Below are 141542 nucleotides of genomic sequence, written 5' to 3'. Positions count from 1 at the left end.
GTGTGTGTCTCCACATGAGCATTGAGCTGCTCAGAGCTAGGGAAACCCTTCCCGCAGGGGATGCACACATAGAGGTTGTCTCCAAATGCTGGCTCAAAACCTTCCTGGCGGTACACATAGTTTGCGCTGTGGTGTCCCCCTCCTGTTCCTCCTCCACCTCCTCCGCTCTCTCCATCGCTTTGCCCACTCTCTTCACTGTGGTCCTGGCCATTCTCTCCTCCCTCCTCCTCTTCTTTACACTGGAAGGACTGGTCAGAAGCAAAGCTGCTGCCACTGCCCCCTCCAACCCCACCACTAGAGGAGCGACCCTCTTTAGGACCCACGATCACCCCGTTAACAAGGGGCCTGTCGTGGTCTTCAGACTTCAGCCCTGATGCCTCTCTCTTAGGCCATTCCTTCTTCCGAGCAACCTGTCGGGATTTCTTGTGGGGTGGGGGTCCATCAGGCTGGTTCTGAGTTTCCTCGGGGGCTTTGGGGTTGAGCTCCATGGACTCTGAGCCACAGGCGTCTATGCCTGGTAGGGTGGCAGAGGAGTCGTCCAGTGAGGCACTGTTGGTTGTGGATACTGAGGCAGATTGAGGGGACTCTTGGGAGTTGCTGTGTGGGCTGAGGGCGTCAGTGGCTGTGCCCGCAGAGGGAGGGCTCTTCTTGGACAGGTCTAGTCCAAGGTCTGGCTCCCCAGCACTTCCTCCACTGCTGAGGTTACCGTTACTGCTGCCATTCCCCCCATTCCCATTCTTCCCAGAGCTGCCGACAAACATCTCATCATCTGAGAGTTTGTCCCGAAGGCCTTCATCTGGCTGTGGCTGGTCGGCATCGGAAGGGGTGGGAGGGTAGTGGTTGTTAGGGCCAGCAGGGGTAGAGGAGGAAAGGCGCTGGTTGTTGAGGCGTAAGCGGCTAAGGGGACCTGGAGTGGAGGGTTTACCTGGCAGGGGTTTCCCACCACTGCGCTTGAGCTTCTTTCTGCACAGAGCAGCGAGGTCATGGAGCTGGAGGTAGCTGGCTGCGGTTAGGAGGGCACTGAAGTTCTGCTCACTGCTCTGGTCCGACGAGGACAGGAGCTTCCCAGTGTAGATGAAGTCCAGGACCTGTCTGAACACAGAGGGGTTAACCATCTCTGTGTCCAGGTTAATGAGGTTATCGTGGAGGACCAGAGATTTGAAGTAGATGCTGCTAGCCGCCAGGATGTTCTTGTGGGCACGGAAGAGCGCATTCTCCACCACGATGATAACGTCACACAGGAAGCCCTTGGCTCTCTGCTGGTTGAGTTGCAGCAGCAGTTGTTTGGCATGATTTGGCAGTTCCATTTCCACCTTCCTTCTTTCCTTCTCTCTCTCTTCCTACACGAACACCACCTGAAGCTGAGAAAAAAAGAGAAGAGGCAGTGATTAGTTTTACAGTGGAACATGGAGGAATATTATGCTGAAACTCAGATATTGTAGAGAAAGTTGTCTTCTTTAAACCATACTTGCTTGAAAAGTTTAACTACTAGACCACAAATAAACAGCAGGAGAAAAAAATATTCAAAATCTGCCTTCAAGAGATGGCAGAGAATCCACATTAGGTAAGATTTGAGTTCATTAGAGGCTTAAAACATATCTATAGTCTGAGAGTGCCAGCATGCGTCTGGCAGATCTAACAACATCACTCAAGATGCATGTGTTATGAATCCTGGTGAGAGTAAATCCATCTAAGCTTTTAGCCCTCATGGGGAAATTAGCAAACTGTCAGCACAGCACGCGACATAATCACATGGTAGATGAGAAACAGTAACCCTTGCCTCCCTCTCTTCTTCCTTTTCAAACAAATTGCTACACTACATGTATCAAGTTCTGAATTGTACACATTGCCACTGTTCTGGCACAAAAGCCAAAGGGGCGGATAAGAAGAAGGGTAAAATATCTACTTTTCTAAGCTGCTCCCTCTCAGCTTCTCCTCCCTATCTAAACAGCGTAACTCTAGTTTCGGTGGGGTGCCCTCTTTGGAAGCTCAGCTCACACTAGTCTCCATTAGGTCATGGTAATGTCAGCCCTGCCCCATTGTCTGGGGGTGGGGGTCGGTGGCATTGCAGGGCCGGGGGGAGGGATTAGGTGACACCTGAGCAGGTAAAACTACACAGGAGCTGGGGCAGAAGAAGGGGGAGAGGGTGTGGCTCAGAGACAGGGACAGCACCACCTGATCCTCCAGAGAGGCCCTCATTTATGGAATTAGGACAGATGAATCTCATTCACTGTTTTACTACATACTGAGCACCTATTACACACTATTGTGCTCTAGTTCTACTCTGTGACTGAATCCACAAACGTAAAGAATTACAATGCCAAAAGAATATATCCACAGCTCAAGTCTAATGGTAACACTAATAGTGTGTTTTGGCTAAAGCAGCAGGGTCTGTCCCTGACTCATGTTTAACATGTTCTTAAAGCCTTGGACATGCTGGGAAAATGGACACACACCCTTAATGCCCCTGATCAGAGCAGGGTATACCGTATTACAGGAGATTATACTATAATGCAGGAAGATGCTTCACTCGAGCCATAAATAAATGTAAAAATGTATAATTTCAACCCAGTGCCAACCTAGAGATTTACTGAGAGTTATCTTTCATAATACAAAGCTGGAAATATTGGAGTGGTTCCCTAACCATACCAGAGTGCCAAAAGCACCAGACCTGAATGCAAACACATACAGCAGAACTTAGTTTATCTAAACCCCCTCTGGAATAAGGGTTCTTCACAGGGCTGAAATGTTTTGATCATTGAGATAGTGTACCAAGACAAAGCTCATTCTTAAAACCGCAGACCCCAAAGCGGCCTGCGCAGCCTATTTTCTGGTTAGAATAATTTAGATTGCATATCAGCCAGGATCAACTGCACAAAAAGACACAATATGTTTTTGTTCAATTACCCGGTGCATCGGTTTGCTTCATCAAGGAATCTGATTTCCCCCCCCCCCAAAAAAAAAAAAAAAGACGACAGACTGCACCGACATCACAGCCTGTCAACTATTTCTTGTGAGAACATTCTATTATAGAGAGCAGCAACGCAACAGCCTACCAATCTTACTTGAAGGCTATAAAATGCTGTGGCCAAGGCCCTACATTTATGATTTTACTGAGAAAACAAGAGTTGCCATTGAAAAAAGTGAAATATAGGAAAGAATTTGTTTGGTCTGGCTGATGAGGACATGAACAAAAAGATAAGAGCTGTAAATTAAGGATTGCTGGCTGATGTATCAAAACAGGCTTGGCTCAAATATTCGGGCTGGCTGATACAATCAGCTGGAGTGATCATTACTCTCAGGTCCAGGCCTGGGCTTGCCTCCTCCGCTTTGACACTTCTACCCATGGTCTTCCCCTCCCCCTCTCTTTCCTCTGCTTCTCTTGTCCTTTCTCTCTCCCTCTATCCTCCCACCCTCACCACCCTGTTATGGGGCATGCAGGCAGATCCCAGGAATACTTCCCCACATCCCTGTGCCCAACATGACTCACAATGAGCTATACTATAATACATAACCCTGATCAGCAGTTAAATAGAGGATGTGCTACAAGGGTGAACAGCACTCAACCCTGCAGGCAGTGAGGGAGAAGAGGACTGGTAGAGAGAGGGCCTCCACTATGATGCCAGCCAGGAAGCCATATATCAGTCAAGTCGCTCTCCAGCACACACACACATACACCTCTGCAGGCTTTATGGGGGGATTCAAGAGGCTTTTCCAGCAGACTGACGTAAAAGGGGGCTGGGCTGAGAGTAGAGAAGCCAGCTCAGGAGAAAAAAAAAAGAGCCCTCCCCCACCCCCCTCCTCTTCTCATCCCTCGTTCTCTCTCCTCCCCCCCCCCCCCCCATCACCCACACGGCTGCCCTCTCCCCCTGGCCCCTCCTGTGCTGTGCTGTGCTGTGCCGGCTGGATTCCAGGGAGCTGCTAATGGATTATGCCTGATCTATATGCAGCTAGGGTGGGACACGTGTAGGCCCAGCTCCCCCTACCACTGGTGCTGCCCAGGAAAACAGGCTTAATACCACAGGGGACAGATAGGCCTGCACCATCATGGCAGCTCCATCTGTGAGCGCCTAGCACTCTTTGTACGTTGTATTAACATTTTCAATACCTTGTGTAGGCTATCAAGCGACACCTCAAATATTGAAGTATCACAGCCTGAAGCATTAGGAAAGGATGATGCTACTAGAACTACACTGACTGGAAATGTGCTTCCAATGTGTAGAATGCCTAGTTCATATACTTAATGTTAAGTAGTAGGCTAACTGAATGCAGTATTTCCACAGGGCTGGATCCTGGATTTTAAGTCCTCTGCAAGAGCTGGTGTGGTCTGGCAAGACGGTTGAGAGATGGCGAGGTGGCGGCCAGGAGGGCCATAATAAATTATTGACACCGGAGAAACAAGACATTCTCAGACCAAATATGGCACCACATACCAACCAGAGCCAGCTCTGGGACTGGACCAGGGACCAGGGTAAATGTTGCCCTTAAGCACAGGCACAGGATCAGCTTACCTTGCCCGCAGTGTTAACCTTTTCAAAAACTGACCGTGGCTTAATGATAGAGGGGGCAGCCTTATTTTAAAAACAGCGCCCTCCTGCTTAGTCTCAAACCTTGACTTCTTTCATGAACCTACTTCTGAGCAGACAGTGACAGTGTGATGTTTACACAGACTAAACAGACATGCCTACATGATCAGGATAAGATGTCCGTGTGTCGACTTGGAACTGAGAACTGGTGAGCTTCACTTGGCCCCCAGCACTGAATTAATGGCAGTCTCCTCTAAATTAAACAGGTTACACTACAGATCCGGATGATCTGGTTTGACTTCATTAACTGCTTCCTGTCTTTGTATCCCTTTTCCAAGCAGTCCGGGGATCAAACAATATGCTGGTAAACCTATCTCTTGGAGTCCGTGTTCATGCAGTGAAGGTGACTGTGAGAGCGGTGGGTTGTGGTACTAATCTCCTGAATAGAGGGGCAGACAGCCAGGAGAGAGGGCAGAGGTGAGGCAAAGTCCAGTGGCGCAACAACTAGTAAAGAACACACACCCTACTACTGAGTAAGATTTACTGGTGGCGACTAAGGGAAAACACCACTGAGTAGGATTCTGAAAACATATTCAAACCTAGTCTTTATTGCAGGCTGATCTTTCACACCGATTCCTTTGAACAACATACAGTAATGCCTTTGTCAGCCTGTGCAGACGGCCACATTGTGCGGGAGAAGAAGAGGGGGAGAAGAGAAGGATATGCAGGTGAGGCATGCTTCAAGCAGACAGAGAAAGAGCCCATCATGTCCACAAGGCCCTGCTGCACGCACGCACGCACACACACAGTACACTCAACACACACACACACACACACACACACACACACACACACACACACACAGTACACTCAATACACACCCAGAGTGTATGCTGGTGGGCAGAGGGAGTGGGGGAGGGGTTAGGGGGATGGTACAAAGCCAGTTTGAAATACAAACACCTAGCAACCAGCTCAGAGCCATTTCAACATGGCTGATGGGTTGCTGTATGGGTAAGGCTGATCTGTGTTGTACTCACGGGTATTGCAATTATCTGCGTTTCTGTTCTCTTGAGTGAAAGGGTGGCCGACAACACAGAGTGGAGATGAAATAGAATAGCAGCGCTTTTCACCTAGCCATTCTGTGGGTTGCTCTATACCTGTGTAACGCCTACCTGAATAAACAAAGTAGCACCATTTTACTGTACAGCGTGAATGTATTCGTAATTCCACTGTGAAAACAGGAATAAAATGAACTATTCATGTTACATTAATTTGTTCCTGGTCTAAATAATCGACATGAGAAAACTTACAGAGTAGTAGCTATATAGCAAAAGCAACATACACTTCTCATTATGAAAATGTCAGCACTAAAGAGATTCTGTGATATTGAATTGTTGTTATTTTTCTTCATAACACACAAATGTTTATACATTAGTCTTTTAGTTAACCTAAAATGGCTTGGTGGCTTTGCTCGCATATGAGGAAAAAAAAATTGTAGAAACTTTGTAGAAACCACAGTGTGACAAATGTCTGTTAGAGAAATAATCAATCAAATTCAAACTGTAAAAGTTATCAATTTAAAGCCCTAATAAAACCTCAATTCTTTTTTTTTCTTTACACAAGAATTATAAAATATGCCGCACAGTCTTGTATTCACCTCTACTCATTAACACCATTTCCTTATATAGGTCCAGTGATGTATCTAGAGCATCTACTGGAATTCCTGGACACTGATCTAATTCTGGACATAATCTCTTCACAAAAGCTGCTGGAGAGAAGTCTTGCTGTATAATGCCTCAAAAACAGTGAGAAGGACAATAGGTAAAGGCTGATCTGTCCGGTCTTAGAAATGAGAAAGTCTACAAAATTGTTGGATATAAATGCTAGTGAGCAGGTGCAGTGACCCTAGTGTTGCATGGCTGAGGTGGGAGGGGGGGGTACATCATTTACTGTACCCCTGCCGCAGTCCGGGTGGAACCCTTCCAATTAAGACTCATTTTCCATCGGGCAGGTCAGCCATGTTGAACACAAACACAGTCCTGCCCAGGGTGCAGTGGAATGAAAAGAGCCCCGTCCATTTCATCACAGGAGGGGGCCTTTAGTCGCTGCGTACCCCAGATGTGCCAGTGCTGTGCAGAGAGAGAAGAAAAGGCAAGACTCTCTCTCTCTCTCTCACACACACAAAGCCAAAGGCAAGACTTCCACACACATACAGTACATGCACCTCAACCTGTAATCAAACCCATGGATCATCACCATCTTTTTTCTATTGTATTGTCTATATAAACCACATATGTTTAAATAACAATTACTACTTTTTAGGATCTTCTTATGGAAGGGCATTAACACCAATGAGAACTACATCAAGTTGGTACATGGTGACTATAATGACTACTGTAAGATATACAATGTATGGCAAAGTATTCTTGGAGAAACTTGAATCTCTTTCCCTGGTCTGATGAAGTGGGACTATGCATGTTACATTTTTTGTATTTCCTACAGCTCAACCAACCAACAGCTTGTGAATGACTAAAGTGCTAATGGTGTGTATGTCATCCACTGGTAATACTAGACCCTCGGGGCACAGCCAAGTCTAGAGGGGGTAACTGGTATACTTTCTCATGCACACAGTAATATTAAACACAATCTTTTCCCAAAATTTCACTCCTATACATTTATCTTCATGAGGACGATCGATGCAGCGGCCCGACCTGGGGACAGTCCCCTCCCCTTTTAACCTTTTATAGGCACAATCACCACAGTATGATTAGGGAAAATCTAATTCAATACAAATTTACGCATTTATTTATCCACATGGGGCAGTTTAAAGCGCGCAAATAAAAGGCACAAGCAAACATTAAAAACCAGACATAGAATAAAGATATCACATTACAAAAACAGCCAAAACAGGACAGATTACTAGATTAACAGTTGGCCATTTGCATATTTGTGCTATTAAAGTGCAGCGTGCAGGCAGAGGTAAGCAGTTATACACATAAAGCTGAAATTATAACCATCCAATGTAAGAAACCTCATGATTCTTATGTGAAAATGTTATTGCTTCTGGTATAAAAGGTATATTCTTCTTTAGATTAGTCTGACACTGGGGTGCTAGAAAGCAGCTACATGATTGGAGGAGGTTGAATTCACTGTGCAGTATGTGTGACTTGTCATCTAGTATTGCTTGGGCCTTTCTCCGAACCTGCTGAAAGACTTCCAGCTTCTAGACTACCAGCAATACAGATTACCAGTAGTCGTCAACATGTATTGAACTGTGGATTGTTTCACTAAATAAAGAAAAAGTTGATCAACCACTTCACTAACATGTTAACATATGATAGCTATGGCAGAGTGAAGTCTGCTTTGAAAGAATGAATTCTGTAGACGAGATAAAAAACATAAAGCAGCACACTGACCCACATGACCAAGTGCCTAATGCGCTTGTTAAGGACAGAGGGCATGTTGGGTAAAGAAAGATCCTATATGGTCCAACGTTTTACAGAGCTGCCACCTCCCCTTACTCACCCCTCCACCCCTCCCTTTCCACACACACACACACACACACACACACACACACACACCTCCTCCGCCTTTAAACACTGCACAACCTTCTGGCTATCAGCACTACATTCCAAGGACTGTTTCTTCTCCTTAGAGAACAACAACAACCCTGCCCCGAGGTGCTTTAGCCACTGAACAAACCAAACTGCCTGGAACAAGCAGGACAGAACAGACGGACCTATATGGATACGACAGGCTAGCACAATCCATAAGTCCTAGTCCAACATGTCAGCAGAACATATAGCCTAAGTACCCTTCTTAGTGCAAGTGCTGCCCACACACGCCACTGTAAGCCATGATCACAATGTACACAGGATACTGTGTGTGTGTGTGTGTGTGTATAGAAGGGGAGGGGAAAAGGAGGGGGGGGGCAAGACCAACCAGCCGATCATGAGGCACACACACACAAACCCACGCACACACACATACATACACACACACACACACACACATAAGGCTAATATTACCCTCAAGGCCTGACTTGCCGGTCCATAGTAATCATTCAAACTAGTCACATTGATCAGTTGATGGTCTTTCTAAAAGGCCTAAATCAACTTGTCCATCACTTATAGAACAACATAGTGATATTCCACAACAGCTACAACATCCAGATGGGCGGGCCTGGCAATGCGACTGTTACTTCATTATACTTTTGGTCATAGGCCAAATAATCTCTTTAATTGCTCTAAGTGTTTTGGCAAAGAAGCCATCTTGCTATAGAAGAGTTTCAGAAAACATGTTTTTTTAATCAACCAACTGAAAGTGAATGTGTAATGATGAAAACACACAATGTTCTCGCACTTCATGTTTGCATATCTCTCTCCAAGCGATTACATTGGTAAGAAACAATGTCTTAGATAATAAAGGGACCACATGAAAAAAAGGGCTTGGCACCGGCAGATTTCAAAGCTTACTGCGATAACCGAAGCAGCATTGTGACCATAACACACACACACAGTATTTATGCAGGTGCCCTATTCCAGCTTTACAAGCCTCTCCAAATTAGATTTTGAATATAAAGCGAGAAATGTATTCAAATGAGGCCAAGTCTTGAAATAGCTTGTGCTTTTAAGCTGCATTTGCAGTTGTTTTGCCAATATTTAGACTGACAGATCAAAGACACACATCTCAACTACATTTCTGGGTGACTTTTTCCCCAATACATTGCAAATGTCTGTAAATGGACTGAAAAAAAAAAGATATAGGCTATACATCTTCAAAATTCTTAAATCAACTCCCTGACCTTCATGCAACAAAACGCCTATACCTAACATGTGGTTACACCTACAAATGACCCGATTCTTGAATCATAAGGATGTATTCCATATAAAAAACAAAAAATAGAAAACTTGGTGTGAGTAGGATACAAATTGACACTTCAAAACCACATTTCGTCACAGACAATCAGGAAAAAAAACAGGCAAAACATTGACTTCATTGACATTAACTTCAGACTCACTTTTTATACACAGACACAGACCTTTCTACCACTAGATAGACAAGCACCTCTGGCTTCTTCTGACACTTACTTTCGACTGTAGTGCAAAAATGACCCACTTTTAAGTCAATTGTGGCAAAATAACTTTGTGAGAGCTAATTTTTTACACTGTTATTCACATTGTTAACTTGTTTACCAGTATAGAGACCACATTTTGTGAAGTCACAATATTTCGTGTTTGGAAATAAACAATATAAACAATGTACTTAACATACCCATACTGGAAATGCTTATGGAACTAAAATGCCATTTGCTTACACAAGAACAACAGCCCGTCAAGGGAACCCACATTACTGACATTCCTGTGCCTTATTATCTCCATGCCCCTTGGTACTTTAACCACACTAATCACCTGAGAAGGCGAGCTGCCTTCACACCTGAGCACATACACAATAATATTAGCCAGCAAGTGACTAATGGCCAGCCTGGATTTGAGTTTAATAATCATACATCAAACATATTGATCTGGCTTTTTTGTTAATCGAAGTGCCAATTTAAACCCTAAAAACACTGTGTGGTCGAAAATTACGCAGCACTGTTTCTGGTAAAGCAAACCAGTTTTGGGTCACAATAGCTGCGTTTACATGGAGCCTTTTAATCAGAATAGAAGCCCAATCAGAATAACAATGCCTCATATAAACGCCTCAATCAGAATAAACTGGCCGATCCGAATGATATTTCATTCCGTTTGAGAGGGGTGGTTAACCCTTTCATAATCCGGTTGATGGATAAAATTTCGTCATGTAAATACTTATTCCGATCACTTTCTTTATCTCGCCTCTTTCTGCACATACTCGCGCATTTAACGTAAGTAACGTCAATAACGTTACCCTTTTTTCCGGGAGGATTCGAATAGATGTGCTTGTTATTAACCCCGAGGCGCTTGGGCTTGAGGCGGTGCAGCCCGTTTTTATATCAAATCCTGACTCCGCCTCTCCGGGCCAGTTTCGGTTTACAGCGGTAAAAATTACAAATGGAGCTAATCATTGCGGGGGCAAAACAAAACTTATTTTTCTGACACTCAGGGAGTCGTATGTTTTGATAAAACTGTTGCTTCATCAGAAAGAACAGCAGTAAAAAAAATAACCGACGCAGGTCCATCTTTTAAAAACGCAAGCCCATATTGGAGTGCTGGATTCGGTGTTTTGCGCATGTCAGAAACTTTTCTGATTATTATTATTGATTCTGATTACATACTGTGGAGCATGTAAACGCACATCTTAATGCGATTGTTATATGTATCGCTCATGTAAACACTTGCGTGGCAATCTTCCTTAGGAATGATTTCATTCAGAATGAAAAAAATGTCTCATGTAACCGCAGCTAATGTAGCATTACATCCACACTGTAGCCGATCACAAAGATGGTCGATGTGTAGCAGTGGAAGTATGCAGCACCTATACAGTATAGTAACATATATAAACCCATACATTGATAGCCTTCATGTTTACAAGACAACATGGTTAAAACAGAAACTATTTGCGTCTAAACTGTGTGGTCTTCATAGCCAAGCCTGTTAGATAATGTCCTAATTAGTCCAACCTAACGACCAAGGTAGCTTAACCTACATATAAACAATGTAGCCTAGTCTACATAGGTGTCGAGTGAAAGATCTCTATAACTATCAGGCTGATTAGACAAACCATCATGCGTAAAATCCATAGAATGAATTCTTTAACTTGAGCAATTAAATGCAATTTACTATTTGAATAAAATCACAGTAATCTGTTTTGATAATATGACAGCGATCAAATTAAGGAAGACCTTCCGCGCATTAATCTACACTGTGGTAAACAAATCACGAACCACACTTGATTATAGAAGAAAGAGAAAACGAGGTAAAGTGAGGAAAAACATTTCAACATTTCTTGCAAGTGCTGCGACGCAGCGAGGTGGCTCCTTTCTCTCGCCTAATGTGCTCTGCCAGCCTGGTTATTATTTGGTAAAGAGTCGTGCTGTGGGGCATCTCCTCTACGCACAACGCTGATATAAAATCCACAACATTTGTAAACAATTTACTTGCGGTTTCGAGCAGGAGCCTGGTTAAACTCGTGCACATAAAGTGAGATTTTTCGATTTGCCAAGCAGGCTGGTAGAGCCAGAATAGGTACCAGCGGAGCCCTTTTTTGTTGGCACGCCGTGGAAAAAAAATCCACCGTAACACCGAAAACCCTTGCGATCCTTTCAGCCACCGAGAAATACGATCCGACCGAAACGGACGTAAAACCTACCCAAACGCGCGTTCACAATTAATCTAAAAAGAGAATAATTTCGTTTAAATACCTTATTACATCGGTAGGAGCGTTCTCAATTTACCATCCTCTTGCTCATCTCACAGCCTTCGGGACGCCATGTTGCAAGCTTATGACGTTAGGCTTCCTCACCCCTGACCCACATTTGAATAGAAACCAGCCCAGAGTGCAGCGGAGAAAACATCCCACTCCGGGAGGGTTTGGCCAGTTTCTCAGCCCAGGACCATTGGCAACTTCACCTACCGGGTGTCAACCGCAGAGAGAGAGAGGAATATATTCTGTGTTTAGACCCTGCTTTAGGCCTTCTGCCTGCAAGATCCAGCCATGGCCCTATACTGCTGAATGCAGGTCCACGCTGCAAAAAATGTCCATCTTAACGAGTCAGTTAATCTCACATTCATGAAATAAAAAAGTGAGAGATTTTCCTCCCAGTGAGGTGAGGTCATTCCACTGCAGTTTGACCTGAATTTGATAGAAACAAGCGTGAATATCTTGAAACAGGCCGGCATGAGGCTGTCACTCCGCTAATAAAATACCATTAGATGTAAGAAATTATTGAGAGAAGTTAACTTGCATTGGAAGCAAGTGAAATTATATGACCCCACTTCACTTATTTAACCCTAAATACGATTTTAAGACTCAATGCTAAGTTACATTACTTGTTAGGACTGGCATTTTTTTTTTGCAGTGTATGTTTTTCTCTGCACCTCCAAGAGCCTTCGGCAGTAGGCTATGTAATGTCGATAGTGTAATGTGTTTAATTAATGCCTTTATTGCAAATTATCAACTAGACCAGCATCACCATGACAAACAATAGTCCTGCTCATTCAGAAAACGGTGTTTAATTAGGCTAGTTGGAGTTAAGATAATTGTTGTAATCAGTCTCAAAATTTACATTTATACCATTGCAGGCCTGGAATTATGCCTACAGTCTGCATCCATCCATATGATAGGCCAATCTGTTTCGACAGTTTCAATAAAGGCAATGCTTACATATGTGTGTTTTATTATGGTGTTTTGCGTTGACCAGAGGGCATATTATGCTTGTCAAGAGAAGTGTAAAGTCCGTTTGAGGACCAGTAATATCAACAGAGCTATTTCTAAGCTCTTCCGGGCTGAGCAGATGAGTCGAGGCATCAGCAGAACAGCTTGTGGTTCACAAAGTGGGCACCAGATGTGCGGAAGTGTGGAAATCTGGTGGCTCCTCCTCTCAGCACAGAGGCTCAGTGCAAAGATAACCCATCCCAGCTCTCCGCCAATAGACGCAGTCTTGAGGCATAACTATGATATGACCCTATGGATGGTTTCAACAATATGGCATTTGCTGGGTCAATGGCAACGGGGTTGAATGTTTGATGCCATTATGCCTGTTTTGGTAGCCAATTATGAACATAATTGTCTATTGGCTCAAAGATGAGGCTCTAAGGCGCTGCAGAAACGCATTGGTCCAGTCGTATTTATGCGTGTACTGTATAGTATCAGTTTCGTCTTCATGCGTTATGCCTATGGTTCACATTCCACGGATATCTGAAGTTAGCCTGATGGCGCTGTGCCAAAGTACTCTTCTGACACTCAGTGGTTGCTGTGGAAACTGCATCCCCCTCTGTGACGAAACTTTACACCCACCCACCGAGATGCTGGGAGGCGCACTGCATCTCGACTAGCAGGTTTCTGGAATAGCAACTCCTCCCAATTTAAGATCCCTTACGAACAAGAACTAGGCCTACAGTAATCCTATCATACACTTTACAATGATGCGATAAAAATGTCACAGCAAAACGGATTATTACATTATGATATTTATTATAATAGGTGACACCGAATGAGATATAAAATACCATAAAGTAGCCTATGATAAGGTCATTATAAACCCACTATTCCACAGACACACTTTAAGTCCCTTTCCACACTTTAAGGAATATTAAAGTGATTTTTTCGTTAAGGATAATTCACTGCTGCCTATTGAAATAGAAGCAGGGCTATGAGCTATTCTTTGAGTCTAGACACACAAGCTGATCTACCACTAGAGAGAAAGAGACTAATTTCATATTTTGATCCCTTTTTGCACCATCTTCAGAGGGAAGCGGTTTACATTTACTCTCGCCTTCTAAAACTTAATAACGAAATTAAACTAAAAAGAGTAATCAACAGGTCTACCAGGCGAACAAACACCATGATTATTCTCACTTGGGGGAAAGTAGGCTGTATGAAGTTGAGACCAGAGTTAAGTTTCAGTCAAGTCAAACCAATGACAAACATTTTCTTTTTTGTCAATTTATTGAAGTAGGCTTTGCCATCAGAATGGCAAATTCCAAACAAATGTAGGCCTATAGGCTCTACAGTGTCAACAATTTTATTTGTAATTTCGTTTCTATCGGTTCTATATCATATGAATAGCCTAACAATTAAAATGGTAAGAAATCCAACATAAAATCATGGAAAAAAACAACAACAGGAAACAATTTCGTTCAGTGTGATTTCAGTAGGCATTTAGCCTTTAATACGAAATATCAACGAAACAATGAAAAAATGGTTAAATGCGCGTTAAGTGTATGCATAAATATAACATTTCAAACATAAATAGCCTTCAACGAATCCCAAGCCTGCAAGGTATCAATCGACTTTGATATCTGGTGAAATATCACATTTCCTTTTAGCCTTCATTAATTTGGTTACTAGTTACCATAGATTTAAGACAGAACTGACTTTGACATCCCATCCGCCTTCAAGTGATCCATGATAACTGTTTGCTTTAAGTCTTGGAGACCGTGGAGACCGGGTGTGTGATGGGGCCAGGTCCTCTCACTCCGGGATTCATGCTTTGTGTAGAGAGGAAGAAAAGGAAAATAGACATGTGCATAATTGTCATACACAAATACACGATATTTAGGGCCTATAAAACTGTTATTATGGGGCAAAAACATGTGCGACTGGATTGTGTAATTGTCAGAGAAAACAAATCTCGCTTTCTGAAATGGGCTCAGTCGTGTTTCACTGCGTAAAACCTTTGGGAACTGTCTTCTCTAAAACAATTCACCCTTAAAACATGAAAAGTATCTTTGGAAAATACAACATGAAGGCTAGTCGACCGTCGTCACCCTCTTACCTCCTTCTACAGCAGTGTCTCCACACTTTGGTGAACAGCGTCTCCCTGAGCGCAGCGCACCCTCTAATGTACAGAAGTGGGGTCAGGACAGCGTTAACTCGGGGCAAAATGCGAAGTGGGTCAGTGCCTTCATTCTTAAACGAATAACACGTTGAACCAACAAAATTACACACTATAATATGAATGAATATGGGCAGCCACGCTCCTAGGAAAAACACGGCAACCACAACTATGAGATTCACCGAGGAGCGCTTGCTGTCTCTCTCTGCAGAAGGCTGCTCCCTTTGCAGCTGGAACTTGGCTATGAGAAACAGTCTAATATTCAAGCCTATCATTATGATCACTGTGAATATATTTCCCACGAACGTACCGATGCCCGTGACTCTTTTGGCTACCCCCACCGTGACCAGATTGTTGACAGCCACGATGATGAAAGCATAGACCCAGTAGGCAAGGATGACCAGTATGGTCCTGTTTCGAGTCATTCGCTGGGAGTACTTGAAAGGCGCTGCGACCGCGTGGTACCTGTCTGCCTGCGCAGCAAGTATGGCCATGTAGGACAGCCCTAGAAATGTGGGTGCGATGTAGTAAGTTCTCGTGGGGGAGTTGTAGCTATCCCTCACATCGAGAACCCCGACATAACAGTAAGACACGCCGGAGCAAATGTCACTGAAACAGGTGCTCAGCATGTACATGAGGCGGTTCTCGCTGCGCAGCGCCTTGTTCAACAAAATGGAGAGAAACACAGACATGTTGAGGAAAACGATGGCTGCGGCCAGCGCGATGCTGAAAAGAAACATCAACACATTGCCAAAGCTGGTGAGGGGCAACACAGGCGACAGACCCAGGCTGTGGTTACTCATCGGTGCAGAGAAAGGGCGTGCGCGTCAAAGTGTGAGGTGCTCATCGCCCAGGCTGGAGCCACACAGGACTGCAGCTCTCTGACTGCACACCTGCGGGGTTTTATGTCTGCTCCGACGCGGGGTGAGGTTTACAGGGCGACGTCGACTGGGGTGACTTCAATTCCCAATCAACCAGCTCTTAGAGAAAAACATGAAACTCAGAGGTTGATGTCTTGGACTTAAAATAAGCTGAAAGAACATCTTCCCACGTTTCACTAAACTGATAATATTAAAGTTTATTAAGAAACTTCTTATTAAGAAATCTTATTAGCATACTTGCCAGCATGAACTGTAAGCTATTTGAATGAACTCTTCAGAAACGCTTCCTTTTTCTAGTTTGGATAGAGACTTGCTTTATGTATCTTAGGTGAATAGTTCTATTGCTGATTAACAATAATAATAATGATAATAATAATAATGAGAGGCATGATGGAAATTAGGATCTTGTTCAATCCCTACCCTTAAGAACTATACTTTCACATTACTGCAGAGTCATCATCAAATGACAGACTATAATATTTTTATGACACATGAACAGCTGACAGAAAAAAAACCCTCTCACTAGTGAATACCTAACACTGGAATGCAGTTCATCACTTAGTGGTTTCAACTAATAAACACCTGTCAACCTGACTAGACATTTGCTATTTCAGTCAGCTTACAATACTTGAAGTGCCTTAATAATTTTTATACAAATATCTCAGCAAAACTAAGTCCCTGTTGGAATATTACAGGAATAAAGTCTCTTGAATAAACAAAAGAGCACACATGAACAGGTATAAATGATACTGATGGAGCTTATCCTCCTGAAGCCTGGAGGCTGTAAGGCCTACAGGTCTAATACCAAAGAATAAACTTTTTTGTTAAAAAAAAAAAACAGAGTGGGTAGATCACTTTATTTCAGAACACAAGAAAGAAAAAAAGAGTAAAGGGAAGGATAAGTGACATGCTCTTCCATTTAGTGTAGTGGCCCCCAAAGCTGGGGTCCCCAAAATGAGGTTTATTTTAATTTCACTGTTGAGTTAGGACAGTGAGAGAATGATACAGGAACGTCTATTTTGATCAGAGGCTCATATCTCCCCACCTACACCATAACAAGTCACCCAGTTCTACACCATATACAAGTATATATCTACAAGTTAGAAAAACCTTCTCAAATGGGCTTCATTAGGGTAAATTTATCAAATGGGGGTACATGGTCTAACTGTAGGAGGCCTTCACATGAAAACGTTTGGGAACCCCTTATTTAGCACAGCACCACATGCCCAAGAGCACAATCAATTGCCAGTCACGAAGGTGTAGGCTAGATGAGGATTATGCAAAAGCCAATTGCCAATGGATTATGTTCATAAAGCATCATTTTCTCAGTTAGCAGAGCCAGTATACAAACAGTTTGGATGCTTTAAATATTAACTGTCAGACCTTTAACCTGTTCAGAGATCAGTACGCCATTGCTGTGCATGTTTCCCATCAAAACGACAGCATAGTCCTTTCACAAACTCAAATTCATGTTGTTATAGCGTTAAATATTCGAAGCGGGCGATCATTAGAAACGGTTTAGGATTTGTTAAAGACTATATTGTGAACATATACGATTTCTCCTTTATACTGATGTTTCATTTAATTTGTTAACGTCCAACCCCTTTGAATTCGGGTGACCACTGCAGAACTAATGCTGTTCTTATGTCTTAAAACATTTTTTTTTCTTCTAAATTTCAAGAATTCTTGCCTTTTTTCCAAACACAACATCTTTTAATTGATGGCCTAGTCTTCTAGGCTACATCACACCACTAGTTCCTCCAAATGGGCCAATTTAAGAGGATCCCACTTTCATACATTAAGCGTTTATTTTGATGTTCCGATTGTGATCTCATAAAGGGTTCAGTTCTCCAAATTAACACGTGTGACACATTCAAGTTACATGGGCCAGTATCAAAACTTGGTGTTTGGAAACATATCCTTAACACCATGGTGGCATGTGTGGCAAGAAGGATATTTAATACAAATTATTTAAACAGCTGGATCACCAATGGGGAAAGGAACTCATTTCAATACACATGTATAGATTCTGAGAATTTGAAGTTGTGAATTGTGAACCTATTTCAAAATATATAGGGCAATCCATGTATTTGGCCATGCTGTAGTGAAACATATCTGAAATGGCTTAGCTCATTGCACACACGGCTTATTAACTCCCTCTAGTGGTTGAAATCCTCCATTAACATTTTGATAATAGACTGCCTACTTCCTGCTGTTTGTGTCCTACTGGCTGTATGATAGTTAGGCCAACTGTCAAACTGCAGTGCGATCCTCTACAGAAATCAGGTAAAACTGAGAGAGCGATCATGCAAGAAAAATCGCATGAAAACTGTCAAAACTGACATAAGCCGAGTAGGCTATATGGAGCTGTGTAGTGCTAAACAAGGAAGACCGGGGCTGGTTGTCACACAGTTTATCCAATTTGGGATACAAATTGTTTTCTTCAGTATTTAAGTTCACCTTAAAAACACAGGTCTTACTGAGCTTTACTATAATTTGTGCAATTTACTCACCTGTGACCCAAATAAGTTGTTGTTCAGCGCTATTGCAAGTCGTTAAATTTAAATGTTTCAATAACAGTAACGCGAGGAAGGACAGGGGCAGACGGCAGCTGGGGCTACTAGGTCTACATTTGTGCAAGTGGTCAAATAAATAGCTTAGCGTCGAAAACAAACGGGTCCGCAAACGTGATCGAAAGACTGTCATAAAAGAGGCAGTTATGGGCTATCAGATACTGGCTGTAGGCTGTAAAGGAACACACGACGAATAAAAACTGATTTTAATCCATTTCATTTCGACTATTTTTTATTCCAGCTTATTTGTATGCAAAAAAAACCACTAGATTAGGCTATATGCAAAAGGTTAACTAGATAAAATGTCTGCTATGGCATGTAGCCTATTATTTTATTATTAGGCTATCTGTGTTGGCTATTTTTTATTTATTTTAAGTTGGAGCTATGAAAAGCTACCCATGTTAGTGAAACCTGAACTGTGCGTTACTGCAAATAAATAAGGAGTCGTAATAAGCTGCTGTGTCTACATGATCAAATGTTCATGAATTCACAATAAGACTGGCAAAAAATGAAACCAGACAGATAGTGTCTAGTTCTGAAAGAGCAGGTAGGCCTATGGGAGATTCACAGCCTCGTAGAATTATATTTCGTTAGGAATTCGTGTTTTGGGAATAATAACATAAAATAATGACACAAAAGATAGTTATTTTTACGAAAATAGAAAAGAGAAGTAACTTTATTAGCGCCGGGCTGGGTTGTCTTGAGCCACGCCAGCAGAATGAATGACCTTTCACAACGATAGCTGTAAAGCACAAACTCAGTGCCACTGTGGTTTTCTTTTTAATTAAGAGTAGCTAGATATTTAACTATTCTACTTCAAAATGTGTGCTTGCTTCAGTTTGAAAGGTTAAAAATAATTAATTCATGGGCTACAGACTTTGATTACGCGGAGCAATAGGCCTAATTAATTTCTTCTTAAGTATTTAATTTCTGATTTCTTTCTTCTTTCAAAAGTGCTTTATAAATACATTAAAGAATACGTAATACTGTTTTAAAAAGTACATGCATAGGCTATATGAAACTTTGAAGTCAAGCTGTGAAGTAATGAGCCTCAAATTTAAAAGTAAGAATGAAGTCTGACTTAAAACTATACCGTTGTCTCTCTCGACCCAGCCTTATGGTGATGATTACATACAAAATACTGATTTTTTTAAGCAGAGGTTTTAGGCTTTAAGGGATTAATAGGCGATAGAAATGACAAAATATAACTATAACTGATAAAAATGGATCTAAAGTGGGGCATGGTTGTGAAGCCATCAGTGGGGGACACAGAGAGTAATGATTGAGTGAAATAAGCATGCTCTCTTCATTCAGGCCATAAGTGGCTAGAGTCTAGAAGATTTCCTCTTTGTGGAGAGACAAAGACCTTCAACCCTCTTTGTGACTTTTTGTCCATGTAGGACAGAGAGGAAATATTCTTTGCCTGGAGGAAATGTGCAGAGTTTTTAGTTGTTTTTTTTGTTTTGTTTTTTTTTTTTTGTTTGTTTGTTTTCAATTGCCAAGTATTTATCGGCCATATGTGCAAGGCCACTGGGGTATTTGATTGTATGAATCACATGTGATTATCCATGTTATGGTGTAGTTTTTGGCAGTATGCGTGAGATAAAAGCAGCTACATTTCAGTGCAAAATTACCTTAGGCACATTTCCAGTGGGGGAAATGTCAGTCAAAATCAGTCACAGCAGCTGGTGGTGTGCCATCATTCGAAAGAGAGGAAGGGCAGGCCCAAGGAACTGAGAGAGTCAAGGAAAACTAAAATTTTTCACAACATAGTCTTTCTTGGTAGGCTACAGTATACTGGCACACATGTCAGATGGAGTAAAGCATGCAGGGGTTCACACACTTTTTCATGTCAAGGAGCCACAGATAAATAGACCACAGAGCCCTGTTTGATAAAAATTTGTAAGGAAAGCCATCTGAACAGATTTTTGCTATTGGGTGTGATTTGGAATATAACTGCATTCCTATTCTGTAGGTGGGGAGCTAACAGTGGGGACAGTGAACGCTATGAATAAATAGTCACTCTTGTCCATTCTTTCATTGCATCTTCTTCCAGGGTGAAAGTAAAATTAAACTATGGGTCCAACTGAACCACTGGGCTTAAGGATTCAAGGTGAAAAGAGATCAATGGACTCGCAGCCACCAACATCAGGGAATCAAGCAAAGTGTTATGGAGACCAGGATGCACAAGTCTGGCTAGTGATTAGTGATCATCTTGTTTTTCACCATTACAAAACCCCATGGGACTTATGGTGCTTAGGCCTAATTTTTCCTCTCCGCATGTATGACATGCCTCATCTCTAATTGTAAACATGTCACTCTGAAGCCTGTGCTCCCTGGAGATTCATTAAAGGTTTGCTTGAGCTTTGACAAGTAGCCCCATTCATCTATAAATACAATCAATGCGCCTTGACTGGTGGAGCATAATGATGCTCTCCAACGCCACAGTTTCTCTGTCGGTGGACTTCGACAGTCCCGAGGACTTCCTCATCTTCATCTTCCATATTCTGTTCGCCACAAGCGCCGTGCTCGTCGCGGGCTCGGTGGTCGTCGGTATATCCAGTACCCGGTCTCTGCGAGTCCAGAACCGCTTTATATTCATGTTGAATACGAGCATCAGTGACACGCTGACCGGGGTTTCGGTCTACTATCTCGGCCTCTTCGACGTTCAAGAGGGCTATCCTTCGAGGAACGGGACGTACTATATTTTACCCTCTTTTCTAGGGGTCAATGTGTTAACCTTCCTGTTTGCTCAGTTTGACCGCTACTTCGCCGTGTGTCATCCATTCTTCTACAACCGCTTCATCACCAGATCTGTTGTCATTGGTATCTGTGCGTTTTGCTGGATTTACACTTATTCTATTCTAACGGTACAAAACATGGTGCCTATCTCAAAAGCGGCTCAAATAAACGCGTTTGGTGTAATGACTCTGCAGATTATAGTTCTCACCAAAGTTTTGATGACCATTAAATTATACATCATAGCCAGAAATCAGCTGGGGCGGGAGGTGCCCAGTACTGATAGAGACAACAAGAAGGAGTCGCTACGCATTATTGTGTTTGTGGTTATTTTCTTCTTGGCATTATGGTGTCCATCTTTTGTCAACATCATTGTCAGACAGTTGACTAGGAAAGGTCTGAAGTTTAGGAATGAAGCCACGAACTTGTTCGCCACCATGGCACGTTTGAACGCGCTGGTCACCCCGGGGCTCTACATCTGGGGCAGCCCGGCGCTGCGGGGCGCCGTGTGGAGAACAGTGTGGCGGAGAGTCTGTCCCAAACGGAGGGCAAGGTAAGACGCAACACAGGATGCGTGTGATTAAACGTTGTTAAAGTGTCATGCCTCTCAGCTGTTAATAGGCGGCCTCTCGTGGCCTCTCTTATTGCTTTTATATAACAACACATCATTCTAACCAATAAGACAAATGTTCAACCAATATTTGATTTTTTTTTTAAAATCTGTAATTACAGGCCTATATGTTATTTTTTCGCATATTGAACAGTAGGTCAGGGGTGGACCATTACGTGACATGTAGGGCAGAGTATGCAGGTTTTCATTCCATACAAAGATTATGGATTATGGATTTTCCCTAATACCTTCACCCAGAGAGGAGGTGCTATCACCTGGTGTAGCCTTCGGTTTGAATGTAACCTGCAGACTCTCGGCCCCCCACGGCACATGATTGCCCATCCCTGCAGTATGATCGACGGTCAGCACGTTTTCTTTCCAACCGAAGATTAGGCTACACCAGGTGATTTCACTGATTAGTTCCTCCTCTCTGGCTGAAGGCTCTCTAATCGGTGTAATCACCTGTGGTTGGCGCATTTTAATGCCCTTTTTATTTTCCTACCATTTCACTCTCACGAGGCAACGCACAAACGAAAGATCAAAACGCTTATTGCTGTTGGGGCCTAATGGTCATCATTGTGTTGGATAGCCTAAACACATAACCCTGTTGGCCTTTATGAATGTCAAATCAAAAGTCTGGTGTAATACTAAAATAACTGATATAGCCGCATATACACAGGCAATTTCGATTCTTTTTTTTTTTTAAACGTGCAAGAGCAATTTCGACTCTAATCAAAAACTTCCATTTAAAAATTGCACAATACAATGGAGCGTTAAAACACTGGAGTTGGCAAGCACACTTGTAGGCCAACTTTATAACGGAGAGCAAAGATCAAGTCAACTTTCTTACACCGAAGCGGGGCCCTATTCCTATATTATCCCATATTATCCCCATGAACAACGTGAACTGAATGTATCAGACCGATTGAAAAAAACACATTGTTGCAGCTTCTGATTACAGCAGCAGCGTTTCTTTAAATGAACAATCTGAATATTAAATGCACGATAATTAATGTAGCCTATAAGTTAATTATTTCTTTCTCTCTCTCTCCCTCTCTCTCTCTCTATCTCTCTCTCTCTCTCCCTCTCTCTCAGAATCGGCTTTAATTTCGATGGAGTGACCAACAAAGACAGAATCTTTAATATAGCAAGAATAACGAAGCAATCAGCATGATTAGCAAGACATCGTGGAGAGAACGGACAAAATGGATCTTCGTGATCACTGCTCTTGCCAAAACTGCCATTTCAAAAAGGCCTTTGGTTCAATTACTCTTGAATTTAACGCACACGTTTCTTAATCACGGCATTTTAATTTCAGAATGTGTCGAAACTGATTGAAAAACTGCACCTGGAAGCATCTTCTGTGTGGGAATTCAGGTTTGTTGATGTCAAAGGTGCATGAAAGGTTTGATGTGCAGTGCCTCTGTGGTTGGGGTCGAGTCAGGAGAGAATGTGCCATATATTTTGATATAAGGAGGTAGTTAAGCAACAGTTTAAGGCTAAAAGACCTAAAGTCACTTGATACTCGTAGAGAACAATTGCTAAACCGGATGATAAACTCGACGAGAGTAATTCAAATACAAGACAAAACAGCTGTCCAAAGAAACCGGCTACTACACGATTAGAGCAGTCATGGTGGAAGCAGTTGAGCCTACTCCGCAACAAATTTCACAGCACTTAACAAAGGATGTCGATGATGTCATAAACGCCTTTGCCAGAATAAGAGCAATCATAAATAAACCCATGTTAACAATTGCCTTGATATATACTTTTATATGTTTTCAGCACAGAATATTGCTAATTTCTTGTGTTTTATTTAGCTTCTGAAGAACTCATCTTCTTCAAAGGTGCCAATTTAAATCATGAACTTGGGCTCTTGTCTTATATTCCAGTTTGAGCTCGGCATGCCGTGCTGTAGCACTGCAGGATGCCGTGCTCAATGTTAGTCCTGCTGCCTTTTGTGAAATCTGTCTGTAGCCCAGGGTGAATTTTAGTTAGTTTATATAAAAAAAAAGTTATATATATAGTTATAAAATAATTCTAAATAATTCTAAATTGGATTGCAATTAAATTGGATTGCAATTAAATTGGTTTTGCATGTGTGTAGTACAGCCTAAGCTCTGTCTCGTTAAACAAATCAGTTCTGTTGTTAAAAATAGTTACTATCAGTTAAGAACCATTTCCAAACTCAAGCCAATTCTGTCTTTCAATGATATGGAAAAGTAATTCACGCCTTCATTACATCACAACTGGACTATTGCAATTGCCTTTATTTAGGCCTTCCCCAGTCTTCATTAACTCGCCTGCAGATGGTCCAAAATGCAGCTACAAGGATGTTGACTGGTACTAAAAAGCGCGAGCACATCACAGCAGCCTCTTGGCTCCCTGTTCATTTTAGAATTCAATTTAAGACTTTGCTGATTGCTTTCAAAGCTCTTAAAGGTCAGGCCCCATCTTATATCACAGACTTTATTCACTGGCACTCAGCTCCTAGGTCTCTTAGATCTGACAACAAATTTCTGTTGTATGTCCCATGGTCAAGACTAAAACTAAAAGGTGACAGAGCCTTAGCAATTGCTGCTCCACGATTGTGGAACCAGTTGCTGTTAGATATTAGATGTGCTCCCTCCATCTCTGTTTTTAAATCTAGGCTGAAGACACATTTTTATTCTCTGGCCTTTTTGGCCCACTAATCTTTTAATCTGTTGTCATGTCTATAACTCTGTATTTTGTCCCTTGTTGTTGCTTATTGTTGTCGTTGGTATGTTTCTCCTTGTGTTTTACTTTTACTTTGTATTTTAATGTTCTTTTGTACAGCACTTTGGTCAGCTCAAGCTATCTTTAAATGTGCTCTAGAAATAAACTTTACTTACTTACTTACTTACTTACTAACTCACTGATTGCCAAATGGGGATATTTGATATCCATTGGTGGTTAAATTGCTATCTTCCAATCGCAATTTAAGAGAGGTGGACTGACTGCAAAAACTAGGTAGAGCCAGGGGAGAACATGTGGAAGCAGCAGAGAAAGGACTATCTGTCCTGAAAACACCATCATAATATCCCTAACTGGGTTGACGACATGTTAGACCTGTGTGAATGCTGTTAAGGTAAAGCATGACTTTATTATTTTAAGTGTGGTACTGTAGCTAGCCTGTTTCCACATGCTTCGGGAGTACAACGTTTGCCTGTGTTTGGATCCGCCTGCAGTCGGCCTCACTCTCCATTTTCCTGCATTGCTCTCATTAGAGATCTACAACAATCAAGAAGTTGTAGGAACGGGTAAATATAAGTGTCTATAGCAAGTTTGACTAAGGTCACATTTAAGTCTAAGACTAGGTCTATTTTTATGCAACTGGCCCCAGGTCTACCCATCACAAACTCTGTCATCAAGTCATGAGTACTGTCTATGCACTTGCACTGTTATTTTTGTTTTTGCCTTGCTCGGAGCAAGTGAAGTGGACGCAATATCATCTTCATCTTAAAGGCCTCTATGCACCCGAGCAACGAGGGTTACATGTCTATTAAGAAATTAAAGCTCTTGACAAACCTTACTGGCTATTTCCCCCTGCAGTTTAATTCAGAGACCTCCACAAAAAAAAAATATCACCCTGACAAAATTATAGCTGGAATGAAAATAAAATGGGTTGTATGGATTATTTTTAAAGTTATGAGTCATAAGAACTTCAGTAACATTTTAGGTAGCCTAATAGCTGCAGTTGTGCTTTTAAAATATTCAACAATAAACATCAGGAAACACATTCAAAATGGATACACAGAAACACTTCATCTAATACTGTTCATGTACTAAATATTGCATAATTAAAGACACTTTAAATGGAGAAGAAACTAAAAACCTCAAGTATGGGACATAAAACTGACTAGCTGCACCCTTGCGTGTCACTTCTTGGCCTTGTGGTGTCTATAATTTTTCAATATTAGGGGGGACCGGGGCATGTTGTCACACTTTTTACTCATTGGTGTATTTCCCATCAGTGCCTTACTACTAAGATAGGCTACAGCCTACATTTTTATAGTCTAAGGTCTTTTCTAAAAAATGCCATTTTTACATTTTGAATAATTTACTAGAAACAAAAGTTATTTCTGATGAAATACCACTTGACAACTTACCCCACATCTGGGCCTGTTGTCACACATGACAGGGCATGTTGTCACATAGACAAGTGTGCTGCGATTCTGCACTCAATTCCATTTCCTCTACAGTATACTACAATAACATGAAAAACATACTCTTGTATTGAAAACAACATACTTCATGTCACCACACACCAGGTAAAGTAACCACTCCCTCACCATCCTGGGCTGGGATGCACAGACAAACAAAAATTCTGATACGATTCCTAACAGTATGATACAGTATTAAGGTACACGTAATATATACACATTTAATTGATGTTTTATGATGTAAAATGGCTTCTTAGTCACTTAAAGAATACAGTAATAATAGTAATCTGCCTATGCAGCCTACCCTCTGTGGCTGTACGTATGTAAGTCTGGACCTAGCAGGGAGGCCACCTGCTACACAAGCCAAAGGTTTGTGGGTTCAAGTACCAAAATAATATTTATTCAGAATAGAATGAATCTAAAGCTATTTCTAACAAAAACAAACAATCAGAGAGTTATGACAAGATGCCGCGAAATCAATGTGACAGCATGCCCCAAGCAGGCATTCCTGACACTTGCTTTTATGTGTCACAATGTGTAATTATTTTCGAAAAAAAAGAAAGAAAAGAAAATGATTTTGAAAATAAAAAATGAGAAGAAAAACACTAAGATTTTCATTATTTAGCCTACTTCCAGGTATCAAAATTGTTCTCAGACGGTTGTAATCAACAGTCAATTAACTGTTGTGAAATATTTTAACTTTCTTACAATTTTGGCTCTTCTCAAATTCGTAGAGTGAAAGAATCGATGTCTTTTCGCTGATGCTGTCTATGCAAGCTACTAGCAATTTTGTTGCATTTTACTGCAACATTCCATACTTTGTCTTTTATCCACAAATTAGCCAAATACAACGTCAAATACCATATAGCTTTATAGAAGATATATGGCAAAGGTCGTTTTTGTGATGCAAAAAACATCATTAAGAGTAACTGAACAAATTGGCAGCCTGATCATTGGCTAAGATGTCATGGGTAGTGGCTTCTTCATCATCACACCTCAGCTGTCCAACATAAATTCCATGCTGCACTAACACTTTGCGCCAAAACAATGCTCCGCTTCAACATCAGCGGTACTTTGACTGGAGGTGTGGCTCTCTCAGTTGACTTCGACAACCCTGTGGATTATCTCATCTTTATTTTCCAGTTTCTATTCGCCACAACCGCGGTGCTCATAGCCGGCACGGTAGTCATTGGGATCTTGGCCACAAAAGCTCTTCGCCTTCAAAATAGGTTTATATATATGTTGAACACCAGTATTTGTGATACATTAACCGGGTTGTCAGTGTATTATCTTGGTTTATTTGATGTTCAGGAGGGATATCCGTCGAGAAATGGAACTTATTATGTTTTACCTTCACTTCTCGGGGTCAATATCATGACTTTTTTATTCGCACAATTTGACCGATATTTTGCCGTTTGCTACCCATTTATTTACTCCCGCTTCTTAAGCAGGCGGGTAGTTATATCTGTAAATGTTTACTGTTGGCTTCATGTCTATGTTCAGTTGCTCATTAGACATTTCTTACCACTTCCTAAAGCAATGCAACTGCACGCATTCAGCATTGTTAGTTTACAAATCATTGTGCTCACCAAAGTGGTCATGACTATTAAATTGTACGTTGTTGCCAAGTACCAGCTCGAGCGCGACCCTCCCAGCGCCGAGAGAGAAAGCAAGAAGGAATCGTTAAGAATCATTATTTTTGTTGTGATAAGCTTCTTGGTGTTGTGGTGCCCCTCGTTTGTCAACATTATACTCAGACTGGTGGTAGGAAAAGGGTACGCCTTTAAAAACGAGGCCACAAACCTTTTCGCCATCATGGCTCGTCTGAACGCCGTGTGCACACCAGCCGTGTATGTGTGGGGGAGTCCGGCTCTGAGAGAAGCCATGGTGAGGACGGTGTGGGGCAGAGTGTGTCCAAGGAGCAGGAAGAAGAGGTATGGGCCAAATTCACTCATGCAGCAAAGATGACACGTGCTTCAGTCAACATGCAATAAGTAGAATAATGTTTATCTGCTTCTTTCCTTCTCAGACTGGGCTCCTGTCATGGGAAGGGAGACAGCAGAGACCGGGGAAGAATGAGTGAGGCTGTGGAAAAATGTAGGACCAGAGGACTACAGTAGCCTACAGTATTACACATATTTTAGGAAAATGTAGGCTACCCTGTATAGGCTATGGCAGATGGACGTGCACCTTCCAAAGATTTGTAATCACTTGATCAGTCATAATTTGTATGAATGATAACACTTTGTAGATATAGGCTACTTTTATATATAATCTAGACCAGTGATTCTCAACCATTTTCATATCAAGCACCCCTAGTTTAGTACACATTGGGGCCACGGACCCCCATTTGATGAAATTTGGTATCTCGGACCCAAATCTGAGAATATTTTTTATTGTTAGATATGATTTTGTCCAGAATTCCATGACTATCTGTGTTGTATAGAGAGATAACAGTGAAACTATGAAAATGGTCATTCTTCTAATTGTGTTAACGTATATTGTAAATTAAATAATGGTGTTTAACAATTTGTCAATTTGCTGGGGACCCGCTGAAGCCCTCTCAAGGACCCCTGGTGGTCCTCTGACCCGACGTTGAGAACCACTGATCTAGATGTTGGGTTGAAACTCTTTTTTTTTTAGCTTTTACACCCAAAAAATCCCCATCTAGGCTATATTTTTTGGTCAAGAAAAATGTTTGCCCCCAGGAAACTGACTGGTGATCTTTCCCGTTGTAGCCTATTGTTTATGGAGTAGCTACAGGTTCCAATATAATATAAACTAGTGTGTTTGATCCACGCTAATTTACTGTTCATTGATTTGTATGTGTTGTATTACATTATCGTGGTTTAGTGCTGATGTTTCAACTTCTGGTGGCTAAGTTCTGTTTTAATGCCTTGCTGTTTAACAGGATCTCGATCTGTACTTCAAAATGCATCTGTTCTTGGTGTTATTGCTACATTCCTCCCAGATCTGAAACTATTATCTGAAAGTGCTGATCTGAATATCAAACCCTGACAATCTAACAATGGAAGACAGACTTGAAACAATTTATTCTCATGCATGTTGACATATTTCCTTAAAATGCCTTGTGTTTTCTATCTAGTGCTTTACAGATCACAAGTGATTTTTTCCCTCATGCATGTTGAAATCTGTGAAAATGCGTTGATTATCTATCTTCCCTTTAAAATATGATTAAGTAATGTGTTTTATGATGTATATTTTGTCATTCAAATCTAATTGTAGCTATCCCAACATTATATAGAAATGTTCCCCATATATAACATTTGTAACTTTCCGAGGCACATGTCCTGATGCTTTAATTCTCATAGAATAAAATGTAATAAGATGTTATGATTATTACTGTTGTCCTAAAATGAATGAGGTCAAGTCTTGATTTTTTATGTTTTGAATATATTTGTGCCACATTCATATCACATTTATGTTTCAAATCCTACACTATTTTTCTACATTCAAAGAATGGTGTAACATCACCTAAAAGGAAATGTGTTTGTGTTCCCAACAAACTGTTTCAATTATCCTGGTGAAGATTATACAAAGCCCAGGCCAACAGCAACATCTTTGTTTCATTCAATCAGACACATAGAGATTCAAAATGCTCACCATGCAAACTAGTAAAATGACGACTACAATATAACACAAAATAACATGTTGCAGTTGCACACAATGGCTATATTTTATTACTCAACTTGATGCAGCCTTTGACTCAACATGTTTAGGAGCAATAATATTATTTTTTAATGTGGAAGTAAATGGCAACTATAGGAACCAAGGAATATAGTAACTACAGAGTAAAATCAGTGTAATATTGAGAAACTACGACAGGCCTGTCGTTCTGAAATCAACTCTGTCACACATTGACTGTGAACTGCTGAACAAGACGCTGACCCGTCCAGGCTACTCCTGCACTCTGATTCAGTTTTAACCGCCCTTTCATCAGATTGTATGATATAGGCTACATATATCAATACCAGAAATAATCTTTGATTTATCTCAACATCAAAATTCTGACAACTTCTTAAATGTTTGAGTCCATGTCCTAATGTACCACATGCTTTTTCTGATGTCACCTACATGTTGTCATCAACATGCTGTCTGGAACAATGAAAAACAAAAAGCAAAATTGAGAGAGACAGAGAGAGAGAGAGAGAGAGAGAGAGAGAGAGAGAGAGACGCACCCTGCGCTGTCCATGGTGCTAAATGTGGCGCACAGTCTGAAGTGTGGTGTGATGGGCTGCCTCCTATCCCTCAGCATTAACAGGGAAAATGGAGTACAGAAAAAAGTGTGTTCCAACGAATCTATAAAATAAGAGTGTTATTCTATATATTTCAAGCGCAGTTTAGACTAGGCTGAGCTGCCTTTACTGAATACTCCCATAATGTCTGTCTCGGTCAACATAACGCTTGTTCCTCAGTCGGTTGATTTCGACAGCCCGGGAGACCCATTTCCTCTTCCCTTTTCACATTTTATTTGGAACGAGTGCCGTGCTTGTCGCCATGATTGCCATCTTCTGTTTGACCAGTACGAATATGCTATTACAACAAAATCGGTTTATATGTATGCTGAACACAAGCATAATACAATGACAGGCTTTGGCATTTTCTACCTCTGTCTCTTTGACGTGCGAGTGGGCTTCCCGTCTAGAAATGGAACTTTTTACATTTTGCCCTCGCTTCTTGGAGTTAATATCATGAAGTTTGCCCAGTTTGACCGATATTTTGCCGTGTGCCATCCATTCTTTTATGGTCGTTTTATTACAGACGAGTGATTGTGTATGTCAACGTTTATAGTTGGTTACACGTCTACAGTCAGTTACTCCTACAACACGTGGTGCCGCTATCTAAAGCCATAAAGATCGAGTTATACAGCAGAATCAGTTTACAGGTAATTATTTTCACTAAATTAACCATGATGTATCCCCTAAAAATGTGTTTACCCTGGCGGTGTGTCTTGGCCTCAATTGCATGCCAGGGGAGAAAATAGGAAATGGGTTAAATTTTTGTGGATTGTTTTCCTATTGCTGACTTTTCAAACGATAAAAAAACCGTTATAAAAACATTTCACTGGATTACAAAGAATAACATTAGCCTAATAGTAATAACCAATTTGCCTCGAAATGAATGGAGATCACACTTGTTGCTGAGGTTGTTATCTCAAACAACAAGCTTAAGGAAGTTGTTAAATTTACCCCAGGTAGGGGAGAGTGGGGTAAGATTAGCCAGTGGGTAAACTGACTTTCTCCATTTTGCTCTGGCTGTGATGGAAGAAAGCACATGGGAAAAGTAGTAGGACTAAGCACTTTTTTTGTTACATATTGGGTGTAATGACTGTTGTGTCAATGCAAATTTGAAATATGAAAATAGTTAAGCCTATAGAGACAGTGCATAAAATAGGCCACGCCCATTGTGGGGGCCGTAAGGAGAGAGGTGCTGACAGTAGTGCATGGTAGAAGAAGGTGAAACTTTGGGACCCCTCGGCTAAATAGCCTACACTTAATGTGGCCAGCATTTTGTCACTGGCAAGTAAGTTACCAGTAGGCTAATTATCTAGTTATATTCTTCTGGGGAAGACCAGGGGCAATTGTAACAGGGGCCAATTGTAACACACTCAATTCCTCCAATCAGAAACAAGCTAGAGTGATGACACTTACTGTGCACATGCTCAGTAGGATTCTCTCTCTGCCTGAGGAAAAGAAGCAGGATCACTTCACCTCAGGAGACATTTTCAACAAAAAACTGATTTTGAGGTATGAAAGTTACTTTTGGATGTACAGTATTTTTCTTCTGCTGTCTACGTACAGTTTTGATACCTATGAATTTCATCAGTTTCATTGCTATGCTGATGATACTCAGTTATACTTACCTTTACAATCCGGTAAACGGTCCCATTTGTCTAATCTCAAAGCCTGCCTGTCTGACATTAAAAACTGGATGTCCTCTAATTTTTTACTGTTAAACTCTTGACAAAACTGAACTGCTAATCGTCAGACCAGTCAAACATAGGTGTCCAATTTCACCTTAGAACTTGATGATTGCATCATCTATTTATTTTTTTCTGTTATAATCTCTTATGTTTTTCTCTGTTATAATCTCTTATATATATATATATAATAATTATTATATATATAATTGCTGTAGACACCCTGCACTTTAAATAAACTTTGACTTGACTTGACCTAGTCCTGAATTACTGTGGGATGCACTTTTTTTTTTTTAAATGGCTGTGGGGTAAAATGAGCCAAAAACTCAGAATTAAGGAATTGCTGTTAATGTAAATCTCTGATGTATACAGTAATATCTGAATGTATTGCATGTACTGATATTGTTTTCATTAGGGCCAGGTAAAAATATTGATTTTCCGAGTAATTGCTATTTTCATTTGGACAATCTGATATCGATTCTTAAAATCCACAGATCGATCTTTTAATCTATGCCTTTTTTCAGTGGATGTGTGCTGATTTTTGCAAAAAATGTATTTGTAGAGGGCCTCCCTTCCTCCTTTTGTCAATGTTAAGCATGAACCTTTTTAGTAATGCACCATATTACAGAGGGTTCCCTGTACAGTTCACAGCATTAATTCTCAGATCATTTCTTTAATATCTAACCAGTATTGGTATTGTAAATGAAGTACCCCAAATTTAATCAATATTGAATCGAATCAATATAGAATCGGGACTTTGTGAATCAAAATCGAATCGAATCAGGAGATCAGTGCTGATACCCAGCCCATCTGATTTTTGAAAAACACAATTTGAAAAAAAAAAAAGACTCCTCATTATGTCATTATGTCCCAAGAGGACATTGTCGGTGACTTCTCGGTGGCAGTGTAGCAATAAAATAGACCTAGTCATATTTGCATTCACTATGCGCCAAAACAATGGTCCACGTCAACATCACAGACACACTGACTGGAGGTGTGGCTCTCTCAGTTGACTTCGACAGTCCTGCGGATTATCTCATCTTTATTTTCCAGTTTCTATTCGCCACAACTGCGGTGCTCATAGCCGGCACGGTAGTCATTGGGATCTTGGCCACAAAAGCTCTTCGCCTTCAAAATAGGTTTATATTTATGCTGAACACCAGTATTTGTGATACACTAGTTGGATTGTCAGTGTATTATCTTGGTTTATTTGATGTTCAGGAGGGATATCCGTCGAGAAATGGCACTTATAATGTTTTAACTTCACTTCTCGGGGTCAATATACTGACATTTTTATTCGCACAATTTGACCGATATTTTGCTGTTTGTTATCCATTCATATACAGCCGCTTCATAACCAGACAGGTTGTGATATGCATTAATGTTTACTGTTGGTTTTATAATTTTGCTCACTTGCTCGCCAGAAATGTGTTGCCAGTTTCTAAATCCATACAACTGTACGCATTCAGCATTGTTAGTTTACAAATCATTGTGCTCACCAAAGTGGTCATGACTATTAAATTGTACGTTGTGGCCAAGTACCAGCTCGAGCGCGACCCTCCCAGCGCCGAGAGAGAAAGCAAGAAGGAATCGTTAAGAATCATCATTTTTGTTGTGATAAGCTTTTTGGTGTTGTGGTGCCCCTCGTTTGTCAATATTATACTCAGACTGGTGATAGGAAGAGGGTTGACTTTTAGAAACGAGGCGACAAACCTTTTCGCCACCATGGCTCGTTTGAACGCCGTGTGCACACCAGCCGTGTATGTGTGGGGGAGTCGGGCTCTGAGAGAAGCCATGGTGAGGACGGTGTGGGGCAGAGTGTGTCCAAGGAGCAAGAGGAGGTAAGGGGCAGGAAAACACAAATAAGCTACACGTAAAACCACTGCCAGGTTCAGCATGTTTTTTCTATACGTGCGTTCAACTGAATTGTCTTTCCCCTTCCTGCAGAGTGGGCTCCTGCCAAAGGAAGGGAGTTAAAAAAGAAAGGCCGTGGACGACTAAGTGACGCTGTGGGAAAATGTAGGACGAGAGGACACTTGTGTGTTAACTTCTACGGATTAACTTCTAAATTTGATTAAATCATGGTTTATCAACAAATTCTGTTGCCCCAAACGGAAAACCTAGTTTAAGACAAATAGGATTATATTTAAACCTGTGATATTGTTGTAATTATACAATTGCTTCCCAGTGATGAGTAGATGGGGCATAAAGACCCTGCAAGGTCCTAAAGTAAAAAAAAAAAAAAAAAAAAATTTTAAATGTAGTTTTAAAACCCGTTTCTTCCTGTAGGATTGTAGCATCCTGAAGGATGACGGGATGATTTGGAAGATTACACAGTGACAAACAAGAATAGTGGCTGCTTTCTGATAATCAGGTTTGTACTGTTAAACATTTGAAGCACTTTGTAGACGAACTCATTCTGTCAAGATTCCCCCACACACAGAAAAATAAAGGTGCGAACTGGAACCGAAAATGTTTATTAGGAGTGATGCCATATAAGAACCATTTCTGGTTATTGGATGGTGGGTGATGGCATAAATGTGGAAAAAAAACCAAACCCCTCCATAGTATATTATGCAATTGCAAATGGGGCTATACAAGGGCAGATAAACAAAAACACAATGCAGATGTTTAAGCAAAGGAGTGCAGAAATGGTTCTTGAAAGAACCTTGGTCTGAAAGGTTCTTTGTGGAACCAGAAATGGTTCTTCTATGGCATTACTCAGAAAAAACATTTTCGGCACCTTTATTTAAATAATCATGTAATTCTGTAATTTTCTTCAAATAATGAGATGGCAAAATGATGGCAGGCCTTTTTAATTATCATGATTTATTCCAACTGAACAGTAGGCCAACTGTTATTATTATGGTACAATCCATTGACTAAAAATGGGAGCTTGACTATGTAGACTCAGAATGAATTTAATTTTATAGTATTTGTAACATGTATGAACAAGACAATAGATCCAAGTCCCACTACGTAATGCTCTAAGGTCAGTAGGTTAGAAACGTTTACATGACGTGTCTGTATTGCAGCCTGTTCTACATTTAGTGGGGAGATACAACAGGTCAGTAGGAAACATTGGCATGAACTTATGTTTTAACTTGTTTGCCAACACTTAAAAGACACAAAGGACACTGTGATGGGATGACCGGTTTCTTCCCCTGCAAACTGTGTGTTGTATGTAAGCGTTCCCTTAGATAAGTCAGGTATTTCAGGGGCATTGCGATCCCAAGGTTATTGCAATAACTTATTTTCGACTCCATACCACTAATAATATGTAACTTGTCCTTGTGGCCTACAATACATGAGAATAATAAATAAACACCACAGGGAGGCTCATCATTCTGTCACAGAGCACAAATGAGTTAAACAAATCCAAAGAAACCAAAATGGCAGCCATATACTGGGCCTGTTTATTTATGCTCTGAATACAGTCTGAAGGAAATAATGGGAAGGACTGGAATAGGTTCTTGTTCAGAGATGATGTAGTACGGGTGACTGGGCTAGTTATCACACTTTTTACTACTCAGTGGTAGGTTATTTATCCGCATTAGTTTGTCAATTTTTTGTCAAACTGTGTCAACACATTAAAAAATATGAGTATGATCCTAGATAAGCTTTTTCTTAAATAAATTGTATGTAAACTTTTGAAAGATAATTCCTTTCCTTGATTAGAAATAGAGCACCTGTAAATTAAGCCTATCTCCAGTTTATGTTCTCAATATGGCCTCCAGTAAAACTTGGCTCTCTACATAATTTAACTCTCCTTATTAATAATTTGGCAAATGTGTTTATTAGTTTTTCATGATTTAGTTTGATACTGTCTAACAACAGAGAAGGCTATATTATGTTTTCCTCACTAAAATGTGCACTAAAATGTGTAAAGTGACTTTACAGCCATAGATTGTTCATAATACATTGCTAAAAACACGTGCAGACACACAGGAGCACAAACAAACAAACACACACACACACACACACAGACACACACTGATCCTATTTCTTAGAGCTCTCATGCACTTGTTATCTCGTTTGCTTTCTATCTGTTTTTATGCCCTTTGTTTTATGTACACCACTTTGTGTCAATCCTATTTATCCAAATTGTTGAATAAATAAACTTGAATATTGAAATATTGATAATGTCAGTGAATATTGTAAACTATAAAGATGCAAGAGGGATTTCGCAATTGAAAAAGACCACACATATTTTTCATTTCTGTTTTCAGAGGTAGACTTATTTACCCTCGGACGATTTCTCTGCAAAGCAGAAGTCTCCTTTATTGTAGGCTACCATCTCTGTCATATTTGTCAGTGAATTTGGTACCAGCAGGGGGGAACACATTTAGTTTTTATGTGGAAAGAATCAAACATATCAACCCATACAGGCCAAGGGAAGTTATCAGGTCAAGATGAAAGCCTATAAAACTCAAATTGAGCTTAGAGAATATGCGTAATTTTGTCTGTTTTTTCTCTCTCTCAAGCTTCATAAATGAGGCCCCGGATGCGCTGTCTGTGGTGCTGAATCAGCACGAAGTCAGTGTAGCCCATGGGTGCTAGTTACAGACGTTTCTATGGTTACATTCTGCTACAGTAGGTGCTAGCTACAGGCGTTTCTATGCTTACATTCTGCTATAGTGTAGCCGGGTGCTACAGACGTTTCTACGGTTGCAGTTCAAATTGAGTCAAGTCTGGGGGTCCCATCCAGAAAGGGGGTGGGGTGGGAGGAGTGGCGGTTGCCTGATTTATGAAGGAGATTATGAGGCAAAAGAAGCAGCAATAATGGTATTATTTTTTCTGGTCAACATTCCGACAGCAAAAGTGTTTTCATACACTTCCAAGCTAGCTAGACCTAGCATACATTAGAAGAGGTTGGTGTAACAGCTAAGTTATAGCAGTTAGCTATAGCTAACTAGGCTACTGTTAGAAGTGCTATAAGTAAAACAATATTGAAGTGACCAGCACAAAGTGGAATTTTTCTTATCATAAAAGTACCCTACTTAGCCTACTAAACAACACGCACGCCAAATGGTGAGTTCCGGAAGTTTTGAACATTTAAAGTGATTTCTACGGTATGTTGCATTTGGTTTCACCTGACAACGTCACACGAAACCCCCTCAGGCGGAGGACTAAAGTTTCTTTGTCTTATGCTGTACAATTTCCCACGTTTGATGCTGGTTCCAGGAAGATTTTTGCATCTGTATGGCTGCTTTAGTTCGCCTAACTTTAACTTTCCTGACTAATTGGTCACAAGAGAATGAAGCAATGAGGCGCGGTTAGGCTATTTAAACCAGCGACTTAAAACACAGACAGACAGACAGACTGGACCTCCGACTCACACAATGCTGATTCCTGTAAATATAACGCTGGTTCCTTTGGCATTTGACTTTGACAGTGCTGGAGATTATCTACTTTTCTGTTTCCACATCATGTTCGGCGTCAGCGCCGTGCTTCTCGCTGGTTCGGTGACAGTCGGCATACTGGGCACCCACAATCTGCGCATCCAAAATCGGTTTATATTTATGGTCAACACAAGTATTAGTGACACGCTGTCTGGCTTCGCTGTTTTCTATCTTTGTCTCTTTGATGTACGAGTGGGCTTCCCGGGTAAAAACGGAACCTTTTACATTTTAACTTCATTCCTCGGTGTGAACATCTTGACGTTTCTATTCGCCCAGTTTGATCGGTATTTTGCTGTGTGCCATCCATTCTTCTATAGCCGGTTTATCACCAGGCATTTGGTATTGGGTATTAATGCATATAGTTGGATACAAATTTACGGTCAATTACTGATACAAAACCTGCTCCCATTGTCTAAAGCTATACATATACAAGTATACGGCTTGTTCACTTTACAATTTATAATCCTTACGAAAATAACAATGACTATTAAATTACTTGTCGTGGCCAAATACCAACTTGAACGAGACCCGCCGAGCCCAGAGAAAGAAAGCAAGAAAGAGTCGCTGCAGATCATCGTGATGGTGGTGGTGTGTTTTTTGACTTTATGGTTTCCATCCCTGGTGAATTTGATATTGAGAGGTCTGTCTGGAAATGGTGTGATGTTTGAAAATGAAGCTGTAAACCCTGTGGGCATCTTGGCCCGGTGTAACGTGTTGTGCACGTCGGCGCTTTACCTGTGGGCGAGTCCTTCACTGAGGGCAGCGGTGTGGAAAACCGTATGGGCGAGAGTTTTGCCCAAACTACAAAATAAGGTAGCTTTATAGCGACATGTGCGCATAGACTGGATGCAAAACAAGCTTTTCTCATTCCATTTCCAAATAGACTGCAGGTGCCTTGACTCCAAACAGCCTATCCCCAGCCTATCAAAGACCAATATAAACACACACACCTTACCCCAAAATCACTGTGCGGAATATTTTAAACACATTTTAGCTGTCACAGAATTTTGCCAAGGTCTCTCTCACTCAATTTGTATCTATTCTTTTTTTTAATTATTATTATATCAGCTTTTCAGAGAAGCAGTTAATGTAGGCTAGAAATGAGCAAGCCAGTCAGGATTCTAAAGTCTGACTGAATAAAAAAAAATGCCATAGCCTATAAGACAATGCATGGATCGTTTTCACATTCAAAATAAATTGTATCTTTTATGAATAAAAATATTCCCATTTAGGTTACTGTAGGCTATATTTGCTATTATGTTGAGAACGATTATGTTGAGAACGTTTATACCGAAAATTGTAAACCGGACAATCATAAAATAGATGACAGATTAACTGTTCGTGGGATTGTGACAAGATTCTAGGCCTAGTTTGAAAAATGTCAATATCCTGGATAATAAATAAAAAATGTCCAAAAATGTCACCAAATTCCACATCCTGCTCCTATGTTTACCGTTTGAATAAGGATTGGTCTTTATAATATAATCTGTAGTTTGACTACAGAACATGGGAATTTTGACACCAATGCCGCGGGAATTAACACACCTTTCATTTATCTGAGCAGACCAATTTCCCATGGGCTATTTCTACACACCATGTTTAGCAAATATTGTTGTGTGGTCACTTATGGGATTTAAGTGAAAAGTGGCGGCAGTCAACTTGTGATTTTTACCATTGTGTTTAAACAGACCAAGTCAAAAGTTTAATAAAACTCCTGGACTGGTTTGATCTTCATAATCTGATAGAAAACACTATGGTATCTGCAAACAACATAAAACCAAAATATTGGCATTAATCATTTTGGCTATATATTCCATAATTATGAATTGTCATCTTAATATCATTTAATATGCGTCTCAAAGCTCTTCCTCTTCTTTTGCAGATTCAGGTCAAATGATGGCCTTCTTTGGAAAATGATACAGAAGAGTCAAGAAAGACACGTAGTTTATTGTATGTCCAACAGTGGAGCAGCAGCCGGCTATAACTTTATCTTTATCAAGAGTGGCCATACATTTAAAGAATTTTCTTGATGTAGTTGGCAATCGTATAGAGTAAGACATCAGTCTGTTGACATAGCTTGTTCCTCCCTCTAGCTTCCAAATCATCGTTGAGCCGGTACCATGCGGTGGAAAAGCGGCATAGTGTCAAAATCTATATCTATAATCTATATCTAATGTTCTCATATATAACAAATCATCAAAAGGTTATTCCAGGCTCTTCTTTTGGCATTTCTATAACACCAGGCTGTTACTCTAATCCAACTGAAGGGTTAATGAAAGTTTTTCCATCTGTATTAAGTGGAATGTAAGACTATCAACAGGTTACTAGTAAACATAGAGTAAACAGTGAAATTTGGAATTTCCCCTTTGGTTGAAATGCTTTTCCACTGCCGTCTTCATGTGTCTTGAGTTCTTGTCAAACAGAATTAGCCTATGTATGATTTTCAAATTTAAAAGCAAATGTTCAGAAATAGTTTATTTCTTAACTTTCATTCTATAAAATGTTGTCATAATTACCGACATCCTTTGTTGCAAAGTGTATTAAATGCCTCCCAAGATCACAGCCGATCTAGACCATGTGTGTTCCTTTGAAATGTTTTGCTGAACATTTACTGCACCATTTTGAAGCTGTTCAGAATTGTTCAGATACCATTTATTATATATTATTATATTATTTTAGCAGTCTTATTCTATGTAGTTGCATGATAAAATGTCAAGGCACTAAGTGCCCAAGGGAGTAAAATCTTAATTAACTATCATTAAGCTTCCGATGTTCCAGCTTTAAATGCCTATATCTACAAATTCAATTTTGCCATGTGATAATCCATAAAACTGGTTTTATTTAGAACAAGAGAGAGGATTAAAACAATGAAATCAAGAACGCAATTGATCAATTATTTAATGTTTGGTCCACTTACAGAGCCCGTAGAGCTTGCCTCCAGGCAAATTGATGGATTGTTCAGTTCTTTAAAAAAAAAAAAAAGCTGTTTTGACCCTTGCACACAGAACTTAAAGCCACAAACCAAAAACTGTTTTCAGGACGGATTTCATACAGTGTAAGTCAACCAATTGAAAAAAATATATACTGCATACAGTATCACTTACCTCTAAGTAGTTCTATTAGAGTAATGTGTTTTGCTTTTATTGAGCAGAAAGTTAACTGCTAGTCATGCAAACCAAATGTGATGTTTCAGGGAAGCCGTCACTGCCTGCAAAAAGGTAAAGCCACCAAGAAAAGGTAGCTAACCACAAAAAGAGGCTGAGGTTACTACTGCCCCAAAGAACCACCTCAGGGAAGTGATACAATGTACACTAGATACATAACCAATTCCTTAACAGAAACCTGGACATAAAAATTACTCCACTACAATATGAAAGAAAATTAAGATTGAATACAGAGAAAGTAGGGAAAAGCAGGACGGTGCCTTTATATTTAACACAATTCAAATAGCTCTTTGCATGGTGTGTTGGGTTGATTTAGCAGTAGATTAACGATTAGATGAACAATCCCTGTGAGGTTAACTGACAAAATGGACAAGTCTCATTTGTGGCCAAAAAAGTGCAGAAATGGCTAAAAGGTCTATTCTCCTTCAAAAATAAACTTATTTTGCCCTGTTGAGCTTGAAAAATGTTGCAAATATTTTACATTCAAATCACTCACGCAACAGATTGAGATGGTCATATAGTCATAGTCATAGCCAACCTTTCAAGATAAGTTTGTCAAAGTCACTAATAAAAAGTAATGCAGAAATTTCAATTAAAGTTCGATTTGACCAGAGTTTTCTGATCGTCCTACCTCATTTAAAAGATGAGGGTGAATATCTTTTCATAGGCCTACTTGTTCTCATGGATGTTCTCAAAGTAATGATCGGAGTATTACGTTTTCTGGTAAACATACTGGACAGCACTTTCACGCCTAATTAATTCAAAGGTGTGCATTCTGCCATCTAGCCATATAGCCATTTTGCTATTGGAACCACCTAAATGATCAAGGAAGCATCTGAAATGAGAGGATCCTATTGATCTGACACTAGTCTCAGTAAATTTACATTTCTACAAGGGAAAATTGCCATGCAGCACCCTCTGTTGGTAGTGGTAGGATAAGTGACAAGTGGACAAGTGTCTGGGAATGTGCATTTCATTGCATGTTTGCCATGCCATGAATATTTGAAACAGCTAATTTAGCTAGTTTAATTGAGCAGAAGCATAGCATTTCATATTTGAAATCACAAATAGAAATGTTAATTTAATGAAGTGAGTTCATTGCTATCACTCGGGTTTCAGTTTTAAAAAATGCAACAACTACAGTTATTACTCACAGCAGTCTGGGCGATTAGGGGCAAGGCACATGTAAACAGAATGTGCCTATGGTCTTGCAAGGTGTAGAAATGTAGCTCAGAAAAGCTAATAAATATACACAATATTTTATGCAAAAAATATCATCTTTTTATATTTACTTGCCATAATGGACAGTGTTATCTGAGTGCCACCCTGTCTAAATTCATGCAGATGAGCAAGATTAATTCACATTTTGAAAATGAGAAGACATTCCCTTTTTTAAATACAGTAGCATGCTGTCATGAGAGGGCCAGGGTTTCACTTTCCCACCCTAGAGGCCTTCTCAGCAGCTTGCAATACTGGAGAGGACAGAAGAACGGTGCACTCCAAGCACATACTGTATGTGTTGGTTTAAAATTGTATATCACTGTATATCTTATTGTCTTATAGTTTCATCACTAAGTAGTGACCAACAGCACATCTGCATTGAACTTCCTGGAGTCTGCACTACTCAAAGATAAATTAATCTTATCATCTTTACAACCACCGGACAATTCAGTCAACTTCAGCCAGAGAACTGAGAATTAGTGAAGGTGTTTTCTGCTGAATCATCTGTCAGTGACAGGTGTCTAAAGAAGCTGCTGCCACAAACGGTGGAACAGAGAGGCTCTAGCAAAGAGTCCATTGTACACACACAGGTGTCAAAGTGCACTGCGCCAAGCCCATGCGCCTATGGGTGTGTGTTCTAATGCATGTGTGCATATGCTTGTTTTGTTGTTGTTGAGGCTGTGTGTTTATTCACTGCCGACAGGATATGCATGTAGGTGCATGGATGTAAATTCATGTGGGGATGCGGGTACATCTGCAGGTGTGTGTCGGCTCTACCACAATGTCCAGGGGGGCTGCTTGAGGGGGAAGGAGGCCAAAGAGGAAACATTGACAGGAATGGAAATGACGGCCCATGGCAGTGCTTGTCTCTGGAGAGACCGTCTGATCATCAGCCTAGAACAGACAAAAAAACACATTCATATACAAAAACAGATTATATTCATGTATATATTTGGGTAGGAGTTAGGAATGAAGCAGATCTGAATAACTGTGTGTGTGTGTGTGTGTGTGTGTGGTGTGTCTCGTACCCATCTCGTCCCAGCAGGAATAGTGCAGGTATGCTTGGCTTGGCGGTGCTCCCATCAGTGATCATATCCAGGTACTGACTGTCGTTATCGACTGCATTATCTGCAATCAGTACAGCTTTGCCTCCTGCCTCCTCCACCTGTCGAGCCTTTTGGACAAAGGAACAACCCCTGGAGCGCACAGACAGATGGAAACTGTAATTAACACTTAAAAAATATGTGAGCAAAAAAACCTGAAAAAACAAGAATCCATGATAGGACCTGTGACTTACTTTCATACTTTCATTCATTCATTCATTCATTCATTCAAACTTTGTTGTCCTATACGAGAAATTTGGTTTGCAGACAGGGTTTAGACAACAACGTAAAACCACAATAAAATATTCTTAAAAAATCACCGTAACATATACCATACACAGAGATTGACTGATGAGACCAGACAGGGAGTCAATAGCTTGATACAGTGCAACAAAAAAACTCATTTATTGGTGCAAAAACAAAGTACTTACACAGGCACAAAAGGCTGCATCATTTCATGTGCAAACTAAGCCGCCTTATAGCTTGTTCTTTTATTTCTGTTCCATCGGTTCAATGTCACTGTCAACCCTCCAATTGGTTGAACAGCTCCATCCCCACCTTACACTTCCAGTCTTATATCACTGGTTTGTGCTCACATCCTCTCTGGCATGCAGGTATATTAGATATAGGACACACACACACACACACATACCCTCTTTCCACCAGGATTACTTGTCCCTGGATGATTTCTCTGTCTTTAAGGTCTGCGCAGCCGTCTGCTGGGTCCGCTGGCACAAGTAAGATCTCATCATACGACGAAGTCTGGCAACCGGAGGAGAAAACAGAGAGGAGTATTAGAGTATTACAGATGGGAACAGTGTGTGTGTATGTGTGTGTGTACGGCTAGCAGATCCTTTGGGCACAGTACTCACAAAATCTCCTCCAAAGTCTTTAGCAGGGGCTGCACTGAAGATGTACCCTATCTCCTCAGGACTGATGACCCGGAAATACAGCAGTTCATTGACCCCGAGACCTGGAGCAGTCCAGGTTGAAGAAAGGTCAAAGCAACATACAAAACACTCATAAGTTAGTTACCACAAGACATACTCTCTGGAAGATGCTGATGACTGCACCAGCGGCAGCAAGTGACTGTTAGGACTGACCACAGGAGCAATGTGACACGGCATCTATGGAAATTCACGCGGGTTTCGACATAGCACTGCATCATGCTTGACTTGGCAAGTGACAGATGATGAAGCCACAACAAAAGCCTGTCATGTTTTCACCGCAGCTACGCTAGCATGTCACTGACCAGTTAGCTAGCGTCAGCGTCGCTAGCTGTGTACTAACCAACTGAAACCAACCTGCCTCTGCCTCGTCTCTCACCTGACGTGCGGCTAAAATGCACGAAGACACTCCAGAGGCAAACAATCCATGCTGCTGTCCGGACAATCGTAGCCATGTTCAAGACATTTGCAGAGAGCTACGCGACGTTACAAACACCACCAGACTCAGTGTGGAAGGCGGGCTTTTGCCAAAGTGTCCACATCGATTGGCTGAGGAGAGAGCGATTCGAACGTTTGTTTATGAGGCACTTCCGTGTTTCGTTTCCTTGCGCGTGCGTACTTGGATCTTGACAAAGAGCTTTACAGAGAGCCTTCGGTGTTTTATCTCTGATCTTACCTGCACCATATGCAGCGAGCAGTGACTCGGTCAGGGTTGAAATTCTCGAGGAAAAAAAAGAAAAAGAAAAACTCTGGACTGACTTGCTGGCTCAGTTGCCTATCATGTAATTGCAATGTGTTGGGTTCAAATCCTTGTGGAACTCTTTTTTTTCTATGTCTCTTTTCGCTGGTACTGTCTAATAAAGCAGAAATGCCATTTAAAAACATATTTAAATGTCCACTTCCCCTGACATCAATTTCTTTGTAAATATGGATGATATCCAGACCCAAAGCAATCATAAAGTTAATGGTGTGGCAATTAGAATAGATCACAGATAGCCTCACTGCTGACCAACATAGGCTCTTGAAGAGAGTAAGGCATGCTGGGTTTGAAGAGCCTACATGTAGGGAATGTAGGGAATATAAATGCCCTTCAGACTGGTTATGAGCCCCTTTCAGCTTATATCTCCTCATGTGATCAGTGTTAGCAATGAAACTCGTATCTCAGTGTTTCAGTCTGAAAAGGGCACCTATAGGACACAAAGGGCAGGGGCAACCTGTGGAAAGTTTAACACAGTTCACATGGTTTTCAGAAAGTTTTTCTTGGAGGACACACGTGATGCACATTGAGAAAACCTTTTTTTATTTTTATTTTTTTAAAGTGTTAAACCTGTGAGGTATTTTTGAGTCTTAGATTTCTGGTTTCTGCTTTGGGAGAGTTGTATTGACTGGACTTCCCCTAGACCACTGGAATAACATACGTTTTATTTGAGTTTTGTTTCCTATTGATGTGGCAGCAGTGGGACAATGCATATTTATTTTTGTAACCTCCACCAGATGGGGCCAGAAATATGACTGAATCAAGTAGCACTTGATACTGATTATACTGATTTTGAAAATGAGTAAATTAATTTTTGGGAACCTTCCTACCCCTGCTCAAAATTTTACTTGAATCATCTCTACATTATTACTCTTAATTGTATGCCAAGTGAACATTCAAGTGAACATTCGGTTCAGTAAAGAAGCCAGTAGGCTACCTGTCTGCTAAGATATAACTCTATTCTTGTTATAGTTTAATGTAAAGTATAGTAAAATGTTAGACAACAGTTAACCTCCCCACCATCCCCACCATAGGCGGATTATGAGATAAAGCCCCCCCCCCCCCCTGCTTGGACGGTGCGCTACGGGTGCGCCTGGCATTGCCAAGCAACCAAACCAAAGACAGCAACTTCACACAAAGTTTGTTACTAGTTATCTGAAATAATGCATTACCATCGCAGTAAAACTGTCATAGTAGCTTTACTTCTTGATCTACATATGGAGCAGAAAAAGATCTCACCATGAATGCATCCGTCTCTCCAAGCCCGCAAAAATACGAGAGTACGGAAATCTCGCCGGTAGATCCTGGACCTTCGTTTGGATGGTGAGCGATTCAAGGCTTATTTCAGGCTTTCAGGCTGTGTGACATGCGGTGCGCTTGCGGCGTTCCAAAAAGTTGAGATATTTGTATCTCAGTGTGCCATGGTCGCGGTCAGTGCGCGTCTGCCGCTAAATTCTAACAATTACAAAGGAATTACAAGGTGCAAACACATATTATTCTAGGCCTAAAAAACACATTTTAAAGTGCAAAATGCCTCTGATTGCCCACTGACTTGGTATGAGTCAGTGGGTCCTATCCTGACAGATCAGGAGTGGAAAACAACATTTTGGGGTCTTCATAAACCATGACTTACATTACGAGGCCTTTGGACAATGATGCAGAGCTTTACTGCTAAAGCGCTATAGATAAACTGAGGGGAACACTCACTGTGACAGAACCATGTTGACACCTTCAAAACTAATGTTTAGGTTATTATAGGGCGAATTTTGGGGCTTTGGTAAATAAATAAATGACAAAGCCCTTCGACTGCAGGGCAGTAAATGTAAAGTTAGTGACAGCATCATCATGTATCAGGCTCTGGCTCAGGGGCCCCCTGAGCTCTTGGGCCCCTGGGCCTGTGCCCGGTAGGCCCGTTCAGTAATCCACCCATGATCCCCACCATTGTTAAATCTTAAATCAACCACTGCAAAGTAATGAAAAATGTGGTACATGCTATGGACATTTCATTTCTGCATATACACATCTAAATATTTTTTCCATTCATTCATTTATGTGTCTCTAGTCTTAAATGACTGGGAATGTACTTGTATAACAAAATAATTCCAGCTAGGTTGGATGCATGTTTTTTATTGAACTCTTTTCCAAATAAATATCCTAAACCATCAAGATTTGGTTATGCACATAAACCAGAATCGTCTCATTAGTTTGTCTTTAATTTGGTATTGTTCCCCTGCTTTCTCTTGCAGCGGTACATGTCTTCAGGTGGCAGCTCTGGACAGCAGTATTTTGCTGTGTTTTCGCATTTGCATAGCTTCTTTTTTCCTGTCAACACCTGCAATGAGGCAAATGAGAGATTAGGGCCTAAAGGAAGAAATTCCCACTGTTTTCACTGGGGATACCATGACAATGACGTTAAAAGCAATAATAAAATGCCGCTTTAAACCTAATAATCTGAAATGTGTAAAAATTGGAGGACTTGCTGTTTTGCTTTGAATCAAGGTGTGCGGTTTTACATTTCCCCATGTTGGACCTAGTGCTGTGTGTCAGTGTCTTTTACTACTTTTTACATCCACCAGCCACAGTGACTAGCCTAATAGATTACAAAATCCAGCTGCCAATCTCACTATTTCACAAATTCAACTGACTTTAAGAACAGAAAATAAACTCAAAATAATAATTCATTACCAGCCACCAATTTGGCTGGTAGAGTAGACAAGTTTAGCAGCCACAGTCAAAACTTTACAGCATTTTGCTGATTGATTCCCCATCCTGCCTGACAGTGACCTAGTGTTGGTACAAGCATGCTTGGCTGTCACTGAGGAATACTGACTTAAAAATGTGAAGACTAAAAACATTCGTCATATACGACTGCTAACAGTCATTGAGGAAGTCAGTATGATTGCTAGCCTTGTTGCCTTTTGAGCAATTCTTCATTTTTTGCAACTGGTATTCAGAAGTAACAGCTAAGTATGCAGGAAGTGACGTTCCAAACATACTGAAAAGCAAACAAGATACTAATGACTTGTTTGGTTTTGACTATAGTCACTTGTCTCTTTTTACTAGTAACATTTCATTAATTTTCATTAATACTAGTACTTATCTTATTTCATTTTGTCACTTTTATGTTCTTACACAAAAAAATAAGCAGTTTTTCATTTGAATCCTATGGGGCTACAGATTTTAGATATCAGCTTTTCAATACTCACTTGTTAATTTCATCACTATTTAATGAGTACTAGTCTCTAATCCACTACTAGCCTAGTTAGTTACTAGTAACTATTTATTAATCACTAGTTCCTAATTTCATTTTTACTTGTCACTTTTCCACTGTCACTGTAGCTACTAAATAGTTTTGTTAACTTCTATTTTTCTTTTCCAAATGAAGATATCAACATTTTTGTTAATACTAGACTATATTTTTAAATACTTGACATATGATAATGACTTCTCAAAACTAGATGTTGATCATACTGCATGTGTTAGTAGTCAAACTGAAAACAAAAAATACAAAAAAATGGAATAAAAACTAGTCATTATTGAAAAACCACTCGTCCCCAGTCAGTAGCAACCGTAACAATACAACATTCACTAGTGAAGAGTGGAATACCAACTAGTCTTTAATAAATAGTTACTAGTAATGAATGAATAATAACTAGTAGAACTGGATTAGAGTACTAGGCCTAATTTCTAGTGACTCTTGCCTTTTAATGGGCAGGATAATGACTAGTGACTAAAAATAAATACTAGTACCTAATTTTTAGTGACTAGTGCCTTTTAGGAAATGGTAAAAATAACTACTTTCATTTTCTAACCTATTTATTTTACATTAGGAGTGGTATATTAGATCAGCCTGACTCATTCAGTATTTTAGAACAAGTATAAGTATTGCAGAAGCTTTGAACTTTATACAGTGAAAATTAAGGAACAAATACTGTTCACAAATCTACACACATAAATGAACAAGGAACACATATAAGGAAGGAAACAGAGCTCTTTTAATAGCCACTTGTGGTGCACAGAGCCAAACCACCAAAGTACACAGAAACACCAACACACTCGTACAGAAATAAGAAGGACCGGAAGCACGCTGTATATCAAAGTCTGTCTATACTGTAAACTAAGCTGGACTCCTTTGTTTGCAATTCAAATTAAGTTTTCTTATTCAAAAACATGGAGTTATAAATATGTTCATGTTAGATGGGCTATTAGATGAGTTACAGTATAGTCATGAGTTCACAACTATTGTAGGAACAATTGTTTTCTTATTTAGTGCAGTTATTTGAAAAGAAAGTTTTCCTTTGGCCTTCCTTTCACATTTAAAATAAATAAATAAATAGATAGATACATGAATAAATATATTGTTTTGAGTGAAGTACTTAAATAAAGGTGTGCTGTGCTGATTTTAAACTCTTAAAGTGAGAATATGGTGAGTACTGTGGCATCACTGGGCCATCGGCCTATGTTTGCCCCAGAGCTCTGAGCTATTTGAAAGGGTGAAACAGATAGTGAAGACAGTAGAGGGACAGTAGAGGGACAGAGGGACAGGGAGAGCAGGAGGAGATAAGTGGTGGGTTTAAATAATTTCAGTGGGTTACATTTTTCCAGGGAGACCATTGGCTCCAGGCTGAGGGCACCAGCGGGTCTCTAGAGCGAACCCTCAGCTTGCTGATCCTCTTCGGGATCACAGGAGCAAGTGAGTGCCCAGTCTGAAGCCAAAGGGATTGGACAGTACCAAAAAATTCAGTGGAGAGAGAGAGAGAGATTGTTAGACTTTGTTTTATTTCAGGAGTCACTGAGTGTGTGTGTGTGTGTGTGTGTGTGTGTCTGAGTGTCTTTTCAGTACCTTGCCATCGTCTTTATTTACATATTCTATCTCGTGCTCCAGACTGAAGAAGCTGTGAGGAGTGGACCAGCTGGATGGTGGATCTATGGTGACGTTCAGCTCCTCACCATCCTCCTGACACCGAACTATCTCAGGACTGTCTGGCTGGACTGCAGAGTTTAAAGAAACAACACAGGTTAAAGTGTCAGTAAAGAATTATCGAAAAACACTACATAACTATATAACTCTATAACTCTATATGCAGTAGAATTTTGGCTGAAATTAATTATTCATTATTTCAATAGTATATATAAAGTATATGAAAAGTCAAAGACATATTCTACACACTTCTATAAATTGGCATAAAGCACTGATAATGGCATGAATTGCACTTTTTTTTCTTTATTTGCCCTTTTGTTTTGGCACTTGCATCTTAAAGTTTGTCACTGTGTTTTTTTTGGGATTATACTGTTTTCTAGCTATGTTTTAGAAGTGTGTGGAATATGCCTTGGGTTTTTTACTCCATCTGAAAGTTTCATCCGCATGTAGGCTACTAACGCTGAATCATCAGAGTTAAAGAGTATTTTACTATATTAAAATGTGTAATTTCATCCCTCCCTTTCTAATACTTGAAAGATAATGCAATATTCTTTTTTCTATTATGGGAGGAATGATTTTGTAAGAGGTGTTGTTTTGTTTTTTGTTTTTTTTTCAAATCCTGTAAATGACTTTTTAGAAGAAGACTCTGCCTTTATCTAACTACTGTAGCTCAGTTTTGTTCAACTCACTGATGTCTCTGAGATAAAATCTCTTGGTCATCTTGAGGAAGTCCTGGTCATTGATGGCCTCAGCAGTGACTTCAAACATGGTGCTTTCCTCAGCGTAGGGTGAGAGGGTGTGGGACAGCTCAAACTGGAATCCCCCATCACTGCTGCCGACCCAGTCGCAAGATTTTTTACCTTCAATGCTGCAGAGGCGGGCGGTAAAACGGACATTGAGTGAGATATTATGCAGCTGAGAATTGCTTCTGTCTTTTTTCTTGTCTGTCACAAATAGCAAGCGTTGTGTCTCTCCCAATGATTGCTGGCTGCTTTGGGTTAATCTGTCTGTGTTCTCTTTTTGTCTTACCAGTCATGGCCCAGTCCAAGGCGCACTGCTGTGTATTTACCGAGGGTCCAGCTACAGTTGAAGTTACAGTTATAAGACTGAGCCCAGCATCTGATGGCGGAACCTATAAAGACACACAGTGGAAGTGATTAAAAGTTTCATGTAAAATGTTTGGCTTTTGTGACAGTTTAGGCTCTAGGCTTCGAGGGGAAAATACTACTGAATTTCAGTCATTTATGTTACATACAAACTGAACTATTGTGTGTTACAGTTCAGTTTGTATGTGAACTTTCAATGTTGGCCTACACAGCCAGAAATGAGAAAGTTTGTTTGACTGTGACAATACTCAAGATAGTTTTATGCAGATATGAGTGTATTTTGTGATCTGATTCAGAACTGAAAGCACTACCACAAAATAAAGCCAATTTTGGTGTCAAAGCTAAGAGAAATATTCCACTCTCGATGGCATCACAGAGTCAAGACGTCGCTTTGTCGCTCCTAGCTTTGTTCATGTTCACAAGTATGTATCCCACTTTCATAGACTGTACCTTCACCCTATATGAGTTCTTATATTTCAGTGACTCCCTTCTTTATTGCTCTGCAGGTACACAAAAGAGAAAAATTTGGAAAAAAACAAACAAACAAGAAAATCTCACCTGCATCTTCCACCTCTTCCTCAGGAACCCGCAGCAGAAGATAGGTTGATGATAACTTTTTTCCTCCACTCAAGCAGCTGTATTCTCCTAACATTGGTTCGTCCACCTCCGTCACATTCAGATGTGGACCGACCTGCTGGACAGTGTCCCAGTCTATGTCCTCCATTTCCCCCCCATTAGAGGTAAACCTCCACTCAACGGGCACGTCGGACTTCACATCACAGGTCAGTGTGACTGGATTGGGATCATCCTTTATAGCCGCTACCACTTCAGACACAAAGATACAGGTAAACACACATCACACACACACACACACACACACACACACAAAGAACAGACGTCATTTATATCAAAGAAGAAACAGATATAGAACACGTTGACAAGTGAGGATATGTTACAAGACGTGGCAAAATAAATGTAAAAGAGACACGCAAAACCCCAAACTTACCATTTTTAGGGAAGGAAGGGAGTCCATATGCTGCTGGCAGGCTGATGAACAAAAATATCCACAGTAGCAAAGTTCCCTGAGAGTGTGACAGAGAGAAAGGGAAAGAGGAAGAGAGGGATATCGAAAATGATAAATTATAACTAAATTCTGAATAATAACCCATTGGTTTGCTACCTTTATACCTGGTGCTAATTATTTATTTTATCTACAACTGAGAAAGAATGAGATATCTCTCTATGAGCACTTTACAATTCACTGGGCTGAGATTTTTATATTCAGAAACGCAATGTTTTTAATTGCGTGACAATTTAAAAAAACATTGTCACACAACTTTTTTGAAAAATTGAAAATTTAACTTACCCAAAATACCAAAGTTGACAAAATTAATGTCTCATTCTTATCATTTACCACATACAATCAGACTAGAGCTTATACCATAGTGTATGACCAGATGATAAATGTAATTTTAAAAAGCCATTCACTAAAGCATCTTGTCATTTAGTGAAGATTTTTCTCCTCGTAGCTTTTTCTTACCATTTGGATGAAGTAACACTGTCTAGTGTTTGATGACCCTTCAGGAAATCTTGAGCAGAAGTTCAGGCTTAGCAATCTTGATGATGATATGCTCACACTGCTTGCCGGGGCTCATTTTATATCATTGGCAAAGTGTCAGAGAGACTGTAAACACATCAGCATGCATCATCATGGCACATTTGTGAGCCTCAAGGGGGTGGGAATGCATTTCCTTAAAACTATTTTGCATGTCAAATTTCAGCAATATAATACGTATGTGTGTTTCGAATAAATGACTGCAAGATGGCGAGAGATATGCTATGTGTAGTGTAGGTGTTCGGGGGTTGTCCCGTGCCTTTTAGCTGAAATATTGCAACATAATACATGCAGCATGTCAGCCAGATATTTCAGATAAACAGACTTGGTATTATGAAAACATATTTGCTCTCATGCACACACACACACACACACACACACACACACAAACGACAGGAGTTACCTTGTCAGTCTTTTTAACAGGACTTTCCCACTGACCATTACTCACCAGTTCAGGGGGCAACCCACCACTCAGGAAAACACATTTTGCTCTCATTCCTATCCCAACACATTGTGTGTTCTGTTAAGGGTTATGTGTTGATTCTGTGTCAAGTGACTGCCATTTCTTAATGTACGAATACGAATATGAAAACTTTTCTAGAAATCGGTCTTTCGCTTTACCACGAGTAACAGGACAGACAAGACAATCAGTACAAACCTGGTAAACAACATAGACAATAAAAACAGTAAAAAAAAAAAAAAAGTTTGAGAATATTGTTCAGGTGTGGCTTTGGCGATCCCACCTCAGCAAAATTGCAAGGACATTTTAGTAAATCTCACGTCCCTGGCCCTTGACACTAAATTTCTTGTTTAATGATGCAAATTGGGAAGGGAGGGAGTATATATGTTGTTTTTAGTTTGTAATCTTTACTGCACTATAGGGACAAGTGACCTTTTAAAATCATATTTACTGGCCCCACTCTAAAACACCTCCAAGAGGGTTATAATTGGAATTCATCATGTAATGAGTGAGTATTCACTATACATCTGCATGATTATTTTGTGCGGACATTTTTCTTTGTCTTATTACAAGTTGAGCTTTGTTACTTTGGAGCTAAATATATATTTCACACACATAACATATGACCAGGAACTATTGCGTGACATGCAAATTGTAATCATGTCACTGATTTCTCATTCTGTGACAAATATTAGGTCATTTAAGCATGAAATAAATAGTATCTTTCTAAGAACTTGGTTTCAGGTTTCAGTTCCTTAAAATCCTAAATAGCTCTGTTCATTAATCACTGTTCTTTGAAACACTCTCTGGGAAAGAGATTCTGATGAATTACTGCGGCAGTGTCTGAGCAGCTGGGGACAAGTGATACTTTATTTAAAATCCACAATGAATTCTGTTTTTTGAAATGCTCATATCGAGGAATAAATTATCACACAAACTCATCTAGAGCAAGTAAATGTCCCGGCTGATGCGCTGATGGACAACAGCAGAAATGTATCACCCAGAAATTACGTGGGAATTACATTATTAGTGTTGGTAGACTGGCATGTGTTAAATACATTAGGCTACCATTTCATTTTTTTTTATCAGTTCTTCAGTAGCAGTATTGTTAAAGTTTTGGATTGTTAATTAGTTGTTTTTAATATATAGTTTTCATGTTTTATTTCAATTTGGTTTAGCTCAGTTTTGCGTGTGTTTGGTAGTTTCAGTTTCTTTTTAAATTTCAGTGTAATTTCTAGTGTATTTTTGGTAGGTTTTTTTTATTTTTATTAAACATATAATTAAAGTTTAGTTGAAGGTCCCTTCGCTCCAGATACCTGAGCACCACCTTGTGCTCAATTTGGTAGCTTACAGCTCTTCGAGACTGATGTCCCAATAATTGTTCTTCAATGAAAACACAAAAAAAGCAACAAAATTCTATATTTTCTCTTGGTAATTTATATTGGTACTAAGTGCCACTGGATTACCCAATCACTTGTGAAAAATGAACACCAAGAAACGGATATCATGAGTTTCGTTCATTAAAATTTAGTCTTTTCCTTATGTCTAACAAAAACTTGGCGAAACATGCACAAAAAATAAACAAATTGAGAAATTTAAATGTAATCTTTATTACATGATTGATTCCACAGATACATTTTTGATGTGTTGGCATCACAACGCAGGAGAGGCAGCGTGAGAAAGAGAAAGGTATGCACATTCCATTGAATTAATTCATTTCACTGGGACAGCTGAACAAGGCAAATCAGACAAAAGGGTAGGTAAGGGTTGTCATAAAAAGTCTCATTTACTTATCCCAGCCCAATAGTCAAGGTTACAATTAAGATAAGAGCAACTTGTATTTGTAGCCACAGAGCAAAGAGGGAGACGAACAGTTATAAAATAAAAGCTGTTGTGTCAAAATATGGCATGTCAAGAAGAGCCTTGAAATGTTGCTGGTGTTTGTTAGTTTGCCTCATTCTTTGAAGCCTCGTCAAAGTTCTCAACAAGATCTAAAAAAAATAAAAAAAAATAAACAGGGGTAAAGACAAGGTTGGAAGACAGAAAAGGTAACAGACAAGGAAGAGGGGAGAGAACTTAGATTTAGTAAAACAAAAAAAATACCTCTATTCCAAATCAAATAAAGATTTAGCGTCTACAAATAAACCATAATTGCTGAACATGAATATGGCCGAAATGGCGATCAAATCCTACTGAAGTTACATTGAAAATATTGTCTCATATTTCTCTTAATACTTTCTCATGTTTGACTTATGCCTGAATATTAAACCTGACCCTACTATCTATCTTAAGCCCAAAACTTTGCTACTAACAGGACTTTCCTGAACCCAATCCCAAGTGGGCAAGTCGGGGATTCCCCATGACCGAACACACTGTGATAATTTAGGTCCCAAGGGATTAGCCATAAATAACAAATTCTAGAGTAGCCTGCTTTTGCATGTTAGAATAATTCAATGATTCTATTGTTAACTTACAAAATTAATGCAAATTTTAGTTTTTAAAAGGGGAAAAGGGTTTTGCTTACCTGGAACCTCATCATCCTCCTCTTCAGCAGCAATCATGGGGGCTTTGTTCTCTCCAGCTATGAGGGAGGGAAAAAAAGAGATCCAGTGCATTGTTCGGCAACAGCACACACAAACAACTGCATCTAAATTCAACCGATCAAAACAGATCAATAAAGAATGTTTTGTCTCTACCTGGTTTAGGCAGGGTCTCTGCTAATCTCCTTAGGCTGGTGAGACTGTCGGCTCCCAGCTGGTTTAGGATTCCTGGGAGCATCTCTGTGAGCTGCTTGTTCTCAGCGTGGCCTGTGATGGTGAAGGTGTTGGCAGCCAAGGAGGCCTGAACCTTTGGGTTGTTAAAGTGGATCACTGTCCCCTGGTTTGTGAACATGTTCACCTAAAGAAAGCAAAAGCAAAATGGCAGAAAAAGACACAGGAGTTCGATGTCAGAGTCAAAGAAGACAATGCAATACATAAGACTCCCTCTACCACATGGTCTGCATTACGTATGGTCAGTGAGTGCAGACACCAAACACAAATTCTTTATATGGAATTTCGGCTGATACTGATTTGATTCAAGGTCTATTGGTGCAACAGCTTGTTGAGAAAAGAAAATGCTGAAGGCCTCCATATTCTTTTTTCTTTGAAAATAACATTTTGGTAGTCGTAACGTTGTTGTAAGCTGCCAGAAAAAAACAGGCTGCTTCGGACGGTTACTTAAATGAACAAGCCAATGCACTGAAATATCAATGAATGTGACATTTGCTTCTAGAAGATGAGAAAAAAAATGGCATCAAAAGCTGATGAAAATGGCACACATTTCTGGTTTACCAGGTTTTGTGAATCAGTCTTTTCATGTGAATCAGACTTTTCATGTCATTAGATGGGATTAAAGAGCTAAATCTTAATTTTTATTGCCATCCTATCAATTGAAGAATCCCCAGCAGAGACCACTGACATCATAGAAAAAGAAAACAGTACTTCAGTACAACAGTTGTGTGCCCTTCATCACAGTATATGACAGGTAGATGCTGCTGTACCTCCTCAATGCCAGAGATGTTGTTGACTCCCAGTTTCTTGAGGGAGAACTGCAGTTTCTTGTCATCTGCTGTAGCTGTTCTGTGCACCACCTTCTTCTTTCTGCGGGCTGACCCCTACGAAACACAACAATGCACTGAAATATGCGAAACTGTAAAATACAATGACAAACTCACATTGAAGCCCATTTCCTCCATTCATTTGCCAGCATGCATCCCAACTTACTTTGCCGCCTATGCGAACCTGCGCCTGCAGTTTGGCGAGCTTCTCCTGGTTCATTATCGACTCCTTCATCTGACACACAAATAAAACACACAGCAGATGCACACAAATAAGCAATTATAACGCTTGTCACAAGACCAACTTTAGCTACAAGAAGCAGTAGGCGGATTTGTAAAGAGATCATTTGTAGCATTACATTCTGGCAACCAATTACTGGAAGAAACCTTACTAGATGCAAACCCCAAAGTTTTCCCTAACTACGGTCAACACAGTTGCCATCTAGTCACTGGCTACATCTACCAATGGAGATTATGATTATCGCCAAGACGAATTGCACAAAAGGCTATCTGGGCTGTTCTATCGCATTTGCAACTGTAATGATCCGCGAGACTAGCCTGGTATTCAGCCCCTATGAATCGCAGTTTTCAGTACTCTTCGAATTTGCATGGCGATTCATTAGGTTCGATTCATTCATGGCGATTCATTCATCCTTATGAATCGCCATGCAAATTTGAAGAGTGCTGCAAACTGCGATTCATAGGGGCTGGATACCAGGCTACCGCGAGACATGAAACTCTCAAAAATCTTTCCACTTCTTTTGGCACAGTGGACGCCCTGAATTTGCAGCTGCCACACGCCTTAAAATAGCTGCACACTCGGTTGTTCGTCAATTGAGTCTCAACTGAAGTTGTGCAGGAACCAGGCAGAGGTGGACAGCTAAAGTTAGTAGCTACCTCGCCCCGTTTCGCCCAGTTCTCTCCAAAGAAATTTCGGGGAAGGTAGCTACCTATCAATACCCTGCCTTTCCTGGTATGCCGTAACGAATAGATGTGTTGGGGGAATAAGGGTATGCTGTTACAAATTAGGACCACTGATCATCTTTCAGCGGGTAGGAAGCTATGAAACGTGGGTGTTAACTTACAAATCTGACAACTGCCAGTTAGCAAGCAAGCTAAACAGCTAACCGTTAGGCCTCTACAATTTGGGGCTAGCATAGAAGCATGCTCCGCAGTTTCCTTGTGCTTTGGGCGCATACAGGGCAATAATAGGCAGCTATTCCTTTACAAAACGTAAATAATATAAGCCAGATAACGCTTATAAAGTGCGCAGAGCTCAGAACTGACCTGGGAGTGTGTAAACACGCGGGTCCCACAGTCGATGGAAGCTCAGAGAAAGGAGGGAAGAGAGGAAGTGACGCACTGAGGTCGCTAACGGGCCGGGCCGGGTGCGTCCACTACTCACCGGGTGCGTTTGGTTTTAGTCACATGGAGGGACTACAGATGGTTTTAATACTGACCGGCCGCAAAAACTCCTTTCAGCGGGACTGCCCTGTACTACAAATTGGCTGCATATTCTAATAAATACGAGCAAGTTGTTATCAGATCATATTTTGGAAACCTTGTCAAAAGAGGCTTTGAAACAGCTCTCATTTCGTATGAGTGACATTCAGCAACTTATTACACCTTCACACCATAGACTGTGCCAATTCATAATTCATCTCCAACATCTAATGATACTGTGAGCTATATTTTCATTTCTAGTTAACTGAAAATGAATTGAGGATAGTTGTGAGTTATTTTTTATTACAGAGAGCAAAAAAAGAAAGCAAATACATCAGTATGTTCATTGCTATTAGCTGTTAGTTATGGTTACTACATGTGCAAATTGCACCGTTTCAATGAACAATAAAGTTGTGCATTTCATAACGGAAGTAGTTGCGTTACAATATGGCGGCCTCCAGTGCACATAGGGGCAACGTGATAGCTCATTAAAATGAGCAACTTTTTGTTTACTTTAGCAACGAACATCAATCTTATCTAATTTCATCACGCGACACTGTAACTAAATCTGTATTCCAGGGATTTCTGATTCAAAGGTGAGAATCATCAGACGACAGTTTGTAGCTAAGGTTATACGCTAACCTGCGTCGTCAAGCTAACATGTTTGCTAGCTTCTGCTGCAGTGAACACGTTGGCTGATGTCTGGTGATCTGCTGTTGCTTTCTGATAAGCACCTTTTGTAATTCAACGTTTTATAAGAGAAGGATTGACTGTAGACTTTTTTCAGTCTTTTTATTAAACTCTATATGCGTAGTCAAAGTGAAGAATTCGCACCGTTTCGAAGAAGCTAGCTAGCTAGCTAGCTAATTTGCTAACTACCATAACGGATTGCCAACTTGTATTGGCAGTTTGGTAAGGTGCTAAATATTAACATGAAATGTGTTATGGATATAAAATAGATATGTTTTCTCTCTTTAGACTGTTCGTTTGGATCAGTATTTGCTAACCAATCAGCCTTAGTGTCATCTTTAAATCATTTTTGTTGCTAATGTTTTCCCTTTATGCGACCTAATTAGACACAAAACATATCGTGACAGGGAGGAAACATCAATGCAAAAAAATGGCCTCATTCAAACCTACGAAAATCCAAGTCTATCCTAAACTGGGCGAGAAAGTGACACAGGACACATTGTACTGGAAAAACTACAAGGTGAGCTTGCTGTACATTGTTTAGAGGTAACAGTTGCCAAGAAATGTTAGATACTAAGTTTGATGTTTGGAGTTACCAGTAATTCCTCTTTTAATTATCATTGGTTGTAATTTACTGTGTCCTTGTTGCTCGTTTCACAGGCTCCAGTTCAGATTAAAGAATTTGGAGCGGTCACAAACATAGACTTCTCCCCTGTGGCTCCACATAACTACGCTGTGACAGCATTCACAAGAGTAAGTTGGCTTCTTTTTGTATGAATTTAGTTCAGTTATGTTCACTTAATTCAATAAGGATTCACCCAATACAAAATACTGGTTTCCAGTGAGTCGTGGAATATACAAGATTTGGTAGAGTGCATTTTCTTTAAAGGAATACATTGTTAATCATATCTTGTGCAAGCTGTTGCTGTATTGTAGAAAGCAGACCCTCCTTTCAAGGCATCAAGGTAGAATGGTGGAGCTCTCCATAAAACACATTCAGAACAATGCAAAGCAATCTGCTGAACAGAAAAGTATTGCACTAGTTTGGTTTGTTTCCCAGGATTCACCTCAACTGGAGTTAAGATATGTACAGTAAACCTATATACAGTACAGTCGTTTAGAAAAGCATTTTATCTTTGCAATTGGGTTACCCATGTTCAAATGTGTGGCAGGAATATCCTACCTGATATAAGTCATATGTTATATTTTTGTTCAGGTTGGTAGGGCTGGATGAAAATGTACATGGTGTCTTCAAGACTTCAATAGACTCCCAATAGACTCCTAATTAACCAATCTACCAAGCCAGTATATGATGAACATGGAAGCAATATCAGTAAAGGAATATCAGTTTGAGATTTCTTCTCATTCTAACACCATCTTCTCTACAGATCCACATTTACGGGCCGTTCTCCCAGGAGCCGGTGAAGACATTTACACGTTTTAAGGACACTGCGTACTGTGGGAGGTTCCGCTCAGACGGCCAGCTGCTGGTGGCAGGATGCGAGGACTCTGTGGTGCGGCTGTTCGATGTCAGTGGCAAAGTGGCACTCAGGATGTTCAAAGGTCACACAAAGTAGGTGTCCTGGGCTACTGGCTGATGTTGTTTAGTAGTAGAGCTCACATGCCAAATGTAACAAACTGAATGAAGAGTCTTTTGGGAGTGCCGGTAAAGTTTAAGGGCCTAAAAATGGCAGAGCAAACAAGAAGAAACAGGAGCAGGGCTTCCTTGCATACAAAAAAAAATCACTTTAATTGAAGTAATTGTGTCCACATGTCAAAAATGACATGACTTCATACGAGAAGACCTGTCTAGGTTGAAACACGCTGTGTGTAAGTTGGTACCTGAATGCTGTGTGGTATTTTGTTCTTGACTTTGGAAGATGTGCCACCTCTGTTTTTGACATGTGAACACAATTATTTCTATTAAAATGTTTTGCATGCCAGGAAGCCCTGCCCCTGTTTTTTTTCTTGCTTTTCTGAAGCCACACCACATTTATGTTTCTCCCATTAGTTTTGTTTGGTTGGTTCTTTGTTTTTAATTTCCTATTATGTTGGTTTCAGCCAACCTTTTGCACAGCGTTAGTAGGCACCCATGGTGGGTGTTTTTAAAAACATTTTGTTGGTGTTTTTACAGTTGTCAGCGCCCCCTGTCGGTGTCTCTATAACACCTTTTCCCCCTCTTCACTCACTTTTGACTGGCTGTGTGGGTCTTCTCGAGCGTCTTTTTTTTTTTTTTGTATTGAAGGGCTTGTACAGGTTGAGTGATGATTACTTGAGTGATCCATCGACTGAATATTATGATGATCTCAATAATTCTGACAACCTGTTCCTGCCAACTGTCAAACTGACTGACAAACGTGTGGTTATGAGACTGAACTGTTTTGTCTGGCTCTTTCCCATCAGGGCCGTACATGTAACAGACTTCACCTCAGACCGTTACCAGATCCTCACAGGGTCAGACGACTACACCTGTCGACTTTGGGACATCCCCAACTCCACTGAGCTCACCTGCTACCAGGAACACACGGATTACATCCGCTGTGGCACCACAAGCAAACTCAACAGAGATCTCTTCATTACCGGTGAGATGGAAGCTAAATAATTTGTATGTTGTCAATGCTAAATTAAGCTAGCTTTAGTTCACTAGATATCTGGTTGTGTTTTTTTGTTTGTAATATCTACAAAACCCTACTCTCTGTATTTGGTATATACATTAACTTAATAATTTATTTTCCACACATCAGTCAGTGAGGCTCTAGCCGATGCTATTTTGTATAAACTGACTACATGGAATGATTGTTCTCTGGATAGCATCACACTAATGACAAATTCAAACTTATTGAATCTCGGTAACTGTCAAACCAAGCAAATTTGTGCAATAATATTTGCATTTATGTCCATAATGAATCTGCATTGCATTTTAGTTGAAGTACTCATTTAAGCAGTGTTGGGGAAATTTACTTTTAAAACTGATTAGGTACGTTATTACTTAACCATAAAAACAAACTAATCAAACTAATTATGTGAGGAAGTTACTCTTTATTAAAAGTAACTTGTTGAGAGTACTTTTGCGTTACCCATTTCAGAAACATACTGTAGCAAAATGGCTTTTGCTGTCAAGTGTGTTGTTGATCAATTTTTTAAAATGCAGTGCAAGACTTTTGCTCTGTGTGCTCTCTACAATCTCATTTGTACAATCTAGCATACTTGGATTGTGTTTTTTTAATTAGCAGCATGTTGTCTGCACGAGATGCCACAGGATTTTCACTTAATTCTACTTTTTCTATTTGTGCTAACAAAAATGAAACGATGTGAAAGAAAAACAAAAGTAACAATGTTCTAATATGAAAAAAGTAATGAATAACGGATTACAAGAATTGAAAAATTAGCTCATTACTAGTAAGTACAAAAAAGTAATCTGAGGACTATAATCCCCAGCACTGCCTTTAAGTTGTTGGATGCAGTGATAATGCAGATGAAGGAATGAGGACCAGAGTGAAGGAGTTTGGTCTGTTTGTGTGTGCCCAGGCTCGTATGACCACACACTGAAGTTATTTGATGCCAGAGTGGATAAGAGCGTGATGAGCATGGACCACGGCCACCCAGTGGAGAGTCTGCTGCTGTATCCCTCAGAGGGACTCCTCGTCTCAGCAGGTAGGCGCCATTCAAACATATTATGTTCAGTCAGCGCACTTCACGTTAACAGCTGAGTGAGGATTCCTTCCTTCCCTCCTCACTAAAACTGGTGCTAACCGATTGTCAGACCACACACACACACACACACACACACACATACAAATGAGATTCATTTTGAAAGTTGTGAAGTGGCAAGAATTATATGATTGGAAGGGTGGAGGGAGGATTGACTAACCCACAAAAAATCCGCCATTTTTTTAGGAAGTAAAAGTAATGGGATTTTGATCTAAAAATACAAGAAGATAAAATATAGCTGCAAGCGGCCATGAAAGGGGTTCAAGCCTTTTCTGAATGGTACTGACGTCGCCAGAAAAGTGTCAGTGGTTCTGAGGACATCGTCCAAATATATCCCTTGATATATCTGCCAAGTTTCGCGATCATTGAACAAATGGGTGTGGAGTTACGGCCGTTTGTTGCTTAGGCCACGCCCATTCTTGGCGTTTGTGGTGACCCCTTCTGGTTGAATTGCACAAAATTCGGTACGCATGTTAGAAATGCCATTCCAGACGAGGCTGAGAAGTTTGGGACTGATTATGCAGATGGACTTTGATTTACCAGCTGTTACATTGTTATACACCATAGGCCCCGCCCACTTTCACCAATGATGACAAAATTCAGATTTTGACTAGTACCGCCTCCTTGAACATGCGTACCAAATTTCGTCTTCGGGATTAAGAGATACAGTTTTTTGGCATTTGTGGCGCCCCCTACTGTTCAATCTTAAAACAGCTTTGCACACATGGTCATTGATGATATCTGAACAAGTTCACCAAGTTTCGTGATGATTGGGCTATCGGTCATGAAGTGATAACAATTTAGCTGACAGGCCACACCCTCTGTCAAATTTAAAAATTAATATTTTCAAAACTAAAGTAGATATCAAAAATCCGAAAAGACTGTTTGAAGAGCTTGGTCTGTAGATGCTACGGACTGATTTTGGTGGTGATCGGTCTAACGGTAGGAGGAGAGGTTAAAAATGTGTTTTTCAAAATATCTCAAAAATTTTCCAGGCGTATCTTGAGGGTCCAAATTGCAAAATTGTAGGGTTAGGACACTTGCATATGTGTACCAAGTTTTGTGTAAATCAGACAAACGTGTACGAGTTATGGCCTTTAAAGTAAAACCTTTAATTATAGCGCCTCCTTCAGGCCGATTGGGTAAATATTTGTTGAGCTAGTAATGGGTCATAGTATCTGTCACTGGGCCAAATTTGATTTCTCTGCGATGTACCAACTCACAGGAATTTGTGCCAACGCGGATGAACAATAATAAACCAGCACAAAAAACAATAGGGTTTGAGCCCTACGGGCTTGAACCCCTAAAAATATACTTTTTTGGTATTTATTGTAAAATAGATGTATGCTGTGATATGGAAAACATTTTTTGTTTCACTGTGACTTTAATCTGGGGAAAAATGGTAAAATTGTTTTCCCTACACTATTGCCTCCCTGCAAATGAATGCAATCATGCACAAAGATCACTTTAGATTTTTGCCATATTTTTTTCCAAAAGATTACTCTATATAGAAACTCATTAAAAATGTCCCAAATTCTCTTCGGCAACTGAGGACTTAACAACAGCCCTCGTTATTTTATTTCTCTTCTCTTTTCAGGGGGCCGCTATGTGAAAGTGTGGGATCTGCTGAAAGGAGGCCAGCCTCTAGTGTCGCTGAAGAACCATCACAAAACTGTCACCTGTTTGTGTCTCAGCAGCAACGGACAGAGACTGCTGTCAGCCTCTCTGGACAGGTTTGTGCTCTATATATATATATATACTGTATATGTGTGTGTGACAGATGGCGGACAAAAGAGGAAAAACAGGAAAAACATAACAGAAACTGTAGTTATCTCAATTGTGACTGTTAAATACTGTATTTCATAAGAGCTTTAATAGTAGTCTGATCTAATATAGAGCTTATGTTTGTCTTTGCAGGCATGTGAAGGTGTACAACACAACCAACTATAAAGTCGTCCACAACTTTGACTACGCTGCCTCCATCCTTAGTCTGGGTTTGGCTGTAAGAAAATACTACCTGTCTTTGCATGAAATTATTATCTGTGAACAATAATGAATATTTGAAGACCTGGATGATATTTAAAATGTAAGAGGGACTAGCGATTAGAGAAACCGTCCCTGTGACTGGAAAGGCATAGATTCAATTTCTGCAGCAGCCAACAAAATATCCAATATTTCCAGAGATTTCATGAAAAACAGATGAAACACTACACCCTTTCCTCTCGGTGTTGACATGAGACCCATCTTTCTTTTTTTATAAACGTTGGTACAAGAGTAGTGTTTCCAGAACACCATGTGCTACTGCTGAATATCAGCTGACAAGAGGCATATTTTACTGTAGGCGTTCAATACTCATAGTTTCACACATTTCTATCACCACCACAATCTATGCACAATCTTTTGTCCTGTCCCACATTTGTTAGAATCATGCACTATCCTAACAGTAATAGCTATAACCCAGCTAAAACCATTCTGTATACTGTGTGTGTGAAGGGAAAATGAACCCTAACTGCTGCATTCACTCCATACAGAGGCCCAAATGGTGATGCATCGTCACATTTCCTGTGATTGGTTTATATTATCAGTCGTCGGTATAACATTCTGGCATTTTCAGTACATTGATATTGGATAAAAAATGTGTTTTTAATCCAGAGAATCAGGAGGTACAGTTTTCACTCATGCCACCTGCATCTAGATGTCAAGTATGCAGTTTTTCATGTCCTAGTTGAGACAAAATACCTTTTCAAAAGACCTGAAAAGAGGCCATTACTATAGTCTCATCTACCTGTAATAAAGGCATACACAAGTTTTTAAGAGTCTGTGATAGAAAAAAAAACTGTGACTTCAGAAATGTTTGATGATTGAAAGCTTTTCCGGTGATGCTGTTGTTAATGTCACCTTGGAAGTTCAAATCGGCATCCATAACTGCACCACGTTTTCGGACCTGCTCACTGCACTTCAGGGAGATTACGTGAACTAACAAATTCCTGATGAGACTGTAAAACTAACTTTGAGGTTGTCTGTCTTCTCAGCCGGATGATGAGTCCATAGTCGTTGGGATGACAAACGGTGTTTTGAGTGTCAAACACAGGAAAAGCCCCGAGGAGACGAAGGAAATCTCAGGCCAACAAAAGCGGCGACCGGCCTATCGTGTTTTTGTGAAAGGGAAGAACTACGTCCCCAAACAGGCAAGGAACTAAGATTACATTCAGTGCCGTTGTGTAGCTGAGGTGAACAGTTTAAGGCTGTTGAGTGATTATTCCCTGAGTGATCCATCGACTGAATGCAACAAAAGATGATCTCAAACTGTCTGACAACAGCCAATGCCTATATATTTATGTTATGTTTGTTCATTTTTCGCTTCATTTTGAATTTATTGCTTGTTTCCCTCTTCCATTTTTGTCATATGCATCTTTTTCCAGGATGATTATCTGGTCAGTAAGCCAGTAAAACAACATTTGGCCAAATATGACAAGCAGCTCAAGAAGTTCAATGTATCCAAGGCTTTGGATACAGCTCTGGAGGTATGTATTTCCAATATCATGGCACTTCTTTATTGCTGAATTTAACTGTAAGTGGAAGGGATAGTGATGGTTATGTTGAATGTTGGGAGCTGGGGGGCAACTCAAGTGATGATCTTTAGAGTGATTCTCTCTTGAGTGGTCCTCATCCATCAACTGATAAACAATTTGGATAGTTAGTAATATCATGCTTTTACCAATATTTTATATACCAATAGATGTTTCTATTTTGTTTCTAGACGTGGACAAGATTTAGAAAGCCAGAGATCACAGTTGCTGTGATGAAGGAGCTGGATCGAAGAGGAACGTTGAAGAATGCTTTGGCAGGAAGAGATGAACAGACGCTCTCCCAGTTGCTCAACTTCCTCATAGGGTAAGACTCAGAAAACACCTTGTTACCCAGCATGCACACCTTTCCAAAAGGTGACATGATGTCTTATTGGATGCATTGAATTGGGTAACTTGCCGTTTAAAACAAAGTGTGTGGCCATATTTGTTCACATGCTGACTGAAACAATTTTTGTTTTTCCCCTTGTCCAGGAATTTGGTTGACCCCAGGTTTGCCCCTGTCCTGGTAACAGCGACTGAGTTGATCCTTGACATCTATCAGTCGGTAATCGGACAGTCACCAGTAGTGGACCGACAGCTGATGCGTCTGCAGGAGCTGCTGGAGAGAGAGATCGACTACCAGCAGGACCTGCTGGAGGTGCTGGGAATGCTGGACACGATGTTCACCTCCTCCCTCCCTAGGAAAGAGGTGCCATGCTCTGGCATCAGCAGACCCAATGGCCTGGCTCAGGGAGACACAAGTGCCCCGCTTCAGGCCACCTGATGGGGGGACCTGCTTTATAGGGGGATGGGAGTGCCTCTGAAACCTGTTATTAGAACATCAGCCCAGCAAAGAACAACTGACAACTGATAGAAACCTTCGAGATGGGAGGCTACAGCCATGATCTGGACTTCCAACTCAAAGCAGAAACATTTTGGTACAGGTTTTAAGAGACAGGAAACAAACCTCTGGTACCCGGGGTGTTTTAATGACTCAAAACACATTGGGCAAAAAAGAGGAATCTGTTCTTAATGTATACATACATTTATGTATAAAGAATCTCTGGCTATATGGATGTGAAGCGAGGCACTGTTTTTACTGGAAGTCTTGTAATTTCACTTTCCACTGTAAATGTTGTGTGTGTCTGTGTGATATCCATCAGTCGATATCTATCAGTCGATATCTACTTTGTATTTTGATATGATTTGCATTTTCCAATGTCTGTTTTGTAAGGAGATAGTAATAAATCTTTATAATATTGGAACTGGTGAATGATCATAAGTTTGAAAAATGAATGAAAAAACTGTAAATTTGCACTGATAATGCCATATAACAACAATAGCTTTAACGGCCTCGGATTGTTTACTTCAGGGATGAATTGTACTACATCTGGGTTGTAACCATAGACCGTAAAATAACGACTCACTGGGTTATCTGTTTCTACAGAAGAGGATTAAGGTCACGTGAAAAACTTCTTTGAGTTCTGAGTTTCAAGTTAGAATTCTGACTTTTTTTTCTCAATTTTTTCACGTGGCCCTAATCCTCTTCCGTATATTTCCAACAGAGGTCGCTGTAACCTCAAACAAACAAATACTGGCCCTCATGTAGGAAGAGCTTGAGGATTTGGTCAGACGCACCACCAGGAAAGACTGAAAGGATGCTCAGGCAGTGAAGTGTGCGGTGTTGCAGAAGCTCAGACTGTGGGAACACCGGTGAGACAGACTGAAGACTGTTTCTTACCTTTGCTTTAACACCGCTTATGAATGAACGGAGAGTAAATCGAAGTCAGGTGCTCGTTTTACCAGGTTGAAGCGCACATGCAGGTTTCCTCTGACGGGAGTTTCTGAGTGTCTCTAAAGGTAGGTACACCAAGGAATAACCCTTTCTTCTACATCACTTTAAAAAAAAAAAAAAACCGCGTCTTCTAAAACTGCTTCTCATCTTCTTGTATTTGCCAATCTCCTTCTATTTGAACTCTTTGAAAAATGAAATGCAAAAATAATGTCTAAACCTTCAGCTCTAGTCTGCAGGTAAATCAACCAATTCAACATTTAATTTAAGAGTGAATTCCGTTCAAATGGGATCAGAATTGCTAAGAATTTGAGAAAAATCACTATAGGGACGTTTGTGTCTGTGGTACTCTAGTGAATTTATAATGACCTAAGGCAATTTTTTTTATCTCCTACGGTATCACTATAATGACTTGCATTTTTGATGTGTTATATTCTAAAATGTATTGTGGGAGTAGGCTACTATAGCTCTTTGCCATTAGAGCCTCTTTTCCTGATCAGTTTATCTTATATGCCTTTGCTCACTACAATATTTGACCCATAACAATCGATTGTAAGTGCTAATAAGAAAGTAGACTGATTGTAGAGAGAGCACCAGAGTTTGTTAATATCTCTCTCTCTCTCTCTCTCTCTCTCTCTCTCTCTCTCTCTCTCTTCCTTATGTTCTCTGAGAAATGGTTATGTTTATGAAGACCGATGCTATGCTGTGTCCTGTTTAGGAAATGGTCGCTGATAAGGAACAGAACAGAACAGAGGTCTGTTCCCTCAGGACAGAAATACAATACATTTCTCACTATAGACCACACACATGCAGGAGGCGACACACTGACACTGCATCAAACCTGGACACATTATATAGCCTAGGCCTTCATCAAGACAGGAAACCACAGTGGATAATGAGCTGTGTAGCCTACTTGGTGCTGCTGGTACAGTGTCTACACGAGACTGGGAAGTACAGCTACATTCATTAAAATAATTATGCACATACTGAGTCAGGATCAAAAGATTAACCTGTCTCATCAGATGCCCTCTGACTCTGCTTGGCACAGATCAGTCTTGTAGTCTTGTCAGGATATGAGGAGCAGGCGCAATAACCAAAATAACGAAAAAAACAAAAAGAGAAATCACATGGCCCCAGTGGGTGTGTGCTGCTTACTGTCTTTTTTTTTTTTTGTCTCTCACGTCTTTTCAATGTCTTTCTTTGCTTTCAGCTGCTGTGCAGATGGAGCTGAGCAGGAGGAAAGTGCCTCTGTATGTGAGTATGTGCACTTAGTTTGCAGTCTAGTTTGAGACCGTCCTTCACATTTAACCTCAAGAGTTAGTTGGCCCCGTGGAAAATCTCTGCAAAACGGGTTTGGAACGTAGTGAGAGATCAGCAGCCTCATTTATGGAACAAAACAAAACAAAAAAAACATCTTAAGCAAAGATTGTGCTCATGAACAAACAGTTGTGATTTATAAAAATGTCTCTTAAAGCCAAAGTCTGTGAGTTACATTTTGTCCATTTTTATGTAATACAATTCTATTATTATCCAACATATGGATGCAATACATATCATTTTTATTTATTTCATAGCAGTCTTTGAAGTGGTCGTATGTATACATTTATAAATGAGACACTGGGGTCAATGAGGGCATTTCTTACCGACATCATCAGGACAGGAGACTGATGTTTTCTGCTCCGGTCAAACAGGAACTTTCATTACTCTTTGAATGAAACGTTTCTGGTTTTGCTGTTGTATTATTTGCTTACTGAATCATACTTTCTTAGGGAAAAAAATAATGTTATCCATCAGCATAACAGCAACAATAGCAACTTGCCATTTGTGTTTATAACTAGTAAATCAATAACTCTTTGCTTCATTCACAATGGTGTTTTTTATTGGTATGCTTTAACTTGCACAAGGTTGAAAAGGCACTTTTATTTGCTATTTGTTTGATTTGTGGTATCTGTGGTGATGTTACGCCTTTGAATGGATCTGTTGTCTGCGAGGCTAAGCTGTAGTCAAATAGGGCAGAATTGCGGTCAAGTACCTTTTTGTTAGTTTCAGCTGGAGATCTAAAAGATGGAAGCAAATATTAATGTGAATGACTGTGCTTCTTTGAAGATCAAAGTGCGAATCCATTGGTCATATTGTATGCAGCCATTTGAATGTGAAGCATCCAGCGCTAGGAGTCATGTAAAAGAAATATTCATAGGAGTTCAGTTTTTATATTTGACATGTTTGCATTGTTTTTTCCTGTTACACCCAGGTCACCTAAAGGTTATCCAACATTTTATGAGGATGCCCCATTTTGCCCATAACACAAAATGAAACCGCTATTCCTCAAATACTGTGCTTACTTTCCATAAAGCCCCATCACTTAATGCAGAAGCCACTATATTGAGTTTCAAATTCTGTTATGCAGCCATTGTCTCTGGCTTTTCCCTTTCTGTATTTGCTCTGCCTCTGGATCACTGGACCAGCTCAGCATCCACTGTATCTTATAGAGGTGTGGAGTCATACTGAAGGCACAGGAGAGGCTGTGTGCAAGTTATAAAAGCTGATAAACCTGAGCGAATATAGTTTTGTCAAAGGATAGACAACTAGGGATACAGAATGCATAAGCGAACCTGAAGATGGAAATTAGGCAAGAGAGATGGGGATTACTGTGAGAGTGGCAGTTTGAGAGAATGAGAGAAGTGAAGAGAAAAGCCTCCTCTCACTTTCTTCGAGCGAGAAATCAGGTCAGCTTTTGAGGTGATACAAGGCTAATAGATAGACTCTCATGAGAGAGAGAGAGACAGACAGACAGACAGAGAGAGCCCTCATATGCAAAGCTCCTTGCTCTCTTAAAAGGAAAAATCCAGCTTCAGATACTCCTACACTCTTTTATATCATCAGTCTGTGATGTTCAAAGCATTCCAGGAGTTATTTTGTAATTAACTTTTTTGGTTTTAGATCCGCTTTCTCTCATCCTGACTCCTGTACTTGTACCTCAATTACTGATTTCCAGTGTTTCCCAGAATGACCCGAGCAACTTACTCAAAGCACAACATGTCTTTTGGCTGCATTGCATTCTGGTCTACTGAGGCTACTGTTGGAGAAATTGGTATCTTTGCCTCTTCTATAATGGATTTCTCTCTATACAATTATTGAACATCTGTGCAAAATGGCAGCTCTAGAAAGAAACCCTTTTTCTTTGATTCTGAGGGGCTGACACCAAAACCTGATGTTTACTGTTGATGTTTTAGATGTTTTAAGCTAGAGGAATAGAGTTGAAACATTTTCTGCTGTCAAAGTCAATTGTAGCTGCGCTGGAAATATCTCAACCTGACGCCACATCATCTATGTTTGGTCAGTTATCCACAGGAATAAGAAAAATATACCACCAAACAACAAAATGGACCCAGAAATGCAAAGTGTTTTAGGTGGATTTTTTCCTTTAAGGGCCTGTAAGAGAATCTTGGCAGTGATGGGTGTCTGAGGCTAACCCACTACGCCCTTACTCACTTCTTGTATCTGTGTCTGTGAGTTAGACTGTTGCACTGTAGGTTTGACACATGGGTGCTACGGAGCTCCATGCTGAATTGCACTCAGCCTTTCTTTTTTGATGTTTTAAGTGGTCTGGTTGTTACAAAGCTTGTGTAGAGCTGTGCCGTATACAGCATGTGCTAAATTAATAATACACACATTTTTTGTAACCTATTACATAATTTTTTTTTTACTAAATTCTGTAACTTTAATAGCTTCTGATGGCTTAATAGATCTGTGTGCCAAGCTTATCTGAAATTTCTATCAATCATTCAAAATACTTTATTCATCCCTCAAGGCAGCGAGTTCATAAACAACAGGAGTTCACAATATACGATCATTCATACACATAAAAACAAGAAGATAACAAGATATAAAATAGATAGATATTTAGAAAAAATGGCTAGGCCACAATATAATAAATACTACCCAACTCTGTCCGGTCCAGAGTCGAGAGGACATGTAACCTTTTTGCACATTCATATTTATGGCTCATATAATAGTTTGACTTGTTCACCCTGGGCCTCTCAAGTAAAGATTTTCATTCAGGTGAGGCTATAGCCTCGGTAATTCTGTCACACCTGTATTTGACTTGCACAGAGTTTTCTGAGGATACCAAGCAGACTGAGCATCTCTCTTATTGTCCTCTCCCCATTTCACCTTCTTCTCTCTCAGATCAGAGGTCTAAAGTGTTCTGGACGGTTGGGATCAGCACAGATCTTTGCAGTAGACACTAAGGCATTCCTATTTTTATTGAGTTGAGGGGGAATGTTATATTGCACTCCCAAGAGGAATGCTGTAAGGGGATTCGGTGTACTTTACAACTTGACGAGAAATTTAGAACGCTGCATCAGAATAGACTCTTCGTCTGAAATGAGCCAGTATCTGTAGGAATACGTTTTTACTTTTTTCACTTCATTTTCCCACTTTCCCTCTCACCTTCTCTCAACTCCCTTTTTCCCAGGGCCAGGCAAAGGTGTTTGCTCTGCTGGAGGGATTAGACTCGGTGCCAGAGGACGCCGAGGTCTTTATTGTTCTGGAAGGATCCACACTGATCCATGTCATCAGGGCTCAGAGTGATGTCATGCTCTGCTTTATAGTGCCTGGTATGTGCATGTGTGTGTCTGCGTATGTGGGTGCAGTATGTGTGTGTCCGCATCTGTTGATGTTATACATGTTTTCATGTCTCAAGGGTCATTTATTATTATCGAAAAGGGAGAAAGTGTTAGAAATCCATGTTGGAGGGAAACTCAAAAATAGTTTGGAAAGAACAGGGGCCCAAAAATGGCAGAGCAAACAAGAAAAAACAGGAGCAGGGCTTCCTTGCATATACACAAAAAAACCCCACTTCAGTAGTAAGTAAAGTAGTTGTGTCTACATGTCAAAAATCAACAGAGGTGGCATATCTTCCAAAGTCAAGAACAAAATACCACAAAGCACTCAGGTACCAACTTACACACAACACGTTTCAACCTAAACAGGTCTTCTATTAAAGTGATTTTTTTTTTACATGCAAGGAAGCCCTGTCCCCGTTTTTTCTAGAAACCTGAATGTTAAAACGTTGCACCACACCACACACCCGGGTCCCGGGTTTTTCATTCCTGTTTGTAATACACTCAGGAACTGGAGCTTACAGCTTCAGAAGGATGCCCCCCCCCCCCCCCCGCACACACACACTCACTCACACTCACACTCCAGCAGTATGACTGTGTGTATTGCTTTTGCACCTTCACACTAGGTGAATCTTGAGACAGAGCAGCACACACACACACACACACACAAACTGTCTGAGTCTTGAGGTCTGGAAGTTCACAGAATCTTATCAGCTTCCTCTCAGGAGGGAAACTAGTTCCATAAACAATATATCAACATGACTCCGCCCCTGTAGAGGTCGACACAGACAACAGGCAGTCCTGCAGGCACTCTCAACAGCAACTGGACTACTCACACAGGAGCTGTGTAATTCACTTTTAGGCACTGATGGTAGATTCTGAAAATGTCTCCATATTTTTATCAAGCTCTTAGAAAATGTTTTTTGTCCTAGTTTCAAAGTTTGCATTACAAAGTTCTTGCAGCGTACAACACTCACTTACAGGGGCGGAGCTAGGAATTCTGGGCCCTGTGCACAGGAGGTGACTCTGCAGTGACTCCCACTTTCCACACCACCATTATTCCAACTATGACAAACATCTATATCTAGCCATCCACAACTCAAACACACCTCCACATGTTCCTTTACCGATCAGTTATCGCACAAATGCCTAATTGAAGTTATTTGTTTTGGTAAATATCCTGATAGGCCTAATCAGCTATCATAACCATATTTTAACCAGTCGTCCCCTGTTCAAAATCTGCCTAAGGAGGACACTTTAGTTATAGTCTGCTCAGGAAAAATCTAGACCAATTTTATTCCTGCTTATGCCAGTTTGTCTCAGATAACACAACAGTTGCTATATCATATTGCTGCAAAAGTTGTATTTGTTTGCAGTTTTCAAAACCAGACCTGTATGAAATAAAAGTATAACTATAAATAAAAGTAACAGATTAGGGGCCCTCCCTTAGCTTGGGGTCCTGGGTATTCAGTGCCCCTATTCTCCAATATGGTGCCGCAGGACATTAGTGAAGTAGAGAGAAAGAAGGCTGTATGAGTCTCATACATAGTAACACATTAACAAGAGGTAGAGTCTGTCTGGAATAAAGTCCGGCTTTTGCTGTGGTGTGACCTGGTTCCCTTTTGGTCTGTAGGACATAACCTGGCTGAGGTGGTCTCTGTCCAGGCCTACCTGTGCTCTGAAACCACGCCCCTCACCTGGGTGGGCGGAGCTACACTGGAGTATGTCCAAGATGATGCTCAGGTAGATATGACACACAAATGTGCTCAAACATATTTCAAGCAAGAGTGCACGCATCCCTGTGGTAAAAAAATGTCTGCCTTAACAAGTAATTTAGTCTAATATTAAAAACGTGTTTTCCATAAAACAAGTGAAAATATCTGCTTATTGGGGGAGATATTTTCACTTGTTTTCAGTTTAGTTTCACCACTTTTGATATTTTTCTTGAAATAAGTGACAGTATCTTAAAATAAGGTGGATCACTCCACTACCAACATGTCACTTGATTAAATTCTTGAAACAAGTTGATTTGCATTAGAAACAAGTGAAATCATCTCACCCGACTGGCAGATTGTTTTTTAAAGATGGATATTTTTTGCAGAGTATCTAGTGAGCATGGCTGCATGCAACAATTATCATTCTATCATATTCACGACTGCTTTCTTGTCAGGACCTGGCAGAGCACCTGGTAATCCACGGTCATCGTCTCAGCTCCACGGATCACAAGGAGCTGAGCAGCCTCTTCAACCTGGGCCAGGAGAGCTCTCGCTGGGCCATGGACCGTCGTGTGGCCCTGGCCATGGCCAACCTGGATTTTCCCCAGAACTGGAATGTACTGGGTGGCCAGAGTGGAGAGGGTGAGAGGAGGTTCATCACTTAATGTTGCTGAATGGGTGTTTCAGCACAGAAATGTTGATTATATACTGTATATATAATATATATGTACTACTATTTTGGTGTTTTTAACCATGTCTGGGATAATATGCACAGATATTAATGTTGAATACAGTACAGATACTTTGCAATTTCTTTTTGGAGTCATTGATATACATGCTTTTCTCTAGATAAAGAATAACTTATTATATGCATGCTGTGTCATGAAAAAATTGCTTGAGGGCAATGTCTGAACGGAGATAAAGTTGACAGGCTTTTTAGTAAGCTCATTTCTCAGCATCAGCACTGGAAACTTGGACCCAGTGCTATCCAAGGCAGGTGAACTTTTCAACTCAACCCCCCCACCCCACCACCACCACCACCACAACCCCCACACACACACACACACTCTCTCTCCCCCCCCCCACACTTTTTTTATTTTCTCTGCCATCATTCCCATTTTCCACGCTCATTGGGCTGGGATCGGAAGTGACCGTGGTCACATGTGTGCTTCTGCTGAATTCATCAAAGCCAATAAAGCAGCGTGTAATGCGGTTAATAGAGCTTCTCCATCTGGAACCAGCTCCAGGTTATAGGCAGAGTTAAATAAATCTGTGAGTGTGAGTGTGTGTGTGTGTGTGTGTGTGTGTGTGTGTGTGTGTGTGTGTGTGTGTGTGTGTGTGTGTGTGTGGTTTGTATGCTGACCACCATGTTTACGAGATGCCACCATCTGTTTGTCTGAGTTGAGTGGGTGTGTAGGCCACTAACATAAATAATAAATCTGATTTTGCGTTAATATAGTTATGGCAGTCTGTTTCATCGCAGCGTCTCCCTATGAATGTCTGCAGTTAAGCAGTCTAATTGGATAACATTGCCTATGACATCATTCTATTGCTGATGTTGCTGTATTCGACTGAATTATCAAATCCCAACTTGCCTTTGGTCGTCTGCTTTTGTTTACAGTGTGTTCTGCATGTTTGAAGAATGTGAAGAGCTTATAAATCCTTCTTATTGTCACAATATCATGAGACAGCTTGTAGATTTATGTTTGTTATCTAGATTTTGTGAGCTTGGAACTATAAGGTTCTAACTGGGTGGAGTGCAGTTATGAGAAATTGAGCATCAAAGTGTTGACATCCCAGCAGGGATTGTTATGTAGTAAAGTCTGTAGTGACTGTCTTTATAGCTCAGCAAGGCCTGCACCCCTGTAGGCTTGTACTGTATCTAGCTGATTGAAACCTCTGTTTCAATGGGGAATGAATGGGGATGAATCTGATTTAATGGTAAAATTGAATTATCAAGTCAATTTTGAAGCACATTAAGACTAGAATGCATTAAATTGCAAAAGCCTAAGTGCATCCACATACTGTAGATTCATCAGCAGATAATAAGAAAGAATCTGTTAGGAAACAATAATGATTATCTGATATTAGTCTGTGTAGCTACACTTAGCTATAGCTATTTCATCTGAAAGCTAATACTTTGGCAAGCCAGCACTTAGCCTTGATTAAGTTGATGTCATTAACTTGAAAAAGCTTCCTATTTGCTGGCTTGTGTGCCAACATTGCGACCCTTTCAGGCTACATTAACTAACCTCTGACAGGATGTGGCTGAATGGTAGATTTTGATTGGTCCTTACTGAAACATTGAAGGTCTTGATTGAATGGGAACCTCATCGTACCAAGCTGAAATGTACTTTGAGTTACGCCTTCGCCCCATTCCATCTGTCTGTTAACAGGATTTCTCAAAAAGTTATGAATGGATTTGCATGAAACTTTCTGGAAAAGTTAGTCTCGGGGGAAAGGAAGAAGTGATTAACTTTTCACACCGATTAGCCATGTAACTGACGAACTGATTCACTTAACACCGTTACGAAGAGGCAAACCATCCATTATTGGTCCAATCAAACAACCTGGGGGTACTGGAGAGCTCATTTCCAGTTTAGTCATAACCGCCCTGCTAATTTTCCCCAAATTTGGTACAGTGGGAACAAATATAGAGCTGATTGACCATGACTTGGCGGTTGTCATTTTGACACTGTCCGGTTACCTGGATACAGACCTTATTGGACCTTACTGAGTGGCACACTCAGAAATAAGAACCTGTTACTGGATTGTTGAAAGGCTTTTATTGCATTAAAGTGGGTCAGTGGAGCAGAGGTATCCAGTGCCGTGCCAGAGGAGAAAAGAAAACGGGGACGAGAGTAGAAAAATTGGGACTGATCAGTCAGTGTTATTGAGGTTAATTATCAAGAGGAAGTGGTTATTAAGACGAGATGCTCTACATGTTATTTTTCTCATGTTCCCCCTCTCTTTCCTCTGGCCCCTTTTCTCTCTTCCTGCTTATCTCCCTCTTCCATTCAGCAGCTTTCTCAGATCCCAGCCCACTGCATGCTTTTATCTGTACAGAGTTATATTTTTAACATATCTATCCACTGCATGAATAATCTCCCTCTGTCTCTACATCTCTCTCTCTCTCTGTGTCTCTGTCTCTCTCCCCCTCCTCCTCCTCCTCCTCAGATCGCAGTCCCAGAGAGTCTCCCCTCCACCTGGCGGTGCGATGGGGTCTGTGTCGGCTGGCGGAGCTGCTGCTTTGCCAGCCGGGTGGTCTGATGGCTGTGAGTCTGCCGAACGAGGAGGGGGTTACACCGCTGCAGCTGGCACAGACAGCAGGAAACACCGAGCTGCTGGAGCTGCTTACACAGTACGATACGTATAGATTATAACAGTGCAAAAAATACACTGCTGTGTTGTTTATGCCCACAATATAGAACTTTCACAGGCACAGCAGTAAGGAAAACATTTCTTTCTAACAGAGAGGGGAAAACAACTCAGTTTTACAATAGCTATTACCCCAGATAATTTGCATTCTTCAGATTTCTCAAATGTTATAAATCTACTGTAAGAGGTACATTTTATGCACAAATCATAAAATGTTAAACACCTGTTAGTATTACCTGTCAAACTCAGGAATGTTTTGTGTCCAACCAGTTGGGCTCAATCTGGGATCCATAAATCTAGGGCAGGGTTTTACGGGCCTCTATTTACTTGAAAAACGACAAGACCATCATCTGCAGTGGGTGACAGCAGTTTTAGGGAGAGAAGCTGTAACATTAAAATGGAGGAATATATTTGGAAAGCTTTTTTTATGCATGTACCAGCTGATGAAAAATGTTCTCCAATACACAGTAAGAAAATGAGCATTCGAGAGTTCTCTTTTTATTTTTTAATGTGACTGGAACTAACTCACCTGGCGTGCCGCAGCCCGCCCAACCCCCTGGCCACGCCTCCAGCAGGACTGTCCCAGGTATGGGCGGACCGGTCCCGCTTGCTCAGGTTCTGTCATGACACGGAGAACCTGACGCTGACTGTCCGACAAAACCTGAGATGGAGCTCAGAGCAGAGCCGGCACACCGACATCCTGCTTCTCAGAGACAGGCTCAGGGACGAGGACTTCCTCAAAGAGGTCGGTGTCGTGATGATGATGATGATGATGATGATGATGGTGGTGGTGGTGGAGATGATGATGGTGATGATGGTGATCATTGACCCTAGGGTTGAGAGTTGAGCTAATTCAAAAGTCCTTTAACCCTATTCATTCATCAGGCCTTTTTGAATTGTGTCTTTTTTGTCTTCTGGATGTAAGAAAAAAACTCTGCCTCTATTACTGATTGTTTTTTGTTTTTGTTTTTCATTTTCTGAATCATGTTTTGGCTCGGTACTCTCTGCTTCTTTCTCTCATTATTATTTAGTATTTATGTATTATTTGACAACAATAACAATACAACAACTGCTGATACTACTACACTATTACTGACACTACTACAACTACTATTACTGCTACAATTACTTATACTACTACTACTACTGTAAGTATTACTAGTATTACTGATACTACTACCACTAATAAAATAATATTCATAAAATACTTTTCATTTTTACTTCAAATTCAATGAGAAAATTGGTCAGGGAAAATGCTCATCATATACCCCAATCTGAAGTTCTATTGCAGTAGAATGTAGATTTTGACACTTGATTGGTAATTCAGACCCTTGTCTACTGTCACATACCCTAACCATATGCTTCATACTGCTTCAGAGTAATTTAGAGCCAAAAAATAGCCTGATTCTGGTGTTTTTTATTTATTTATTTATTTTTATAGATCTTTGACATCTAAAATCATTGCATGATAAACATTTATATTCAGATTCATCTAAATGTTTATCATGCACTTTCAGATGTCAAAGACCAAAAATAATAAATAATCTGTACTTTTTGGCCAGAAATAGGGGGATCTTGTTCAAAAAGAGATGCAGTTCTTTACCTGTTCATCTGATTCACCTGAAAATACCCTCAAATTAAAGCCAGACAGCCATTGTGTTCTTTCACATCTAAAGTAATGAGCATGGAGCCAAAACATCAAGCAGCCTGTCACTGACCAAATATTTATGGAGCTCAGTGTATTTCTTCTCTTCAACATATCACTTCTCCCTCAGATCAAAGCGCTCAGGAGGGAGCGGGCAGAGACCATCTTAGGGAAAGAAGAACTAGTGGATGATCCTACAGAGGACGGTATGATACTTTTCCAAGTCTCTCTGCTTTGTGGGATCTAGGAAGCCCGGCTTTACCAAAACATCCAATCTTTACCGTTCTCCTTTGGTATGCCTTTTTTGATTCTATTAGTTCATGCAGAGAAAGCCACAAGATGGCTAGATAGTACAGTGGTTTGGATCAGGATACAATGTTTGTGTAAATTGACTGCCCTCCATTGGGAGGTTTGGGTACTGCAAGTCTGTGAAACCCTTTGGGAGTGAAAAGATAAGAAGAAACTTAAATCATCCCTGTAGGGAAATTGGGCCATTGCAGCAGCAAATAATAACAGCATACAGCAAAGAAAAATAAATTAATATAAAATAGAATATAAATAAGAGCATAGTGAAAGAGGGCCATATAAACATACCCAATCAACCTATGAAAAGGTATAGATTACAGCATTAAGAGAGTGTGCAAAATAGCAGTAGTAACAACAGGATAAGTAACTGAGACAAAGAAAAAAATAATGAAAAGTATTAACAAAAAAATGCACCTTATCAAATACAATCAAATTACAGCTGTAGATAACATGCACATTTGGAAATGTATATTATTACCTGTCACCAGATGGCGAAAATGTATCTACAGAAAAGTGCCAATGTGCAAGGCTCATGTGCATTGTTGTTGTTATGGATGGAGGTGGCATGTGTACAAAAAATGCGTCCAGAGATATGTATCAATTCATATGAATGTGCAGAAATATGTACATAAACGTATAATAATAATAATACATGTACATATATAAATAAGAAACGGTGTAAGCAGTGGTCATATAGATCAGTCAGCACCCTTCTAGCTGGCTGATACTGGGGCCGTTTGGGTAGGAAACATTGAACAATCTGTAAAAGACTAAGTCTGAAAGCACACACACATATGCACAAACACACACAAACATATGCACACAATGATTTCTGGTATGAATCTTGTAGCTCAGCAGAAGACACTGGGGTGAGGCATTATGTTTAAGGTTGTTTATCTCTCTCTCTCTCCCTCTCTCTCTCTCTCTCTCTCTCTCTCTCTCCCCTCTCTCTCTCTCTCTCTCTCTCTCTCTTCTCTCACTGGGATGCAACATAAGAGCCAGCTGGCATCAGTGTACCAGCCCCAGTGAATGAGCATATTTTATGGCATCATGCTGAGGCACAGAAAGACCTTTGTCAGATTATGTCCCTCCATGTAGTTCAGCATTTCCTTATACTCTCGATTTTCCTCCTCTCTCATGGTTTCATTTTCGTCTCCACTTTCTCTCCCAACCTTTGAATCCTTTATGGGTTGCTACCACTTCCTTCTCCTGGATTTCCTGTCTTATTTTTACGTGACCCCAGACTGCGTATCACGCCACCCAAACACTAATTTGTGTGTGTCGCTGCTTTGTTTCTGGTGGGTGATCATACACCGTGTCCTTTGATCTGCGAGACACACGGTAGTTAAATGAAACGGAGATCAAGGCAAAACGGTAAAGATCCCTCCAGGTTATGAAAAGAAAACAAAAATAAGAGCTTATTTAGTCGTCAGAGATACGTAAAGCATGTGGTACATAGAGCATGCATCGTTAAAAACTATGACAAACATGTGTGCATACTTGAATCACTTTTGAAGTTTTATGGCTGCTGTAATATGGCCAACTTTGAATAAGTTTTCTCTCCTTCCAGCGCTATATCCTGATATCAATGGAGGCAACTCAGCTGTGGAAGAAAATGTGAGTACTATACAAGAAAGGATTTTTCCATATTAATTCACATACACAGCAGAGAGCTAAATAATTGAATTGAATTACAACCAGAATATCTTATACTCATACTGTCCCAAGGCTCCTGAGGACTCATGTGTAAATTAAGTACATCTGGTGATATTTATATTCATTACAAAAAACTCTGAAGTTCATCATTCGATATTTCTAAAATATATAGGTAGGATACTGCCTGTAAAAGTGTAGCAATTTTGTCAAACATGAACATAAGTCATCTACTACCCTTCGAAAAATTTTGCACTGTCAACTATTTTGCAACAGCAGGTGTCGCTTTTTTCAAATGCTAGATATAAAATTTTAAAGCAAAACTCTTCCTCTCCATTCTACCTCCATGACCATTTGCTCCATCCACTCTCATACCTCGGACCTCTGTGTGAACACACTGGCTAGAATTGGGCATTGAGCTTCCACTCCCTCGCTGCCCCTCAATACTCCATATTGTTTCACTCTCATTGTTGAGGTGTCGGAGTCGGCACCTGGCACACATGGGTGAATAGTAGACTTTGTGAGTGGTGGTGTGTGTATTGGTGTTTTGAGAGGTGTGGCGCATGTACATGATTCTGGTCATCCTCCAGGACCTGGTTTATGTGGTACAGATGGTTAGCTAATTGATCCCTCTCTCTCCCAGTCTCTCACACACACATGCACACACCAAGGCACTTGTCAAACACTCTGTTTTTGTACTTAATCCTACTCCTTTTTTGTTTTCATGGCATGTTTGTAGCATGATGAAAAGCCCCACTGTGGAAATGTGCATGCTATTTGGTGAAAGGTTCCCTGTTCCTATGTCTCCACTCAGGACTACGAGGAGCAGCTCATGTTTTGCCTGAATGAGGAGGACGAAGAGGAAGAACCATCGCAGCCTGATTCTGGTAAGGGATCATTTTATTTCAGTAAAATTCGTACGACTTCCTTCCCTGCAAGGTTACTTTCTCACAAGTCCCAATACAAAAGAGCAGCTCTTTTTGTGTTGTTAATTTCAGAAAACTGCAGCTCCTCAGCTGATGCTCATGTTTTCTGCAGGCTGAAATCGATCACTGTTGTTTTAGGTGGTGTTATAGTCAGAGGAAGTTATCCAAGTAGCTTCCAGTCAGTTTGTGCGTCCAACTGCAGGAAACATTTTCTTTCCTGAACAGAACTTAAAACTCAACTCTAATCCTGGAGTATGACTGTCTACCATCCCCACGGACTGTAGGATCACATTTCAGCCCCCTGGCTCGTCTTGCCCCCCCCCCCCCCCCCCCTCTCTCTCTCTCTCTCTCTCTCTCTCTCTCTCTCTCTCTCTCTCTCTCTCTCTCTCTGGAGTTTTTGGAGTCTTGTCATTCTGTGTTTACAATGATTGCAGTGCTGAGGAAGCTTTTTAATTGCCACATGCAGAGAATACTCCTGTGCGTAATCTAGAGTCAGCGTGGGCCATCCCTGCCAGCAGCGAAAGGGGAACAGAAAGGGATCCTAAATTGGTGGCCGAGGGAGGCTTCATCGGGATCTAGGTTGGCTGCTGTGGATGGGGAAGGATTTGAGAGTGGGAACATCCTGCGGGTTAATGATTGGCTGGTATGAGAGCAGAGCAGACTGATGCCTCAGTGTAAGAATGCTGTGGTTACAAGCTGAGGGTTCAGGCTTTATAACACTTGGCATTGGACATCTGCAATTTTAACATCCTGCGGCTGGTGCTGTTTTTCACGCTATATAGTTAAGCCATTTTGTACTCTCTCTCTCTCTGTGTGTTTGTGTGTGTGTGTGTGTGTGTGTGTGTTGGCTGGTTGAGGATTTTAACATTCTCTCTGTACTCTTTGAAAAGTTTGCCTGTGACCTCGATCAGCCAGTCAGATGCCTTGTCTGGTTAGCAAGAATAACAGCGGTCGCTCGAACACTATTTTCTTCAGTTTCCCCTCAACACCATGTTTGAATAGAAAAAACATACACTCTGACTGAAAGTGACTCAGGTTTTATACATGCCATTCTTCCGGGATTACACTGGTTATTTTACCCTTGAGGAATTTCGATTCCTCATTAGACATTCCAAAGCTGTCAGGCGTTACAAGCGACTCCCAGGCTTTTTATAAACAAGTGCGGGATATATTGTGATTGCAGCCTGTTTTTATCGCATGCAATATGGCCGCTTGACTTCAGTTCAGTCGTCATCGAATAGACAAACAGGAGTCCAGTAGCCTGGGCTTCAGTGAGGGATGAGGAATCTTGAGTGTAGCTGTCATGTTCCCCCTGTCTTCCTGATGTCAGCTGACATGCTCAGCCCCTTTACCTCTCTCTCTCTCTCTCTCTCTCTCTCTCTAGCTCTCTCTCTCTCTCTCTCTCTAGCTCTCTCTCTCTCTCCCCCTCTTTCTCCTTTTCCACCCTCTCACCCCTTCACTCTCCTTTCCCACCTTTGCCCTCCTGATGCCCCCACATTTCAAATACCCCCACCCCAAAACACACACATACACCCAAATGCATACAAACACAGACACACACACAGATACACACACAGACACACACACACACACACACACACACACACACACACACACACACACACACACACATACACACACACACACTCATGCACCCTCTTCCTCACCTCCCAGGTCAGCATTTTAATGTGAGTTTAGTGAACAAACAGCAAAGGCCACTCCATCCTGAGGGGTTTTGCTCTACACAGCTGAAGAAAGGAGTTCTGTGTGTCTGTGTGTGTGTTTTTGTGAGTGTATGTGTATGTGCGTGCATGTGTTCAAGCACTTGTGCGTGTGTGTGTGTGTGTGTGTTTGTGTGTGCGCCTGTGTGTTTGAGAGGGAGAATGCAGTGGGGAAGAGAGCTCTGAAGGGGGCAAGGGGTATAGGATAGGAAAAAAAGGGGCTGTTTGTGGCTGAATGGGGGTTGCCAAGGCTTTGCTGAATGCAGTTTTCCAGCTTGTTGAGATCCCCAGGGAGAGCAGAGTGGAGGAGTGTGAGAAGGGAAGAGCTGCAGAGCCTGTTTGCATGTTTATGTGTGTGTGTGTGTGTGTGTGTGTGTGTGAGAGAGAGAGAGAGAAGGTTTTTATGATATGGAGAGTGAGGCAGAACGACAATAGAGGATGAAAAGATGAAGGGAATAAGAGTTTGATAAACTGCCAAAGTTTGACGCCGCTCAAATCGGGAATGCTAACAAGAGTTTCTGACCCCGGCTGTAGGATCTAATTGGAGAACGGAAAAAAAGGATTAAACCTCGCACAGACCCCACAAAGGCAGCATTAATGTTCACCAGTACAGTGCCAACACCCCCCCCCCCCCCACACACACACACACACATACACACACACACACACAGAGAAACTACTTTATAACTCTCCACACTTTACTCTTTCTATAGTTGCACTGTACCTCCTTTTCCCCCTCTGCATACTTTGCCACTCTGCTGTTCAGTTTCTGCCCACAGCAACATTCTCCTCACATCCCCTCTCTCCTTTATCAAATTCCTTCATTTATATGCATTCATAAAACACACTTTTGGCCTTTTTCCAGAACGCCGTTGTCTGAATTGTCTCTTAAACCGCTTCTCTGTCCCGTTCTATTCAGTTCTACCATCTCTAGCCAACTGGACTTGTATTCCTGCAGCAAATGGAGCACTGTACTCCCACAAGTCGACAAGGGGAAGAAAAAAAAAAAAAAAGACATGGAAAAGCGAAGAAGAAAACAGCAGCAGCTCTCACTGCTGTCTCCATGGTGAAGCTGCTGACCTGGCAGCCTGCCCCCCCTCCTAGTCTCAGCTTGGCTTTGACATGCTAAAATAGAGAGAGAGAGAGAGAGAGAGAGAGAGACAGACAGAGAGAGGGAGAGAGGGAGAGGAGTGAATGGGAAGGGGTCTCTTCAAAGTGTTCTTTGGATGTGGTATTATGCATATGAGCGTTTGGTGTGAACGGTTTGTACCTTGGAGTGTCTGGAGTGTGCAGCTCCGCGGCCCGGCATATCTCCGAGACAATCATGAACTCGTGAAGTTAATGATTTGTTCTGTGTCTCAGACTCACCTCTGCCGGACTCCTGAGCTGTCTGTCCGCCCTGGTGTTTGTCTTTGCTGTAGGTTCTGAAGTCACTCCTGTGTTTGTCTCTCTCTCTCTCCCTCTCCCTCTCTCTCTCTCCTTCAGTCATTCTTTCCGGCCGTCAATACCCCCTCACCCCCTCTTCTCCTGTCAGCATGTGTTGATCTCCCTCTCCCTCTCCCTCTCTACTGTGTGTGGTGGTTGAGTGACTGAGTGAGTGTGTGTGTGTGTGAGAGAGAGAGAGAGAGGGAGAGAGAGAGAGAGAGTTGGCACAGATTTAAGAAGAGAGAAAGAGGGAAAGAGAGGGAAGAGTGGTAGAGAGAAAAAGCAGGAAAACGAGAAGAGGGAGAGAGTGAGAGAGTGAGTGAGTTAGGCAGAAGGACAGGGAAAGGTCCTAGCTCTGCCGGACAGTTGCTGTGTGGCTGCGGAGGAGGAGGAGGGGGAGGGCGAGGATTTTAGGGGGAGGGGTAGTTGGGGTAGACAGGGGGAGGAGGGGGGGTGGGGGGGGGTGGACATGCTGGCTCACTCCTGAAGTGTCAGTGTGTCTCCAGTGAGGCTCTGGAAAAAGGAGAACGAATGCTGCCGCTAGTCCACAGTCTGTTCAGTTCACTGGGAAATGGATGTAAATTGAGCCGCTGTTCGCTTCTTTATCACAAACACCCGGAGCAGTTTGGGTGAAGATTTCTTGAGGAAAGCAAGTCATGGATTCAGACTCAGACTCTCCTTTCAACTACTCCTGGCCCTCTTTTCCCAAGATGAGGATACGCAGGAAGACAGGAAAAAAAGGTACCGCTGGGTAATAATAATTGATTGGTGCGTAGATGCAGGAATCTCAATTTATTGATTCATAGAAACGCCGTTTTACTTTCATTCCATAGTGATTGTAGTTTCTTGGTTGTATGGGGAGCTGTAAATGTTCATTAGGTCACTTTTCATTTGACAGACAGTCGAACATCCTTGGAAAACACAAGTGTCACTGACATGTTGATTAATGCGTAAAAATGTTCTCTGCCTGCACCCTAATTTTGCTGCATAGTGTTCGACAGATATTAGGTAGATGTGGCTTGATTGTAGAGAGAATGTTATTTACTTTTAAATAAGCAGATCATGCAGGGTTTTTTTTTTTTCATTTATATCTCTCCCCTCATAGTTACATCATGTTATACATGGCAAATCCAGGGAAGTGAAATTCTACCCTAGAAAGTCTCGACAGAATACCACAAACTGGCCTCCTGGCAGACACGTTTCTCCATCCACCCTGGAACAATAAAGTTAAAATTAGCCTGTTCCCATTACCCGTACTTACTCACAGACCCCCACTGCAGCTCTGGCTCAATCACAGTGAGATAACTACATGTTTGCTAATGATGTAACCTGATACCTGACAGTATGTTGGGGAATGTCAGATGTCCACTTGAGGCTTATTGAATGGCTCGGTGCTTTCGACATCTTCAGACCGCACTGTTGTGTACATGAATGAACCTGCGGAGGTGTCATGGCCTCATGTGACTGCCGGATGTTAGACTGTGCAGATGGTCGGCTTCACTGAAAACCTCCTGGATGCTGTCACACACCTGCACTGATGATGATCAGGTTTTTGTTGTACCCTCATTTGAGGCTGTCATTGCAGTGTCATTGGCCCTGGAGTGCTCTGTTCGCCACATCAGACTGTCAGTTCATCATTATCTTAACCAAAATCAAGTTAATCCTAGTACTTGACGCTGGCATACAAGTGTGTTGTTACATCGTTGGCCATTGGAGAGCGGGCACTAAGGTGAACGCTTAAAATAGTGCAAAATCTGACCGCTGTGGTTAAGCAGTTCATTGCAGTGTGTGTGTGTGTGTGTGTGTGTGTGTTGGGGGGAGAGAGAGAGAAAGAAAGGGAGAGAGAGAGGGGGAGAAAAAGAGAGACAGAGAGCAAGATCAAGTTACTGCCATGCCTGTGTCATGGCTCAGCTCCAGTCATCTTTTCCTCATCTTTCACCGTAAACTTTCAGCAGATTATCCACATTATTGCTTCTTAATTGTGACTGACATTACCACATTTTTTACACACTGTTATTATTCATTTGGACAGCAGAACCCACCACACTATATAAACTTTTACAGTAACTCAACGTACATTTTTGAGGTGGATACATTTTTGAAATGCCCACTTAGCAACTGTAACTCAAGGAATAAACTGGAATGGAATAAACTGCCTGTCGTCTAACAATGCACCTGTGAAGTAAAATGTGATTTCAGGTGTGCGGAGCCACAGTTTATTTCTTCACTGTGAGGACAGATCAGTGTGTGCTGTGGATTTACCTCTTCCTGGATCTCTCTGGCTGGGTGACGCACTGAAATGTAAACACAGCGTGAGCGCATGATGTGATGCTTGGACCAGCTTGTTAGGCCGCAGGTGTCATAACTCAGTGTGGGCTTGTGGATTTTGGTGGACAATTGTTTTAACGATTTAAGCTGCCCTCCAGAACATTTTGGTCAGATAATTACCTCTCCCCTTTTATAAAGTAATAACACCCTCTATTGTGATTCTTTTTCTCCTTTTTTAGGCACGGCTTGTTATTTTACTCTGACTGTAATTTCTCCCAGCTCTCTCTCCAAAGTGACAATTGTTTATTGTGGTGCTTGACGCGCACGCTACATCATAAAAGCAGTGACAGCATGAACAAATAAGCTTTTTAAACTCATAATAAACAAGCCTTGGTGTTTGTCACAGTTAACGATTATGATCTTCTGTTTATCTTAACTTTTTTTTTTTTTTTTTCGCAATTTAAGCACACCAGCAGCTCCTAAAGAGAGGGAACCTTGAGAAAGAGTCCTTGTGACGGCTTTCCTCCCCCCCTCCCTCTCCCCTGCCTTCCTCGATCTCTCTCTCCCATGGGGTGTGCGCGGGTTGAAGGGTCACACTCTGTGTTTAACTGCCCTGGTCTGGAAACCTGGCACTGACTGCTGTCTTTGTCTGGGTCTCTGTAGAGCTCTCTCTCTCTCCCTCTCTCTCTCTCTCTCTCCCTCTCTCTGCTGCTGCTGCTACCTTCCCGGCAGTGCTACTGTATAGTCTTGGCTCTCACTCAGGGACGTGCTCTGAATATCACATGCAGCCTACCTTTTCTCGGAGCAAAATCCTATACAAACAACCCCGCACACTGCTCTGCATTCCTTAAAACCTGAGCTTTTGAAACGGGAAACCTGCGGACAGCGCTTCGGCCGCGGCGATAAGAGAACCGCTCCAGCTGATGGATTGATTCTGGTCAGCTCTAACCTGTCAGTAATACGAACTGCCTGCCCCTCTGTTATTCTCCCCGTTAACTAATGTCAAACACAGATCTCAGCGCTTGACAGTAATGTTCACTGCGGCACTGTTTATGGGTCGGAGGTGTGTGAATGATAGGGCCCGCGGAGGCCAGCTGTGGGTTTGGACCGGGCCCAGAACCTGAACTATTAGGCCCGTCCGTCAAGTTCCTGAACTGGGTTTATGTGGAACAATATCTGCTTTCAAACAGCGGTTTGACCCACATCCTGGTTCTGACCCTCTTCAGATTTGATGTGCACCGAAGTTAATCCTGAGATGTGTAATAGAAGGTCTAACATGACTTTGCGCAGATATTATTGATATGGATTCAAGTGTATATAGCGTTTTCATGTGGATTTACACAGGACCCAGCAGTGTTTTAACAATAGAAGGCCAGGTTGTAGCTTGGTATTCTCCCATTTCCACTAATTTCAGACCGTAGGAATTTGCAGTACATTTAAGTTCCTCTGGGAGATATGATGTGGTTCTCAGGATGATTCAGGGCTTTGGGGATTCAGGATTGATGTGGAGTGTGGTCTGGGTGTCCTGTGGTGGTTCAACATGGACTTGAATCTATCCCGGTATGTTTGATGTGGAGGGAGCAGGAATCATCTGGTGTCCTCGTCAGTGTCTGCTTGACTCCCTGTTTGCCTCTCAGATTTATGGGACACACCGCCTACAGGAAGCACAGCCAATTGTCTGTCTGATTTATTCTCTGCTACAAATACTGGACTTGTCTTCTCCTCTGCAGTGCTGCCGGCTGGGAAACAGAGATCAACTGTGGATTTGTTCTTGAAGAAAACTGTTGAGTCTCGCCTTAAACAGCTACTTGAATAGTTTAGGTGGACATAGCAGTGCCAGATACGTGTTTTTGTGCCATTGGCATCGTTGCAGGCATGGCTTGGCCAGTGTAAGGTGACTCTGTCATTAGGAACATAATATAACTGAGCTAATGAGGCTGCCTCCGCTGGTTAGCTTGATGAGTACTGCACTGTTACTGCCGGTTGCTAATGTCGTTAGAACCTGACTTTCTTATCCAGGGAAGGTTTAGCAGAATGTGAATGCTCTTTCTTCATGCCCTACTTCACATTCATACAGTTATACACAGTCATACCTGAGAGCTCAATTCAACCAAATTCTGCTACTGTTGGCCACTTAATAGCTCCACTAGAGCAGCTGGGAGTGACTTGGCAGCTCCATTAGAGTAGTTGGGGGTTAAGTGCCATGCTCTGTTGGTAATCAAGTGAAAGATAAAACCTTGATAAGCTAAGTGTAAGTCTTAAAGGAAAAATCCACCTTAAAACACATTTAACATTGTTAAAAACAACTATTAGCAATGTACCTTGCATTTCTGGACCCATTTTGTGATTTGGTGATGTATTTTTCTTATTCCTATTGAGGTGGCCAGCGGCAATGGATTTTTTTCATCTAAATGATCAACAGTAAAATTCATCGCAGAAGAGGCAGAGATACCAATTTCTGAACTGGCAGTAGCCTTAATAGACCAGAATGCAATGCAGCTACAAGACATGTTGCGTTTTGAGTAAGAGGCGCAACTTTCACTTTTTCTCAACTGGAAAAACTCTGTCTTTACTATCACAATCTACCTCTCCACCTACACGTATAACCCACAGCTGAATGCAACAAGTTCACGTCCCTTCTCTGGGGTTTGTTGAAAGTCATTCTGGGAACTGTAGGAAATCACTAACTGAAGTAGAAGTAGATGAGGCAGGTTGAGAGAAAGTGGCTACACCAAAAAAAATTGTTACAACACTTTGAAATCCTGGGATTGAACATTACAGATTAAGGATATATAAAAGTATCCAATGGTGGATTTTTCTCTCAAATTTAAATTAAGGTTTGCGTTAAACACCCATGTTGGTGACATCAGATTCAAAGCACACATTTTTACTACATCTAGTGCTTGTTTTGACAAGTGTGTGTGTGTGTGTGTGTGTGTTTGTGTGTGTGTGTATCATTTCTGTTCAAAACATAGTTTTAACTGACAAGTTGAAGGCCAATCACACACTGAAGTAGCCTGGTATCCAGCCCCTATGAATCGCAGTTTTCAGCACTCTTCGAATTTGCATGGCAATTCATATTCATTCATAAAGATATTCATATTTATATTCATTCATAAAGATTCATATTCAGAATTCCCTTATGAATTGCCATGCAAATTCGAAGAGTGCTGAAAACTGCGATTCATAGGGGCTGGATACCAGGCTAACACTGAAGGTGACCATGTGTAAAAACTGTAAACAGTGTTGGATGTGTTGGACAGACAATAGCATATGAGAGGGGATACAGCTCATGGGATTAGCATGAAAGCTTTACCTATGAATAAAGAGCGGTGGTTTCTTGCAGATAGGAGTTGCTTATTTGAGTTGATTGAAAGAATGACATCAGGTGTAAATCTGGTAAGCTTGGCGAACCCCACCAAGTGTTGAGTAAAATTTAGAATGCAGTCCTAATGGAAATGTGCGCTGCATAGGAATGCTGAATCTAAACAGATCAGTCCCGTACTTGCCAGTGAAATAGCCAAGCTCACCGTAAATTTTCCTCTTTGGCTTTGTGTAGGTTGACACCCAGGTATTATACAACAACAACTATCTGCCATGTTTGATTAGTGATTCAAAATCATTAGCTTCTCAAAAGTAACTATCTAGCTTGCAGTCACAACAGACCGGTTACACTTACGCAGAGTGGAAGAAGAAGAAGAGTGGTGCGTTTATTTATCGTTGTTCTCGACATAAAATACATCAGCCATTTCACCCAATTTTAAGATGATTGTGAAGCAATGAAGAGCAAGCTGAGGTTTCTGTCATACAATGTTTATTTAAAATATCCCACACCCTGATTTTCACTATTCATTCACACCAATTCACACAGAATTGCATTTTTCATTGGAATGGGCCTTTAAAACATAAGTCAGTCACATTAATAAAGTTCTTTGACTGAATTTCCCTTGACGCTCTGACACAATACTTGACTCTGTTACAAAAATGGCTCATCAGAGGTTCTTTGTATTGCGTGTTGTCACTGGTAAGGTTTTCCTTCAGCCTGTTTGTGTGTGTGTGTTCATAGGTTCTTTTACTCCCTTATACCTGAAACACTTTCTAAGAAATTCTGTTGAGGAGAAGCTGTGTTTTGTAGAGTGCAACATCCCAGAGGGAGCTGTGTGTGTTTTTCCTCTGTTAAACAGCCATGGCAGGGGATCGGTCACAGTGACCCTACTGTGTGGAAAGTGTTCCTCTGAATGCTACTGTGTTCTCACCAGGAGTTATTTCCACTCCATCGCTGTATATGGACGGCAGGGTGGGGATAAAACATGCTTGCAGACGTCCACTCGTGCTCACAAATTCAGGCACATGCGAGGACCACACAGCCACACACACACACACACACACTCCGGCTCTGAGACTCCTGGTCCTGAACAATGATATGCAACTGCCCAGGATGTGCACGTCACTTCCTGTGTTTGTGAAAATTTACTTGGTGTTGCTGTGGAAACTGAATGTAATATTGAAAAATCCCCTCCTCTGTCTCTGTGGCTCCCTCCTCCCTCCCTCCCTCCCTCGCTGTAGAGAAAAGCCAGTCGATAAGGGAGAGCCAGGCCGCGTCCACGACTCTGGCTGCAGCTGCCAGACTGTCGGCCATGATACACGGCAAAGACCAAGTGTACGCCAATGCCATGTTGGTGGACCAGGTGAGTCGGGGTGAAAATTCAAAGGAAACGCCATCTCTCTCTGTTTAGTGTGAGTGGATGACATCAGCTGACTATCTACAATAAGGCAACAACCATATGCTTCATAACATTAAGTAAAAAGATGATGATTGGGTACATATTATGGGGTAATGGTTACAAACCAGAAGCATGCCGGTCAGTCAGTGGAATGATTCCCGCTGTTTTCCTCACTTTCTCCCTTCCCTGCTGCAGGTTGATGATGTGGATATAAAGTACCGCTCTCCAGGGGAGGACGAGGGGGGCTGTGTGGCCCGGGTCGGCAGCCCATGCTGGGACTCAGTCACCTGCCTCCAGACCCGGCAGCCATCCCCGGCCCAGAATGGGGAGAGGGGAATCCAAGGCTCGGCCGTCGGTCATCCCAGGGAGCCGTCCCCTCACGTCTCTCCCCCCTCTCCCTTTGCTTCCTCCCCTTCTTTTCCTTCCTCCCCCCTGGCCTCCGCCTTCCGTGTGTTTGAGGGAGGACAGAGGCGTCAGATGCAGCCGTGCCTGCCAGTCTCTCCTGGTTTCGGTCACAGAGGGACCAGCTTGCCGGAGGCGACCCAGGGCCTGAGGTAGGACATTATCTCTGGGTTGAATCTTCATGACTCAGACATTCAGAAATGTGCATGAAAGACTGGATTAAAACTATTATCTCTAATTGTGCAGCTTCTAATGTGGCTTCCTCATCACTGGTTCAGTATTTTGTGAAAATCTGATCCAAACAAAATGAAAGAGCCAACAGTCTGCATTGCGGTCAATTTGATTCCATGATTTGGTTGAAAAATAAAGCAATGCAACTGCGTATTAAAGTGTTGGACCAATTTAGATGCTTTGTGTGTTGTTTTGTTTTTTTAGAAGAATGAGAAATATTTCTATGGCTAACCCATATTAAGATAACCAAGAATCATCTCTCTAAGATTTCAACAAAGCATTATTTGACGTTTAGTGCAGCAGTTGCAGTCACAGTGACGGGAAGTCGCAGGAAGCTTGAACACAATTGGGCGGTTTGTGTTTTGAAGTTGCTCAGTACATTCCTTTCAGAGCATGCACAGCTTCCTCAGTGCTGCAGGATCCTCCATGTGAGCCCTAAAGTAACAGTGTGGAATGAAGAAGACACAATTAATTCAACAGACTACAGGATGATGACGCACCAAAGATATAATGGTTTGTGTTTGTTTGTGTGTGTTTATGTGTGTGAATAGTCCCAGTCTTGAGTGTGACAGTGGTGAAGAGGACATACTGGGCCGTTCCTACCCCTCCTCATCTCCAAAGCAGCAGCCCGTCCTCCAGTCCAGCTCAGGAGAAGAGAGGGACTCTTTCGACACATCGCCAGACTTTAACCGCACACACTCCGACAGCACACACAAGTCTACCAAGGTACGCCTTCATATGTACTATACCTTTTGTTTTTGCTGTTTAACATGTTCACTGGAATATCCATGTTCCCTGCCTGCAGAATCACATGTGGCCTAGGATTGAAACCAAGCAGAGCTTTCTCTCCTGTTTCTCCTGTTTTCTTCTTTATAACATACAATAAATTATAATACTGTCTTTATTACTATATTGCCCACTAGACAAGAGTTTGAAAAATGATTGGTTATGGTTGCTCACAAACTCAGTTATTCAAGTTAGTCAAGTTATTTGTGAGGTATTCAACAGTCTTTGACTTTTATCTGCAGAATGGGCGTGACTGATGTGGTGCTTAGTGCCTTGCTCAAGGACTTGCAGTGATAGTGTAATTTCTTTTCTAACATCAGGAACCAGTCGACAGTGAAGCATATTCCAGATTGTCTGTCTCTAGGAATCTGTCTCCAGCATGCTCAGGTCCACTTATTTGACTGGATCCACTGGACTGGATTCATCATTCATTCAGCTGTTAAAACTCTATTGTCCTTTGAGGGAAATTTGGTTTGCAGTGAAAACACACAATAAAAACATAAAAGCACAATAAAGCCCCTAGCAAGTGGCCACAACACATCCCATACAGACAGCTGATAAGACCAGACAGAGTCAATAGCTCAATGTAGTGAAGAAAAGGTCAGACATATTGACTGGATCTGTCATCGCTCTAGAAGCCAGCTCATTCTACCGCTCTCCAAGTTGGCTGTTCGCAGGACTGAAGCGGTGAACTTTCCGTTGCCGGTCTGGTCTGCCACAAGGGATGTGTACATTTCACTTTGTCTGCATGCCTAATCTGTTCCTGCTCTCATCCAGAATCCAGAGGAAGCTGAGGTTCGTCTGCGGTCCTACTCCTACTCCTCCCCCAAGGCGAAGCTGTCGCGGCCCCTGCTAAACCGAGACGCAGCCATCTCTGACCTGGCAGAAGGTGAGTGAACTTTGAGCCCTCTGCCCTTTGACCTTTCTGCTCCCCAGGGACCAGCTGAATGGACACATGTGCCACATGTCTGACAGAGGAAGGACCGGACAGGTGTCATAAATCATTCCAAGTCAGCTTCTATAAAATATATGTGTGTGTTGTGTGTATGTGTGTGTGTGTGTGTGTGTGTGCACAAGCGAGTGTACACCATTAAGACCATCCTTTGTCCTGTGTAGATGCCGCATTCAGCAGCAGCGGTCGTTCTCTCCTTCAGGCTTTATCTCTCTCTAAATCCCTCTCTCGTCTCAACCAAGTTAGTAAGTACAAGGGCAGCATCGAACAGCAACTTAGAAACTGGGTTACAGTGTGTTTCATCGGTGTTGTTTTCGGTGAACCATGGGACAAATTGGTGATTGTCTGTCTAGGGTTGCACAATTAATTTGTATAATCTTGTATTATTGGCATATCAGCAACACTAAAACATTTAATTTTACTTAGAATGCCCACTGTAGTTGAAAATAGTCAAGATATTGATATAAGATGCAAGAAGTGCAGTAAAATTATTTTATTATTCTTTATGATTTGAGGAACAAAATTATTTTGCTGTACTTTGCAGTAAAAGAAATTTCCCAAATATTGTGATCACAAAATCTTGCAAAATAATCCGGGTAAACATAATTGTGCAGCCCTAAATCTGTCTGAAGGTTTTGTTTTTGGTGGTGAGTGCTGCGCTCATAATTTGATGTGCAGCCCGCTGTTTCAGTAATGGACCTAACTTCCAATATTTTGTAGTGCTGGATGATCAAGAGCAGACTTTCTCCAAAGCTTCATGCCAAGCATTTTTTTTTTTTACCAATTATACAATATGATTTCGAAAAAATGAGTGGTTAAAACTATTCTGATCCAAAATGCTCATTTACATGATATAATGACTCACAAGAAGAAGTGGACTGAATATGTAACGTTGTGCATTTTGTATCCAGAGGCTTTGGAAAAATTCTCTCTACACATACAGCATCTGAAGGAGGATTGCTGTTTCTCCTCTGGGGGTTTTGTTTTGCTCCTGTTTGGGTACATGTTTGTTTGCCTGTTGTTTTTGATTTTCCATCTTTGCTGTCATGTGGTTTTTCAAGTTTCTTTCCTGTGTTTACTCTTTCTCTGTAGGGGTTTGCTGGACCAAGGCCTTTTCGGGGATTCTAATATTTACCTTTGCTTCTACACAGAATCATTTTGATTTCATTCTGATTGGGGATGATGGTTTTGAAACCTCTTACTAACAATCAGCAATACTGTTTTCAAACTTGTTGAAATGAAATTTAAGTAACATGTTCCTTGTTACTCTATGTTGCAGAGCAGAGAGCGTTCAGCCTGACCGAGACTCCGAGGGAAAAGAGGTAAAAACCAGTCTGTGATTTCTTGAGCTCAAACTTTGAAGGGTCCTGCTCAGATTTTTTAGAACAGACATCCTCTCTTTTTAGGCACCAATGTTGACCAGCAGTTAGAGGTTGGCTTGGATGTGGGTGCATGTGTATATGTGTGCATTTGTGTGTGTGTATGTGTGTGTGTGTGTGCTTGTGTGTGTGCGTATGTCTCTCCAGTGTTAAACCTGTGGTCGGGGTCTGGCTGGGCAGGATGTGACATACTTCCTGTTACAAGGCCGGGGGCCAGAATCCGCTCTGATTGCAACCTCAAAATAACCCTGAGTAAACAGACAGACTGAGGGCTTTCCCGGACTGTAGACCCCAGAAACATCTAGCTCATTCTCAGACTATATTATTGACACTGAATTTACAGTATATATGTTATAGACTTAACCAGCTGTATCACTCGTTTCACAACCCCACCTTTTGGCACACAGTGTTTATTTTATTTTGTTTGATTTCATGCACGTCAGCAGCGCATATTCATACCGTGATTTATCTCATCTTACTGACTCATCAGTTTATCATGCTCTAATACATTTCATTTGCTATAAAACATGCATTGCTAACAGAGGAAGCATCATGCTAGATCATATTAGATTAGATCAGTAGATGATTGTATTAGATCATATTAATTCTAAAAATATTCAGAACCCCAGTCTGAACAGATTCACCCACCATTTTACTCCTGCCCCAGGGATTCACATGTTCAGTAAAAGTCCTGACATTAACATTTGCTAATATTTTATAATATTGTTTACTAAAACAGAATGTAGAACAAATATTGATGTCACCAGCTACATGTAAAACCTGTAGTCTTCCCACTGTCCCATACACACTTTAAATAGACTTTTCATTTAAATAGAGGTTTGTGGACCGATGGATCATATGTAGGTTTTATTTATAATTGTAGATGAGGGGAACAGTAACATCTTAAGTCTCCTGACGGACCGAACCACAGCACCCAGGTCTAAGGTGTGTTATATCCACGCAGGGTTTTGGGTTTCCGTAAGCGGGCCCAGTCAGCAGAGGAGGAGAGCAGCGCTTCACTCCAACACCTCACCCTCACAGAGTTCCTCAAAGAGTATGTTCTCGCTGCCATGCATGTGTAGACCGGCCGAGGCCCCAGACGGCCCGGCTTAACCCACTCTAACCCTGTTGTCAAATCATGCACCAACTCATCCAACAACAACGCGGTTTCTTCGCAGGTGTTTTTGGTCAGAAATGAATCTCCAGAAGTACTAACAGTTGTAATGTCAGTCCACACTGTTGGGTCGATGTGGTGTTGCATGTATTTCCCTTCTTTACTTTCTGTCATCGTTACCTTTCACCTGGAATGTCTAATGTTGGAATGTCTAATGTAACTAGCATTGCCATGAATAGTTGACACGTTATTAATTGCATCTTGCCAAGGTCATACTATAAATAGCATAGACTAGAGCCCTTAGTGACTGTTAGTTCAAAACTTCCAAGCATGCCAAGCATGTTCTTAAGAGTAATGGTCTGTAAACCAGGGGTCCTGGAAGACTGCAGGCCGGACATTCTTCCATTCCAGCGTGACACCAACATCCCAGATTATTTAACTTTATTTAATTTATTGAACTAGTAATAAATTCATTATCATTATAAATCGTGTCCACGTTGGACTTGAATGCTGCAGTCTTCCAAAGGCCAAAATAATTTAATGAGTTGTGATGACTGCTGACTGAAATGTTGACAATGACACAGGATCGAGGATGAGGAGTGGGATAAATATATAATCCCCTCCAAGGCCGAGTCGGAGAAATACAAAGTGAGCCGGACCTTCAGCTTCCTCAAGAACAGGATGTCCAGCACCCGCAACAAAACCAAGGTGAGGCAGCAAAATGACCTTTGCTCTGGTGGAAAATACAATTCCTGCGGTTTGAGGCTAAGATTTTGCTTTAAAGCAGTTTCAGATAAAAAAAAAAATGTATGTAACAGAATTGAAAAAACCCAGAACTGAAAGGCCTCCCAAAGCAGCGTAGTAAAAGGTTTACCACCACTCAGACAGGCTCGGTCAAAATTCCTGTGCTGGGGAGCCATTGTCTGCACATGGTGCCTTTATTTGGCCAGAGAGAAAATTCCCTCTCCTCAGATCTTAGCAACAGGACACAGTGAAAATATCCTCTTACATAATGCACAGACCCCCAGCACAGCATGAGGAACCAAAACACATTCCATAGTATAGTATAGTATACTCTCGCTCTTATAAACGTGTGCACGTGTTTGAATACATGTTTCCAATGTGTGCTCAGACACACTCACGGCGCACGTGGTCACGTAAACACACACTCTTTTAGACTTCCTTGTTAACTTTGATAAGAAAATAAACATCCCTCTATCGCACACACAGAGGAATCCCCTAACTCCCCCCTGAGTGACTTACCACTGCAGCAGCAGCGGTCCCTGTGGACCTTAACAAAGTAAACAGACATAAACCCACTGAGAGGCCCCTCTATCCCATCTAACTCCACTTAAACAGGTGTGTGAGCATGGAGATGGCTGCTGTATGCCTCTCTCTGCCTACTAGTCATACTCATGTAATTGTCTGATTTTACTTTTCCCGGTTCACATGATATCGTGGCATCAACCGCAGCCTGCTGAGTGACGAGATTTAAAATATTTACAACTTGCTTTCCAGGTGAAGGGGAAAGAGGTGAAGGAGGGAAAGGAGAAGCCAGGAGCCGCTAATGGACACCAGTTTGTTCCTGTCTCTCCATCTGGCCCGTCTCTCTGTGTGGCCTGCGATAAGCCTGTTTCTGGGAAAGAGCTGCTGCAGTGCTCTAGTGAGTGTTACACTGTCTGTACTGTTGTTGTTTTATGTCCCGCAGTTGCTGAGCTATTTAGGTTTCACGTAAATCTCTGCACGTGCAGTCTCAATGTTTTGTTCAGCAAAAGCAGTGAAGTCAGCGTTGTTCCTCTTTCAAAATCAACATAAATTGTAAGCATTTACTGAAGAGAGGGACAGTTCAGCAACCGTCTGCACATGGAATAGAGTTTTGGTAATTGTGTCAGATATCAATTAACTGATCAGATGAACTGAAATTTGATCTTTGCCTGTAGACTGTTTCCTGAGTGTCCATAAGGGCTGTCGAGAGTCGGCTGCAGTCTGTGGGAAGGTAACACACACACCAGTCTCACACACCTCATTTCACCCCAAACCACCTCAAGCAAGAGTAATGAATCATTTCAAATTTTAATTTAAAATCTACCCAAAAACACACTAACACTGTTAAAAAAACAGCTATTGGCAATGTACCTTGCATTTCTGGGTCCATTTTGTTGTTTGGTGGTTTATTTTTCTTATTCCCACGGATAACTGGCCAAATGTAGTAAATTTGCAGCTCAGCTACAATGAAGTTTCATGGCAGAAAAGTTCTGAAGTATCTGAAAAGTAACTGGTAAACATCAGGTTTTGGCAATCACCATTTTGCATCAGTGGTCACCAATCACACAGGGCGATATCCATTGTAGAAGAGGCAGAGATAATAATTTCTCCACTTCCATACTCCCACCTTTGATTCAAAGCAACAATGCCCTCTTGTCTGTGTCGAAAGGCTTCCTTGAAAATGTAGGAAATCAGTATCCGAAGTAGAAGTAGACAAGGCAGGTTTTGGGAAAGTGGATACACCAAAAAAGTAAATTACAACACTTTATGACCACGTAACTCCTGGAACACATCGAACATCACAGATCGATGATATATAAGAGTAAGAGTATCCAAGAGTGGAGTTTATTTCTGTTGTCTAACCACCACAAATTGAATCCAGTGTTGACATTTTGAACAATAGTGTAATGACAACTTGATGTTTATGGCACATTAAAAAGACAGACATTATAATTTGCAGCTGCTGATGTTAATATGATTATGTGTGTCCTCAGAAGCCTCAGGAAAGGAATGCATCATCGATGAAAAGCAAGGCCTCGTCTCTCCCACAGAGTGAGTTAGAAATTACTGCTCCTTCTCCCCTCTCTCCTCTCTCATAGTGTCCTCCCTTGGTTTTATTTCTCTTTTTTTTCACCTGTCCTCCCTTGTTTCTCCTATAGATTAAGTAAGCCATTGCTCCTCACCTCCCCCTCGCCCTTGTTCCCTGTTGTTCTTTCCCTGTTAAAAGGTTAAATTTTAATCTTCCTCAGTGGGGGATCAGGGCTGGGTTGTGTGTGTTTGTGTGTGTGTGTGTGTGTGTGTGTGTGTGTGTGTGTGTGTGTGTGTGTGTGTGTGTGTGTTCACGCACTAGGGTGTGTATGTATGCATGTGTGTATATTTACAGAGTACAGAGGTTGAGTGTTTCTCACACTAACTGAAATAATAATTTTATTTCATTATGTGAAGCTCTAAGTCTTCATAGAGTTTTAGATGTCTGACACAGGTGTCAGGGTCAGTCCAGATCAGTTTACTGTGACCAAGATATTGACGTAATTGTAAACCTCTGGCCCAGCTAAACAATGAAACATAACAAACACCGACCTCCTCGCTGCCTCACAATACAGTAACTATTCCACTTAGACATAAACAAAGCATCAGAACACTAAACAGACGTTTAGAGTATTTGTTTTTAGAATGGGAAAGCCTCCAAAGTGTGACTGATTCCTCTTCCTGCTCCGCTCCAGACTCTGTGAAAGACAACTCCCCAGCCTCACTCTTCTCTTCCTCCTCCTCCTCTTCCTCTTCACTTCCCACGATGACAAAGGAGAAGAGAGAAACAGTGGCCCCTCTCTCCAAGAGCCTCTCCATCTCTATAGACGGCAGGTAGGTTGGCAACATGGGGCCGATATTTGCATTTCATTAAATATTGGATATGGGCCAGTCATGTGGTCCGCCGCCGATATGATGGAGCTTCCTCCCCGACCACAGCTACTGTAAAACCTGCAATGAAACCTGCACTTTTCTTTCTGTATTTAATGATTCATTTAATTGTTAAATAGTATTTTTCTTCTTCTTTTTTGTAAATACATTTTCCAAGTTAAGGTCTAATGTATCCCAGAGTTTTCCCTACCGTTGAATCGGTCACCCTGCCTTAAGTTGCCGCTAACCTACTGAAAAGTGTGTTTTAGTGTCTAACGCTTTTTTTGAGCCATGAACAAAGATATTGAATATCACCACAAAATATCAGCCATCGGTGACTTCAGAATAAAAATATCGGTATCGAATTTCAACAACTTTTTTACTCACTCATGCACCCACACACATTTACATTGTCTTTTGTGGTAAGTTCCATGTTCAAATGTGTTATAAATTGTTTGCTCCTGTACAGACGGCTGAGTGATGTGGACAGTGAGGCCAGTGTGACTGCTTGGGCTAGTGGCTCTTTGACTGATGAGGGGACGCCGATCACAGCGACACCCCCATCCACCGACCCGCCCATCTCCCCAGAGGGTGAGCAAGCCAAACTCATGTGATAATTCCTTATGCACATAATCACCCCACATATGATAGTACTGATATTTAGCTACTGGGATGCTTTATTCATTCATTTTTATAATTTATTTAACCAGGTAAATAGTTCTACACAGGTCAGTTTAGAATAACTGAAGATTGTTATTTACAAGGCAGACATGTTGAATGTTTTTTTGTTGTCACAGAAGCAGTTGACGCCCCCCTGCTGAGCGACCTGTCAGCTGACCTGCTGGGACTTGAGGCAGAGTCCTGGAGTCTTGCAGTCAGTCCAGACTTCTGCAGGAAACACGACAAGCACACCATCAAACGACAGGATGTTATTTACGGTGAGACGATGCTGCCTCCCCTCACAGCGCTAACTCTTTAACTGTTCCCAATCTCTCTTTTTTTGTTTCTTTCTTTCTTTCTTTGTTTCTTTCTTTCTTTGTTTCTTTCTTTGTTTCTTTGTTTGTTTCTTTCTTTCTTTCTTTCTTTCTTTCTCTGTATATATATTCCATCCACCCACCATGAAGGACATTTAAACACTACACATTTTCACATCTTCCACACATGCGCTTCACTCGACAATAAAATTGTAAATCTGTAAACTTCAAAAGGTCTGTCAGTCATCATAGCAAGAATTATTTTTAGCCACATTACTTGCTCTACCTTTGTAATTTCATTTATATCCCATCCTGTGCTCATGTAATGTCCACATTTCCCCTCAGGGATCAATAAAGTTCATCTTATTTTATCTATCTTGGCTTCTGAGAAGTGCCTGTATAACTAAAACTCCTGAAATAGTAAGTGTGGACATTTGCGCCAGATATTCAGGTGCCTATAATTCACCTGTGCTGCCCCGCCTGTATAGAGCTGATGCAGACGGAGCTGCACCACATCCAAACCCTGACGGTCATGTCAGAGGTGTTCAGGAGGGGCATGCTGCAGGAGCTGCAGCTGGACTGGGACTGTGTGGCCAGGATCTTCCCTTGCTTGGACCCACTGCTGCTCTTCCACAGGAACCTCTTCGGAGCGCTGCAGGAACGCCGGCAGGCCACAGCGCAGCCTGAAAACCCCCGAAATTACCTCATCCATCGGATCGGGGACATACTGCTTCAGCAGGTGGGGGGAGATGAACACACACACGCACCTACGCACACATACACAACCACAGTCAATCTCTGATGACCTCTTTCTCAGTTCTCAGATGAAAACGCGGAGAAGATGAAGCAGGTGTATGGAGAGTTCTGCAGTCACCACACTGAGGCTGTCAACGTCTTCAAAGAGCTGCAGCAGCAGAACAAGAAACTCCAAATCTTCATAAAAGTAAGCTTCGGCTCCGAGGCCTTTAGTGCACTTTCCCCCTGTAACTCTGCTAAAGGCCATTTGCACTGTACACACTATAATTTTCAAGCTTTTTGGCTCTTATACTGTTTATCATCTGGAGTGAACTGTTGATGTACTGATATTTGTGTGGACCCCTCCACTCTCTTTCACACAGCAACAGAGCAATAACTCTCTGGTCAGACGGAGGGAGGTGCCAGAATTTATCCTGCTAGTCACTCAACGCATCACCAAGTACCCAGTGCTGCTGGAGAGAATATTACAGTACACTCAGGGTATGTCAGCTGTACTGTGTTCCAAACAAAGCTGTACATATGTGTAACAGGGATGGGATGATATGCTTCTCTCACGATACGATTTGATATGTGATATGGGGTTCACGACCACGACACAATGTAATACATAAAGGTTCAATGACAACAAAGTCTGACTGTGCAGAATTATGTTTATTTCTGTGACACAAATCTTTCTAGCAATGGCGTTAGCTTGCTAGAACGTAAACAATTTAAAAATGTTATTACAAAGTGACAATAATAGAATTTGGATGGAAAGCTTGTGAATTTGTGATGGTCAAGCCGTCTCATTTGTGATTACTACAGAAGAATAAATGGAGCTAATATCACGATTCATTTGATACGTATTGTCACATTTTTGTATTGCGATATATTGAATTTTGATACATCATCCCATCCCTAATGTCTAATATGTTTTCTGTTGTATAATTGGGCAACACTGTTTTCTATGTTATTGTGCTGTAACCTCTGTGTCTCCTTTTCCCCCCCGCAGAGGGAAGTCAGGAGCACTCGGATCTGTCATGCGCCCTCGCTCAGATCCGTGATGTCATTACCACGGTGGACCTGAGTGTTAGTAAGTATGAGAGGGGTCAGGAGCTGCAGGAGGTGTTGGCTCGGCTGGAGAACAAGAGCTTTGCCAAGCTAAAGAACGGCAAGGTGTTTCGCAAACAGGACCTGCGCAGCCAACACAGGAACCTGCAGCACAAAGGGCTGGTGTACTGGAAGACCGCCACAGGCAGATTAAAAGGTGTGAATCTCTCTGTGACACTCACACTACCAGTCAAAAGTTTGGACACACCTGATTGAATGTACTATGTTTTTCATTATCATAAAGCCATTTTGATCTAAAGGTGTATGCTTAAATGCTTTCCAAATCCTTTGCCGTTCCATCAAGGCAAACGGCAGCTACTTTAAAGAATCTAAAATATAAGATCATTTTGATTTGTTTAACGCTTTTTTGGTTACTACATAATTCAATTTGTGTTATTTCATAGTTTTGACGTCTTTACTATTATTCTAAAATGTGGAAAATAGTAAAAATAAAGAAAAATGTGGTGTGTCCAAACTTTTGACTGGTAGTGTACATATCAAAACATACCTGTGTTTTTCTTACTATTAATAATGTATTGTGATTAAAAGGCTATTACATTTAGAGGACATTAACTATCAGACACTCAATCTGTCTATTCTCCTTTCAGACACTTTGGCCCTCCTGCTCACAGATGTTCTGGTTTTCCTGCAAGAAAAAGACCAGCGCTTCATATTTGCTGCCGTGGTACGCCTCAAGCCGGAGAATACTTTTCGAATCCGAACCGACTTGTCTTCGCTGCATTCTTCCCCAGCTTATTTATGAGCTTTATCCACTCTTTCAGGACCAGAAGCCTCCCGTAATCCCTCTGCAGAAGCTCATCGTTAGGGAAGTAGCCAACGAGGAGAGAGGGATGTTCCTCATCTCCGCCTCCTCAGTGGGACCGGAGATGTACGAAGTTCACACCGCCACCAGAGAGGAGAGGAATGCGTGGATGAGACACATACGACAAGCTGTAGAGAGGTGTGTGTGTGTGTGTATTTGTGTGTGTGTCTACTGTGTGCATGTGTATAGGGCTGCATATTTCTGGTTAATGTGTGTATAAGTGTGTGTTTGGTGTGTGTGTGTGTGCGTGTGTGTGTGTGTGTGTTATTCATTATCTAACCCCCTGGCCTGCATGGCAGTTGTCCTGAAGAGGAGGAGGAGGAGGAGCGGAGTGCTGAGTCGGAGGAGGCCAGGAGAGCGGCAGAGGCCAGAGTTCAGAAGATCCACAAGTTCCAAGGTCAGAAAAAAGTTCGGTCTATCTACATATAAATCGGATATGCAGGATAAATGAGTACTATTACATATTCTTTTCCATTATTTAGCTATTTCATGTTCTATATACATAGGTGAGTTTGTGTAATTATAAAACAATGGCGACTTTTATCTGACAGAACGTTAGACGACTTAAAATACTAATTTCACAATTTTGTATTTGTTTTGTGCAGAGACTCTCTTGGGTCAGGACCAGCGCATCTGCAGCAGCCTGGAGGAGAAGTTACAGCTGTATGCTGAGCTGACAGAGTTAACCCTCCACTCACCGGAAGCTGTCCCACAGCGCCACCTCCTGGTCCAGCCGGACACCGACACTGAGGTGCCGCGACAGGCTTCCCCGCTCCTCACAGCCGCTCTGAGAGAAGGTGAGGAAGAGGCAGGATGAGTGCCGAATGGTTTGGGCTGCATGAGGCTGAAGGTCCTGCTGCATATATCTATTAATAGGTATATGTAGCATTCATGCTTAGTATTGCCTACTCTTAGGCCGCTCTAAGCAAGATGTTTTGGGGGCGCCCCTGTTCTTACACTTAAATGCATATAGTCCATTTAAAACCTACAACTAAAGTGCACTTTTTTCGAAGCACAACAATATTGTAACATAGATAGAGACAGATTATTATTAGCATTTATCTTAGAAAAAAGAAGCATAACAAAATCAATACTTGGATAAAAGTAGAAGAGACAAATCCATATGCTAAGAAAAGTCTGGATCAAATTGTAAAAATATGAATAGAATTACTGTGCAAAAATCACAATGACAGATTCTTGCTTCTTCTGCAGCTGAGAAGCTGATGAGCATTCTGCAGGCGCGTGAGGCCCTTTCCATGCACAGCCTGAGCTCTCCTGTCCAAGGCCCAGAGTGCTGCAGCTACAACAGCCACGGCAGCATCCAGGAGTCTCCGTCCGAACGTGAGTTAAAGGTTTATACAGTACATTCTGCATTGTTTGTCCTTTAGTTCCTGTGTGCCAGCTTATTGTTCCTTCCCTTTTTCTTGTTCCTATAGCGGATTATCTGAGCACGCTCAGTGTGAGCTCCACCTCTCTTGTGTCAGACAGTGAGTGGACAGGGCCGGATGGCCCGCTGTGGAGCTCTGCTGCAGAGCTGACAAGAGGAGACACCAACGGGACGCAGTTAAAGGTTCCGCTACTCTAGTTCCTTATGGACAATGTTTGTTGGTGGATAAAGCTGGATGTACATTGCTGTTCCCCTGTAATAACACAGTCTCCTGTAGGTGGCAGAGAGTGTCCAGAGTCTGACTCAGCTTCTCTACAGTCTGCAGGTGAGAAAAGACGCACAAGTCCCAATATCTGTGGTTGACTGTATGAGTGAATATTTGGTTTGACCCATTTGTATCTCCAGTGTTTTCCATGGCTAGAGCAAACAGAAAACTTTTTGAATGGAGAGGGTAAACATCAAATATAAATGCCTGATAATAGTGACTGAGGGACACCAGATTGTCCCAATGACATTATACAGGCAGTAACTGTAGTGTGATCAGGTGTCTCCCGCTGGTGTTCGCAGGCTGCTGTCACCCTCCAGGACAGCTGCTATGAGGTGCAGAAACTCCTTCTGGAGGGAGAACGACCACAGCTCCGCACCCCCACTTCCCTCCAAAACAACCTGGTATGAATAAACTTGAACTTTTAAATATTATGATAGCTGTGCTGTTTAAACTAAACATAAATGCATATCAACATCACTTTGGAAGAGGTTGGATTAGAATTCAGTTGCCTTATTTTGAAATAATGACAGATAAAATTAAAACAATTTCCCTTGTCATCCAGGAGCAGGAGAAGCAGAGGAGTCTTGATAGGAGGAGAGAGGAAGTAGAAAGGAAGAGTTTAGAGAGGAAGAGAGAAGAGGTGGACGGGGTTCAGAAACTCCATGCGAAGCTGAAACAGGAGCAACAGCGTTGGGACAAAGAGTGTCTTGCCAGAGAGAAACAACAGGTGAGCCTCATTCATAGCACTGTCTTGATATGGTAATAATGAAGAAACGACTGCAACATGATGGTGAACCCCAACCAAACATGATGTATTCACATGGAGAATTTGTCCAACCCAAATATTTTGATCAAAGAGTTTAGATAGCTGTGTGAACTTTTAATTACCAGGACATGGAGTTAGAGAAATCATTTTCAATCAATCCAAAACAGTTGAGGAAAAACTATTGCTGATGATTGCTGTTGATTGTGCTTGCTCAAGAAAGGAGCTCTTGCTCTTTGATTCTTAGGGGGTGACACCAAAACCTGATGTTTAGTGTTGATGTTTTAGATAGCTGAATAATTTTCTGCTATTAACTTGCAGTTGAAAAATTTTAGTTATGCTGGAAATATCTCAACATGACATTAAGTCATCTACCTTTGGCTAGTTAACCGCAGAAATAAGAAAAATCTCCAAGATAAGGTAGATCACCATTAGCTGTTTTTTAACGAGTTAAAGTGGTTAGGTTGGATTTTTCCTTGAACTTCACAAAAGCCCCAATTTGCTCATAAAGTGCTTGGGGTGCTGAAACCTTCTATCACATCACAGTAACAGCAGTGCAGTAACACTGTAATTACCACAGCAAGACAGATACACAGCACCTGAACTGCCTGATGTGCAAGTATATCTCCCTAAACCTCCTTGTGGCAGAGTGAGCAGGAGAGTCTGCTGGAGCAGCGTGAGCAGCAGTGCCTCCTGGAGGCAGAGAGACTGCGCTGCGAGCGCGAGGAGCTGGAGGCTCAGCTGCTGGAGTACCAGCACAATCTGGACCGACTGAAGGAGGGCCAGAGGAGCGTGGAGAGGGAGAAGGAGAGGATCGAAGCCCAGCAGAGGCTGCTGCAGAGCTGGAGGCACAACCGCCAGAGCAGCCTCCCTGTCATGATACCACTGGATGGATACCAGGTAGGAGACACAGAGGAAAGGAGAGAGAAAGAAAGTGATGATAATAGAGGGAGAGAATGTAAAAGGGTACAGAAAGAGGGAATGACCGACGGGGAGAGATAGATGGGGATGAAGATCCTGAGCAGAATCTGAGAAATAAATAAGCATGTAAAAAGAAATCAAGTGGGGGATTAGGGTTCAACCAATTGGTTTTTGAAGGAAAAAGGTAATTTCTAGGACAATATTTTTGTAATGAAGCTGTCAATAGCCAATATTTTGTGTCGATATTCAATATCTTTAAATTTCATGCCAAAAATTTGCAAGAATTTACTGCTTCCCCCAATTTTATTCTTATCATGGTGGAAAAGCCTCTGAAACAACATCTAGACCATCATGGGACACTAAAACTCTCCACTGAAACCAACACTAATGAAATTATTTTAGTGTTAGCAGCTCTTTAAGGCTGAGGGTGACCCAACCCAACAGAGGGGGAAACTCGGGGATACATTACTTCTTCAAATGAAGAATTAATTTGCAATAAAACATTATCAGCAATTGAATAATTTAAAAGGAAAGAAACTTTCATTGCAGGTATTACAGACAGTTTTATGATACTCTCAGGGAGGAAGCTCTATCATATCAGCAAGATGGCATTGACTCGACGATATCTGATATCTAAAGAATGTATAATACTGTATATCAGCCCGATACATCAGCATATTGATTGATTAATTTCAGCAGGCTTCTCCTCCCATTTCACCGCTCTGCTTCTGTTTCCCCCTCCCAGGTGTCCAGCCACAGTCGCACAGGCAGCCTGGATGGTAACTGTTCGATGTATGAGAATGAGGCGGCTCTGCTCCACTCCCTGCAGCAGAATCACCTCCACCACCCCAACAACAACCAGCGTCTCCATTCTGGACCGAGGAAGAACCAGGACGGCCCCCTCCACAGCCCCGGCCACTCCGCTAACCTCGGCCTCAGCCCCAGCCTCTACAACAGCCTCAACACCCTCCTGAGCCAGGCGCACAGCAAGCCGCCTCCAGACGCTCTGCCCTACCCAAACTACAGCAACAGCCACAGCTGCCCCCGGCCGCTCAACGACTCCATCCACCCCTTCAGCAGCGGGGTCGCCACACAACCACAGAGGACCAACAACAGTACGTATACTGATGAGGTTCAAGTTCTCAGATAACAGATAACAGATAACAGATATATTCAGCCAGATTTCATAACAAATTTGCAGTTACAGTTATGAAAAGTAATGCACCCTTATTTCATGTCATATTTTCCTCATGTGACTGAAACAGGCAGAAGTTTCACTTTGAAATTTGAAATTTGATTCTGTATTGTAATTGTGGCACTTGGCTCTGGAGAGGCACCGATTCACCGGGGAAATGACTGACTGTCGTGCAAAACATCTTTATTTAGAGTGCAGAATGAAGGGAGTGGGGGATGACGATGAAAGTAGATTCTTCCCAGACCGGGGTTTTCTTCAGGTGAGATTTACAGGGAGAGACGTCAAACTGAGGAGCCACTCAGAGGGGAAGGCATGAGATACAGGCAGGTTGAATGTGCTCACTAGTCCGTTGCTGATCTTCCTTGTGTCCGGTCCTTCCCCTCAGTCAACTTGTCCATAGTCAAGAAAACAAATTCAGAGCACACAGCAGGCAATTCAACAATCAGTGTCCCAAAAGAGAAATAAAAGTTTGCACATCAGCTATCAGGTTTTGTAGTTACCAGGGAGAACTGCTTACCCTTCCTCTCTACTGGCTGAGCGGTTTGTCAGAGCTTAGAAAGCCAGAAGACCACACTCTGCCTGTCCCGTCACAGGCAGGTGTGGGACGGGTCGCTGTCAGAGGTGCTGAACATCCCTTTCCACTGTGGAGCGTCTCTCCCCGGCTGAGGCTCCGCAACATGAAAACTTGCAATAAGTCACCTTGCGTTTGTCTACCCCATCCTACAACGTATGATCTTTGTCCTGAGAGTCTTTGTTGTTTTCATTCCAGCAGACTTCAGCCCGCCACTGGACAGGTTTTCCCTGGGACCCTGGAGGTCAGGGATCACAGGCCTGGGGCTGTATGAGGACGACTACCCCCCCTCCGCCTCGCTCGCCCCCCTCATCACCCCACAGGCTTACCTCTCTCTGGAAGGACAGAATGGGGAGGAGGGAGGAGAAGAGAACATTGTTTATCTCTGAGAATCCTGAAAGAGGAATGAGCAATGCAAGTTCCCCTACCTACAACTGGACTGACAATAATGTACCTGTTAAAATACAGTTGCTTGGTGCCAGGCTTGTGTGTGTGTGTGTGTGTGTGTGTGTGTGTGTGTGTGTGTGTGTGTGCGCATGTGTGCGTGTGTGTGTGTGTGTGTGTGTGTGTGTTGTTGTTTTTATGTGCGCATCCATCTAAATGTGATGGATGTCGTATGTTCTGAAGAATGTTTTTTCCAAGAGAATACTATTATATTTGTCATGTTTAAAACCCTGTATAATCAGATGAGGGAGTAAGTAAAGTAAATATTTGCAGAAACATGTGCCTTTATCAATTTACGTGGCCGTTTATCACTCTCTTTCCTGAGTAATCAAACCATTGTGCCTTTTTTATCCAAAAAAAGCTCTTTGAAATCAGCTTTTATACTTGTGCTCCCCTTGTCAGTAGTAAATGTCTCTGTAAATCAGCATTTCTACTTGTGCTGCCCTTTGTAATATCTGTTGCACTTGTTTGATGGCAGATTTACCCATGTGCCCTAAACATTGGGACCTAAAGCAGCAGGAAATCAGGACAGAAGCATTAGCATTGGCATTATTTTCCCATGAGCACTTATTGCAAAAAAGAGACCTATATGAAGCTAGTTTAGTCCCACAGCAACACCATGTACAGCATAAACTGCTTTCCTCCAGTATGATGGTTATGTACTTTTCAGCTATTGTAAAACCCATAGGATATTTAAGAGGGACTGTGAGCATCTGGAATACGTAAGAAATATACTGACGTCATTGTATAAATATTAAATATATGTATAGTTTTATGGAAAGGCTACCTATGCACACAATGTTTGAAGAGGAATTCATATTTGTATAATTTCTTTCCTCACTCAAGTGCCAAAAATCCTGCTATCCAATACTGTAAGTGATTCCTGTAAAGAAAGATTATAGCATTGTTTCTGTTTATCTCCTTTTCTGACAAGTTGGTAATTTATTGTGTGTAAATTGCTTCATGTACTGTCAACATTAATATTTTTTGTTTGATATGTGTGTTCTCCCTTGTAATCTATGTAATCAAAACTGTGTGAAGTGCCATATTAACAATATTGTACTGCATATAAAAATCTTGTTGCAAACATTTGTGTTTAAAAGTGCTTTTATTAGATTTTGTATTTGATTGGATAAGATATATTCCTACCTGCAGGAGTCATAAAGTACAGTAGTCTACATATACCACCAGATGTACCGTCACAGCAACAATCGCACGATATTTTACGCTCCTTCCCTAATAGTCGCCCATCTACAATTATTACTCAATACTCAGGCTGCCAGTAACCTGGTATGTTATCGGTGACTCATGAGAGTGTCGGTTAGTGTGCAGAGCTGCACAGCATTACTACTCTTTAGTTTCACTATGATCATTTCTCTATGGAAACCTGTGTGAATATGAGTTTCATGAAATCCTTATCTAACCTGCTTGTGTTGTTTCTAACATTATCCGAGGATCACAGTGGATTCTGCAAGGAAAGAGGTACGTTGGATTCATTTATGCGGAGGGTAAATTCCCTCAGAGGCATTTAAAGCTCCATGCTCACTCTTGAAAGTCTCCTGTAACTTTGTAGATTTACACTCACCGCATTCCAAAAAAAAAAATGTGAGTGAAGGCTTAAAAACTGTGTGTTGCTGTGTCCACTGGCTAGATTGGACGCCGCCAAGACCAAACATCAGTCATCTGCAAGCTATCAATGAAGCGCAAAGCCTTGTGGTGGGATGGCTGGTCGACCACAGCAGCTTACTGGAGAAAAGTGACAATTATGAAATTCAGATTGCCCGCACTGAAAACCTCACCATTATTTACAATGTGAGTACTGAATGATTTGTTGTCTGGATCCCATGCCATTTAGAGGCTGTTTGTAGTTGCATCCAAATAAGAGTAGATCATCACCACATCATTAAAGGTATATTAGCCTGCTTTAAACAGTATGCACTATTTTAATATAATCATTATAAATCAAAGCCTCAATTGCATTTTTTCCCCTGTTTTGTAATCTAGAGTAATGTGAGCGCACACCCTGTGGGTTCAGATGTGTACACTTGGACATGGACCTCTACTCTGCCGCTGCAATGTGCCGATCACTCAGTCAGGATACGACGGTTCTATAACCAGTCCATCCCAAGCCCGTGGAGCAAGTGGACGACCAACTATGGTGAGATGGTGAAAGGACTATAAGTAATCTATGAATCTAGTGAAGAGAGTGAAGCATGTAATCCTCCCCCATTTTGTAAAGCACTTGCTGGCTTTGTGTTCTTTAAAGCGCTGTACAAATAAAGTTGACTTGACTAAAAATTAGTAAATACATAGAAAACAGGGCTATTTTGTTGTTGGCTATTTTATTTTGTGTGTGGACCATTTCACTGATCAGATCATGATATTAGATTAGCCTGTCTTTCTCTACGTCAAGTGAGGCCCCCATCCTTTTTCTCTTCCCCTTCGCCAATCTTTACATCATTGTTGCTCAACTGAAACTGTTGCAATGACTCTGAACATTTGTGCTCCATGGTCTTATACAATTATATTCAAATCTTGGCCACAATAAACTTGGATGGTAAACTTGCATATTATATACAGTACAGTGTATCATTTTATTCTTACTAAGATTTCACTTAGAGGCATTTTACATCACAATACTTCTCATTCCTCTCATTCTCAGCGCAATAAAGTTTGTTTACTTGTAAAGGATCTTGTACCCCCTGCTGGCCAGATCCTCACCAGGCTGTACTAAAAAAATAATAATATTAATAAATTAATAAATTAATACATTAATACATTATTATTAATGATAATAATAATAATAATAATAAACTTTATTTATAGAGCACTCTTAACACGAGTTACAAAGTGCTTTACAGAAATAAAACAAATGAAAATAAAAATGGAATGAGAATAAAAGAAGAAGGTTGGCAAAGGAGAGGCTATAAAATCTAAAACACTATTATAAACAAATATGTTATCAAGAGAGATTTAAAAATACTAACAGTATAAATCTATACCCCTTTCCCTTGTAGGAGTGGGTGCAGACAAACACACCAGGATCTTTCCCTTCCAGCAAGTGCTGAGGGAGGGAACCAGCGCCATGTTCTGCTGTGTCCCCGGGAGAGGGGTCCACATCACCAGCATGGCCCTCAATGGCACCAAATACCCCCTCATCAGCATCGGAGGCATAGTCAAGGCTATCGCTATAAAACACCTGACTATCTCCAGTGTGTTATTCACTTGTACTGATACAACAGCCAGCCGCCAATACTGCAACAACTACATCAGCTGTGAGTTCAAACACTGAGCAAATTATTTTACATTGAATTCTTTCACGTGTGTGGTGTGTGTGTGTGTGTCTCTGTATGTGTATGTGTATGTGTATGTGTATGTGTATGCATGCATGTAAAGATGTGAATCTGCGTATGTTTATGTGTATATGTATGTATGTACAGTAAGTCTGCATTTGACCATATGTTCACTGTATATTTGTTTGTGTGTGTGTGTGTGTGTGTGTGTGTGTGTGTGCCCCAGTTCCACCCCAGAAGCCCAGGAACCTCAGCTGTGCGACTGCAGACTTGACAACTGTCACCTGCACCTGGGATCCAGGCAGAAGATCAAACTTGTTTAATCACTACAGACGAACACACACCCTCCATATAAAGTAAGCATACATAAGTTGATATACAGTATGTGATGACAGGATTTTGACAGGAATATATTTATTTACTACTGCTATAAACTGCTATAGAATTCATACTTAAGGCTGGCCTATGCATTGCTATAATACAGATCGAAAAGCAACTCTCTGTAGAGTAATCGACCAAGTTTTTGTCAGAAGCGCTAGCTGATTTTTGAGATTCAATGAGTCACTTAATTTGACTCTTTCCCCTTTTTGCTTTTGAAAACACAGCAACGGGAATGCTGACCAGGATTCTTCGAACTGTACTGAGTCAAAATGTAGTTTCCTGGCTGTCCCAAACTTGGAAGAATACGACATCACTGTGGTGGTGAGAAACCAGCTGGGAGAGGAGAGAGAGAGCTACAGCTTCAACTTCTCTGACAGAGGTCAGAGTTCAAACCACATTCTGGATTATACAGAATACTGTGTGGCTGTACACGTTAAATATTGCTTTTCTATATTTCCTAAAGGCTTGACTAACATATGACAAATACAAATTGTTGCTGCTTGGTTCATTGCTTTGTCTAAAGATTGACTGCATTGCCACCTGAAGATAAAATGGGTTTTTAGTAAGTCTGTGGATTTCATGTGTGTTTGTCTTCAGTGTTTCCTGTGGTAGAGTGGGACACCGTGCACCCAAGGGTGACGGACACCACCGTGACCTGGATCTTACAAGGGAACCTGTCTACGCTGGACATCCTCTGCCAGGTTACAACGAAGCCAGAAAGCACCACCATGGTGAGTTTAATCTGGTCTAACTACAATATTATGACAACAAAATAAGTTGAACATCTCAGTGCAGGCTTTTACCTGCACTATCTGTCTGTATGTGTTTGTAACAGGTGACCGGTCAGAGTGAAGGTGGTTATTACAAAGTCAAGCTGGAGCATCTGCTTCCCAACACCCACTACTCTACCAGCGTACGCTGCGCTGTCAAGGGCAAGCTGTGGGGAGACTGGGCACAACCCTTACCCTTCACTACCTGTGAGTACCAGACAGAGTCAACAGAGTCCGCATAGACCTTCACCAGAGTTTGGATCGATTTCTCTGTCTGCATTTTATTTAGTTAATAAAAGAATTGTGTGCATTGCAAGAGCAGGGTGCGGGAATCTGTTTGTTCTATTGATGCCTTTTCTGTAGTCCAACGCACCTGCACAAAGAAGACTGGATGTGCAAGTTATCCTATTTTTTCTTTTCCTAGTACCAGAAGAGTCAGAATGAGGACTATAGTCAACAAGTCCAAATTAACAGGATAGTATGGTGCATACCAGGGCTGCAGTCAAGACCACTTGAGTCCAAATCAATTCCAAGACCGGGTCCAGTCGAGTTCAGGTCAAGACCAGGTTCAAAGGGGGTCGAGTTCAAGTCAAGACTGAGACCAGAGCAAATTGAGTCCTATTCAACACCAAGACCGTAATAGGCAATAAATTAAATACTGTGCATGTCTCTCCAAATGTAAAAATAATGATTAAGAAGTACAGAGCAGAGATTTTTTTTTAAGTCTACCAGAAACTTGGGTGTCATGACTGATGACCAACTAACCTTCAAGGAGCATGTGGCTTCTGTTGCTCGGTCATGCCGATTTGCTCTGTACAATATCAGGAAGATCAGACCCTACCTGTCTGAGCATGCAGCACAACTCCTGGTACAGGCTCTTGTAATATCACGCCTTGACTACTGCAACTCCTTACTGGCAGACCTACCTGAACTCCCTCATTCAGGTCTACGCTCCCTCCCGCTCACTACGCTCTGCCAAGGAGCGGCGCCTGATGCTGCCACCACAACAAGGCCCTAAGTCTCTAGCCAGACTCTTCTCTTCTGTGGTTCCCCGGTGGTGGAACGAGTTACCAAACTCCATTCGATCCGCAGAGTCCCTCTCAATCCTTAAGAAAAGGCTAAAGACCCAGCTCTTTAGCGAATACCTTCTCTCCTACTGGCCCGGGTAACCAAACAAAAAAACAAAAACAAAAATTGCTTCTATGCACTCTATGCATTGCCTCATAGCACTGCCTTGTAGCACTGCCTCGTAGCACCTATGTCCTGTTGGACCAGAACTTAGCTTTATAGCACTTACTCTCGTTGCTCTCTCCTAACTTGCTTGCTTGTGTTGTATGAAAATCTCACGTGTAAGTCGCTTTGGATAAAAGCGTCTGCCAAATGTGAAATTGTAAATTGTAAATGTAAAAGGGTAATTTTGATATATCTGCAGGAGCTCTGTACTATTCTGTACCCTTCAACATCCAACTAAGGGAATTGAAGGAGTAGGCATCGAAGAACCATTAGAATCACAGGTTTATACAGGTCCCAACGCTTAAATTGTTTGTTCTGCTGGGGAGAAGATAACCCAAATATCAATAAAAGTTGACAAGGGAATGACATAAAACAAAGGCCCTTGGCTCAGCATATTACATGGTTTGCACCTTAGCCAACTGAGCCACCAGGATAATAAAAAATTGTCTGTTGTTTTATTTTTTTAAATACCCTAGGCAGGAAAAAGATGAGTCAGCAGCCAGTAGTGGCCGAGACCAAGAAAAGTCAAAGTAGGCACAAGACTGAGACAAGATGTCAAAAAATGATGCCCAAGATGTCAAGATGTCAAAAAAAGGTGGTGTGGAGGCCAGACTCCAGGACTACTCTGGTACTACAGCCCTGACTCATGCTATGAAGAATATACTTTGTTGGATGGAGCTCACTAAAAGACTCAATCAGCCGCTGTCTGTGTTGTATTCAAGAAATAATCTCTGTGTGCTCTCCTTAGATCCGTTAGTGACTTTGGACGTGTGGAGGAGGGTCAAGCAGCTGCCCAACTCACACAACCTCCGTGAAGTCACCCTGCTGTGGACTCCGGTGAGAGTCTACAGCTTGTTCAGTTTATTTCAAATATGTTATTTTGATTACATGGAGACTGATGCAACAGCTCCATGTGCATACAATATTTTCTTCTCCAGTGTAAGAAATATAGTTTGTTCTTCATTCTCAGCACATTCCTGGCTCAGCAGAAAAGGATGTAATCCAAGGCTACACAGTGCAGTGGTCGCAGGGCGGCCAAAACAGGACCGAAGGGAAGGACAGCGGACAAACCCAGGCAGAGATCTCCGTCGGCCCGGGACAGTGTGACTTCTCTGTCCAGGCTGTCCTCCTCCTCGCTGGCTCCTCCATCCCAGCTCACATCACCGTCCCACTGATGGAAGACAGAGGTGAGAAGCTGGACTGGAGTCATCTGAGTCACCTCCAAATCTACCTCACAAATATTATACATAAAGCTTTCAACTGTGATAATACATTTAACATGTCAAGCTTCCCGTGTTGCAATCAGGGATGCAGTGGAGGGCAAACCCATCTACTCTTAGTTTACCCCACTTTTTAGGCTGATACGTCTTGATAGTATGATGATAGTATGATCATAGTATGCATCACAGGGTCTTTTAAGGGGAAAAGAGCAGATATTAAAGTATAATACCGGTGTTTGTTTAAGTTTGTGCCAATTGTCTATGCTGCCTCTCTCCTTTATGTTATTCCTGGTGGCATCTGCACACAGTTAGTAGTTGGAGATATCAGAGCTCATTTTCCTTCCTTCAGAAGAAGCCATTAGCTGCCATTCATTCTTGTACAGTATGAAAAACAACTTCCACAGACTTGAAAATTGCCTGAGCTAGATAATCCACCACAGTAAACATGAAGCTTTAATTTGGTTTTGTCAGTGTTTCTGGTTTATCGTTATTTCATTGTGTCCAAGTTGAGTGTTTTCATATGAATGCACATATTACATTAATTTACGCTCTGCTTAATGTCAATCACTTGATTCCCACAGGGAGAAATGGAAGTCTCTTCCAGGAAATAGTCCCTCAAAAACATGTTGCCTTACAAACTTTATATTGTCACATCCGTTTTTATTTAGAGGGTCTAAGATCTTTGTTTAAATTGCTTGTTGTGATGCCTTATGATGATTACGGACTAGAGGTCATAGTTACCCACCTTTTTATTTACCAATACTTCTGTAGTTGCAACACTAAACATATAAAGGTTTCAACTGCAACAATAAATAGCCTGTCCAGCAGCGTTTTTGTGTTCCAACCTGTTTTGTCTTCTCAGCCATTGTCTGACCTGTAGCGTCAAATGGTTTGACCTGTGGTTTTCTGTGAGTTGCTGAATCTTGTGTCTTTGAACAGAAATCCTCTTGCCGGTGCAGCGTGTGAGTGGCAGCACAGCAGGGGGTTTCCATCTGTCCTGGGCCAAGCAGCACACCGCCACCTGTGGCTACACTGTGGAGTGGTGCACTCCGGGAACTGCAAATCCCTGTGCTCTGCGATGGATGAAGGTGCCAAATGGAAATAACACCTTGTTCCTACCTGCTGGTAGGTCTTTGTGTTTATTATTGATGTTGATGAGTTGTGATGAAGACAGAGAACTGGCTTGGGTTTGTTTTGGCATTTATTGTCATAATTCTTTATTTTGCAGGGAATTTCACAGCAGGTTATAGGTATACATTTAATATCTATGGATGCATGGAAAATGGACACAGACTACTGGAGATACAGAGTGGATACTCACAGGAGCTCAGTGAGTGTTGTTACTGACATTTGATTTATACTGGAAATGTTTGTGCGTGTGTGTGTCTGCATGTGTGTGTTGTTGTATTTCTATACTCATGACAACAAGATGTCCTTACAAGGGTAAAAAAGATGAAGAAAATCCTTCAAAGTGAGGACTTTTGCACTCTTCATTCACTTCTTTGAAGGGCTGGTTCACGGTTAGGGCATAGCGTTAGGGTTAAGATTAGATTTAGGATGAGGTTTATGGTAAAGGTAGGCAAGTTAGGCATGTAGTAGAGAGGGTTAAAGTTAGGGGTTATGGGTTAGGGAATGAGTGTAGTCAATAAAGATCCTCGCAAGTATAGTGATACAAACATGAGTGTGCATGTTGTCTTTGTGTTTTTGTGCTGTGGTGTTGATCATGGGTGTCGGGCTTTTAGAAGTGTTAACAAGAACATGGCGGACCGGGTGCTGATGTGACAAAGATTAACGCTAAACCTTATCACTACACCAATGTGTGAGATGCACATGATGAGAACACAGATAAGTGCAGTGTGTTTCATGGTAGAAAATTATTGAGAAGTGCAGACACACGTGCACACAAAACACAGACATGCAGACGTACCACAAAATGCAAAACCAAATTTATTAAGTTATTAAGTTAAGTTATTATTAAGTTATCCCAATGCAATGCATTTTCTCCCTGTTACTTGAGGCCTTTTATTGCTTTAACTTGAACTGATTGTCTCTTTTTCTGAAACCTCGTCCCTCCCCTCAGAACCTTTACAGTCCCCCAGTCTGGTCAGATCTGGTCGAAGTACTTCCTCCTCTGTGACACTGGAGTGGCTTTACAATGAGGAGGATCAGGCTCATCAAGGGTTCATCACTGGTTACCTGGTTGTAGTGCAAGAAGAAGGATGTGAGAGCACACCAGCTCATACTGCAAGTGGGTACAGAGCAACGTTTCCAGTGTTCATAAGTGTTGATTTTTCAGTGACAATTAGTGTGTGTTGATTGGAGAAGTGTTTATCCACTCATAGAGATGATATGGCTCTGAGATGGCTGTTCAAAATTATTTAAAGTGATTAATTAACTCTGATGGGTGTGGACTGATATAAACACTTGCATAGTATTAATGATGATGCTCTCGGATTTACATGAACGTGGCAATTTTTCTCTGTATTAATCACTTACTACAGGATCTCTTTCTAACTCATCACAACATACAGAATGTAAATATCACTGCCCCTCATATACTGTATGTATATAAACTATAATTTTGAAAAATGGCGGTCATCAGCTCTGATTGCACATAAAAACCACACATATGGCTTAAATCATATACCATGGTGTTTAACAATATAAGGCATTGTAATCCTGCATGCAGATCTATTGAATGTGACGGTGGCGGACCCCCGGAGGAAGACTGTGACCATAGAGGGTCTGCAAGAGAGTCAGGAGTACACTTTCAGTCTGAGTGCTGTCACCAAGGGAGGACCTGGTCCACCAGCCAACATCATCATCAGGACCACAGCCAACTGTGAGCTCCATAACACCCAGTTAGGATAGGCCAATAGCACATTATGCACTTGCATAGTATGGATTGTCTTATGCTGTGAGAAACTAGGCTACAACTTCGAAGTTTTTAATTATAATAATTGAATGTGTGTGTTAATCTGTGTTTTTGATCTGCTGTTTCTTCCGGTAGACTCTGTTCACTTGGCTAAGATATTGATTCCAGTCCTGCTGCTGCTGGGCTGCACCATCCTTCTGTGGCCTCAGAGGAAAATGTGAGTAACTTCATCCGTGAATCCCACGCATTTATCCTGCTTAAGAGGATCTGGATGTTTTTCTCTTTGTTCCATATTGCTGCTTCTCTTCTAGGCTGACGAGTGGGCTAAAGGGGATTTTTGCTTATCCCGCTGGTATGAACATCAATACTATTGAGGTAGACAACTTCCTTCGTGAGGTATGGACATATCATTGAATTGGTCTAGCCATATACAGAGAGTAAACAACTACCCATACTAGATACATTTCAATACATACATAAAAATAGAGAACATGGAAATTTCAACAAACTGAATTAGATACAATCTGCAGCATAAACCACAAGGTCCTGCCTCCACAGGGGTTTCAGGAAGTGTTTTATAGCTTGTTTTTAGCATAGAGATTTCATAAAGGCTGGCTACAAGTGATTCCACATATTCACCTGGCCTTAAAATCACTTTCACAGGAGATTACACTGGCATATTTGTTGTTACACACCCAGCTATGGGTAATTTACATAACTGTATTTGCTGGTTAGTGTTCTGCAAATGAAACCATACATTTCGAGGGAAACCAACTTTCCCACCAACTTGCAAAATCAGTCAATAAAATGGCTTACTCATCATCAGTAAGTGCAGGAGAGGCCGTGAGAGTGTTACAAGTTATGTACCTCAGCCTGCTTCATATCATATAAACTGATCTGTAATAAATTGCCTTGAGTTTAGTTTCATTTTTGCTCTGTGTCTGTGTGCAGACCGGTGAGAGGCTACAGTCACAGACGGTAGAAGAGTGTGTCAGCTGTAACATTGAGATCTTACCTGCCAGAACTCCTGTGACTGAAACAACCACACTGATAGATCCCGAGCTCCTGAATGCACCGTCCTCTTCTGCCTCCCAGTCCTCTACTTTATCCTCCTCGCCCCTCTGCATGCCACACCAAGCAGACTACTGCCCACAGTCAACTGCAATGCGATGGGAAAGTCCAGTGTTTCAGCAAGTAACAAGCGTCACCAACCAGAGTTACTGTAGCACCATGGGAGAGGATTTCTCCGAGCCACAACAAGTCGCACCTAAAGGCATCAGCGAAATCACCAGCCTCGAATCTTCTGAGAGCCTGCAGGAATCATGGAGTGTTATGTCTGGCTACATCTCCAATGATGCTTTATCAGTGTAAAGCCAAGGATCGAGCCCAGCATTTTTTTTATTATAAATGTACAGTGAGAATATTTTCAGTGTGGTGTATTTCATATTGAATTTCTCCATCTCAAGAATGTAAATACTGTAAACAGATGCTTGCTCCAGTCATCAGACAGCAGTCATAATGTGAATATGTGCAGTTTTCTGATGTAAGTAATGTAAAGGTTTTGTATCTATGCTACTTTTTTAATTTTGCAAGTATATAGAAGTTTGTTTCTATACAACTATACTGCAGGTTGTCTCTATATTCTCTATATTGTCCGAAAATGAATCTGTTGGAGTTGCACATGAAAATAAAACATATTGTTGGAGTAGAGTAACTTACAGTAAAGGTTTTTGTGAACTGAAAGGGGAATAGAGATGTTGTCTATACAGGGTGAATCTGAAATTAATAAGGCAGCTGACTTAAGTGGAAATATTATGAGGCAGCGGAAGAAGAGAGGAGCATGAGAGGTGAGACATATGAGATACTACGTGCGAGATGTCATTTTTAGTACGCATTTCAAGTACGCCCAGCCTCCACAGTGGAAGCGCTATGACAGGGTGTGTGTTCATCATCACAGGTGTGTATGCTACAATAAACACCAGCCAGCTGTGGAGGAGCTCTGTCACCCACATTCTGTTACCAGACAGATACGACAAAAATAATTTTGTATTAACTAAGTCTCCTCTTGGTTTTGGTTTTGTTCTTCTGGGCTCAGTTTTTCAAAACTTTTAATCTGGATCAGAATTATACAGATTTTCTAATCCCCCTTTTTTGCAGCCTGGGATCAGACTGATGTTGCTGTTTTTGAGTCAGTTTTTCATCTATCTTGCCATCTGTTGGACAAAATTTTTTACAACATGCTGTTAGGCCAAATAGAAGTGGGTGAAACAGAGAGTGAAAGCCAGTTTGTATGTTTGTTCACTTATCCACCCAAGTTTACAATACATAAGAATTTAAAGACATAATTCAGTGTCTTGTTGGATGGCAAAAATAATTCAAAACAAAATTTCCTATTTCTCTGCAAAGGTTCACAATAGCATGTCTTGTTCCAACTTGTCCATTCTTCTGGTATGGGATTTTGTTTTTAAGGTTTTTGTTCTATTAATAAAATGCAACCAGTAAACACTAAATATGAAGCTATATTCAAGATGTAATTCACAATTTCTATAGGCTATAAATAATGCCCTAACTCATTATGATAACCACCCATTAGATTAGGGAACATAACCAAAGGAGATGAATATAAATCACATCAAAAACACATTTATTTCAGCTGAGGCGAACACAGCATCATTAATAACGGTCTGAGGCTAATTTCTATGCAATTGTAGCAGATGGGATTACAAGAGTAAAACCAGTGTCTCTACTACGCTCTACTAAACTACAGTCCCTGCTCTTAACCCAGTTCAGTTAGCTCTGCGGCTCCAACAAGTCACAAAACTGGTTCTGAAAGTGACACAGGGTGTTTCCTCCACTTGATGTGGCCCTGACTGAGATAGCTACTCAAATAGCAGTGATGACACAAACCAAGTCCATTGTGAGTGCAGCCGTCAATTATTAAGCAGTGTGGCTCAGTGGCTGTTGGCCTGTGTCCATCAGCACAGGATGTTCATCCAGCCCACCGCTACTGAGACTCTCATTGTCTGTTTATTCCAAAGGGGCATTATTATAAAGATATTTTGCTGATATTAATTATCTTAGATTAACTGTATGAATGTATGTATTCTAACATATATTATTTTATTAGTATGGGCCTTGATCATAGCAACACAAAAATACAAAATAAAAAAAAAAACAAAAAAACCTGTAAAAATATCCATAGACTTAGAAGTATGTTGTGAGAATACTGCAACTGGACCAAATAAAACACAGTAAATAATAAAACCCCACCCCCCTGCAAAACACACACACACACACATACACGCCCTTTACAAAATGCTTCAAACCCCCACTCTCTCTCCATTCATATATTATGCTAGTTAGAAATATAACATGAAACACGTGAGAAGCAAGGTGAAGAAAATCTTCAACATTATGACATTTGGCAATTGAGTCCAGTTTGATTTTATATGAAAACTGTCACTCATCTAAATCACTGACTTAGCATTTTTTTATGAGACACATTCCACTGTTGTAAATCTGTCAAAAACAACACAAGTCACAGTTTATTATGAAGAGTGAAAAGTCATACAGTAATTGGAATGTCCTGAGTAAAGAAATAAAACAAGCAAAATCAATTCATAGTTTCCCACAGAAAATACTGTCTAAAGAGTAGAGTAATTATTTGATAAACGATAACATGAATCTGTCTATTAAAATGTCACGGAGCAACAGATCATACATGATAAATGATTAATCTGCATACATTCATTCACTCAATATTATGACATGACACATTTTCACCTGGTATCAATACACTTTTCATTTCTAAACATCTTGGCTCCTTTTGCAGCTCCAACAAAATCTTGGAGAGGCATGGACAGAATTAAAATGGACACAAATGCAACCTAGTGATGCCAACATGAGCTTTCTCAAGCATTATAAAGTCATACTAAGGCAGGCTCATCAGAAGAATCAAGTAAATATTCAAGATGCAACTGATCATTTGATGCAGGTGCAACAACATCAAATAAATGAAATTATACTAAATATACCACAAACTACATCAAACACAAGACACGTGGTTAGTCTCACACACACATACACACACACACACACTCATACAAACAGACACGGCTGGCAGCCATTCAGCTTATTGATCGTCGAGGAGAGCAGCGGCCCGAGCTGCTTCATCCCTCAGTAGTGCAGAGTTCACAGGCAGAAACAGAGAAAAGCAGCACAAGTTGACCTGCAAACAAAGTGTTTGGCATCACAGAGGAGCTTCGTCTCAAACCGGAGCCACCTGCAGACAGTTTCTGTTCAAATCCCTTCCCAAACCTGAGGGACACAGGTGGGTGAATCTTCCTCTGATGATTCAGCAACATACAGTACTTTAAGTATATTCTTTGATTAGGAGCAAAGTCTGCTGTCCCAGATTTTAATCCCCCCCCTCCAGTGAGACCAGATCCAGTAAATTTTCAACCAGGAGGCCAGTCGTCACACAGGACTCCTCTGTTGCTCTCTTACCCTCACCTTTCTCTTCTTCCTGAAAAGGGTGAAACACAAATGAGCACATGCCTGTCAGATAAAATCAGATTGTGACGCAATTCGATTTGAACAATGGAGGAAACTGGAAAAACTGCTGTTCATGTGAGACGATTTCTCCCTCTTTGACGAGCTGGGATACAAAGTTCAGACATGTGACACTGAGGCAGGAGCGCAAATGGCAGTTTGCAAGATCGCCGTGCCAACAAAATCAAATAAAGCTCTAGTCGAATCAAGTTAGGGCTTGTGTCTGTTCTTTACCTTTGTGGTGGTGATACCATACACTTCCAGAGGACAGCATAGAGAGCCAGTAGAAAGGCAATGAATACCGCGGCTGCAATTGCACCTATACACAGACATACAGACACACCAAAAAACACAGTAAACATGTGCTCCGATGCACATGTGCAAACACAAACATGTGCAGATTCACAAGCACTCATGCATGCACACACACAAACTGTGATTGTATTAAGCTGTGCTGTATGTGGGAGCTTCTGCAGGGAGTCATCCTGAGTAGGTTTGTCTACCTGCTTCTCTTCCTGATCCAGTTTCCTTTGGGAGTCTGGAGGCTGAATGAACCAGTGTTCCTCCCTAGGAAAACAACTCGTTTTGTGACTGTGTGTGCTTGGGCTCTGGTGCACGCTGCATAACTCTCTCCTCATTTTCCTATCTATCTTCACTGCACTATTGAAAAATTAATACTTCTTCACTCTATAAGAAAAAGGAAAAAGGGTGTCTTCTCAGAGCAGGGGGGGTTTCTTCTTCCCTGTGAGAGTCAGTCTGTTGAGATGTCACTTCGCAGTGCAGTGCAGACCCTTATCCTGCAATCATAATATTACTGACTATTACCAGGACCAGAGGAATTTCACGTTCCCCTCCAAATATTTAGCCTGGCTCTTGTGAACTGACACACTTACTTGATACACTGTGTCTATTTTCTGCCAAGGATAGATAAAAAGAAAATGTTCCAACTTAAAGCAGAAGATCATAATCCAGGACAGAGAACTGGAAGAGGTTGGCATGGGTCTCAACATGGCTACATTTATGTTTTTCTCTCTGGGGAGGCAACAGCATAGCATTTTCCAAATCCGATTAGCCAGTTGTAAGACCAAGGTTACTCAAAACTAAGAGGAGCTTTAGTGCAATGCTATTATTCTAGCATCTGCCTTTGGAACATCAAATCTCAAAACCAACCAACTTATGCCATCAAATACTGCTGCCCATATGAGCCATGTGTCCCATCGAACTGTCCTTGAGCCAGACCCTGAACGCCTCTCTACTCACTCACTGAAGTCACTCTAGATGAGTGTCAGCTAAATGCCTAAAATGTAACAAAATATAATTGAGTCCAGGATAAGATCACAACCAAAAGAGGATTGAGATCAAGTGCAAGACTCAGGCTGAACAGCCAAATTTCAGTAAGAATATACAAATCCTTATGCCCTGATTTTGAACATTAAAACAGAGCAGCTAGGAAAGTTTTGAAAGTCTTGGCCTCTGAATTATCTCGGTCTTGTCTTGATATTTCTACCCAAGAAAGAGAGAACTGTCAAGCATAATCATTCTGGACTATTGAAAGCTTTGTAAGCTATTGTTGGTCTAACTTGATTCCCCTTTGGTTGTGGTCTTGACTCCGACTCAAATAGGTACAGTGTTTGTTTGCCTTTGACTCAAGGTGGTACATATTACTGTAGGTGTTTTTTTCTGACATGTTATGTTCAGTGCCTGTAAGATATCAGGTTTCGGTCAAAGCGGTGCTCACCAGGGATGATCCCACTGCCCCTGGCAAAAGGATCCTCTGTGCTAGAAGGATGAGTGGCAGCTGCAGTTGAACCTTCATGGAAAAAAATAAACAACAGAATTAGTTGAAAACAAGGCTAATATTCAAGCCTATATGTGTGTGTGTTAAATCAATGCAGTATAATATCCTGATACATTTCTCCACAAAACTGAATCAATGCAGACATTAACAGGCTTAATGAGAAACCACAATATTCTATGAAGTGATGTGATTTAAAATGACACAAAAAGCTCCCTGATAGACGGCTTTAAGTCTGAAAGTCTAGTATTCGAAGTGTGCCTTTTTCATTATTAATATACAGGGGGTGGACTAAATAATGGAAACACCTCACAATATATGAATAACAATAAGGAGTAGGGCCACCCTTTGCCTTCAAAACAGCTTCAGTCCTTCTTAAACTATCATACAAGTCTGACAAGTAAACTGTGTGTAGTGGGAAATTGTGTCTTTATTCTGCAACCAGCAATAAACACCAGCTTTGGCAAGCGCACCATGTTCAGTTTCTGTTGAGACTGTGTCAGAGGTGTTTATTCAGTTCTGTGGAAATTTTTGAGACTGTAGTTTCATGGTGTTTAGCAACTATCCAGTTACGTGTCTATCGGTTCCTGTTGGTTAGTTAGGACTTGTGACCATTCTTCTTTACCAGTGCAGTTTGTCTGTTTGTGGCAAATTATGTCATGACTTTCCAGACTGTTCCCCTTTCCATGTTAAAATAATTTGCAGATTTTGTGATTCTCTGGTGATTAATATTAGTGTGGTTATGAGAGAGAGGGAGAGAGAGAGAGAGAGAGAGAGAGAGAGAGAGAGAGAGAGAGAGAGAGAGAGAGAGAGAGAGAGAGAGAGAGAGAGAGAGAGAGAGAGAGAGAGAGAGAGAGAGAGAGAGAGAGAGAGAGAGAGAGAGAGAGAGAGAGAGAGAGAGAGAGAGAGAGAGAGATAAGTCAGTAACGAATGCCTGTAAAACCTCACCATTTCTCTGCTGAACAGCATTTAAGAGTTGCCAAGTGAGTTCTGGGTCAGCCATCTGAAAGTGCAGCAAAACACATTCATGTTTTTGAAGAAATGTGGAGCAGAGGTCACAGGCAGGACATGACACACCACCCCACTCCACAACTTGACTGTGCAAAAATGCATATCTTGTTTGGATTATCTGAATTATCCAATTGTGATATTTGGAATACGGAGGAGAGAAAGGAGGAAATAAAGAAAGAAAAAGACTAGATGGATGGATAAGATAGCTAAGGGAGGGGGGGGGGGGGGGGGCTCATTACGGGAAGTCCTACAATGTGGAAAATCAGAGTGCAGGGCCACGACTGGAGCAAGATAAGAAAACATAAATGGGCCATATATTTCCAAAACATTTGCGTCGCGTCGCAACAGGTTCTGCTGCAGCTCACGGAAGCATGAGTCTAGATAAGTGATTTAAGTTGAGAGGGTTTAATGAAATACTCATTGCAGGCTTGTAAAAACAGAAGGGAGTAAAATGGGAGTAAATTGCCAAGTTGCAGCAGTCGTAATGTGGAGTGGATAACATTTGCACGACTGCTGATCATTTGCTGGCCTGCAGAGAAAGTCACTCTTTCACCAGTGCTGTTTTGTTTTGGCATGTTCTGGTAAACAGTAAATGCGCATATTTCTCCACTGTTTTCTCTTACCTCTGGGCGGTTTCCATCGCTGACGAGAGTCTTGCTCTTGTTTTTCACCTCCGTCCACATTTCCGAGGCTCCGGTCAGTCTTCTATCAGTTCATGCTGTTTTCTCCTCACTTCAGCTATGCAGGGAGAAGCGCCTCTCGCGCTGCCTTCAGGTGCTGCTCGTTCGTTCCAGGTCTTCTGTCTTGTGTACGTATCCCGCATTGAAGCGGATAAAAGTGCTTGTTTGGTGGCTGTTATTTTATTTTTTGAGACCAAACGGCACAGAACACAGAGTATCAGGCATGCAATCCATGTTTATTCAAAACAAGAAAAATGTGACAGCAAAACGTTAGAGTGCAGGTAGAAACATTATGCTACACAAATACTAATTGACACAGAATGCCAAGCAATAACATATAGTATAACAATAAAAAACAATTTGTTGAAACGGCCTCCATGCTCACCGCCGCCTAAGTCACATTTCATGGTGGTATTTATTTGCCACATTTTGGGATCGTTCATGTTCTCTCCAACAACACTTGAAGGCATCAGTTTCTCATCAGCTGACCTTGCAGAAAGGCGGAGCGAAAACACCACACAGCCTTTAGTTTGCTGATAAATATACAGCATGTGTGACGAAAACACTGTCTGCACTGCACGGGGCAACTTTTCACACCTATCACTTGTAAGGGGATTTCCTGCGATACCTTACTGCCACTTCAGATACATAACTGCAGCGTGAATTCCTGATTAAAACAAAAGACATGGCACACCAGAAGCCTTTTTTTTCTTCTTTATCTAGGCAAGATTACATGTTCTGTAAACAGTTAGTTTCAGTGACTCAAAGTTCCAAAACAAAATGTTAATACAGACAGAAAAGACTGTTCATAAATTCGATCCTTAATTTCAATTTGCAGACGATAACTGGATTATAAATTGTAATGCAGACTGTTTAATTTAACACACTGGACAGTGAAACTTGAACTGTAAAAAGCTACAGCATAATTCTGTATATTCGATGTATTTCCAAATTCAGCACATTTAAAACTTTGCAAGAAAATCCAACTTTAAACAAATGGTTCACAAATACCCCTGGACAAGCTTCACATGGGAGAGAGTTAGTCATAAGAATATACAAAGGTCAAGTTACTGTCCTTTATGGGAAATATTGTTTGCCGTTTATGCTCCCTATTAAGAGACATCAACCGACAGTCTGCAGAGCTATTGCACAGAAGTTTATACTGTAAAAGCATTAAGAGCAACTCAGATCACACACACACACACACACAACAGTCCTCACACAACCACAGTCACACGGACATCAATGCAGTCTACACGTTGTACATCAGCAAAAGTCATACATACAGCAGAAACAAAGCAGAGAAACATCTAAAATACAGAACCAAAGGCATCTCTTCGTCTTAAGTTGATCAACAGTTCTGTACTGCAAGCACCTGAAGGGATTTCTACCCATTCAGAGATCCGTCCAAAGCAAACTGAGTACTTTGCAAATGATACTGACAGCGGGAAGAAATAACAGCTGTGTGATCAATGTGGAGTGTATCATACCATGTCAGGCCTGTGAAATCACCCAAATTACAGTGGCATCACTCTACAGAGCCCTGTTATCTCTTTTCACACATTAATTACACCCATTTTACATAAAACTCAACCAGCACAGAAAAGGTGGCCATAGAGAATGTGGGCCTTTGATGGCATCTTACGTCGGAGTGCTGGTCAAGGATCAGATTTGCTTTTTGACCACAATGAATATGATGGTAAAATGTCAGTGATCACAGGTTTGAGGGGTCTGATACATACAAGCCCTGGACAGATGAGACCCAAGTGGGTGTCATTAGCTCTAATGACCAGCTCCATGTATCTTGGCTATAAAAAAGAAAGTATGGCTACTGTATACTGAGTGTAAAACAGAAAAGCTCACAAAACCTGTCCTCATTAGACTGCAGTCTTTAACAGGACAGGGGATTACATGTACGCCATACTGCAATAAGGCTCGGTCTATGGAGAACATCTATCTATTCTATAGTTTGCATCCCTACTCCCACTTCTCATCAGCATCACCAGGCAATAACACAATCACCCAAAGTGGGAATGTTTCTTTTAAGTGTTCACACTATGAAATGCAAGAAAATCACGGAACTTCACCCAATCTAGAAAAGCAAAGATGCTTAAAAATCATTGTACAATTCAGTGGGATTTCAATCTCACATGTCCAAGCAGCCACTTGCTGCTGTCTTGGCTCACATTACAGTTTCTGGAATGACCGCAACATGGAGGCCCATTGAAAAGATAACCTTATGGCCTTAATGCAGGAGTGAACAAATAGGGCCACCTAGTGGGCAGAATAAGGTATGTCTGCAAGAAAAACAGCTTACTTCTGTCTTGGAGGATTTCACCTCAGCAGTGACATTAGTTCAAAAGATAAGAACATGAGATTGTCAGAGTTGCCTTGAAGCGAAAGCACAGACAAACTTAGTTAATCCCCTTTCAAAATTTCCACAGAGCTGAGATCAAACTCCATTAAGAATTGATTCAATCTGAATACATTAAATGTTTTGAAGACATTTCAACAACACACCACCAATACACAAGTTCACACTATTATGTCCTCAGCTGGTATTGAAACACCACAAAGATGTTTACCCTTTGAAAGGTTAAAATAATTCAAATATTACTTTTTCCCTGACCAAACCCCATCAGTCCTTCAGCCCCCATCAGTCAGAGTCCAGATATTTCACATCTAGACTGGCCACCACCTTCCACCCCTTCTTGCTCTGTCCTGGCGCCCCGTCCTGGGTGGGACAGCATTCATTCTGTCCTTTGTGCTGAGAGCTGGTGGCTGGTGCATGATGGGAGTTGTAGGAAAAGCAGAAAGGCAGAGAGAGGCATGTCCACGAGGACTAGGCAGCAGCATCACATGATTTCACAGCATGAGTTTTGCTTCCGTGCCTGCGGGGTTAAATGCACACAGTCAAGCACCTAAACAAAGACTGGAGAATGTCTGTTCAGCATAGAGACAAACAGTCCACTGTTATCAGCCGAGGCTCCAGTACTTACAGTCTTATAGAAGGCTTTGGACTGGTTTCCCAGGTGCTCCGACTTTGCCACAAGATCGTCCAGTTTCTCTCCTCTCTCCAACAGACTTTCCATGGTGTTGTGCTACAGAGACAAAACATTTATTAGTTGTACTAGATGATGTGCAATGTTAAGCAGAGTATGACGTGAGACACTGGGGACACACTGCATAACTTTCAGACGATTATAGCCAGGATTTGACTACCTCGACTGATTTCAGAGACCTGACCGATATGATTTTTATGACTTGAATCTTGTCTCGACATGGTCCTGTAGTGTGAGCTGGTCAACAACTCAAATCTGGACGAGGACCAGTAAGAGAATGGAAAAAGACAGGGAGTACGGAAAGAAAAATGCTCCGTGCTCAGTGTATTCGTGTGAGAGCTGGTGATAGGCCACCTTCTGGTTTGAAAATGTTGCCATCAACCTTTATGTGTGCGCCTTGACTTCTGCCCAAGCATAACGCTGCCACCATAGTGACAGAGGTGGATAAAACTGAAACAACATTTTCCTCAAAACCTACTCAAAATGTAATTTGTAGCTCAAGATGTTAATACTTCCAGCTTGGGTGTAATTTCGTAATTTGGTCTCAAGTTGCATTTAAATTAAACCTGGAACTTTTTTTTTTTTTTTTAGATAGGTATCTGCAACAGGAGGCCATACCTCACAACTTTCCCCATTAATGCAAATACACTGACAATAGACTCTATTGACATTGTCATTGACATTTGTGGTACCCGGAAATGAGGTCTGCGTGAAAACTCTGCTTTCTCCTCTCAGGTTAGGACCCAGGGAGGGTGTGATCCCCAAATCCAACTTGTGTGTGATGCTACATCAGAAGATGAAAAAATCTGCCAATTCCAGTCTTGAAGTGTGTGATGTAGGGTTGCACGATTCTGGATAAAATGAGAATCTCGATTTTCTTGCTTAGAATTGAGATCACGATTCTCTCACGATTTTTAAGCAAAACAATTTTTAATATAATTTTTTACTGCACTCTTTTGCTTGATACAGACAGAAACAGCAAAAAAATATGATAATGCCTATAATGGGACTGTCACATCAACTTTGCGGGTCAAATGGGCTTCAGACAGTACACACACAATGTCATTAGGCTAAGGACTAAATTCCAATGAAATTTAAATTTAATTAACAGAATAAACTTCTCCAATCTCCAGCTAGTTTATTCCGCCATACATTTCATTCTGTGCACACAGCAGCAGAGCATTAAGTATAGCCTTAGTTACAGGAGTCTTTGGGAAATTACCTGGCTTCCTGAATCTTTTTTTTTTTTTTTTTTTTTTTCGGGTTGCGGATCGGTTTCGGGTCGTTGTTTTGTGTGTATGAAAATGGGTCTGGCGGGTTTGGATGTGTCGGATCGGGTGGTCGCAGGTTGAAAAAAAAACCTGACCAGCGCATCACCAATGTAAACAGTAAACTGATAACTCCTAATCTGCTGCCCTACAAACGTTAACGGTAAGTAGCATCATTACCTTGTGGTATTTAAGTAATGTTAGTGGAATTAGTTTATTGATAACCGTGTGGTAATGCATTGGGCCTGTCAAAGATATGAGCTTGTTTTGTAACGGACAAAACAGCTTAATTCAAACGCTTGATGAATCCAACACATATAAAAACAATTAACTTACATCTCTCTTCTTTTATTTAGAACACAACCTTTGAACAAGTGTTCTCCCGTGTGTGTCTACTGGTTTCCATTTTGTCTCTCTCTGGAATTGTTTTCCTTTCTGCCCTCTCTGCATGTGCGCATTTCGTCACGTGGTGAACTGGTGTTGTCACTTGTTAGGAGCGCTTGGTTTGATGCAACAGATGTCCCTGATTAACATGCGACAGAATCGTTGTAATTTAGAAATGAAATCGCATAGAGGTATGAATCGAGATCGCGATTTTAATATGATTAATTGTGCAGCCCTAGTGTGATGTCTACCAATTTGAGCCTGTCGAGTCATGTAGTGTGTCCCAGCTTAAGGTGGTATTTTACCAAAATGATCTTTGTCTCATCCAGCTCAGCCTGCACTTTGGTCATTGCATCTGCTTCCCTGGGGTTCTGGGAAGAAAAAGAAGCTGTCAGGCATCACCTTCTTTCTATTATACAAATTGTTTTAAAGCTACATGTTGATTATATCCAGGAAAGGAATACACCAACATCTGGCAAACAAGCTCCTTGATCGACCAATCATCGTGCCACAAAAGAATCGGCATGAATTTCACTTTCAAGCCTCCACTATTAAAGAGTGACTTATCACCAAACCTGGTGCCCAGGTGATGTCACCTTATATAGAGTACAATAGTTGGTGACATCATCTGGCAGATGGTAATTTCATCCTTTGAGTGAGGAAATTTAGCAACTCTGGAGGCACAAAAGTGAATTTAATAGTTTTCTCAGCACACAATCGTAGTCTGCCATTTGCCAAAATGTTGGTGTTTTCCGTTGATGGTTCTTTTATTTAAGTAAATAGATCACACATGAACCTGGTATTTAGAAAGGTGAATATCCAGGGCTTTGTAGTTGATGGTTTCAGGGGTACCAGAAGGCCAGTCTATGCTATCCACTTGCCTGGAGAACTCCTCTAATACCTACAAAGGCAGACAGTAATCAATATTGAAGCTGGCTGCAAAATGCAAGGAATAATGGTAAACAAACAGTATTTTATGTATCTGCAGTCTGTACTCACCTTGTCTAGCAATGTGAAACAGACTCTCTGTGGGTATTCAGTATCTGCTATGACCACAGCACTCAGATTGTCATTTCTCACATACACGTGGCACAGATACTCTGAAGGGAGGAGAAACAAGGTGTGATCAAAACAAAGTCACTTAAAGACAATGGAACGACAATCACATTTCCCAATGTCATGGTATTGTTTAACTTAGGGCATGATGAAGTAAATTCACATAGGTATGTCCCTTTGCTGATAAGAAACGCAACATTAAACTGACAGATTTTTGAATGCAGAATGGCATGCATCGGGGCTGCACTTGCCCTGGCATTTGTTAACATTAATTTTGGTTAACACAAGCTCCATAAAGTGTTATGAGATATGTCTGCCATTTTGATAACTAGGCGTATTTGATGCTGAGGGAGTAGAGTGAGTGTTTATGTGTTGCGTACCAGGAACAGCACGAAAGAGAGAGAAGGGCAACTGAGAGCTTGCCTTCGTGGCTGGCAAGAGTAACGTAGCCTGGTGTAACATTTCAGTTATGTGGCTATTTGCAGTTTCTCACTTCTTTCCTTATCTTTAACATGCATGATATTGTTCCGACTAATATAGTTAGGTATACAAAACTGACAAAAGCAAAGGACCTGGTCTGTGTGCGAGTAGCAGAGAAAGAAAGAAAGAGAAAGTGAAAGACAGACTTCTGTGTTGATAAACCAAGGCTCATACTTTCTTCATTTCTTATTAAATTTGACATGTGGCATTTCAAATATATCATGATTTTCACAGTAGTTTTTTTCCCCTCAAAAATTAATTTACTTTAGCACTGATTGTATTGTCAGTGTTAACTAGATGCTTCAGACTTGATGACAACACAAAGTGGATGGTGATGGGCCACACCCTAACAACCTAATGAGAATTATCTGAGCATAGAGAAAGAGGCACCAAAGCAGTTGTAACAAATTAGATGAACCATCAAAAACTGGAATAACGCCACCGTTCGCATTAGGAATCCATTAGCCAACTACCAAAGTCTGTGGTGAAATTGGATAAAGATTAAAAATATTTCAGAATGGACTGCATGTTCTCATTTTTACCTTGTTCTTTGACAGAGGCACGGGTTCCATGTGATGTCCGCTCAACAATCAAGGCACTGGTGAAGGTCATGAACTCCTGGACACTACACCAACCAAGACAAGGATATCATTGACGGACAAATTGCTAGTTTTACTGCAAAATCAAACTAAAAAGAGAACACTAAAATGCCACCGCGTACTGTATACTTTCCAATAAAATTTAAGCATCCGAGCATACTTGAGAAATACAAGGTAACTAAAGTCAATTATATTTTTTGTCAGTCAGCCCCACCTGGAGCGCTGAAAGAAGCTGAAGGAGGAGAGGTCGTAGGCCGCTTTGAGGAGATTGGCTCTGGTCATTCCTTTGTTAAGGATGCTGAGACTGTAGAGCTTCATGCTGGCGCCGGATCAGTTATGGTCAGGCAGTCACAGTAGATACGACCAGAGGGCCCAGTGATCAGCTTTACAAAATGACACAAGCACAATCACATGAGAGCATTATCCGTATCCAGCTTACGCTAGCTTGCTAACATTAAGGCAGCTAAAGAAAGCTTGCCCGCTGCGCTAACGTTACCGATTGAAATGCAGCTGACTCGCTGTAAAAGTGGTCGCCTGATAGCTAGCTAGCTAACCTGCTATCGTAAATCATGATCTGCTAAAGTACTACTCGTCTTGGTCATGATGATGATGATAGCTGGTTAACTGTCAGTAACTAGTAAAATATTACCAGAGAGTAATGTTAGCGTGGATATCTAAGTTTACGACGACTTAGATACATTTTAAAAGCAAGTCAAGACAAACTGTAGCCTAGCTAAGTTAATGTTGTTGGCTAGCGCTATCTGGTCTTTGAAGGCCTTACCAGACAAAACAGCACCAAACTGTTTGATTCCTCTTTAGGAGAAACAGCGGATGTTTGTATTCCACAGTAACGAATTTTTTTGGTAGCTATCCCGGAACTCTGACAAGCTTTCAATCTAAAAAAAAAAAAGCTAACGCTAACTAAATAGTTTTCAAGATGCTAGTCAACGACCAATCACCACGTCACGATCCTCAAACAGTCCAACAGATTAATGTCTCCGTCGGGAACACACACCGGCGTACGAAAGTTCCTGTTAGAAAGAAACCACCTGTTGATGTAAAGCCATATTTATAGCCCTACAATGAAGTTATAATCATTGCAATAGGAAACTTTATTGCTTATAACTCTCATTTACTCCATGTGCTTAACATCCCCGTCTCCATCAGGCAATACAGTTATTTTAATGCAGAACTTTTTTTGTGCAGCCTAATGACAGGCTAATCATAGCAGAGATAGGCCTACTATCCCTCATTCATTAATGTATAAATTAATAATATTGATGTGATGTCATTTTTATTATTATGATTGCTATTATTATTATTATTAGTAGGCTAGTAGTAGTAGTAGTAGTAGTAGTAGGCTAATAGTATTAGAAAAGTGAACAGCTTAGGTAAGGTAATGACGTTACCAACTGTCTTTACTACCAAAGATCTGGCACCATAATTTGATGTTTTCCCAGGTGATTTTGCTCCATTTAACAATTTCCTCCTGGCCACTTACCTCAGTGGTAAGTGTTTTCCATGGTAGAAGTGTGCCGGTAAATTCATTTCCAGGGCAACATATTGAAAAGGTTTTGGCATGGAAACAGAGCCCTTTAGGCGCATCTGTTGACAGACGGTTGTGGCAGGGTAAGAGATGTTTTATTTTTTCCTGGAACCAAGGTTTGGTTGCCATAGATGTTAAAGCAACAATGTCAGTGAGAGGGCCAACTACTTAGCCTACTGCATAGGCTACCTGCTCAATGTTTTCCTTAAATGTAGCCTAGCCTACTAGTCCTCAAAATCTATAAGGTCGCATAGTGGAATTAAGGTTAGGCTGGGAATTTTAATGCATAATCTGTTTTTTCTTGACTAATTGACTGTTGGAGCTGATTACCATATGGCACATCCAATGTGCCCATGAGGATGCTGACTGGACCTGCTGTGCGCAAGAACGGAGATGAATCCATAGGTTATTCATAAAATTAAAATCTGCCCTGCTTTTCCGAAAGATTTAAATTCAACGACAAATAGCTTAAAAGTCGTGCAAAATAGCCTACTACAAGTATGTAAGACGTGTTAAAGACTCACAATTGAATGCATCGTGATTTTGGTCAAAAATCCCGGGAATACGATAATGTTTAGCCGATTCAATTCGGCGGATTAAAATTGTATTTAGACTGCACGGATTTCGAGTTGCTGCACCGTTAAAGCAGAATCTTGGGATCTTAAAAAACAACTCCTGAATCTACCTGGAAAGGACGATTAGCCTACTCTTCCACCGCAGAGCATAGTCAGCAGGAAATGTATAAATGCATGACATGGATCCTCGTCATGATGCGATGGATAAGGTAAAAATTCAGATTCAACTCCATAAAGCTCCATTCCTCTAAGCTTTTGCGGACATATGGCTTGTCCTTCTGCATGATGTTGTGTCCATGTTCCCTTTCGTTTCAGTCTTTCTCATCTGCAATCCATTGATCAGTTCATTATGGCACAGATAGAAGAAAATGTTTCGCATGTAAACGCTCTACAAGACCCTGTATGAATATTATAGAAGTAGCCTATTATAGTGATTTGTCGTTAGTAATCCGACTGCATACTTGTGGGGAAAATTGCTCGTTGGTTGAATCAGAAGCATGCTTGGAGGGAAAATATTGAGTTTTGAGATCATCATACTCCAAACTATAGGAAGATCTTGAAAGTGTGATACTAAAAACACTATTCAAAGTACAGTCTAGATTTTGGAATGCATTTTTACTTTATATTCTAAGGATTTAGGAGGCAAAGTAACATAAACATAATCGAAGTAGGCTAACCAAATTACGTTTAAAAGATTACGTAATAACAGTAATTTATCGGTAATAGTAGCCTAATCTGTAATGGATTACATTTTGAAAGTACATCTATCCATTCCTGGCCCTATGACAGACCTGATGTAGCCTACAATACCAGGTTATGCAAAATAATGCAAAATAGTGAATTAATCAAATGTGTGATGAATTTTATTCTAAAAAACAGACAGATAGATAGATAGATAGATAGATAGATAGATAGATAGATAGATAGATAGATAATTTAATTATGATTGCTTTAATTCCATTTTAGTGCTCAGTGGGGAAAGCTGAACAACAGAAAGGATGTTTTGGTCCACAGAGTAGTGTCATAGCCTGTGGCCCACCAGGGATCACATGCCACTAGCTCCTCCTTAGTTTGGTGTTTGGTAGGTTAGGTTTTATAGGTTTGTTGCTAAATAGACCCATCTAGATTAAATTCTCCCTAAATGATGATGATGTTCCTATTAAAAGTACTGTGGCAGAATTTTGCATCAGCTTTTTAAGTAAATCCAATACGATGTGATTAAATTTGTCTCATCTGACACAAATAAGTTACAGACATTGTTTGTCATGTTGTATTCACTAAGAAGCTGATACAAAATGCTGCTGTACTCTTGAGTAAAGTGCAGTCTTGCATTTTTGCTTTCATCACTTCTCTTTTTAGATCAAGCTTGTCATGCTCTGATAGCGGACATAGGTCAAAGTCTTGACACTTGGAGGAAGTATGTTGAAAATAGGCCTATATGTTTTCCCACTGAGCTCAATAGGCATATTTCATGCAGCCGCCATCTTGGAATCGAAAGCGAGGCTAAGCTGGGGGCCTCCAAGAGGAAATCCCCTTGGAAATCCCGGCCGCGGTATACTTGGGCCGGGAGCTAAACAACAATGGCGTGGACTACCAATCTTGAGCTGTTACCAAAGTTTACAATGAACAATGTAGAAAAAATGGGCCGAGGAGGGATCTCGAATACCAAGAGCAGTCTTCCTGAAAGCACAATACACACATAAGCTTGTGAAAATGCATTGTATTTGTTCTAGCTTTGCTTTGTGCTGTTTGTTAATTGGTATGCTAACATTTGGTCATTTTATCCAACGATTTTACAGTCAGGAGGAGCGAGGCAGCCAGGCAGTGTTGTGAGGGCAAGGGCATTTCGCTCAGAGGAAAAATGACACCCCTTACAATGTTCAGGTAGCTGGTTAGTAGACAATTTAGTGCTTAAGTTCAAGTTCAGACGTTCATGACATTATCACCTTTCTTTGCTGGAGCAGAACATACCACAGGAACCAGTAGCGTATGCTTGAGAGCTGGATGCATATTACTGGGTGTATATTATTCATGGTATAATGAACGTCAGGGTTTGTTTGATAGATCTAGGCTACCACTAAATTGTTTCTGTAAGGGTATGTTAAGGGTGTCATGCCATTGTTTCGACAGCCCATTATTCCGAAACCCTAATAGTCCGAAACCTCCATGCCTGGCTCCATCCACAACCGTGGCTTCTGACAACCTTGACCGTAAACTTGCTCTAACCCTAACCTCAGTGACCCCATGCCTCAACCCAACCACCTCCAGGATAATGGGCTGTCGGACAAATGGGCTTTCGGTCCAATGGGTGGACATTTTTCGGACTATTGGGGTTTCGGAATAATGGGCAGTCCCCGTGTTAAGTCCCAGCAGGGGACCATCATGGATCATGGGTTTTCAATGAAGAAATAAAACAGCAGCTAGCCAAGCAGCACTCTGATGACATAATACTGTAGCTGATGGTTTTACATATATATATATATATATATATATATATATATATATATATATATATATATATATATAACTATTGAAAATCCATAAATCTACACAATAAACAACTTGGTATATATTAAGTTTGTGCTTTTTGCTTATACTTTTTATACTTTTTTATGGTACATCATGGAAGGGGATTACACTTTGCAAGATATCACAAGTGAGACCACTCACAGATCAACCTGTATTTTTATGTTGAGTAGAAGCAGGGTGAAAATTCAGCAGAAATTTACTCCATTAGAGCCTTGGTAAATACCCTACACTATTTTGAAGTAAAAACAGATACTCTTAAGTAATTAAGTAAATAAGTAAGTAAGTAAACAAGCAAGCAATTAAGTAAATAAGTAAGTGAGTAAGTAAGTAAGTAGGCCTAAGTAAGCAAGTAAGTATGAATGAATGAATGAATGAATTTTTTATTTACGTGTCATGCCACTTAGGTGGCCCATCCCACATGGGATTACAAGACACGGATAAACAAAATTTCAGTTTGCTATAGTTGTAAACAATACTCAATTCATTACAATAAGCACATGAAGTACATTCCGGTACTATAATACTCCTAATATGACAAGAACAAATACCCATGGAAAAGAAAAAAAAAGAGAAAAGAACATAAGTACATCATCTCATCTATACAGTGCTATTTTCCTTGTAGCCGAAGCTTTTTCTAAATAGTCAGCAATTAAAAAGCTTTTGTGTTTAAACAACCATGCCAGTAAGTAAGTAAGCAACTAAGTAAGTAAGTAATTAAGTGAGTGAGTGAGTAAGTAAGTAAGTAAGTAAGTAAGTAAATAAGTGAGTAAGTAAGTAAGCCAACACAAGATGATCAACAGAGTTTTCAGCCACTAGTGACGCTAGTGAGCAAAGTGGGTCCCCATACAACAACAAAAACACTTCATGTGGTTTTCAAGCACACACACAAGGACATACGAGCACACCATGAGCACAGAGGTGATGTAGTACACAATACTGTCTTTACCCAGGACCTAAATATTTCTAGTGGTTGCAGTGTGACACAACTGAGGACACAGTGAGGTGAAAGCATTCCACCTTGCAGTCCTAACCTTAATGAATGAGCTCAGCTGGAGCAATGAAAAGGCTGTGACATAAATGCCTTGATGTATGATGTAATATCAGCCTAAACATCCTTACATTTCCCTTTCCTGTAATTGAATAACATGGTGGCTTGGTCTTTGAAGTTTACTCTGTGAGAGGCAGCTGGGTGAGTGGAGATCCATCAGGCGGGTCTCTGTGCAAACAACCAGGGAGGTTAAATTAGCTGGATAATCAGCTATGGACAAGCACTTGGCACACATTCAACTCTTATCCATAAATGGACTCGGCACAAACCAAACCAAAGCTGTGTGTGCGTGTGTGTTTGTGTGTGTTTGTGTGTTGTTGGGGGGTGGGGGGGGATTTTACTGTAAATCAATCTCCCCAGCACTCTACTCACCTTAAGTTACACCCAGTCAGACGATAAACACAGTGTGGCTGGTCAGAGTCAAAACGGCCTGTCCAAATCCAAATCCAAATTCATATCCAAGCAGCTGAGCTTCTTGGGCAACACATATATTACACATCCTACACAACGCAATTTACTTACAAGGTTACCAATGAATTGTTTTTTTCCCCTGGAATTGAGCAAAAAAAGGAAATAATTATATACATTACAGGCCAGAGTGTATAAATAATGGGCAGCATTATCTGTTTTACATAAATGTGCGTGTGTGTGTTCATCTTCAGGTCAGTGTCACCTACTGAGTTTACTGTGAAATCCTGAAGTCGGGGCACTGGGGTAGAGGGTCACATAGTTATTTTTGGGACTTCTTTGTTTGACACACAACCAGGAGTCACAGCTAACAGAGAGATACGTGGAGGAGGCCTTCACCTGCAGCATGAAATTGTTGGTGCTAGAGGGCATTCACCCTTTACGGTTGCTAATTTTAGATCTGTTGCTAATTTTACAAATATCAAACTCTGTGGACCTCAAGTGGCTTCATTGAGTAATCCACAGAGCTGGAATTCATGTTGTCCTTCTCAATGAAATGATCCAGGTTCGCCAAGAGTTGATTTGATTTCTCTTTGTTGGCATGCTGTAAAATGTCAGCAGGTTGAGTCAACCCTAGGCCTTAGCTCACTCCTGCCACATATAAGCAAACAATAGTTTACCAAACTTATCTTAACTCTTCACATTGACAAGTCAAGGTGAAATTAGATTAGCTCATTGACTGGTAGATAAAAGTATCAGCATCATTTCAGCATGATGGCATAATTCACAAAATCTATGAATCATAATCATCGAATTAAAATGTGATTAAGTACAGCAGGTATTGAATAGAACAGGTTACAGTAACATCTTTTTCTGTTGTCAACGATATTTCATGGGTTCATTTGTACACTCTAAAAGCAAGTGTCATTTTTAACATATCTGTGTGTCTTCTTTGGGACAGCACACCTTTATGTTATCTTTCAGATATGTTAATAACAACATGATGTGTTAAAATGTGAAATGAAAAGTAACACCAATGTGTGTGAGAAGACACAGATGAAGACAGATGTGTTAAAATGATTTTTGAGTGAATGAATAAATTCAATCAATGTGGAGCCACTTACAGAGCCAAAGTACAGATTAAATGACCAAGATATTGATCCATCCAAAAGCTTTGCATGTTAGTGAAATTTCTGAATTTGGTCTTTCTGTAAAAAAAAAAAAAAAAAAAAGTCCTTAAAACT

General features: G+C 41.2%; 13 protein-coding genes and 2 pseudogenes across 16 annotated transcripts in view; 8 read left to right on the top strand and 7 right to left on the bottom strand.

Moving 5' to 3' along the window:
- Nucleotides 1–11935, bottom strand: part of LOC139647897 (hypermethylated in cancer 2 protein-like) — a 12771-nt gene extending 836 nt beyond the window's left edge. Inside the window, exons 1-2 of the mRNA XM_071523902.1 lie at nt 11869–11935; nt 1–1361 (exon numbers count right to left, since the gene is read on the bottom strand). The exon at nt 1–1361 is cut by the window's left edge and continues 836 nt beyond it. Of these exons, the coding sequence (XP_071380003.1) occupies nt 1–1307 (1307 nt within the window). The 5' untranslated portion in view covers nt 1308–1361; nt 11869–11935. The remainder of the gene's footprint in view (nt 1362–11868) is intronic.
- A 3004-nt stretch (nt 11936–14939) lies between these two features.
- LOC139647911 (adenosine receptor A1-like) lies at nt 14940–15806 on the bottom strand. Its single transcript, XM_071523917.1, has one exon. The coding sequence runs from the start codon at nt 15804–15806 to the stop codon at nt 14940–14942; it is 867 nt and encodes a 288-aa protein (XP_071380018.1).
- Nucleotides 15807–20883: 5077 nt separating this feature from the next.
- Nucleotides 20884–21753, top strand: LOC139647910 (G-protein coupled receptor 183-like). Its single transcript, XM_071523916.1, has one exon. It carries the CDS (start codon nt 20884–20886, stop codon nt 21751–21753), a length of 870 nt encoding a protein of 289 aa, XP_071380017.1.
- A 5284-nt stretch (nt 21754–27037) lies between these two features.
- Nucleotides 27038–28110, top strand: LOC139647909 (sphingosine 1-phosphate receptor 3-like). Its single transcript, XM_071523915.1, has 2 exons — nt 27038–27924; nt 28020–28110. Exons 1-2 carry the CDS (start codon nt 27038–27040, stop codon nt 28108–28110), a joined length of 978 nt encoding a protein of 325 aa, XP_071380016.1.
- Nucleotides 28111–30390: 2280 nt separating this feature from the next.
- On the top strand, nt 30391–31652 carry LOC139647908 (G-protein coupled receptor 183-like; annotated as a pseudogene).
- Nucleotides 31653–32888: 1236 nt separating this feature from the next.
- On the top strand, nt 32889–33776 carry LOC139647907 (G-protein coupled receptor 183-like). The gene has a single exon (XM_071523914.1). The coding sequence runs from the start codon at nt 32889–32891 to the stop codon at nt 33774–33776; it is 888 nt and encodes a 295-aa protein (XP_071380015.1).
- A 3497-nt stretch (nt 33777–37273) lies between these two features.
- On the top strand, nt 37274–38158 carry LOC139647877 (G-protein coupled receptor 183-like). Its single transcript, XM_071523869.1, has one exon. It carries the CDS (start codon nt 37274–37276, stop codon nt 38156–38158), a length of 885 nt encoding a protein of 294 aa, XP_071379970.1.
- A 1999-nt stretch (nt 38159–40157) lies between these two features.
- LOC139647889 (protease-associated domain-containing protein 1-like) lies at nt 40158–44286 on the bottom strand. The gene is made up of 5 exons (XM_071523891.1): nt 44148–44286; nt 43694–43794; nt 43474–43583; nt 42747–42914; nt 40158–42612 (listed from the first exon to the last, which is right to left on the bottom strand). Exons 1-5 carry the CDS (start codon nt 44221–44223, stop codon nt 42492–42494), a joined length of 576 nt encoding a protein of 191 aa, XP_071379992.1. The 5' UTR covers nt 44224–44286; the 3' UTR covers nt 40158–42491.
- Nucleotides 44287–46673: 2387 nt separating this feature from the next.
- On the bottom strand, nt 46674–52215 carry il12b2 (interleukin 12B 2). 2 transcript variants are annotated; one of them, XM_071523903.1, is made up of 8 exons: nt 52093–52215; nt 51559–51634; nt 51111–51377; nt 50476–50578; nt 50136–50314; nt 49369–49517; nt 49121–49231; nt 46674–46857 (listed from the first exon to the last, which is right to left on the bottom strand). In XM_071523903.1, exons 1-8 carry the CDS (start codon nt 52093–52095, stop codon nt 46726–46728), a joined length of 1020 nt encoding a protein of 339 aa, XP_071380004.1. In that variant the 5' UTR covers nt 52096–52215; the 3' UTR covers nt 46674–46725. The 2 variants fall into 2 exon arrangements, with proteins under 2 accessions (XP_071380004.1, XP_071380005.1); XM_071523904.1 differs by lacking the exon at nt 46674–46857 and having other exon boundaries at nt 48545–49231.
- Nucleotides 52216–54217: 2002 nt separating this feature from the next.
- LOC139647875 (transcription factor BTF3 homolog 4-like) lies at nt 54218–62775 on the bottom strand (annotated as a pseudogene).
- On the top strand, nt 58118–66873 carry utp15 (UTP15 small subunit processome component). Of its 2 annotated transcripts, none has more exons than XM_071523866.1 (12): nt 58118–58264; nt 58766–58878; nt 59019–59111; nt 59747–59931; nt 60762–60940; nt 61887–62012; nt 63667–63802; nt 63987–64071; nt 65102–65257; nt 65492–65593; nt 65830–65963; nt 66131–66873. In XM_071523866.1, the coding sequence occupies exons 2-12, from the start codon at nt 58789–58791 to the stop codon at nt 66420–66422; spliced, it is 1578 nt and encodes a 525-aa protein (XP_071379967.1). In that variant the 5' UTR covers nt 58118–58264; nt 58766–58788; the 3' UTR covers nt 66423–66873. The 2 variants fall into 2 exon arrangements, with proteins under 2 accessions (XP_071379967.1, XP_071379966.1); XM_071523865.1 differs by having other exon boundaries at nt 58745–58878.
- Nucleotides 66874–68651: 1778 nt separating this feature from the next.
- On the top strand, nt 68652–109579 carry LOC139647876 (rho guanine nucleotide exchange factor 28-like). The gene is made up of 39 exons (XM_071523867.1): nt 68652–68684; nt 71908–72049; nt 73689–73798; nt 74226–74412; nt 76948–77131; nt 77692–77893; nt 78924–78999; nt 80670–80716; nt 81567–81639; nt 91659–91780; nt 92012–92370; nt 93001–93175; nt 94013–94124; nt 94352–94432; nt 95467–95509; nt 96531–96620; nt 97265–97388; nt 98199–98343; nt 98621–98676; nt 99440–99497; nt 100169–100307; nt 100813–100934; nt 101141–101281; nt 101806–102056; nt 102135–102260; nt 102436–102553; nt 103065–103319; nt 103771–103847; nt 103945–104123; nt 104285–104382; nt 104591–104782; nt 105198–105326; nt 105422–105555; nt 105650–105697; nt 105940–106041; nt 106203–106367; nt 107052–107303; nt 108070–108439; nt 109289–109579. Exons 1-39 carry the CDS (start codon nt 68652–68654, stop codon nt 109477–109479), a joined length of 5508 nt encoding a protein of 1835 aa, XP_071379968.1. The 3' UTR covers nt 109480–109579.
- A 1255-nt stretch (nt 109580–110834) lies between these two features.
- On the top strand, nt 110835–121013 carry osmr (oncostatin M receptor). 2 transcript variants are annotated; one of them, XM_071523873.1, is made up of 17 exons: nt 110835–111016; nt 111186–111346; nt 111539–111692; nt 112552–112809; nt 113054–113183; nt 113433–113587; nt 113806–113939; nt 114044–114185; nt 115960–116048; nt 116182–116398; nt 117371–117556; nt 117660–117761; nt 118512–118679; nt 119121–119273; nt 119442–119523; nt 119618–119702; nt 120258–121013. In XM_071523873.1, the coding sequence occupies exons 1-17, from the start codon at nt 110914–110916 to the stop codon at nt 120675–120677; spliced, it is 2739 nt and encodes a 912-aa protein (XP_071379974.1). In that variant the 5' UTR covers nt 110835–110913; the 3' UTR covers nt 120678–121013. The 2 variants fall into 2 exon arrangements, with proteins under 2 accessions (XP_071379974.1, XP_071379975.1); XM_071523874.1 differs by lacking the exon at nt 119618–119702 and having other exon boundaries at nt 120258–120432.
- Nucleotides 121014–122571: 1558 nt separating this feature from the next.
- LOC139647899 (uncharacterized) lies at nt 122572–127396 on the bottom strand. Its single transcript, XM_071523905.1, has 5 exons — nt 127287–127396; nt 126601–126655; nt 125596–125667; nt 124092–124176; nt 122572–123831 (listed from the first exon to the last, which is right to left on the bottom strand). Exons 1-5 carry the CDS (start codon nt 127344–127346, stop codon nt 123783–123785), a joined length of 321 nt encoding a protein of 106 aa, XP_071380006.1. The 5' UTR covers nt 127347–127396; the 3' UTR covers nt 122572–123782.
- Nucleotides 127397–127583: 187 nt separating this feature from the next.
- On the bottom strand, nt 127584–135163 carry ykt6 (YKT6 v-SNARE homolog (S. cerevisiae)). Its single transcript, XM_071523858.1, has 8 exons — nt 134974–135163; nt 134407–134575; nt 134136–134218; nt 133057–133157; nt 132854–132958; nt 132363–132428; nt 130343–130444; nt 127584–130234 (listed from the first exon to the last, which is right to left on the bottom strand). Exons 2-8 carry the CDS (start codon nt 134508–134510, stop codon nt 130199–130201), a joined length of 597 nt encoding a protein of 198 aa, XP_071379959.1. The 5' UTR covers nt 134511–134575; nt 134974–135163; the 3' UTR covers nt 127584–130198.
- Nucleotides 135164–141542: the final 6379 nt, after the last annotated feature.

Source organism: Centroberyx affinis, unplaced genomic scaffold, assembly GCF_046629955.1.
Source record: "Centroberyx affinis isolate AG114_WGS23_722 - 3 ecotype Tasmania unplaced genomic scaffold, CSIRO-AGI_Caff_v1 ptg001129l_1, whole genome shotgun sequence".
In the NCBI taxonomy this organism is placed as follows: Eukaryota; Metazoa; Chordata; class Actinopteri; order Beryciformes; family Berycidae; genus Centroberyx; species Centroberyx affinis.
The sequence above is the reverse complement of the archived record's forward strand: the minus strand, read 5'-3'. Positions and strand labels throughout refer to the sequence as shown.

What these genes read in the sequence shown, in the direction of transcription:
- LOC139647909 (XM_071523915.1), top strand. Translation starts at nt 27,038, where the DNA reads ATGCTCCGCTTCAACATCAGCGGTACTTTGACTGGAGGTGTGGCTCTC. An exon ending in CCAAGGAGCAGGAAGAAGAG is followed by an intron (nt 27,925 to 28,019) that starts GTATGGGCCAAA and finishes TTTCCTTCTCAG; the next exon opens with ACTGGGCTCCTGTCATGGGA.
- osmr (XM_071523873.1), top strand. Translation starts at nt 110,914, where the DNA reads ATGGAAACCTGTGTGAATATGAGTTTCATGAAATCCTTATCTAACCTG. An exon ending in AGCCAGAAAGCACCACCATG is followed by an intron (nt 113,940 to 114,043) that starts GTGAGTTTAATC and finishes TGTTTGTAACAG; the next exon opens with GTGACCGGTCAGAGTGAAGG. An exon ending in CCCACTGATGGAAGACAGAG is followed by an intron (nt 116,399 to 117,370) that starts GTGAGAAGCTGG and finishes GTCTTTGAACAG; the next exon opens with AAATCCTCTTGCCGGTGCAG.
- ykt6 (XM_071523858.1), bottom strand. Translation starts at nt 134,510, where the DNA reads ATGAAGCTCTACAGTCTCAGCATCCTTAACAAAGGAATGACCAGAGCC. An exon ending in AGCTTCTTTCAGCGCTCCAG is followed by an intron (nt 134,219 to 134,406) that starts GTGGGGCTGACT and finishes TGGTTGGTGTAG; the next exon opens with TGTCCAGGAGTTCATGACCT. An exon ending in CCAAAGCCTTCTATAAGACT is followed by an intron (nt 130,235 to 130,342) that starts GTAAGTACTGGA and finishes TTAACCCCGCAG; the next exon opens with GCACGGAAGCAAAACTCATG.
- il12b2 (XM_071523903.1), bottom strand. An exon ending in CCCTTCCTTCCCTAAAAATG is followed by an intron (nt 51,378 to 51,558) that starts GTAAGTTTGGGG and finishes TTGTGTCTGAAG; the next exon opens with TGGTAGCGGCTATAAAGGAT. An exon ending in TAAATAAAGACGATGGCAAG is followed by an intron (nt 49,232 to 49,368) that starts GTACTGAAAAGA and finishes CTTTGGCTTCAG; the next exon opens with ACTGGGCACTCACTTGCTCC.
- LOC139647877 (XM_071523869.1), top strand. Translation starts at nt 37,274, where the DNA reads ATGCTGATTCCTGTAAATATAACGCTGGTTCCTTTGGCATTTGACTTT.
- LOC139647910 (XM_071523916.1), top strand. Translation starts at nt 20,884, where the DNA reads ATGATGCTCTCCAACGCCACAGTTTCTCTGTCGGTGGACTTCGACAGT.
- LOC139647876 (XM_071523867.1), top strand. Translation starts at nt 68,652, where the DNA reads ATGGAGCTGAGCAGGAGGAAAGTGCCTCTGTAT. An exon ending in ACGACAGGATGTTATTTACG is followed by an intron (nt 101,282 to 101,805) that starts GTGAGACGATGC and finishes CCGCCTGTATAG; the next exon opens with AGCTGATGCAGACGGAGCTG. An exon ending in GGGACATACTGCTTCAGCAG is followed by an intron (nt 102,057 to 102,134) that starts GTGGGGGGAGAT and finishes CCTCTTTCTCAG; the next exon opens with TTCTCAGATGAAAACGCGGA.
- LOC139647911 (XM_071523917.1), bottom strand. Translation starts at nt 15,806, where the DNA reads ATGAGTAACCACAGCCTGGGTCTGTCGCCTGTGTTGCCCCTCACCAGC.
- LOC139647899 (XM_071523905.1), bottom strand. Translation starts at nt 127,346, where the DNA reads ATGTGGACGGAGGTGAAAAACAAGAGCAAGACTCTCGTCAGCGATGGA. An exon ending in TGCTGTTCAGCAGAGAAATG is followed by an intron (nt 125,668 to 126,600) that starts GTGAGGTTTTAC and finishes TTTTCCATGAAG; the next exon opens with GTTCAACTGCAGCTGCCACT. An exon ending in GGGCAGTGGGATCATCCCTG is followed by an intron (nt 124,177 to 125,595) that starts GTGAGCACCGCT and finishes GTCTGTGTATAG; the next exon opens with GTGCAATTGCAGCCGCGGTA.
- LOC139647889 (XM_071523891.1), bottom strand. Translation starts at nt 44,223, where the DNA reads ATGGCTACGATTGTCCGGACAGCAGCATGGATTGTTTGCCTCTGGAGT. An exon ending in GTAATCCTGGTGGAAAGAGG is followed by an intron (nt 42,915 to 43,473) that starts GTATGTGTGTGT and finishes TGTGCGCTCCAG; the next exon opens with GGGTTGTTCCTTTGTCCAAA. An exon ending in TTCCTGCTGGGACGAGATGG is followed by an intron (nt 42,613 to 42,746) that starts GTACGAGACACA and finishes TGTCTGTTCTAG; the next exon opens with GCTGATGATCAGACGGTCTC.
- utp15 (XM_071523866.1), top strand. Translation starts at nt 58,789, where the DNA reads ATGGCCTCATTCAAACCTACGAAAATCCAAGTCTATCCTAAACTGGGC. An exon ending in CAGAGATCTCTTCATTACCG is followed by an intron (nt 60,941 to 61,886) that starts GTGAGATGGAAG and finishes GTGTGTGCCCAG; the next exon opens with GCTCGTATGACCACACACTG. An exon ending in TCCTTAGTCTGGGTTTGGCT is followed by an intron (nt 64,072 to 65,101) that starts GTAAGAAAATAC and finishes CTGTCTTCTCAG; the next exon opens with CCGGATGATGAGTCCATAGT.
- LOC139647907 (XM_071523914.1), top strand. Translation starts at nt 32,889, where the DNA reads ATGGTCCACGTCAACATCACAGACACACTGACTGGAGGTGTGGCTCTC.